Raw genomic sequence first — 144,179 nt, 5'->3', positions numbered from 1 at the left:
CCTGTTTGCTCATTAGCTTTATCCATAGTAAAAATAAGAAAATAGGTAGTTTTACCACTTGGGGCAAGCTAGTTTCCCATTGAAGTTAGGCTCCTACCTTCCTACAGAGACTGGGAAATAGAAATGTTTTCTTCCTTGATGACAGCATTTCAAAGAGATGGCGCCCACATCCATGAGAAAGATGACTGCAAATTGTAAAACGGGGCCTTCCAACATATTTATCTCTCAAAGGGCAGAGAAAGAATTTACAATGATAAGTTTTCTTTTTTTTATTATAAATTTATTTTTTTATTGGTGTTCAATTTGCCAACATATAGAATAACACCTAGTGCTCACCCCGTCAAGGTTTCTAAAGAAAATGCCCTAAGTAAAGGCAGATGGGGACCTACAGCCAAGAAGAAGCTTGTCTAAGTTTAGGTTCAGCTGAAGGGAATATTAAGACCCTCCCAGGCAGGGTCTCAGGTCTCAGATAACCTGTGGCTTAGCGGGACTCACCCTGTTTTGAGGGTCATCTGCTCGCTTTTAGACGAAGTTCCTTTTTGTGATCATTTGTGGGTCTGGCCGAGTGTGTACCGTGCCCAGGCCTCCGTCAGTGCAGGCGGCCTGACCTGCATGGTTCGGGCTCCTTCGCAGATCTAGTAGAGCATCGACTGGCACCAGATCAGCACCTGCTCTGTAAATTAAGGCGTGACCCTGTTACACCGGGAGACTTGCTCTATTTCCTTGAGCTTCGGGAACCCTGTGGCTCCATCTCAGCCCCGTGCAGTGCATCTTCTGCCTCCCGGTGGCATCTCCCTGCACCTTGGCCTGGGTCACTCATGAGTCAGGGAAGACACCTCGAAATCTCCTCGTCCGGCCTCATAAATTTATAGGAGGAGACCAAGTTCTTTAACAAGGAAGGAACTTGCCCTTGGCCGCGTCCACGTCAGGGGCAGAACCTGGGTGCCTGGCGCTATGCCCTCCGCAAGAATGCAGAACACGTTCACTGGGAAACCAAGTGCTTCCCCTCCGGAGCGCCTTCCCTCTGGGAGCTCTGTTCCTATTTCCCCCCTCTCTTCCCCGATTGCCACTGTGAGCCCGGTGTTGCTGTCGCCAGCTCTCCAAGGTTGCCTTTCCCGTGTCTCTGCGTCCTCCGGGGCCTTGGACACCCAGAGGCAGGGCGGACTGGCCACGCAGAAGTGGGATTGTGTTTCTGGGCTCTTCGTACACTGATCCCTGCTTACCTGCCTCGGTTTGTCCCTTCATGTCACAGATCAGAGTGAAGATTCGATGATTTGGAGGCCCTGATGGGAGGACTGCAGCAATCTGGGCAGGGTGACCCCGAACTCGATCACTATGGGCCCCTGCGGCTAATCCCCACCTTGTCCCTCCCAGGGGGCCCCCTCTCAGGAGGTCAGGCAGGGAGGTTGCTGACGTTGTTGTGGGGGCGGGAGCAGGATTTTGAGCTTCCCTCTCTGTCAGCTGGTGTCTGTTTTCACGACAGATGGTGGGTGGTGACGTGGCTCTATTGTCCTCCCTTGCCTGCCCTGGAGGGAGATTTCCTTTGCCAGCAAACGTGCTATACTTCCAGAGGAAATAGCATCTGCCTCTGAGCACAGGTCCAGAAGGCACCGCTAGTCTCCGCATTGCATCCTTTGGCCTGAAAGCAACTCTTGACTCCTTGAAGTCTCACAGGGTAACCTGTTGTTCTCAGGCAGTTCCTCGGGCAACAGCAAAGGGCAACATCTTAAACCTTCCAAGGCAGTCACTAAAGTTAGATGCGAGGATGAGCGTTCTTTATGCAAGGGTTTGTAGCTATGATTCGATGAACTCAAAAAACTTGAAATTTGTTGATGAATGAAACCATGCTCATCTTTTCTGAAATCCTCTCTTCCCTGTTCTAATACTGTGAGAATTTATCCTAAGATTGTTCAGTAACTTTTTTTAATTTTAGAAAGTAGAAAATGGGAAATGCCTATGGATGGCTTTTGGAGAGTTCGGTGGTGCTTCGAGTGTAGCAAGCACCAGAATTCTTTGATTTGTGCTTGTGTTGGGGGTAAGGGGAAGGATGGGAGAGCTTGCTAAGATGCAGATTTTTTTTTAAAGATTTGTTTATTTATTTATGAGAGAGAGACACAGAGAGAGAGAGAGAGGCAGAGACACAGGCAGAGGGAGAAGCAGGCTCCATGCCGGGAGCCCGACACGGGACTCGATCCTGGGACCCCAGGATCATGCCCTGGGCCAAAGGCAGGCGCCAAACTGCTGAGCCACTCAGGGATCCCCTATAATGCAGATTTTAGGGCTATATCAGCAGATTCATATTTAGTAGGCATGGCTACCCTGGAAAACGCATAAGAACTGCAGTGAGACTAAACTAAAATATATATATATATTTTTTTTTCCTAGGGCTTCAGACTGAAGCTATTCATTTAGCAGACTAAAAAACACATTTGAGGAGAATAAAATGGATAGAAGTTTGGAAGACTTGTGAATGGAGGGACCAAGGAGGAGGGAAGAGTCATATAGTGAAATGAGAGAAGAAAGGGCGGGATTTTTGTGAATTGCAGAGCTCAACTACTTGTGAAAGAAGAAGTCCTGGTGACCTCAGGGTGAAGGGTGAGGCAAAGGAAGGTGGCGGTCCCCGTCTGACGCAAGGCTACCGAGGATGCAGAGTCACTTCAAAATAATACTACTAATTTTTTTCCTTGGATTCAACTGGGAATAAAATGAATACATTCATCTGGTTTATGGAAGCAGTTGAATGTGGAAGCCTACTTGGGGACCGTGTAGGCCGAAGGGCCTTGGGATACCCCTGCCCATATGCAGCGGTGGAATAACGTTAGTAAGAGCAGTGATTCATATTTATAGAGTGGTCTAGTAGTTAGGATAACAGCTTAGTTGCTATAGCAAATGACTCCTAGATAGTTGTGGCTTAAGGAAGATAAAAGGTTATTTCTCACTTATAAAAAAAAGTCCAGAAAGGGTGACCAGGAGTAGTAGGGTAACTACACAGTTATCAGGGACTCAGGATCCTCCTCCTCCTCTTCCTCCTCCTCCTCTTCCTCCTCCCCTTCCTCCTCCTTCTTCTTCTTTCCTTCTTCTTCTTCTTCTTCTTCTTCTTCTTCTTCTTCTTCTTCTTCTTCTTCCTCTTCTCTTTCTTCTTCTCCTCCTTCTTCTCCTCCTTCTTCTTCTCCTTCTCTTCCTCCTCCTCCTCCTCCTCCTCCTCCTCCTCCTTCTCCTTCTCCTTCTCCTTCTCTTCCTCCTCTTCCTCCTCCTCATCCTCCTCCTCCTCCTCCTCCTCCTCCTCCTCCTCCTCCTCCTCCTCCTTCTTCTTCTTCTTCTTCTTCTTCTTCTTCTTCTTCTTCTTCTTCTTCTTCTTCTTCTTCTTCTTCTTCTTTCTTCTTCTTCTTCTTCTTCTTCTTTCCTAAACATGCAACTTTTATTCATCTCTAAGGTGGTTGCCCTTGCTGCCACCATCAGAGTCACATTCCAGCCGGAAGGAAGGATAGTGATGGGAGGGAGGCAGGTATGGGCAAAGAGACGAAAAGGTGGGCATAGGGTTTCTCTTAAAGAAAATGATCTGTAAATCACCCTGGAGCGATGACTGAGCTTGATCACGTAGCCGTTCCCAGCCGTGAAGGATGCTGAGAAGCCATGTGCTCAGTTTCACCTTATACTCCAGGTGAGAGCAGAAAAATGGGTACTGATGAGTCTCCATGGTCTTCTCTGCAAGCAGATTACAGTCTTTAAAGCCTGACACATGAATCATATTTTTTTTTATTTTATAAATTTATTTTTTATTGGTGTTCAATTTGCCAACATGTAGAATAACACCCAGTGCTCATCCCATCAAGTGTCCCCCTCAGTGCCCATCACCCAGTCCCCCCCACCCCCTGCCCACCTCCCCTTCCACCACCCCTAGTTCATTTCCCAGAGGTAGGAGTCTCTCATGTTCTGTCTCCCTTTCTGATATTTCCCACTCATTTTTTCTCCTTTCCCCTTTATTCCCTTTCACTACTTTTTATATTCCCCAAATGAATGAGACCATATAATGTTTGTCTTTCTCCGATTGACTTACTTCACTCAGCATCATACCCTCCAGTTCCATCCACGTCGAAACAAATGGTGGGTGTTTGTCGTTTCTAACAGCTGAGGAATATTCCATTGTACACAGAGACCACAGCTTCTTTAACGTGAATCATATCTTATTCTCAGTGTGAGGCGAGTAATATGGTCGTATGATTTCCCTTTACAGATGAGAAAACTAGGCACTACGAGGCACAAATGGCCAACCTTGACTTTGAACTCAGAATTTCTGATCACAACTTTTCAATTCTTTCTACTCTGTTGGGATGTTTTCCATTAAAACAATGTGAAGATGGAACTTTCCTGACCTTTCTGATTATATCCAGTAACTAAATATAAATCATATCCCTCCAGACACCTTCTAACTTAGGCGACTCCCTTTTACTCTCCTCCCATCGCACCCCATACCGATGGCTCCCTAGATATGCTTTGGAGAGAGATTTCTAGGTCCCTCACTTTGAGCTCAACAGCTGCCAGGAACCAGAGACTATATTTTGTGGTTATTTTAATATAGATTTTTGGGAGCAGCCTCTCCGTTTAATCCTTGGCAGATAAACTCACAGGAAAGAGATGGGGAGTTATTTACGAAGACTTGCTGGCTGTAGGAGATTGGGCAGTTGTTAATCTTTTCAGCTGAGGTTGAGGGAGCCCACTTTAATCAGAATTTGTACGGGAATAATCCTTTCTTTAAATTCTGTCACAATCCCTCCAATAATTGCAATCAAAGCAGTGTTCTTTGGAAGACAGTATGTGTTAACATGGAGTTCAAAGGGAGGGAATGGGCAGACTGAAACGGCCCCAGAAAAGGGCCAAAGAAGAGTTCTGAACAACACTCTTGCATAACCTAAGTCTTTCATAGCCGTCCTTCCACCTGTGTCTAGGGAGGACTTATTCGAGGTTACCCTGAGAAGTGAGAACAAGATAAAGACCATCACAAGTCTAGAAAATTTTACTCTAAGAAACAACATATAAAAGAAACAAAGATGGTCCGTGGTTTGGCGCCGCCTTCAGTCCAGGGCCTTATCCTGGAGACCGGGGATCGAGTCCCACGTCAGGCTTCCTGCATGGAGCCTGCTTCTCCCTCTGCTTGTGCCTGTCTCTCTCTCTCTCTCTCTCTCTCTCTCTGTGTCTATCATGAATAAATAAATAAAATCTTAAAAAAAGAGAGAAACAAAGATGATTTTCAAACAAGTATATAGAGGGGACTTCTTATGTCAACTGAGACAGAAGTACATATTTATGTACTGAGTAAATACATATTTATGTTTGTGTGGGGAAGAGGGTATCATCCAAGATGAGTAAGGCAAGAGGCCAAGTACGTTAGTTTGGGATCTTTGAGAAGAAGATGCCAAGATATGATTAAACAAGAAAAGGATTTTGAAGAAAGAAGTGGCTGTGAAGGATAAAGGAGAGGGGACGTGAACTGGAAGGGAAATTCCTCAGGCCGGGGAAGGAGACGGGAGGGAAGTAGGGTCCTGCAGGAAGAAATGCAGACTGAAGCACAGTCTAGGAAAGTTGCAGCCAGGTCGGTGGGGAGTCCCTAAGCCCAAATCATCTGTTGGGGGAGTCCTGCACGTTGAGGGACCTGTGCCGGGCTTCCTCACTAACTGGGAGTACTATGGCCATGTGGCTTGCATGACGATGGGGGACGCCGAGGGCTGGAAGCTGGGGCTGCTGGTCAGCTATGTTCCCTGCAGCAGGCTCTCCTCCAGAAGACCTCGGTAGTGCATTTCCATGACCATCCTACCTGGGTTCTCTGTTATTTGACTTCGGGGAGTTTTTTGTTTTTTGTTTTTTTTAAATCTGTGCTTCAATTTTCTCATTTATGAAACAAAATCGCTACGGCTAAATGATCTCTGGGTTCTGTGCATCTCTTTCAATCCCTGATTTTACAAAGAGTCTCAGCCTTTAATCCCTCCAGGGCCGATTTGTGTGTGTTGGGCAGGGGTGTGAGCGAGCCTGGGGGGGGATTGGACGGGAGAGAAAGGTGTCAGTGGCTGGGAGGCAAAGCAGGTCGTGCGTCAGGTGCCTGCTTCCTGCCTCAGCCCTCCGCCTTTTCTGTGCTCTGTGCTCCATCCGGGCCAAGGGCTGGGCTGGCCACAGCTTCAGCCTAATCTAATCTAATCTATCACAGAGGTAATGAACTATAAAAGTGTGGATTCAATTACAATCGGAGGGGAGTTTTTTGTTGGCTGGAGTCTGGTGCTAGCCGGAGAATAGAAACTCCCGCTAGGTTGAAAGGCCCCATCTGTGCTAGCAAGGTCGGCCGTGGGGCCCGGCAACAGCTTACCGAGCACAATGTGGAAAGAACGACGATTTTTCTTTTAAAGGAAAAAAATATTCACTTTTTAGATTTTGTCTTTTTTTTTTTTTCCCCAGGACTGGGCCATAGGGAAGAGATATTTTTCTTTGATTTTCTTACCCTCATTTCCTGGGCAGAGCCCAGGCGTCTGCAGTCTTTCTGACTTTTTTTCTCTGTCGGGGACTCCCTCATCCTCACCTCTCCCCGCCTTCCTTCTCTCCCCAAGGGAGTACTGGCCTCTGCATTCGGGGACAAACGTCCTGTCGGGGCCCCTGCATGGCTTCGGTCTTCCTTGTCCCCGTGGAGCCCAAAGTCGTCCGGGTCTGGAGCCCGGCTTCCGCCCTGGGGCTGTGGTCTGTCTGTCCGGAGCCACCTTTACACGTTGGATGCTCCCAAGGAAATCTGTCATGTTTGGCCTTGGGTTAGGGACGTTTGCACAGTTTCCCCTTATCTTCTCTATGCCATAAACTCTTGAACCTCCGGGTCTACTATTGTTATTTGTACTGACCTCTGCAGCCCTGCGCAGAGCCCATGTTCAGTAGCGAGTCCTAGGCCCTGACAGAGGCTTTCGAGGGGCACAGGCGTGCACGGGAGAAGGATGGCCCCCCCGGCCCCCCAACCGGACTCGCCTAACTCCCCTTTCCAAAGGGAACAACGAGCAAGCCAATCACAAAACTAAGTGAGATATAAAAGTGGAGTGTTTTTTTTTCTTTTCTTTTCTTTTTTTTTTTTTTAATGCCATTTGCTCTTTTCTTGCCCCTGACCCAATTATAATTGTTCTTACTTAAGACATTATAAAGTATAGGTCTGGGCAGTCCCACAGCGATATATGGCTTTCCTGAAATTCTGTATAAACTTAGTTAAAACTGTCTCAGCATTCATCCGTCTACAAGGCAACGTGGTAGCATTCTTTATATTTTTTTATTTTTAAGTTTTACTAAACAAATAATAAGAGCATCCTTTATCCCAGCTCCACCTCTCACCAGTAATATGATCTTGGGCATACAGGATTTCCTTGTGCCTCGGTTTCCTTATCTTTAAAACAGGGATAATAGGTGCACTTGGCTGGCTCAGTCTATAGAGCATGTGTCTCCTGTTCTGAGAGTTGTCAGTCTGAGCCCCACGTCGGGTATTTGGCTACTCGAAAATAAAAAAATAAATTTATTACAAACACATGCATAATAATTTTCTCTTCTTAAAAGATCTTTTGCAACATACTTTATATGGCATAAGAAAGTGCCATATAAATATTTGCTGTATGTACAGCTATTATTTTCAAAAATCATGAACAACAGAGATGCAAAATCAAACATATAAAAGTCACTTATAATTCATTCCCATGTATTCAGATTTCTTTGGAGAAACATTTTTTTGAGTGGCTATAACTTTTTTTTCTTCTTTCAGGGAATACATCTGTGTCAGGGACTAAACCAAGAATACCGTGAGGATTCATAAAATGTCAAAAAGGAGAGCTGGACCGGTATTCCTACACAGGTTCTCCCATTGGACTTATCTGACTGGAAATTAAAGGACACCTGGATGGTGTCGGGTGTAAGAATCCCTATTGGGAACTGGGAACCATAGACAGGAGGGCTTCTGCTTATGTTAAAATCAAGCAAATAACATGAAAATCAGATGCAAAATAAAACCCAGATTAGCATATAATCACATTAGCAGACTAATTGAGTCAGGGGCTCAGCACTTTGGGTAATAAGTTTGCACCCTTCAAAGGGAGAATAAGACAAAGTCCAAATTGTTTATCCATCCTTCTATTTCAATGTGGAGCAGAGGGTCCTGGGACCAGATGTGGCCAGGGTCCCTTGCAGGCCGCCGCGCAGCGTCCCTTACTCTAGGGGACCTATAAGAGGGGATTAGAGGTCATAGACGCGCGGCAACCCCCTAAGGCCTGAAGGATTAGCATCTAATGCAGCCAGCTTTGCAGAAAATCGGGCTCAGATGAGGATCTAACCTCTTTTATTTATCTTTGCTTTACAAAAACTCTAAGAGTGAGGGGATTTCTTTTTCTTTTCATACAGTGATGTTTTTCCCATCCTCAGAATTGGGGGGTGGGGACAGGGACGCTGGATCTATAGGTATTTGGCAGCTCTGAAATCTAACTGTGTTTTCCTTCTATCCACCTCTCCTCTGCCCCTTCTGGGCTTTTGTTCTTTCTGCCCAGTTTCCTTTTATCCATCCTCTCCTCCGGGATGCCGCACCCCAAATATCTGCATTGGAACCTCCTAAATTCTGAAAGGAAACTGCAAAATGTGCCCTACAGTGTGGGACCCTGCGCGGGTGCTGGTTTGGGGCCAAGGTCGGCGGGGCCTTGGGCGGCTGTGCGTCCCGCGCTCCCCGCACGGGCTCAGGCACTGGTGGCCCCGCCAGGTCGCTGCGTGTCCTGGGGAAGGGGGGCCCCCTGTGCCCTCCGCGACCCCCCTGCACCCCAGCGCTGCCAGGTCGGGGGAAGCCGCGCCTACAGGGCCGCGAGGGCCCTGCCATCCAGCTGCAGGTCACGAAGGTCACGAAGCCGGGCACCGGGTCATGCACCCCGACCCTGCTCTTTCCTTAGGCTCCCTACGCACAACTGGCGCCTTTTTCAGTTTCCTGCTACTATGTTTTTTGTAAACATCTTGTGGAGGCTGAGAAAATGAAGGTTGTTCCACCTTAAGTTCAGCGTTAGCACATGTCCAGCCATCCCAGGCCCCTGGGAATAAGAGCTGAGATTTACATTACTTCAGTTACAGGAAGAAAACAGCTTGCAGCTGACGTCCTAGAAAGCCCCATATTAGAATAAGAACTGAGCCCAAGCCAGTGGCCAGAAGCCCCTATTAGAATGAGAACAGAGCTCAATGCCCTTGAAGGCCCCATATCAAAACATAAACGAAACTTGAGGAATTGCTCCCCCCTCCTGGAGGTCCCCGAGACCAGCCCTTAAAACTAAGCTGAAACCCACTTGGGGGTCCAAGTCCCTGCTCCGCTGTGTCAGGTGCACTTGGACGCAAGCTCGAGCTGATAAATCAACCCTCGTGTGTTTGCATCAGTGTCGGCTCCTCGGTGGTTTCTCAGATTTGCAATCTTGGGCACAACAATCTCATAAAGTTGAGGCGTAAAATGCTTACATCTTATCTGCAGAAAACGAGTTTCATCTGAAAGCGGAACATTTTGTCCCCGTTTATGTCCTCCTCAAATTTACATCACACACTCCTCAAGCGGCCCGAAAATTCCGCAAAATGCTCTTATTTCTGACTCTGTGTCACAGGCGCCGGGAAACGCCGCAGCAGAAAGTAAGCCCCAGTGTCTGGGTTATGGGAGGCGGGGGGGCGGGGGGCAGTGCGCAGCCGGCCTCGGGGTGACCCGGCCACGGGGTGATGGGGCCTCTGGGTGACCCGGCCTCGGGGTGATGGCCTTGGGGGGCCTCTGGGTGACGCGGCCTTGGGGTGACCCGGCCTCAGGGTGACCCAGCCTCGGGGTGACCAGGCCTCGGGGTGACGGGCCTCGGGCTGACGGGTCTCGGGGTGACCGGCCTCCGGGGGGCCTGTGGGCGACCCGCCCCGCCCTGAGCCCACCAGCCCCCTGTGACCCGGGGCAGGCGGCCCCCAGAGGCGGCTCTGGGAGGAAAGGTGTGAGGCGGCGGCGGGGCAGGTGCGGTGGGGCAGGTGCGGCGGGGCAGGTGCTGCGGGGCAGGTGCTGCGGGGCAGGTGCGGCGGGGCTGCAGGCAGGTGTCCCCGAGGGCGGGCTCGCTGGGACCCAGTGCGGAGGAGCAGGGATCTCGGAGGGGGACGCAACGCACGTCATGCCCGGGGCCTCTGGACTCGGAGAAACCGTCAAAAATCCGAAAGTTTAAGTCCGCGGGTGGAAGTGCCGTTTCCCATCCTCGTGTAAGGAGCGTGGACGCGGCCTCCGCCTCCCGACGCGCGGGACGCGGAGCCGCAAGACAGGGCAGGCCCCAGGGAGGCGGGGACCTGGGGGCCGCGGGGTCAGGACCACAGCCGCCCTCGGGGCCAGTGCGGGGAGCCCGCTGTGCATAGTCCCCCCACCGGCCCCCCGGAGGGCTGCGGGTGCACAGGGGGTCTTCCTGCCAGCCCCTGGGGACCCCGAGGAGGGAGTAGCCCCTGAGGAGGAGCAGCCCCCGAGGAGGAAGCAGCCCCCGAGGAGGAAGCAGCCTCCAAGGAGGAAGCAGCCCCTGAGGAGGAGCAGCCCCCGAGAAGGAGCAGCCCCCAAGGGGAAGCAGCTCCTGAGGAGGAAGCAGCCTCCCAGGAGAAGCAGCCCCCAAGGAAGAGCAGCCTCTGAGGAGCACCAGCCCCTGAGGAGGAGCAGCCCCCAAGGAGGAGCAGCCCCCGAGGAGGAAGCAGCCTCTGAGGAGGAGCAGCACCCGAGGAGGAGCAGCTCCCAAGGAGGAGCAGCCCCCGAGGAAGAGCAGCCCCTGAGGAGGAAGCAGCCCCCCAAAGAATAGCAGCCCCTGAAGATGTTCTCACCAGGCCCCCCTCAAACTGGGACATGGAAGGCCCCAGGCCCCTGCCCAGCTGTGCACCAAGGGCTGCGGGAGGCCCCTTGCCCTTGTCTCCCCACCCCCCTGTCAGGCAGCCCCTCCCACCCCTCTTGCCCCCTCCAGCCCCCTCCTGCCCTTCACCCCTCCTGCCCCCTCCTGTCCCCATCCTGCCTGTCCACTGACCCACGGGAAAGTTCCTCCAGGTGCCCACCTGCCAGCGTCCGGGGACAGGCCTGCCCCCACGTCACCTCTCTCCCCCTCGGCCTCCACACAGTCCCCGAGGCCCTCAGTCCCGCAGAGCCGGGGACGCACCAGGTCCCCGTGGCTGACCCTCCAGGTCCCCAGGGCGCTGGGCTCCCCATGGCAGGGAGGGTGTGGGGAGGGCACGGAGGGCCTCAGGGCCAGGAGGCCGAGGGGCGGCCCCACCGCACAGGCCACCACCATTGGGTGTGCGGGCCCCTCGGGGTCCCAGACCCCGACCGCAGCAGAGCCCGGTAACCCCGGAGCCCCACCAGCAAAGCACAGGCCCCGCACTTGCAGGCCGTCCGTCTGTCCTTGTTCTCCTGGACGGAGCCGCATGAAATAGTCTTTTCCTTTAAGCTGGTCACACGGTGATATTCAAAGAGCCAGAATGTGTCGTGCAGGGAAAATCTGCAGGTTTGATCACTGTTTTCAGGCTGCATCGATTTGTTTCCAATGATCCCACGTTACTTTCAAACCAAACTGAAATGACTTGGTGATTATCCACGTGTATCTTTATCTGTATTTTCTGGACATCTTGTTATAGTCTCAAAATTTTTCTGGTTGTGCCCTGTCATTAGCCCTCACTTTTCACTTCCTCATCCCAGATTTTTGCAAAGAAAGCAAACATGAATTACTGTGTGACCGTTGTTTCCTTTAAAGCCAAAATTGACGTATTTATTAGGGGAAAAATTGATAATACAAAATCAGGGACACTCCTGCTAATCTGAGATACTTGTGTAAATTTGAGGGCGTGACAGGCCCAGGGCCCAGGTGTTCTCACCAAAGGGTGATATGGGCGATGAGGGGGGTTGGGAGTTGGTCAGGGGGTGAGGCATGGACAGACCCAGACGGCTGAGGTTCTTATTTGATTTGATGATTTGATTTGATTTGAGGAGCTCGACTCCTAGACAAAGAATAACCCTGTAGCTCCTCGAGTTTGCCTGGTGTTTATTTTTTGACATCTTTTTACAAATTATAAGGGGTGGTATGAACTTTGGTAGCGTTATGCCTCCCAACCTTAGATCCCTAGTCACATGCCACCTTAAAGGGGTCTGATTCAAGGATCAATAACATGGATTGGTTGATGGGCAGGGTTACAGCTCGACAGTCCCTCCTACCTCCTTCGTGAAGGGCCTCATCTCTTCTTGCTGGAGGATGGGAACTAGCCTTAAACTGAGCGCTTTGCCCACAGAACCTAACCCGTAAATACCTGAGTCATAAACAAGTATCTAGACTGTTCTTCGCTTTGTGAAGTTTGCTCTTCCCCGCCCTGGCCCCTCTCCGGCCCCTCTCCACAGCTCCTGCTGCGGGTGCAGTGTCCCGCCCTGGGCCCGGGCCCGGCTTTGGGAGAGGCTGGCACCCGTGGGTGCTGACAGGGGGCTCAGCAGCAGCAGCCGTAGGGGGAGGGAGGTCCCGAGGCAGGAGAACAGACCCACGGGATGCATGAATGCCGGGCGTTGGGCCATTTGCAGTGGGACTCGGAAGGGCGTGCGAGCGGGGATGCTTCTTCCTCGGGGGGAGGCTTGTCCTCTGCTCTGCTGCCTCCCTCCAGGTCTCTGCACAGGTCCCGCTGGGAAGGGGTCAGGACCCCCCACAGCCCCAGGGCTCGGCCCCACCTGCTGTGGGTCTGCTGTGCTCGCCCCACGCCGGCCTGTGGGCGAGCGATGAGGGCCCAGGCCCTGGTCTGTTGGCTCACGTGAGCCCTGGGGCTGGCCCTCCGTCTGCGGCCGCTGACTCTGGAAGGGCCACCTTCGAGGCCAGCTCGGCGGGGTGAGGCCACTCGGCCCAGTCGGGGAAAGAACAGGAAAGCGGGGTGCAGAGACCTGTGACCCCGGTCACCTGGCCCCCCGACCGCTGTCTCATGACCCGCTTCAGTCAGGCAACCTCTCGAAGGGCCAGTCATGTCACCCCCGTGGAAGGCCAACCCTTCTGTCTCACTCAACCTTGTGGGGATTGGCTTTAGCGTTTTTCTCTGAAAGGGTAGTCGAGTCAGTGAAGTGTGTGCTCAAGAACTTGGCCTTGAGTGTGACTTGGGCAAGTCGCTTAATGTTTCGAGCCTGTTTCCAGGTCAGGAAGACGAAGATATGTTCGGTTTTCCCTAATGACTGTAATTGCTGCTGAGTGCTTTTCAGTTCGTGACGGTGTGGCATGAACCACAGCTTACCCACGCGCGGTGCTGCGCCCGTGCTCAAGGGACAGCGCCAATATGAAAATGTAAGTCCCATCGATAGGAACATCCATATAATGAAGCGTGTTGATCCTCACGCGACTCTGAGGGAGACTTAAGGGGCTTCCACCCACTTCCCAGCGGAGAAACCCGAGGTTCAGGATGACAGATGACCGCAGGACGACTCCAGGTCTAAATGAAATCCGTCTCGGCGTAACTTACACCTCCAGGAAGTTTCCAGTGGGTCACACCATTTTTCCATCATTCAAACCGACCCTCACTTATCAAGTGAGAGTGTAACGCTTGTGTCTTGAACCTGAGCCCGAAGTGAGATTTCAGTTATCCTGGGACCTCAGAGAGGTAAACAGGTTATTCCTTCTGACCTTTCCCGTGCCCTCCACCAAGGGTGTTGTGTGGTTTTTAAAAGACCAGCTGTGCTAAGTCCTGAGGGAGATGACGGGGACAGAGACGTCACCGCACGTTACCTTGTGCCGGTCGCTGAGACAGCTGTGCGGTTCTTAACACCTGTCATCAAAGTTTTAAGCCCAATGACAATTCTACGAGAGAATGTAATGATAGAAACCCAATTCTATGATGATGGGAGGAGCTTTCTGATGTGAATCGTGCTAAGTGGAACTTACATGAATTTTCTTCCCAAACATTCTAGAACTTTTTTTTTTTAAAAATATTTTATTTATTTATTCATGACCGACACACAGAGAGAGAGGGAGAGACACAGGCAGAGGGAGAAGTAAGCTCCATGCAGACAGCTGGACTCGATCCTGGGACCCGGGGTCACACTTTGGGCCCAAGGCAGATGCTCAACCGCTGAGACCCCAGCTGCCCCCCAACCATTGTAGATCTTTAAGAGACAAACAAAACATATTTAGTGATAATTAGTGCCAAATATTTTGCAGATCCACTTAAAGCTCCCAGTGTGTGATGTAATAGTTGTGGTTGCGTCTTTTCCCAGGGGCCAACCTGCTGGGTCCTAGACAGAGAAGCAGGAGCGTATCTCTGTGGTCCCTGTGGCTGGTCCCCTGCACCAGGGCTCTGAGGGCCGGGAGCCCAGGCCTGGGACCCTCTCTGTCTTCAGGGCGCCGCGCCCCTCTGCCCACGCAGTGGCTGAGGCTGACCTGGATGCACCTGGATCAGAACGCAGGGAAGGTCGGATTCAGTTCCTCGGTCCCGGAGGCCACGTTGCGAGTGTGGACAGGCACACGAGGGCCCCTCTGCTGGAGCAGATGCAGAACCGCAGCGGGGGCACGAGGCCGGGGGTTCAGGCTGCAGACCGGCCTGTCCCGCAGTTAGGGGGCTCCGCAGGGTCCCCCCCAGGGCTCGGGCCACTGGCTGGGGCACAGGGCGATGAAGGGCCCCAATAACGGGATTGCACGGAGTCGGCATGCGCTTGACAAAAGCAGGCTGTTAGCACACGCAGTTTTAAGAAAACGACTAGGTTTTATTTGAAAAAAAGATAAAAATGGTGCATACAGTTTCGAGTTACCGGGGTTACAAGGTCCTCCAGCTTGGGTACCGACTGCCCTGGAGCAGAGGCGCTGAAGTGTTGTTGGGGATCTTGCTGGTGCATCGGGTGCACCCTGCACTCACCCCGGGATCCTGGCTGAGCTCCCGGAGTCTCCTACGGCCTCATGCACTGGGCTGCCTGAGGGAGAGACAGTGGGAGGGGGGACTGTGTGGGGCCCACTGTGTAGACGGCAGGAGAGAGGAGGGACCATGCAGACCCACTGTCTCTAGGCCATCGCACTGTCCCTCCTTCCACAAAGCTGAGTCCAGGTTGAGGAGCGAAGGATGGACTTTACTGGTTTTCCTGGCACAGGACTTGCCCCGTGTGGAAGTAAAGGCCCGAGTTCTGGGTCTTTCAGCCCCTCAGGAGGGCCGGTGGCCACTCTGTCTTTAGCTTGAAGGAGGGTCTGGCTGTAGGGCCAATGCCAGGGTCACCCAAGGTCCTGCTTCAACCCCATGAATAAGCCTTCCTCCTGTCGCGGATGGGAGCCAGGTTCCAGCCACCTGGGGAGGCCTCACTGATTCCAAACTCCCTGCTGGCAGCAAGGTGGGGAGGGGGGGACGGCAGTGGGTCAGGAACTGGGTCTGGGAGGGGATGGAGGTGGGTCAGGAACTGGGCCTAGGGGTGGGGACGGAGGTGGATCAGGAGCTGGGCCTGGGGGGAATGGAGATGGGTCAGGAACTGGGCCTGGGGGGGATGGAGGTTGGTCAGGAGCTGGGCCTTGGGGGGGATGGAGGTGGGTGAGGAACTGGTCCTGCGGGGGATGGAGGTGGGTCAGGAGAGGGGCCTGGGGGGGATGGAGGTGGGTCAGGAACTGGGCCTGGGGGGGATGGAGGTGGGTCAGGGAATGGGTTCCAGGGGGTACAGTGGGTCAGGGGCGGCCGCCCCGCAGTCTCTGCCCCTCCGTCCACGCAGCCTGGGCTGCACAGCATCTAGGGCTCTGTGGCAGGAGAAGAAGGAGGAGGCACCGAAGGCTGGATGTGGCGCCCTGAGGCCACAGGGCCCGGGTTCGGATCCCAGCGCTGGGTGGGCCTGGGCTCCTTCCCTTTATATTTTTTTTTAATTTTTTATAAATTTATATTTTATTGGAGTTCAATTTGCCAAATATAGAATAACACCCAGTGCTCATCCCATCAAGTGCCCCCTCAGTGCCCGTCACCCAGTCCCCCCTACACCCCGCCCAATTCCCCTTCCCCCACCCCTAGTTCGTTTCCCAGAGTTAGGAGTCTTCCATGTTCTATCTCCCTTTCTGGCTCTCCCTTTGGATGGACGCCGTCATGGTCCGGAAGGCGCTGTCCCCGTTGGAAGAGGACGGGGGAAGACGCGAGATGGACCGGCTGGCGCTGGGATCCGCGGCCTGGGGCTGGAGGCTCGGCGGCCCGGGGTTGGAGGCTCGGCGGCCTGGGGCTGGAGGCTCGGCGGCCCGGGGGGCTGGAGGCTGGGCGGCCCCGTGGGTTGGAGGCTCGGCGGCCGGGGGCTGGAGGCTCGGCGGCACGAGCATCGCCCGGCGGGCGGGGGGCGGGGGGCGGGGGGCGGGGGCGGGCCGCGCAGGCGGGTTGCTGCTGCCCCCTGCTGGTGCTCCGCGGCGTCGCAGGCTCGGTCGCGCGGTCGGGCTGCGTGTTTCCCTCCAGGAACCGTTCGCTGGACGTGCAGGAGCTTCAGGCCTCCGGGTACTATAGCTCCTTCTACTGGGTGGCCCCGTAAGCGAGCACACACCCCGTCTGCATACAAGTTTTTTTTTTTTTTTTTTTTAATTAACAAAGATGAATGTATTTCATGAACTTATAAGATTTAGAGCCTATTATTTCTTAAAAAAAACATTTTATTTATTCATGAGACACACAGAAAGGGAGAGAGAGAGGCAGAGACACAGGTAGAGGGAGAAACAGGCTCCACGCAGGGAGCCCGACGCGGGACTCGAACCCAGGACCCCGGGGTCACGCCCTGGGCCCAGGGCAGGTGCTCCACCGCTGAGCCCACAGGCGCCCCTGAAGCCTATTATTTCTTAAACAGTGACTGCAGAAGGTTTATGTCACATGCATAAACCATTGCCCCTGACTGGTTTTAGGAAATACATTGTTCAAAGCATGTAGACCCAGTCCGCTCCCCGTTTCTCCGCAGCCCGGCCTATATTGCTAGGAAGCAGTGGATCCGCACCCACTGCGGGAACAATAACGAACAGAACTCACCTGTGCTGAGCGCCTTTTACGTGATGGGCACTTATTTAGGTACAGAGCAAATATTACTGTAGAAATAGAGATAATGAAGTGTATGTCTAAGTCCTTTAGACGTGTATCTAGGGGTCTATTTGCTCATATCAGTTTTGTCCCATATCTCTCTTCTTCCCTTCTTCCAAGTCAAACAAAGCTGAAGTGGGGTCTGGAAAAGAAAGAACCGTGTAGCTGTCCCCCGCCCCCACCCCAGGCTTGGTCTTGGTCCTTGGAGCCCCAGTGACCTCGGTCAGAGGAAAAATATACTTGCCACTAGTTTGCTCTGTACGAAGCCACCGTGCCCTAAGAAGCCCTGCATCTCGGGCAAAACTGGCTGTTTTCCATCAGTAACAATCCAGTGATGTGTGTGGGGAGGTGTTTGGGTTTGCACGGCTGCTGCCCACCTGATGGCTCATCCGAGAATGTGGTCAATCACTCCAAACTGTGACACATAGGAGACGTAGATGGTGAGCTAGACTGTGGGATTAAGTCAGCGGGCAAAATTTGGGACGGGCTGGTGTGGCTTTATTGTGACTGGCAGGGCACACGAGACAGGTGGGTTTCTCGTGACATTCAAGGGCGGGGGAGTGAAGACAAAGACTAAGCCCATACCCATTAGTTTTTGCTAAGACAACTTCTTATCTTGCTTTTAATTCTTAAAATAAGAACACTTCAGCGCTATGGAAAGTACTGAAAGAGTGAAACATGTGGCATCTATGAACTACCTCAATTCAACAGGTTTAACTTTTTCCATATTTGCTCCAAGCTCTCTCTTTTTAAAATTAAACAAGAAATTGATACTTTCATCACTAAAATCTTATGTCTCTATCATTTTATCCTCTCTTCCATGCATAGATTTTTACTTCTACTTATATTTAGACACACAGATAATACATATATATTCAGTATATTAACAATTTATGAAAACTATGTCCTTCCATATATTTTATTTAATTTCTTTCCATCATTCATTATCATTGTTTGCAAGATGTACACATCCTAATATGCATAAATAGATGTATATGCACATGCATAAAAACTGTAACATTTAGATCAATACATTGCTTATTCAATATCACATTGGTTAGAATTTTGTTTTCATTTTTCTTGAAAAATACTTCCACATATATGTCTGTTGTGCACTTACCCGAGAGCTTGTTGGGGTATATGCCTGGAATTGGAATTGCTGGGTTATGCAATATACGTATTTTCTATTTTCTTAGGTATTCATCAGTGGCTTTCCAAGTGGGTTGTACCAATTTACAAATGAAATATAAGAACCTCCATTTTTCTTGATTCTCATGTGCCAGTTTGGCAGGTGTGAAAAAATAAGGATTCTAATGCCTACTTGATTGTTAGTGGTATTAAGTGCAATTTAAAATTCTTAAGTTTCCCCTTATATGAATTGCCTATTATCCTTAACCCACTGTCCATTAATTGTTTTTTTCTTAAAAATTTATTTGAAATAATTATGTATACTGGATATTAATCCTTTGATGTTGTGGTCACTGCATGCATTTTCTCTGAGCTTGTAGGTTATTTTAAAAATATTGTTTATGGTCTGTTTTGTCATACAGATGTTCAAAAAATTTAAAAGTAGTCAAATTTATTCACCTTTAAGTATGACCTTAAAGATAGAAACCTTATTCTGACTTTGAAAGCACATTTACTAGGTAAAGGAACTCATGGCTAGAGAGTTTCAAAGTAATAATCAAATTCTTCTTTGTGGCTGGGCTTTAAGAAGATCCTTTTAATGTGTAGATATCTCCAGGACTTTGTTTGATTTTGTTTTGTTTTTTAACTAAGAAGAATTTGGCTATGGCTCAGGCAGCAGAAAAGAGAAAGAAAACATCTGCAGGCTTTCTTTGATGAAGTTAGAAAACCTTGGGAGCAACTTCTTGCTAGACAAGTCTCCAAAGACAAGGGAAACAGAAGCTTCGATGACTTCTCAGCAGTCTCATTTTTTTTTGTTTTTAGATCACGTGTTCAAATCACTCTTTCCCATCTTTCTTTCCAGTCATATGTGCTGAATCAAATATGAGGCATTCGGCACCGAGTTAACTAAAGACTCACTGAAGGTAGCTGGAAGCTCATGGGGTCTATTAGTAGAACAAGGTTGCTGGAGATGCCTGGGTTCCAGGGTGGGTTCAGCCGCACAAGGACCACAACAGGGACACAGGTCTCTCCCTATCTTCGGTCCTGCCATCCTCCGCAGGTCAGCCACGACATTATTGGATGGCTGTGGTAGTACCAGGGATCAATGCATTATTTTATAATAAGTAAGAAGGAAGAAATTGATAATTATCTTGAAGGCCTTTAAAAAAACAGGTCCTTTTTAAAAAAGATTTTATTTATTTATTCATGAGAGACAGAGAGGCAGAGACACAGGCAGAGGGAGAAGCAGGCTCCATGCAGGGAGCACAATGCAAGACTCGATCCCGGGACCCCTGGATCACGCCCTGGGCCGAAGGAAGGTGCCAAACTGCTGACCCACCCAGGGATTCCTGTGTGTCAGTTTTCTTTTAGAATCAAGAACAGTTGAGCACTTTTTTCCCACGATACTGATTGGTTGTAGAGATCAGGCTTATTTTTGTGTAAAATGATCCGTGTGAATTTGTCTTATTGTTTCATTGGGGTGATACTTAACTTTTTTTCTGCTTTTTGTATTTTTTGCAAACTGGAAATTAGACCTAAAGTCTCAATTCAATTTAAACTTTTTTGGCAGGAATACCTCAGACACATATTCTTGTTATATCATATTACAGATACATCATGTTAAGTTGTACCCCACTAGTGATGAAGAATTTTACCCCTGGATTAAGGTGATTTCAGCTGATCTTGTTGATTTAAAATTATGTGGAGAATTTTTTTCCCATTTACAATAGCAAATAATTTATGTGTGATTCTTTAATGCCATGTGAATACCTAATTCTATTTCATTCTTTCGGCTAATGGCTTTAGCATGCACTGATGATTCTTGAGCAAGTTATTCCTTAATGGCCTCTACATTTATTGGCTGCCATTTTTTGATAGGACAGTTTTTTTTTTTCCCGAAATAGAATTCCTATTCTATTTCCAAAAAAAGGATAAATGTTTCAGAAAAGAGAGGATAAATGTTTAATGCTTTTTCCTTTAATTGTTAATTTTCAGCATAATAGTATGACATACACATATTTTTTGGGTGTAAGTGACAGATTCAGTGATAGTGTAATAAAATCCTCATGCATTTGTAATTTGCATAGAGGGATTATTTACCAAGGAATATTTTCTAGGGTTAATAGTTATGATCAAAGTAGGTAATTTTGACTTAGTAAATGCTAAATGACCATCTACTAGACATCCAATACTGAGTCCTATGAGATGGACTATTTAATAGCCCATTTTCGCTCACTATTCTTTATATAGATGAATTAATTTATTTTTCCTCCTCTTTCTTATCTTCACTCTAGCTGTTCTGGAGCTTGTTTCTATTCATCCCAAATTAGATGTTTAAAAATGCTGAAATGGTAAGGTGTTTGATCATGCTTTTTTTCTTGTTGTTGTTCAAAAATAATTTAATGCTAACGTATTAAAAGATTATTTCCAATGGCTTATGTGAACAATATATTGACAGAATAAAACGTCCTGTATATCTCATGGTTGGATAACTGGTTCTCTTTTTAAGTGACTGGTTTTATTCTGAAAGTTAATACAAAATAATAACATTGGTAGTGACAGAAAAAAATCACAAATCTGGATATGTTTACATGACAGTAAGACAAAAGGATTAAAAAAATTTACTTTAGAATTAATTAATTTAAATTTCATTAAAAAGTAATTACTAACCCCACATAACTTGGGTGTAATAAATCCCAATGGGAAGGCTCTTGGCTTGTTTGGTAGGGATGGTTTCATTGTGAATGCAGGGTGGATTACCTCTGTTCAACTTCTTAAACAGTGCTCTGATTTGTGGGCCATAATATTATATATATATTTTTTTCTTTAGTAATGAGTTTTCAGCTAAGATTTCTTTATGATCCATTCAACATATATAATAATCCCCAACTGAAAAAATGAAAAGAAGTTTTAGCTTTTGATATTTAAAAATCCATTAACTTCAGCTTCTAGTCAGGATAAGGTAACAAGAGCCTCTCACCTGAAACAGCCAAAGTACTCAGACAAAAGCTTTGAAACAATACTTTTTAATGTAAAAGGCAGGGAGCCCGACATGGCACTCCATCCCGGGTCCCCAGGATCATGCCCTGGGCCAAAGGCAGGTGCTAAACCACTGGGCCACCCAGGCTGCCCGTCTTTAAAGTTATTTATGAAAAACTCTTCTTCAATTATACGATGAAACATTATAGCTCAGAACTGGAACAGTACAAACAAAATACTCAATATCTTCATACCATGAATAACTGAAAAAGTGCTACCCATGAGTATGATACACAATTTTAGGTAGCATCTTGCCTACTTGTATTAAAAAAATTATGGGAGGAAAGAATAACATACTTATTAATTTATTGACTTGTAGGTCAGTGCAAAGAAGGACATTTTATTGAAAATGTAATGGTAGTCTTATCCATGCAGATTCCCCACTGTGCTGGAACTGTACAGACTCTAAAATCAAATACAATTCCAAGGTTGTGTAACAGAAGAAGAAAGACACAGAGGCAGAGAGACAGAAGGAAAGATAGATTTGCTAATTTGAAAGCAAATCAATGAGATATAACTGAGGGAAGAGTGCAGTCAATCTTTGGCTCCTTTAACACATTGGTTACCGATCAATAGTACAGATACATCACAGTTTTATGAGGGAAGCTTCAGTCTGTTAAGAAGGCTTCTTTTTTTTTTTTTTTTTTTTTTTTTTTTTACTAATACAAAGATTTTATTTAAATTGTACTGAGTTTTTACAGCATATTGCATGTTTGTAACAATGCAACTGCACAATTTGGATTTTTGGCCACATCATGTAACTGACACAAGAGTTCTGAAAGAAGTATTTGATGAATTTATCTGAGCTGACAGCTCTCTCCAAGGCCATGCAATATGTTCACTGAAGGAACAGTCCCTCACACCGCCACTCAGAGTAACAGGTATAGTCTCCTCAAATGTCCAATCTTACTCCCCTTGAAAATGGACAGAGTGAAATGCAATGCAAGTAAATCAGAAAGCCACTCCAACTGGCAGTACATTTTATTTTTATTTTTTTAAGCATTTTACTTGTTTATTCATGAGAGACACAGAGAGAGAGAGGCAGAGACATAGGCAGAGGGAGAAGCAGGCTCCATGCAGGGAGCCGGATGTGGAACTTGATCCCAGGTCTCCAGGATTGCGCCCTGGGCCAAAGGCAGACGCTCAATTGCTGAGCCAACCAGGCATCCCTAGCAGTACATTTTAATGGTGGAGAAAATGCTCAGAAGAATTTTACATATCACAGGCAAGGAATAGTTTGTTACTTTTTCAATGATTTCAGGAATTTCCCAGACACAAAAATCTCCATTATTCAACTTCACTTAAACAAACAAATAAAAAGTTGAGCGTTTCCTTCTTATTTCATTATGAATACATGCGTGTATATTAATGCAACATTAGATGTATTGACTTTCTACCAATACATATATATGTACTATATACATATAAATACTAGCTTTTATTATTATTTTCCAGTGTTGTTGAGATATGTCTGACATATAGCATTAAATACATTTAAGGTGTACAAAGTGATTGTTTAATATTTGTATAGACTATGTAAAGATTACCACAATAAAATTAAGTTAACACATCCATTACTCCACATAGATACTTAATTTTTGTGTGTGTGGTGAGGACATTTATGATCTATTCTATTAGCAATTTTCAGGTATATAGTACAATTAATTATAGGCAGCACACTGTACAGTAAGACCCTGGAACTTACTCGTAACTAGAAGTTTGTACCTTTGACTACCCTTGACCGTTTCCTTCACCTCTCAGCCCCTGGAAATCATCATTCTATTCTTTTTATAAGTTTGACTAAGTGAAATAAATGAGACAGAGAAAGACAAGTACTGTATGATCTCACTTACGTGTGGAATTTTAAAAAGTCAAACTCCTAGAAACAGAGTAGAATGATAGATAAATATCAAATCATTCTGAACACTCAGGAAATCGATCTGAGGAATGAGAGAACAAGTTGCACAATCTGAGGGAGGAAATAGGCCAGATTGGAATAGGTAGGAGATGAGGAGACAGTATTTGGGAGAGAAAAGAATCTCTGGTGCTCCTAAAGTGAAGGATCCCTGATCAGGGAGGGAGAAAAAAAAGAGAGTGGCAGGGAGAGAGAGAGAGAGAGAGAGAGAGAGAAGCACAGGGTATTGCATGAGGAAAACACTTCCTCAAAACCATTGATGAGGAAAATAAGAGGGCTTGATTATTGCAAGTTTTTACAAGTAGTAGAGCTCAAAGACTTAGGTTTTAGAAGTCTGTGCCATCATCAGGTGGATGCTGCAGTGCTCCTGTGGAGAAAGATGTCAGGGGCCTGGTAATGTGGGAAACAAAGGAAAAAGAGAAATTATTAAAATTCCTTACTACCTACAGCTCATTGACAAGTCCTTGACATTCCTCTAGGAACTCAGCTGCCTCGATGTTAATACTCTGCTAAGGGCAAAAGGCAATCCTAGCCTGACCTCCAGGATGCTCTAAGTCTACTTTAACATATATAAATTCCTCTAGAAATTTTCTTTATCTCTAAATCTCCCAAGATACATGTTGGCAGTCATCCCCCAAGCACATGCCCACCGATATACATCTGAAAGGTCTCATGACTCAAGTTTTATTAGATGGTAATAAATGAACTTTCCCAACAATAGCTAGCCTCTTCAAGGTCCTGGAAACTACTTCAAAATTCTTTAGAGACTCATGATATCCCTAGCCCCCTTCCTACCTGAAAATATGTAATGGGCCACTCGTCATGACCCCAGTGCAGCTCTTTCTGCCCCGAGATTCTGTTCTTGTGCTTTAATAAAATCATCTTTTTGCATCAAAGACATCTCAAGAATTCTCTCTTGGCCATTGGCTTTGAACCCTAATGTCTTTCTTATATCACTGGGAACAGACAGCAACATCTGAGGATCCCCCGGATCACAGTGGGAGATATAGCTTCCCTTCTTGGAGTGCATTTGGGAAAGGTGGCACTGCCTCTCTGGGGACAAACGAGCCTGCAGGTGCCAAAGAGCTTCCTTGTTCATTAGCATAGGAGCAGAGATGCTGAGAGCAGCTAACCTAGATGGACACTGGCTTTTTGCATGACACAATGGATCAGATGGACTTCACAGATATATTCAGAAGATTTCATCCTAAAGCAGAATATACATTCTTTCCAGTGTACATGGAACATTCTGCAGAAGAGATCACACAAATAAGGCTTCAACAAGCACAAAAAGACTGAGATCATACCATGCATGTTTTCAGGGCACATCACTATAAAACTTGAAGTCAAACACACACAAACATTTGGAAAGACCACAAAAAACATGGAGGTTAAAGAACATCCTACTAAAGAATGAAAAGGTTAACCAGGAAATCAAAGAAGAAATAGAAAAATGCATGGAAACAAATGAAAGCAGAAACACAACAGTTCAAAACCTTTGAGATGCATCTGGGTGGCTCCATTGGTTAAGGATATAACTGTTGATTTTGGCTCAGGTCTTGATCTCAAGAGTCGTGAGTTCAAGCCCTATACTGGGCTCCACACTGAGCATGGAGTCTATGTAAAAAACAAAAAAAAAGTAAAAAATAAACCCTACCCTAGGGTCCAGCGATTGCACTAATGGGTATTTACCAAAGGACACAAACACACTGATGTAAAGAGTTACATGCATGTTTATTAAAGCATGATCAACAGTCGCCAAAGTATGGAAGGAGCTAAAACGTCCATTGGCTTCTGAGTGGATAAAGAAGAGGTGGTGTATATACACAAAGGAATATTACTCAGCCATCAAAAAGAATGAAATCTTGCCAATTGCAATGTGACAGATAGAGGTAGAGTGTATTATGCTAAGCAAAACAAATCCATTAAAGAAAGACAAATACCATATAATTTCACTCATATGTGGAGTTTAAGAACAAAACAGATGAACGTAGGGAAACAGAAGAAAAAGAAAGAGAGGCAAATCATAACTCTGAGAACAAACTTGGGTTGATAGAAGGGAAGTGGGCAAGGGAATAGGCTAAATGGGTGATGGGTATGAAGGAGGGCACTTGTGATGTCACTGGGTGTTATATGTAGGAGAGGAATCACTAGATTCTATTCCTGAAACCCATATTACACTATATGTTAACTAACTAGACTTTAAATAAAACTTGAAAAAAAATAAAAGCATAAGGCAAAAATAAAGAATAGATTTGAATCTGATATAAACCTAGCTGGTTGGGCTAGTTAGATTTATAAGTCGTTTACAGCTCACATGTCCGTCAACTGATGAATGGATAAAGAGGATGTGGTGTATATATATTTATATACATATAGATGCATAAGTGTACATATATATAATGGAATATTAACTATAAAAATAATCAAATCTTGCCATTTGCAATGATGTGGATGGAGTCAGAGTATTATGCTAAGCAAAAATAAATCAGTCTGAGAAAGACAAATACTGTCTGGTTTCACTCGTATGTGGATTTAAGAAATAGAACAACTGAGCAAATTGGGAAAAAAACCCAGAGATATAGTGGCAAACCAAGAAAGAGTCTTTTAACTACAGAGAACAAATTGCTGGTTACTGCAGTGGAGGTGGGGGGATGCGTGAAATAAATGATGGGGATCCAGGGGGGGCGCTTGTGATGAGCAATGAGTGATGTATGGAAGTGTCGAATCACTGTAGTGCACACCTGACACTAGTATTACACTGTATGTTAACTAACCAATTTAAATAAAGGTTTAAAAATCCCAGAAAAGATTAAAAAAGAAGAAAGGAGTGACATGATTAAAATAATATTTATTTTTAAATTTTTTTAGATTTTATCTATTTGAGAGAGGGAGAGAGTGAATGAGAGAGCACAAGACACAAACAGCGGGGTGTGGGGGGGTGACGCCAGGGGAGAAGCCGACTCCCTGCTCAGAGGCTCCATCCCAGAACCCCAGGATCACGACCTGAGCCAAAGGCAGATGCCTGACTCAGACACCCAGGTGCTCTTAAAATAACATTTTAGGAAGATAAATCTGGAAAGTTAAATAAGGAGAAGATGGTAATTATGTGGGTTTGTTTTTTGTTTTTTTGGGCCATATTCAAGCTGAGGTGAGGTGTTCCAAATTTGGATAATCACCGTAGCACTGCAAATTTTTAATAGAATGAACTTGGTGATTATTTTAAGTACTGAATTAAAAATATTTTCTTATATAATAGAAAATATTGTGTTATTACTTACAGTAACTTAATAACTAGGATAGAACTCATTAAAAGTTTTCACCACTAGCTAACGCAAGTGTGTGTAGCTGTGCGGGGGTGAGGGAGGCAGAGAATGGGGGCACAGGCTGAGAGTGTGAGCACGAGAGTAACATATTTTTGTCTCTTGCACAGATTTACTACCTCATCTCTGATATTTCCATCAAGATCAGTTCTTAATTTTACTCTATACAACCTAAATTTTTTTCATGAGTTTCTCAATGGTCATCATGTCACTATGATGCCTTAAATGGATGAAAATCCATTAGTTGGGGGGAAGCAATTGTTCTTTTTCTTCCTCTCTTTCATATACATCTCAATGCCATGAAATCAAGATTAAAGGTGGGTTGTCACGATGTTGTTTGAAATGCTAATAGAACATCTAAATAGACCCCTGGGTTTGAAACTCTATGTAATGAAATTCACATTAAGGTGACTTTTGTTTTTTGCAACTAGAGTGTCCTTTTATTTTTTCAACTCTAATCTTTAAATCCAGATACAAAGCTTATTATCCTGTGTCAGTATTTTTAAAAATTTTAAAATATATTTTATTTCTTCTTGTATATTTTTTTATTGGAGTTCGATTTGCCAACATATAGAATAACACCCAGTGCTCATCCCGTCAAGTGCCCCCTCAGTGCCCGTCACCCAGTCACCCCAACCCCCCCACCTCCCCTTCTACTACCCCCTGTTCGTTTCCCAGAGTTAGGAGTCTCTCATGTGCTGTTACCCTCTCTGATTTTTCTCATTCGTTTTCTCTCCTTTCCCCTTTAATCCCTTTCACTATTTTTTATATTCTTAAGGTGACATTTTAAGATATAGTGGTAAGTAAATACACGATGGTAAGAGTTTAGGGTTATCGATGATGATATTATTAAGGAATTCCAATACAGAAGTGAAAATAAAAAGGTAAGAAAGATATTCAGGTCAATAAAATAGGTATGAATAACAGTAGGGAGTCATGAAACTCTAAAATTTATTCAGGCAGTGGGAATAGTATAAATTGGAGATAAATTGAAAGAGTTGAAGGAGTAGGACTTGAAGCTGGAAATATCTGTTATGGAGCCAGATTACAAGAAGCTTATATTGGCCTAGATTACAAAGCTCATTGGATCCTCTGGATTCTCTGCTCTGTGAATTAGGAACACAAAATTTAGCTCACACACATGAGCAGTTTCTGAGATGACAATTTGGTCTATCCGTAGACAAAATAACTAATACGCAGAAAGTTATTTTACATATTAATTTTGTAGTTATGTATACATATCATAAGGGTTGATATATATTGGTTGGGTATTTCCCCTGATATCTTCTTAGATATTTTTAAAATTTTTATTTATTTATTTATTTATTTATTTATTTATTTATTTATTTATTATTTATTTGAGAGAGAGAGAGAGAGAGAGAGAGAAAGTGAGCAGGAGGGGGAGCAGAGGGACAGGGACAAGCAGACTCTGTGACTCTGTGCTGGGCGTGACACCCTAAATGGGGCTCCATCCAGGACCCTGAGATCATGACCTGAGTCGAAATCAAGAGTCCAATGCTTAACCAACTGAGCCACCCAAGCACTGCTCTTCTTAGATTTTATAAAGTTGTTTGGTAAGTCCAGAATCAGGAAAAGTTGAACTGAAACCCTTTCCAGAATAAAGTAATTCCTGTAGTGGTATTCAGAAGACTGTCATATAATGTATCTTTATTTGAATGAGCTATTTTATTAGAGTCTTTGTGAAAAAGGCTGGGTTTATACTGATTTAGCAAGTATATATTTCTTTTTCTTTTCTTTCTTTTTTTTTTTTTTTTTTTTTTTTTGATTTTATGTATTTTTTTGAGAGGGAGCTACCAGAAGCTGGGGTGAGGGGCAGAGGGACAGGGAAAAGCAGACTCCCCACTGAGCAGGGAGCTGGTTCCAGGGCTTGACCCCAGGACTCTGGGATCATGACCTAAACTGAAGGCAGATGCTTAACAGACTGAGCCACCCAGGCTCCTGCAAGTGTACGTTTCTTATACTGAATAACAAATCTTCATAAACCTGTAGGGAGGCTTTCTCAAGCAATTTTGAATTATTTCTGTCCCAAAACTAAGCCCATGAAGATTTAGTTTTGCTTCAGAAAGCTCAACTTTGGGTAGACGCTCTGAAAAGTAGGTAGAAATTACAAAGAAGAGAACAATCAGGTGCGTTGATGTTACAGAGAAGCAAACTGTAGCTTAATATAAGAAAAAAACTTTCTAACAAGGAGCCTTGTCCAAAATAACTTTGTAATTGTCCCGAGAGTGTTCAACAAGTGCTCCTCACACAGTTCCCAGGGGATGGCCCTGGAGTTTGCCTTTGTTACAAAATTATAATTGACTTATTTCAGTCCTCTCTCAGAGGGACTTCTCCCTCCAAAAACTTTATTCTACAAACTTTATGCTGCAATTCTCTGAAATAGTTTCATGGGTTTGGAAAAAAAACCTTTAACTACCATGGTTTCTGGCTGCTGCTATTTTTGTAGGTCGTCAGAGAGTCGGGAGTCTGGTTATTGGTCTTAAATTTCCAGGTTGTGCCCATCTTCACTCTGAGGCTTGCAGAACATGTCAGCATGGAGGCAGAGATCTTCATGCCACTTAATTTCACAGCTTCATTGACTCTTATTTCAATTTTGGTAGAGAAATACCCATAATTCATTAAGAAAAAGATTCCTAGTCCATCCTCTTCATCTGGTGTTCAGGAAGACAGATACAGCAGGTTTTTGAACAAAATCATATTAAAGAAAGAGCAAACTTTAATAATAGGTAATGGCAAGTTATGGACCTGGAGGCAATGCCCCTAACCAAGAGCACGGTCATGCCAGGCTTAAGGAGGCTCTTACTTTATTGGGGATTAAGCATTATTTGAGATGTTTAATTTTGGCAACCTCATTGATAGTTTTGCTTTTAAAATACATCTTTCCTAGGCTGAAAAGAAAAAAGGATTTGAGTCTCTGCAGTTTCACATGAACAAGTTCCCAAGATAGGAAAGAAATATAAGTTCAGGTAAGAATAATTGCAAAGCAATTGTATCTACTTTAGTCACTTACTAAGATAGCCATGGACATTTTCTGTGTGCTTAAAAGATGGTTTTTGAGTATCAGAATGTAGTATGCCATAAATATAAGGTTCTCAAGGTAGAAATAAATCTCAGTGATTTATATTCTATGGCTTGAAGAAAGATCATAACTAAATCAGACTGGGAGTATGATAACTGGTGTCTAAAACACAGTCTTAGTGACATATATCCTATCTCTCTGGTCCGTTGCTTTGAAGACTTCACAACCATAAAAATCCTCTATCATTGCTGTTTTGATTATTTCATACCTAATATTGACTATTTATCATTCATTTATGAATGGAAGTGACTCATCATCCATATTCTATAATTTTGTTTAAAAGTGATAAACAATATTACTTTACTATATTTTATTGCTCGAGGTTAGATCCACCATCTTCTCCTTTCAGGTACACTGACATTCTCTGAACCAAAACTTGTGACATAAGATGGTCAGAACATAAGATGAGACATTTGACATCAGGATTGCTCTCAAAGCCTACCTATACTAAGGTTGCTGTGGTCATATAATTTCATGGCTAAAAGTTTTATTATCCACAGTTTAATATTTTAAAAGTATGTTCTTAAAAAACTAGTAGGGAATTTACTTGTTGATTACTAGACATATAGCGATGCCTTAAGTATATTTATAATTTTGTAATAAATATTTCATATCCAGGATCATATCAAGCCACAAGCTTTTATAGTTTTCAGTTCTTTTTTGTCTTCGTATTCAGTGCCAAGCACAATGCTTGACATAGACTAGATACTCAAAAATACTGAATAAACACATTAATGGGTAATCAGATAGACAAAAATGTGTATCCTTGGAATAATAATGTGTTACTTTCATTGATATAGTGTCAAAAAAATAACATTTGGTTCGGTATAAGAACTTAAGATTTTTTTTCCTCCTCCTCCTTCTTTTTAAAAAAGACCAAAGGACAAGACCTCCTAAGCTTGTGCTCTTTGCAGAAAGAAGAGTTTTGAGTGAAAAAAAAAAATGTCAGCATGTCTTAAAAGGGCATCCTGTTTCCTTTAGCCACCCTCTTTTTTCCATCTCAAACCAGTAAATGATGGCTTTGGAAATGCTCTGTTCAGCTTTATGCCTAAAAAAAAAAAAAAAAAAAAGCTTCATTTTATCAGTTCTAGAATAAAATACCATCATCCTCATATATGTTAACCTGTAAACCTAATGCACCCTCCCTGCTCCTAATAAAACCAAATTCCTAAGCAATTGCTCGAATGGATTCCAAATATGTTGTGGAGCAGCGGGTTGAGGACTGAGGATGGTGATATATTTCATTCCCCCACCCCCTGGTTTGGTTCTATATGAACCCATTTCATGTCCTTCTTTGACAGAGTTTTGGAAGATCCAAAAAATGGAAGAGGCAAAGAAACTCACAAAGGTTTTAGAATCTGGGGGATTTTTGTAGACAGTCAAAAAACAAAAACAAAAAAACAAAAAAAAAGGTAAACTTCTTACAGTTGAGGGAGGAGAGAGTCAAGGAGAAACTCTGAATACTCCCTAATTTTGTTTGCTGCTATGTCACTCATTTCAAGTTTTGTAAAGACTTTTCTTGGATCACTTGCTTGTTTTTATTATTCATACCTCTCCTGGAAATCATAAATGACACTTGGTTTAAATGCCACCAGTGATGAAAAAATGTGTGAGGTAAGCCTTAGCTGACAGTGAATGTGTTGTTTCATGGAAAAAATAACAAAAATATTTCACATTTACTAACGTTGCTTTGGTTGCTTAGAAGGTGACCCCAAACCAAATAGGTTCATTTAGGTGCTTCTAGAAAATCAAAATTTATTTTTTTTAAACTACTGAGCTTTAACCATTAGGTTACAAGCTTAGTAAAACTTGCTCTTTAATCTAATATATTCATTTACACGGTCAGCATTTTGATTTGTTCCTCACTTTGAAGTTTCTAATTTTTTCTCAAGCTCAGAAGTTGGAGATGGCCTAGATTTCCTGATTTATATAGACAAAAACAGTGTCAACAAACTTTACAGGGTAAAAATTATAAAGGCATCAGTCACATTTTAGTTTTGAACTTAAATAAAATTATGCTTTTTCCAGAAGTTTGTCTGATTTTATTTTTAAAGATGTCAAAGACAGCTCTTTTTTTTTTTTTTTTTTTACTTGCTGTTGTAAGAGCTCTTTTTGGCAGGAAGCTCATATTATCTTGAAATGAACTTTAATCTTCCTTTCCTAGATTATTTTTATTACTGTGTTGAAGGAAAGCATTAATAAAAAAAATGAATACAAAATGATAAATGAAACTTAAAGAAGTGTCTTTGGTAGTATGAAGAGTTAGACTTTTGTTCTTGGAAATCACAAATGATGTCTCACAAACCATCCGTGTGACAAGTTACATATAAGGAAGCATCAACTTTTGTTGTGTTGAAATTAGCAATAAACTTGAGTACAAAATATTTCACCTTGAGTTCAAATTCTAGAGGGAACCTTAACTACTTGTGTTACCTTAACCAGTGGTGTTACCTTAGGCACATCAAGTATCTCTCACTTTTAATTTGCTCATGTGTGTGAACATCATGGGACTCAACTTGAAAGCATTCCATCAACTACAAGGTCTTTTTAAATGTGAAAAGTGTTATATGTGATAGTAGAGAAATAGTGGCAACTTTGCTGACCTTCTGTTATGCTTTTAAGCAGAAATTTGCCATGGGTGACAAGGGAGGAGACAACCACTCAGAAGTGACTGACTTCATTCTTGTAGGCATCAGGGTCCGTCCAGAGCTCCACAGTCTCCTCTTCCTACTATTCCTGGTTGTTTATGGGATGGTCCTCCTGGGGAACCTTAGCATGATTGGCATCATTGTGACCGACCCCCGGCTGAACACACCAATGTATTTCTTCCTAGGCAATCTTTCCATCATTGACCTCTCCTACTCCACTGTTATTGTACCCAAAGCCATGGTCAACATCCTGTCTCAGAAAAAGACCATCTCCTTTGCAGGCTGTGTGGCTCAGCTATTTCTTTACGCGCTTTTCATGGTCACAGAGGCCTTTGTCCTGGCAGCCATGGCCTATGACCGCTTCATCGCCATCTGCAACCCGCTCCTCTACACTATCCGCATGTCAAGAAGCCTCTGTATCCAGTTGGTGGCTGGCTCCTATCTCTGCGGCTGGGTCAGCTCCATCCTTCAAATCAGTGTAACCTTCTCAATGTCTTTCTGTGCTTCCCGAGTCATTGATCACTTCTACTGTGATTCAAACCCAATTGAGAAGATCTCCTGTTCCAATATCTTTATGAATAAGATGGTGTCATTTAGTCTGGCTGTCCTCATTATTTTGCCCACGATAGTTGTTATTGTGGTATCGTATATGTATATTGTGTCTGCAGTTTTAAAAATCCGCTCTAGTGAAGGGAGGAAGAAAGCCTTCTCCACCTGCAGCTCCCACCTGGGGGTTGTAAGTTTGCTCTATGGGACAGTCTCCTTTGTCTATCTCACACCTCCAAGTAACCCTGAACTTCGTAAAGTGGCTTCAGTATGTTACATTTTGTTCACACCTATGCTGAACCCTTTAATCTACTCTCTAAGAAATAAGGATGTTAAAGATGCCATGAAAAAAGTCCTATGGAAGAAAAAAGTTTTACTTTAAATCTGTTTTTACTTGTTTTACTGTTTCTTGTACCAATTTGTTTACCTGATCTTCTAGATTCAGGCATTCTAAAGCACAGGTTTATTTAAAAAATAATTCTGTTCCATTGATCTATTTGTCTGTTTTTCTGCCAGGATCATACTGTCTTGATGATCACAGTTTTGTAGTACAGTTTGAAATCCGGCATTGTGATGCCCCCCGCTCTGGTTTTCTTTTTCAATATTCTCCCTGGCTATTTGGGGTGTTTTCTGATTCCGCACAAATCTTAAGATGATTTGTTCCAACTCTCTGAAGAAAGTCCATGGTATTTTGATAGGGATTGCATTAAATATGTAAATTGCCCTGGGTAGCATTGACATTTTCACAATATTAATTCTTCCAATCTATGAGCATGGAATATTTTTCCATCTCTTTGTGTCTTCCTCAATTTCTTTCAGAAGTGTTCTGTAGTGTTTAGGGTATAGATCCTTTACCTCTTGGTTAGATTTACTCCTAGGTATCTGATACTTTTGGATGCAATTGTAAATGGGATTGACCCCTTAATTTCTCTTTCTTCAGTTTCATTGTTAGGGTATAGAAATGCCACTGATTTCTGGGCATTGATTTTGTATCCTGCCACACTGCCGAATTGCTGTATGAGTTGTAGCAATCTTGGGGTGGAGTCTTTTGGGTTTTCTATGTACAGTATCATGTCATCTGCAAAGAGGGAGAGTTTGACTTCTTCTTTGCCAATTTGAATGCCTTTTATTTCTTTTTGTTGCCTGATTGCTGAGGCTAGGACTCCTAGGACTATGTTGAATAGCAGTGGTGAGAGTGGACATCCCTGTCTTGTTCCTGATCTTAGGGGAAAGGCTCCCAGTGTTTCCCCATTGAGAATTATATTTGCTGTGGGCTTTTCATAGATGGCTTTTGAGGTGCTGGGGAATGTTCCCTCTATCCCTACACTCTGGAGAGTTTTGATCAGGAATGGATGCTGTATTTTGTCAAATTCTTTCTCTGCATCTATTGAGAAGATCTTATGGTTCTTGTTTTTTCTCTTGTTGATATGATCTATCACGTTGATTGCTTTACAAGTGTTGAACCAGCCTTGCATCCCAGGGATAAATCCCACTTGGTCATGGTGAATAATCTTCTTAATGTACTGTTGAATCCTATTGGCTAGTATCTTGTTGAGAATTTTTGCATCTGTGTTCATCATGGATATTGATGTATAATTCTCCTTTTTGGTAGGTTTTGGAATTAAGGTGATGCTGGCTTCATAAAATGAAACTTCATAAAACTCATAAAATGAGTTTAGAAGTATCCTGTCCCTTTGTATCTTTCTGAACAGCTTTAGTAGAATAGGTATTGTTTCTTTAAAAGTTTGATAGAATTCCCCTGGGAAGTCATCTGGCCCTGGAATTTGGTGTCTTGGGAGGTTTTTGATGACTGTTTAATTTCCTCCCTGGTTATTGGCCTGTTCAGGTTAGAGAACCCAGAAATGGGCCCTCAACTCTATGGTCAACTAATATTCGACAAAGCAGGAAAGACTATCCACTGGAAAAAGGACAATAAATGGTGCTGGGAAAATTGGACATCCATATGCAGAAGAATGAAACTAGACCATTCTCTTATGCCAGACACCAAGACAAACTCAAAATGGATGAACGATCTAAATATGAGACAAGATTCCATCAAATTCCTAGAGGAGAACACAGGCAACACCCTTTCTGAACTTGGCCACTGTAACTTCTTGCAAGATACATCCATGAAGGCAAGAGAAACAAAAGCAAAAATAAACTATTGAGACTTCATCAAGATAAGAAGCTTCTGCACAGCAAAAGAAACAGTCAACAGAACTAGAAGACAACCTACAAAATGGGAAAAGATATTTGCAAATGAGCTATCAGAAAAAGGGCTAGTATCCAAGATCTATAAAGAACTTATTAAACTCAATAGCAAAGAAACAAACAATCCAATCATGAAATGGGCAGAAGACATGAACAGAAATCTCACAGAGGAAGACGCAGACATGGCCAACAAGCACATGAGAAAATGCTCCGCGTTACGGGCCATCAGGGAAATACAAATCAAAACCACCATGAGATCCCACCTCACACCAGTGAGAATGGGGAAAATTAACAAGGCAGGAAACAGCAAATGTTGGAGAGGATGTGGAGAAAGGGGAACCCTCTTACACTGTTGGTGGGAATGTGAACTGGTGCAGCCACTCTGGAAAACTGTGGAGGTTCCTCAAAGAGTTAAAGTAGATCTGTGCTACAACCCAGCAATTGCACTGCTGGGGATTTACCCCAAAGGTACAGATGCAGTGAAACGCCAGGACACCTGCACCCCGATGTTTCTAGCAGCAATGTCCACAATAGCTCAACTGTGGAAGGAGCCTCGGTGTCCATCGACAGATGATGGACAAAGAAGCTGTGGTCTATGTATTCAATGGAATATTCCTCAGCCATTAGAAACATTGAATACCCACCATTTGCTTTGAAGTGGACTGAACTGGAGGGTATTATGCTGAGTGAAGTGAGTAAATCAGAGAAGGACAAACATCATATGGTCTCATTCATTTGGAGAATATAAAAAATAGTGAAAGGGAATAAAGGGGAAAGGAGAGAAAATGAGTGGGAAATATCAGTGAGGGTGACAGCACATGAGAGACTCCTAACTCTGGGAAATGAACAAGGGATAGTGGAAGGGGAGGTGGGCGGGGGGTTGGGGTGACTGGGTGATGGGCACTGACAGGGGCACTTGATGGGATGAGTACTGGGTGTTATGCTATATGTTGGCAAATCGAACTCCAATAATAATATACAGAAAAATCCCGCCCCCTCCCAAAGAAAAACCCACCTTAACTGTTTTATTCCACAGCATTATGAACATCATATAATGAAAGCTCCAAATAACATATTCACTTTTTCTCAAGGCAATGTTAAATCTGAAAGTTCTGGACACCATGAAAATTTGCTGCAATTCTACAAAGAGTTATGTATTTCTCACTCTCCAGGTAATAATATGTTATGCAAATGGAGAAGTACAGAATTTTATAGTTTTTCTTCCCGGCATGCCTAAGTGAAATAGAGGTATAGACAATACCTAGTATGATGATTAACTTAGAAACTGTGTGACCCAATGGTCTACACACCAATGATACTCCATATAAATGCTAGTGTTGTGTGCTTTGCTTTTGATGTCATGCAAAGGATAAGACAGCGTGTGCTTATAATGAGGAGGAAATGGAAAGATAGAATAACCAGGGATCTTTGTTGAATTAAAGTGGCCAAAGAAGCAGAAACATGCGAAGATTGCATTAGTTTTGAGAGTGAAATAGGAATCCCAATCAGCTTGGGAAAGTGATCATTGGCACTGATTATCATTAGCCTGGAAAACACTCTTTTTAGGGTTAGGTTTTACATCTGGATGTCTACCAGCATTAGAATGTCCCTCTGTTGTAGATCTAACAGGTGCGGGTTCCTAAGGACTGCTGGGAGGAGGTAATGGAATGCTGAATACAGCCTAAATTCCTTTGCTTTAGTTTTTAGTCTGGTTGACTTGTATTTCCTGTTTTGTAGCCAGAACAGAAAACAGTATTCCAGGGCATAACCTTGTAAGTGGCATTGCTGGAACCACTTGAAGCGTTTGTGGGAATCTAGGGAAGTTGAAAACCAAGGCAGAACACTTTCAGAGGTGCTAAATCAGGTCTATAATTCTCTTTTAATTGCCATAAACACTTTCCTTGGTGGTCTTCTATGAAAAGTAGTGACTGATTTATATCTTTCTTGTTCCTTGTGCCATTAAGATGCCAGCAGAACACCCCAGTGTCTTACCAACCTTATGTTGGTTCTCATTGACAAAGTCGTTTTTGTCTAATGACGTATGGATTGTTTATGAAACACTGCTATATCCAAGAGATGTTGGAGACTACATTCTGCGACATAGATATAATAAGTTGTTATTTACAGCTGACTTTAAAATTGTACACAAAAGTCCACATGGAGAAATCTTTTCATAGTGGTATCATCTTGAGAGGCTGAAGAGTGAATTCAATATCTCATACGCTATTAACTTATGTGTACGACATGATTCGTCTTTCTGGATTACAAGTCTTTGAACGTGTACATATATTCATTGTCCTGTAACGTCATGTATTGCATTTTGTCTTTGAATTTTATATAATGTTGACATTTACCTACTATTTAGTGTAACGATGCAGAACTTTGGTGAGGGCGTTTATAATAATATTTTTCATTTTCAGGATGCTACCATTCTCTGACTTCGATAGTTGCAAATGGTAATCAAGCACTGATTCACTAACACAAGTTAAAATGACTGCATTAAGCATCTATGGACAAGCACCCAGAGCTTGCTTCATTGTCTTCCCTTAGGATAGTTTCGACTCCTTATTGTGTTATGTTCAGCCTGGAGAAGCTGAACCCATTAGATATTGTAAAATGTTGTAATGTTGAATTGATATTGGACTGTTATTCTTACTCTTGTATGTTGAATATGAGATGTCACTTTGCCCAATCCCTTGAAAGCAGCATAGGTCATAAATTTAATAAAATTTTGAATGTGGGTAAGCTATTATCTAGAGATCTTGGTGAGGACAAAGCTATTTACTTGTGAAGCCTGGTGAGGGAGGGGAAGAGGGAAGAGATAGGATAAGAAAAAACAAACAAACAAACAACTGTATCTTGGAGGTGAAAACATGAAAAAAGGAAGGAGTTTCAAAGTAATTTCTTAATTATTTCAATTTGGTATTTTTTGTATATTTTTATTGAAGTTCGATTTGCCAACATACAGCATAACACCCAGTGCTCATCCCATCAAGTGCCCCCCTCAGTGCCCGTCACCCAGTCCCCTACCCCCTGCCCTCCTCCCCTTCTACACCCCTTGTTCATTTCCCAGAGTTAGGAGTCTTCATGTTCTGTCTCCCTCTCTGACATTTCCCACTCATTTTCTCTCCTTTTCCCCTTTATTCCCTTTCACTGTTTTTTTTTTATATTCCCAAAATGAATGAGACGATATAATGTTTGTCCTTCTCTGATTGACTTACTTCACTCAGCATAATACCCTCCAGTTCCATCCATGTTGAAGAAAATGGTGGGTATTCATCGTTTCTAATGGCTGAGGAATATTCCATTGTATGTATAGACCACAGCTTCTTTGTCCATCATCTGTCGATGGACACTGAGGCTCCTTCCACAGTGTGGCTATTGTGGACATCGCTGCTATAAACACTGGGGGACATGGGTCCCAGCTTTTCACTGCATCTGTATCTTTGGGGTAAATTTTCTAAACAAAAACAAGAACTTTTAAAAATATTTTTTATTTATTTATTTGACAGAGGGAGAGCACTAGCAGGGCGAGTGGCAGGCAGATGGAGAAGGAGAAGTAGGCAGATCAGGGAGCCCGAAGGAAGTGAGACTCTATCCAAGGACACCGGGATCATGACCTGAGCTGAAGGCAGACACTTAACCGACAGCCACCCAGGCACCCCCCAAACAAGAATTTTAACCAAAGATGGATTTTCCTATTTGTTCCTTTTATGAAATATGGTTTCTAGACTTTAGAAATAGTCTTCTTCCCTTACTAATGTTTAATAATCATCCATTTATTCACATTGTTTGGCATTGTGCTGAGTGGCATCAGTTTCTTCAGTTGAATATCTTGTACTTAGGTTTCTTGTGTGGCAACTTACATAAATTAACTTTGGATGACTTAGGTAAAAACTAAATAATTAGGCAGATAAATTTTGTTTGTATCTGGCCAAACTGTGGAAAGAGCTGAGATGTCCATCGACAGATGATGGACAAAGAAGCTGTGGTCTATGTATACAATGGAATATTATTCAGCCATCAGAAAGGATGAATACCCACCATTTACACTGATGTGGGTGGAACTGGAGGGGATTATGTTGAGTGAAGTAGGTCAGTCAGAGAAAGACATATATAGTTTCACTCATATATGGAATATAAGAAACAATATAGAGGATCACAGGGTAAGGGAAGGAAAACTGAACGGAAAGTCATAAGAGAGGAAGAAAAACCATGAGAGACTCTTACCTACAGGAAACAAATAGAAGGTTCCTGGAAGGGATGGAGGTGGGGGGTGGGGGTGGGTTAAGTGTGTGACGGGCATTAAAAAGGGCCACGTGATGTGATGAGAACTGGGTGTTAAAGGCAACTGATAAATTGATAAACACTTAATCTGAAACTAATGATGTACTAAATGTTGGCTAATTGAATTTAAATTAAAAAAAAGAAAGTAGAAAAGAGACAAAAATTTTCTAAACAGGATCCACACTTGTCTCATGCCACACTATTGGAAATATTTACTTCACAAGAATTCAGCTCTTTGTCTCTCTGTTGATTAATTTTGACACAGGATCTAAATATTTTTTAAAGTCCAAAAAATGTTGAGTATATACTTTTCTTCAGTGTTTGATCACCCAAGAATTAGTTACTGAACTATTTTATAACAGCTGATTAGGAGGATTTCAGTTCACATCTTTAGAGAATATCAAGGCTTTTCCGTGTTCTGGTGGCTCTGTGTAAAGCAACTCAGGTCTAGGAATTGGAGAACTGATGTGATCTGAGTCATGGTGGCTCAAGTCAGGTCTCTCTCTGTCTCCGTCTCTCAGAAGGGGGCCCACTGATCTTATTCCTAGACATCTCATGATTAACTAATCTTAGGTGGAGATTGCTGGACCACATCCATCTACTTTGACTAATAAGCCAGAGCTACTACTATCATGTTATCCAAACCTTCCTTTGCTCCCTCAGTCAAATGTCACAGTTTGAGCTTGGTCACTGCACTATTCCCATTGATATTGGGGGGCCATCTAACTTTAATGTCTCCCACCAACATCCTAAGAGAGAAACATTGCAGATGCTTTGGAAGTTGCTGCTTGCTCCCTCTGTTACTGTGAAGGGAAGATTTTCTAACATCTCAGGGGCACCTAACCAGGGCATATGAGACCAGAACATCTATGGTTAACCCTCCTCAGCATGACTGTCTCCTCCAAAGATTGAATTTAAGATTTCTCAAAGTGTTTCTAGTGTCTCAACTTCTTTAGACCCATCCATTATTAATTCATAGTTTGCACTAATCAATCCAGCAAACTATTAGACTATTTGCATGAACCAGCACATTAATTTTCAAGTCTCTGGTTAGTACAAATTCTACCCACTTTCTCCCTCACCTCTGGTGAAAGAGCCCTCAAAATTCATTCATACCAACATACTTTGCATTTTGCCAGTACATATCCAAAAAAATACTCAAATTTTTAAGTCAGTCTTCCATAAATTCTGCATCCACTTTGGAGCAGTATTTCTCTCTCAGCATGCTGGGTTCTGATTCTAGTAACTGCACTCATGAAAATTAGAAGCAGTATATAAAGGGAATTTAGCTTCCTCCTTCATGAAATGTCCTTAGGAGTCATGGTATTTTAAAACAAGTAGGAAAGAATTCTATCAGGGAAATGAGTGGATTTGTTTCCAATGCAAAGGTGTTTGGGGGAAAAGTGTCGAAAATATCAGGATATTGACATTGTTGTAAGTAACTTAACATGCCCAGATGCCCAGAGTTTATTTGTGTAAAAGATGTCAGAGGTATGAATTGACCGGTTTTGTAGTCAATGAACCAAAAAAGAAAAAAAAATCATACTCTGAGGTTCAATTTTCTGCAGCTTCATCTCTGCAGCTATAAAATATATGGAGTTATCTTGTATGGTGGCAGAAATTTCCTATATAGAGGTGCAAATTAAAAAATATGAGCTGAATTTTTAAGTTATTAAAAACACTCATACGGTGTTGCAATGTTTTAACCAATCATGCCATAATTTTATCTCATGATGGTGCCTGTATAGTCTTATCACATTCTTGCTTTCACATGATTCCATTTAGCCATTTAATCAATGTCATAAGTTAACAGACAATTCACAAATGATACGGACATCTGGGTTCTATTTCTAATATAAAATGGAGTTTCTTTTTTTAAAAAAAAATATTTTGGGCTAATTTTACCTGATGTGGTTATATTTGTACTCTGAAACCAATTTTAATTTGATGTTCTTGCCTGGGATTTGAATTGGAGAGAATAATGGTAAGAAACCTTAGCAGTTTAAAATGAACACTGTTGGTGACAATGACGGGATCTAATAAATGAAGACCTTTTTGTATCACTGCTTGTGGTGACATTTCACTGTCCTGAAATATTGGTGATGGTGATAAAAGTGTGGTTCCCAATACTGAATAGCCTGGTGGTGGCATTTCTGGCTGTGAGTCTGGATGTCCAGAATTAGTTTCTACTCACTTTCTGAGTCACGTTTTCTACCTTTCTATAAATTTTGTGAATTTCCCCTTATGTATTTATTTTTTTAAACAGCTTTGTTGAGGTGTAGTTGACATAAACACTGGACATATTTAATATATGTAATTTAATGAATTTGGAAATATCCATACACCGGTGAAGCCATCACTATCATCAAAGTAGTAAACATACCCACCACCTCCAACAGTTTCCTCCTGCCCCATTGTTTTTCTGTTCGGTTTGGTTTTGCTTTGATTGCTTGGTTGTTGTTGCTTTTTAAGATTTTATTTATTTATTTGAGGCAGAGAACACAGAACCAGTAGGGAGAGGGGCAGAGGGAGTGGGAGAAGCAGACTCCCCACTGACCAGGAGCCTCCCTCTGTCCCAGGACTCTAAGATCATGACCTGAGACAAAGGTAGACACAACCAACTGAGCCACCCAGGCCCCTGTTGGTTGTCTTAATGGTACGAACAGTTAACATGGGATCTACCGTTTACAAATTTTAAGTGTACCCTAAGAGTCGTAAACTATGGGCACTTGCTCAGTGAAGTAAGCCAGCCACAGAACAAATAACGATTCCACTTGTCGAGGTATCTCAAGCAGTTAGGCTTGCAGAAATAGAGTCAACTGGTGGTTGTTAGAGGCTTGGAGAAAAGCAAATGGTGAGTTGTTCACCAGGTATCGAGCATCAGTTACCCCAGATGAGTCAGTTCTAGAGATCTATACAGCATAACGCCTATAGCCACCGATTCTGTACTGTACGCTTAAAAAATTTAGTACGTCTGATGTTATATGTTCTCCTTACTTCCTTAACCATTCTTTTATTGTTGAGTATTCACTTTATGTTTTTACTACTAATAAATGTCTTTTTGCACACATCCTTATGCACGACCAGATTATTTTTCTATATGAAATACACTCCCCAAAGCAAGATTTAGAACCAAAGTTTTCTGCATTTCGATTTTAGTAGATGTTTCTTAACTATTTTCCATAAATAAATATGTATCATATTGTCATTAGCAATGCACACATTTCTTTGTTTTACATCACCACCAGCACCGGGTGCCGGCAATCTTAATTTTGTCAATCAGATGGGTGAAGAATGCATCGCCCACTGTACTGTTGCACTAGGACACTTGTAATACTTTTGCTCTTATTGTTCTAATATTTGAATGTGTAAATGGGAATCAGAGCATAGATGTACTGTTTTGTTAATTCGGCCAGAAGATATTTGCCATTGCAACACTTGATGGCGAGTTAACCAAGTTAAATTTATTGTAACACTGATTTTTGGACTTCTTTCTTTGAGCAGATTTTATGATTTCTTTTTTTTTTAAGATTTTATTTATTTATTAATGAGAGACACAGAGAGAGAGAGGTAGAGACAGAGGCAGAGGGAGAAGCAGGCTCCTCATGGGGACCCCAGGATCACGCCCTGAGCCAAAGGCAGGTGCTCAATTGCTGAGCCACCCAGGCATCCCAATTTCATGATTTCTGTTTCTGTGTGTCTTCCTTTTTCTTTTCTTTTTTTTTTTGAATTGGTTATTTTTAACAGATTATTTTTAGTATTATTCCTAGAAATCTCCACAGGCTCTTTTAACCTACCAAGGGCCAATTACTGATGTTACATAATACTATTCATTCAAATTTATCAATCTATTTAATCCTTTCTTAACTCAGCATTCTTGAGCCATCATATATGCTTTTGGGGAGCATATTCCTGTTTCTGAAATATGCCTTTAATTTTTGTCATAAATATTTTTGAAATATTATACATATTCATTTAAATTTAAGCTTGAGTGAAAGGTAAACATATTCTAAAATTGTTATGCTATGTTAATTCGGGGAAGGAATGAGATGGTAGAGATAATTAATTGCTGTATTTTTTCAGCAAAAATAATACAAAATATAATATCATTTTATTATTTTAATAGAAAATGTGTTTGGCTTTAAACTATGGTTCTCTAAGTATAGTCTAGAAACTCCTGGGAGAACTGAAAAATCAAAACTATTTTATGTTAATAACAAGATATTATATCCCCTTTTACTTTCACTCTTGTACAATGTATAGTAGGTCTTCTTCAGGCAACATAGTGCTTGATATTGCAGCCAACCGAGCGAAGGAGCAGGTGAGAGAATCCAATCTATTATACAGCCCCCCCCCATCTCCTTTATCTATCCATCAGTCAATGGCCAGTTGGGCTGTTTCCATAGTTTGGCTATTGTATATAATGTTACATAATCATCAGGGTGCCTCTATCCCTTTTTATTAGTATTTTTGTATTCTTTGGGTAAATACTCAGTAGCGCAACTGCTGGATCCTAGGATAGTTCTATTTTTAACTTTTTGAGGGACCTCCATACTGTTTTCCAGAGTGGCTGCACCAGCTTACATTTCCACCAACAATGCAGGAAGTTTCCTCTTTCTTCACATTCTTGCCAACACGTATTGTTTCTTTTGTTGATTTTAGTTAATTTATTTGTTATGCTGGGCGCCATTTGACACTTTAAGATTAGAACCTTTGGCACTGAGCCTTGTATCATGCCTGGATACATGCAAAATTTTTTTTAATTAAAAACAATTCTGTGTGTGATTTTTTGACATCTTAAGTAACTCTGCTGGCTGGGGAGACATCGTTCCTCCTAGGGCTAGCCAATGTCAGAGACAACCAGCCAGGCACATGCCTTTGATAGGCAAACAACCGATCGAAGCCATATGTCCTCCATCAGGCCCTTATCTCCCAAAGAAAATATTCCTCTGCCTTAATCATTCCAGGGCCAGGTACTTGGCAAGTAGGGACCACCATTATAGTTTAGAGCCAGCAGAAATTATGCAAACTAGCCAATCCTAAACCATTTACCCTGCCCTATATGTCTTTCTTATGGAAATGCCAATAAAAACTATGGTCTAAGCTCTCCACTCCTAAACTGATTTGAGGAGAGAGGATCACTGAAGTGATCTAGCAATGAGCCATAGCTGATGGGGTTTCCTGAGTTCCATCTTGGTGTCTTTCCCTGTGACCTCCGAGGCATACGTTAATCCCTACCCCTAACCCCCTCTTCCTGGTATCTGTGAGCAAAATACATCTTCTTCTAAGCTTCTTTGTTTCCTTTTGTGGCTGCACCAACTTTACCATATCCTATCCAACAGGCACATTCTTAGAACAATGAATCTACACTGTCAGCAATCTACACAGTCAGCAAAATATTCCTGGAAATCATTCCACCTAGGATAGCTGGCATTACCACATACACATGTGGCTGAAACATAAAATACACATCACTAAGAATTTTTAAGTGTATCTCAACTGAAAGTCCTGTTACCTGGATCCAAAAATCAATCACCTCTTCATTATCACCTGACACAAAAGGAAATATCAGAGAATGGAGCCCAGCAGTTTCAATCAATTGCAGGTGATGTATTTTGCAAAATTTAAAACACATGACTAGATAAACACATTGGTAGGCCCTCCCACCCCTTAAGTGACTTCAAAGGGGATCATGCAAGTTGGAGGCATTGAATTTGAGCTTCTTCAGCTTCATGATGAATCTGCCTCTGATCATGATAGACCTTCCACCTCATTCATATCTTATTTTATATCTTCTAACAACTTTTTATAGTGTTCTTTAAAAAGTCTTGCACATATTTTTATATTTATTTCTATGTATAACACAATATTTATTATAAAAGGGATGTTTTCTCTATTACATTTTCTAATTGATTATTGGTATAAAGAAACATTATATTGATCATGTTGACCGAGCTCAGAGTCCTCACAACTTCATGCAAGTTTTAATTTTATTTTATAGAATGTGATTGTGGGCAATTATGCTGTGTTAATGCTTTTTTACCTCCCTCCAATCCTTATTTATTTTCCTTATTGCATTAGCTGTAACCTGCAGTGAAATGTTGAAAGGTAGTGTTGGTCAGACATCCTTAAGTTGTCATGACTAAGGGAAGTATTTATGAACTTTTACTATGATTTTAGTATAATATTTTTGGAGAAAACCAGAAATTAAAGAACATTCATTCTATTCCGGTGTAGTAATGAATCATATTTCTATATCATCGAGGATAACCATAAGTTCTTGTCCTTTATCAAGTGGATATATCTCATGCTGAATCATCATTACATCTTTACAAAAGGTATGTCTCTTTTGCATAATGTAAGTTTTATAATTAAATGTCTCATTTCTTTAGTACTTTTTCTTTCCAGGCTATTGGTATAATTGGGACTTATTTGTTTTGTCTTTTTTATTACTTAGGGGATATTTTATTTATGAAATGAGTTAAGTATCATTTACTTATTTTCTATTCTCTGCAACTGTTTCTGTGAGATAGGAATGCCTTTATGCTAGGCCGCCCTGCAAAACTTTCTGGATGTGAAGGTAAAGTGAGATCTTTTTAACATTTAAATTTCATCTTTACTAAATTTTGGTATTTTTTGTAGGAAGTTATTCCTTCTTTCCATGTAATATATTGTTCAACATTTTGTATAATAATTAAAATTATCTATTGATTTTGTATTGTTAACAATTTACTTCTTTTCTGAATTCATACTGTGAGAGAGTTGTAATAACTGTTTATGATTCAGATGATTATTTTATTATTTAGTTTCATTTTAGTATCATTAATTTTCATCAGGTTATTTTTTTCTTGTTATTTTCATTCCTAAACACTTCACAAGTTATATTTTTTTCCATTTTAATGTATAAACTATTTGGAGCTTTATTATTAGAAGAGCTCTCCTGCCTACATGAACAAAACTGCCTATTATATGCTTTTATGATATTAATTATATCAATACATTTGTTGTACTAAATATGAGGTTTTAGCATAGGTTTGTAGTCCCATGACTTTGGCTACACTAAAGTGATATATCTGGTATATTTGTCCCAACTATTTATTTTTAATTTTCTATAGTATTTTCTTCATAGAAAAATCTCCTGTCAGTAACATATAGTTGGATTTTGTTTTACATTTTTAGGTACTTTAAATCCAAATCAAAGTGTTTTAAAAATAATTCATATTTTATTTTACGGTGGTTGAAATTTAGCTTTTTATTTATTTACATTCTATTCTAAAATTTTTAATTATTAAATAGGTAATACGTTTTCTTATGTGACAGATATTTAAATATGGTATTGGATTTCATTTTTGTTTGTTACACTGCTCCAGTTTGCCTTTTTGTTGTCAACCAAAGAAAGGGCATCACAGACATTCTTCTTTAAAGAGCCCAACTTAATGAATTGTGTTAGTGAACATAGTTTTCAGAAAATAATACAAACGGACTTGGGGGTTAGCATTCTTTCCTTGATAAGCTCTGCTGCAACCAACCAATCCTAAATGGGTACAACAAGAACTGTTACATATCAATTGTTGGCTTTACTTGTGAGTCTGTTTTTGCTTTTGCCTTTTTAAGTCTTGTCTTTGTTTTCTGTGAGAGAAATTTTAAACTGTTCTCCCTCGTGTATTTACAAAAGTATGAGTAGATTCTCAGTGCATTAACTTGCCTTGACACATTCTTTGACAGTTAATATGATCATTCCCTGAAACATGCCTATATTCGCTTCTAAATTTTCATTTTGCCAGCCTCACAACACAACTTGGTTTAACATCATTTCTGGGTTCCTAGAATCTTGGCTCCATTTCCTTTGGCTAATCTGATGGTTGACTAGTCTCACTGGGCATCAGTGACCAGGAGCTTTCGCTTTCTCAGAGAATCTCATCCTTAGCCACGTCTAATTCCATTTCTTCCATTAGGGACAGAGACATTAGGAATCCCTTTCGTTAATCATTTGGCCATCTTGTCCTTACTGCAAACTTCAGGAAGCGTGGTTTTCTGTTTTATTTCTGTTTTCCTCCTGATCTGAATTAATATATATTTTAAAACTCTTTGTTACTTTTGTTTTTATAGATATCTGGACTTTTCTACTCTTTTGAAAATGCTGAAAGATTGAAATCTTCCCTTGTTCAGATGTCAGTCTGCAAGCTTCTGAGAATCCTTCAGGGACTGGAAGGCTCACCTTTTCACAACCTGGTCATGCAAACTATTTATGAAGATTGTAGCCTGGTTATAACCATATGGTTGAGAGACTCCCTTTGTCACATCCTACTCCTCTGCTACTATTTTAGTTTATTTGTAGACAAAGTTCTTGTAGTACCTTGTCTGGTCTGTCTTCCTTGACCTGTGCTTGAAGCTGTGAAACTCTTGCTAACAGTTATCTGAGTTAATCTAAGACCAGGTTCTTTCCTCTTTAGGGAGGAATTTAATTAGATTTTTATATAACAACAACAACAACAAAAAGATTTTTATACGACAGACTGTATGTAATTACAGCCCAGTATATACATATGATCACTTTTTGTGGGGATCACTCTTGGAAGTTAATTCCTTTTTTTTTTTTTTAAGATTTACTTATTTTTTCATGAAAGAAACACAGGGAGAGAGGCAGAAACACAGGTAGAGGGAGAAGCAGGCTCCCTCTGGGCAACCTGATGTGAGACTTGATCCCAGGACCTCGGGATCACGACCTGAGCTGAAGGCAGATGCTCAACCACTGAGCCACCTAGGCACCCCGGGAGTTACTTTCTTCTTTTTTAAAAAAGAGTTTATTTATTTATTCATGAGAGACTCACAGAGAGAGAGAGAGGGGCACAGACACAGGCAGAGGGAGAAGCAGGGTCCATGCAGGGATCCCGATGTGGGACTTGATCCTGGGACCCCAGGGTCACGCCCTGAGCCGAAGGCAGATGCTCAACCGCTGAGCCACCCAGGTGTCCCCAGAATTTAGTTTCTTATAGGAATCTGCCATATTTATCTAATGTAAGAACATCTAATTCAAATAGACTGACCTACATCAAAGAAAATAAGTATTTGTAAATATTTAATGAATTAAAGTTAATTCACTATGCTTGGGAGGACAACGAGATCTCCCTTTTATTCAAACCACTATAATTTATTTTCATTTAAGTTATAAAACTGAATTAATTCCTAGAGAGAGAGGGATAGAAATACTTGCAATGTTTGTGAGAATGGTCCTTCTCTCCTGGAAGCTGCTACAATAAAACCACAAAACAATGAATGAACCAAACAACAAAAGCAGCAACAACATGGACTATGGCAATTATCTACCCTCTGCTTCTGGTAACCACAAGTCTGATCTCTTTTTTCTACATGTTTCTTTTTCTTTTTTTTAATATTTCACAGAAAGTGACATTATATGGTATTTGTTTTCATTGATTTATATCACTTGGCATAATGTCTTCAAGGTCCATTTATGTTGTTGCAAATGGTAGGATTTCCTCATTATTTTAGATGAATAGTATTGTATATATTGCATGGCTTCTTTATCCACCCACTTATCAATAGACACTTAGGTCGTTTACAATCACTTTCATTGTTTGCAAACAACACTACTATGTGTATGGGGCTGTAGAAATCTTTTTGAGTTAATATTTTCATTTCCTTTGGTTGTACTCCCAATGGAATTTCTGGATAATATGATAGTTCTATTTTTAATTTTTTGAGGATTCTTTATACTATTTTCCATAGTGGTTGTGACAATTGACAATGTCACCAACAGTGCACAAGGGTTCCCTTTACTCCACATTCCACATCTACACTAGCATTTGTTATTTCTCTCTCTCTCCTTTTTTTTTTTTTTTTTTGGATAATGGGCATATAACAGGTGTGTGGTGATATCTCCTTGTGGTTTTAATTTGCATCATCCTAATGATCAATGATGTTGTGCATCTTTTCATGTACCTGTTTCCCTTTTGTATATCTTTTTTTTGGGGGGGAAATGTCTTTCATCTGTCATCTATTTTAAAATTGGGTTATTTATTTTTGCTAACAAGTTGTTTGATTTCTTGACACATTTTGGATATTAATCTCTTATCAGATATATGGTTTGCAAATAATTTTTTTCCACTCTATTGGTTATCACTTCACTTTTTTGATGTTTCCTTTCGCTATGTAAAAGCTCTTTAGGTTATGTAATCCCACTAGTTTATTTTTGATGTTGTTGCTTGTGCTTTAGAGGCCATATCCAAAAATTATTACAAAGACCCTCGTTTAGAAGTTTATTCCTATGTTCTTCTGTATGTTTCAAGTCTTAAATTTAAGTCTTTAACCCATTTCAAGTTAATTTTTATGAGTGGTGTAAGTTATGGGACCAATTTCGGGGATCCCTGGGTGGCTCAGTGGTTTGGCGCCTGCCTTTGGCCCAGGGCGTGATCCTGGAGTCCCGGGATCAAGTTTCATGTCGGGCTCCCTGCATGGAGCCTGCTTCTCCCTCTGCCTGTGTCTCTGCCTCTCTCTCTATGTCTATCATGAATAAATAAAAAATAAAATAAAATCTTTAAAGAAAAAAATGGATATGGGACCAATTTCATTCTTTTATGTGTAAATATCCAATTATCATTTCTTTCTTTCTTTCTTTCTTTCTTTCTTTCTTTCTTTCTTTCTTTCTTTCTTTCTTTCTTTCTTTCTTTCTTTCTCTCTTTCTTCTTTCTTTCTTTCTTTCTTTTTCTTTTCTTCTTTTTTCTTTCTTTCTTTCTTTCTTTCTTCCTCTTTCTTTCTTTCTTTCTTTCTTTCTTTCTTTCTTTCTTTCTTTCTTTCTTTCTTTCTTTCTTTCTTTCTTTCTTTCTTTCTTTCTTTCTTTCTTTCTTTCTTTCTTTCTTTCTTTCTTTCTTTCTTTTCTTTCTTCTTCTTTCTTCAACATAGCACAACTTATTAAACAAAGCGTCTTTCTCCATTGAGTATATCTGGCTCTTTGGTCAATTATTAGTTGATTTGGATTTAAATCTGGGTCTTCAATTCTCTTCCATTGTTTTTGTTGTTGGTGGTGGTTTTTACAACAGCACCATACTGTATTCATAACAATAGCTTCATAGTGTATCTTGAAATCAGGAACTGGATACCTCTTTCCCACCTCCTTCAGGATTTCTTTGTTTTTCATGGTTCCATGTAAATTTTAAGTGTTTTTTCTGTTTCTGTAAAGCATGTCACTGAATCTTGATAGGGATTGCATTGAATCTATATGGTTTTTGATAGTATCAGTACCTTAATAATATTAATTCTTCCAATCCCTGAACATGGGTTAGCTTTCCATTTATTTGTGTCTTCTTTAATTTTTGAAATATATATCTTGTGGTTTTCAGCAGAGATCTTTTACCTCCTTAAATTTATTTCTAAATATTTGATTGTTTTTGATGTGTCATAAATTATACCAATTCTTTATTTCTTTTTTAGAAAATTATTTGCTAACACATAGAAATGCTATTGATTTTTGCATGTTAATTTTGTATTCTGCAACTTTACTGAATTGTTTAGATATAACAGGCTTTTGGTTGAAGCTTTTGGATTTTCTAAATATAAAATCATGTTTCCTGCAAATAGAAAAAGTGTTATCTTTTCCTTTCCAATTCTGATACCTTTTATTTATTTTTCTTGCCTTATCACTCTAGTGAGTACCATATTGAATAAGAATAGTGAGAGAGGACACTCTTGTGTTGTTACCAATCTTAGAGGAAAAGTTTTCAACCTTTTATCATTGATGATGATGTGGGTTTGTCATATATGGACTTTATTTTGTTGACATATGTTCCTTTGTGACTAATAGGGCAACAGTTTGTATCATGAATAGATGTTGAGTTTTGTCAAATGATTTTTCTGTGTCTATTAATATGATTATAGGATTATTTCTTTTGGCTAATGTACTGTATCACTTTGGTTGATTTGCATATGTTGAACCACTCATGCATAAACAAAGATAAATCACTTGATCCTGATGAACAATCCTTTTAATGTGCTGATGAATTGTATTTGCTAGCATTTTATTGAGAAGTTTTGCATCTATATTTATCATGGATATTGACCTATAGTTTTCTACTAGTGTACTTCTGTGGTTTTGGCATCAGGATAATCTCATCATTGTAAATAAGTTTGAGAGTGTTATTCCTTTTTGATTTTAATATTATATTTTTATCATATGTATTATATATAGCATTATAGCCAATGAAATAAGAAAATAAATACATAAGGGGGAAGGATAATTATTATTTTAAGTTAAAACTATCTTCTCAATAAGAAATTTGTGTATGCATTAAGATGGCTGAATCTTAATTTGATATTAATATTTGAAATGAATACCAAATTGGGTTTAAACTTCTAGTTTTATGTGGTGTTGAGTTATCCCCTGCAACATGAAAATATTATTTTCCCATATATTTATTACTTGTCTTTTTACGTATGTAATAGTTTTATGAAAATTAATTAAAATCTTGCATCAATCTTTGTACATGACCATGTTTCTACTGATCATGAATGTTACACAATCAATGAAATATAATTACATTAAATATATTTACCTGTACATAATTTTAGGAAGATTGAGCTTTTCTTTTTGACTTGACAATTAACTATATTGTGGACTTACAAACGAGGGCACTGAAATAACTGTGGTAAACTAATTAAACAGAGGGAGCACGGCAATCATAAATAATTATTTGTAGCATAATTTCACACTCATTACTACCATGTTATCATGAATTACAAAGAAAGGAAGCAACCATATTAAAAACTCAAAAAAAATTTAGAGTACAAAATACCCTATTAAGGGTATGTTTTAAAAAATTTTTAAAAAGATTTTTATCTATTTATTTGAGATGGAGAGACAAAGATAGAGTATGAACAGGGAGGAGAAGGAGAAGCAGACTCCCAGCCAAGCAGGGAGCCTGATGCAGGGAGAAAAAATAAATTGAGCCAGATTTATAGGTTGTGCTTCATGTGACACAAGCACTGGCTGGAAATGGACTACTATGGCAGCATCCTAGTCCAACTCAAAGTTATTTCCTAATGACACTTGTAAGGAAGATATTATTAACAGACATACCATTTCCACCTGCATAGTTATTTTCTTGTCTGGAATATAGTGTGGGGCACATATTTACTCTGATTTAGGGCCAGTGGACTAGTGGTTTACGTCGATAACCAGGAACTTGAATGCAGCAAGAGTGAAGGATTACTGACCCCGTGGTCTGTTAGTAGATGAAAGGACTTCCCTGAATGGTAAAAGGAATTGAGAATATTAATTTCTCACAAGACTACTGAGTAATTCATATCAAATATGGATCAGGTTATCAGTAACCTGGTAAAGGCAATGACCCATTATCTTCCAGATTCTTTACCATCTACTTTATCACGGGTTCTCAGCAATAATATAGTCATGGTAGTAGAGCTAGGGTTCACAACATGGATTGCTTAATGTGGTTGCCCTGGTAATTACCTTCAGTAAGTGCACAATTTCCTGATGATGGTCATCAAAAATATACGGAGAAAAACAAAATGTTCATTGATGGATGGAAGGACCATGTGACATATACATCCAGTGGAACATTATTTGGCATAAAAAATGCAGGAAATTCTGCCACAGTGACAACGTGGATGAACCTGGAGACCATTACAGTAAGTGAAAAATGCCAATCACAGCAAATACTCTATAATTCCAATTCTAGAAGGTATCTCAAGAAACCAAGCTCAAAGAAAAGACAAGAGGCCAAGCTCATAGAAGCAGAGAGTAGAATGGTGATTGCTTGGGGCTGAGAAGAGAAGAAAATGAGGAATTGCTATTCAAAGGGCTTCAACCTATTTAAATTACTCAAGTTGAACATACTCTAGAGATGCTGTATAACACTGTGCAGAGCTACCATGCCCTATTGCACACAAAAATTCCTTGAAAGGGTAGGTCTCGTGGTAAGTATTCTTCCTACAACAAAAAATGTAAATATCATAACCTGGGGCTACCAGCCAGTCGTCATGCTTCAGTTTGAACACTGGTTTTTCCATCAAGGATGGGTAGTCATTTGCCCAGGCTCTGTTCTAGTTGTTATTTTGTACTTTTTGCCCAATTGCTTCTATTAATACCACTGTATCAGGACTCAACAAATGCCTTATTCACTATTATACCACATTGTAGGACAGCTTTAGGGCAATGCACTCACTTTACGAGAACAGAAGTTAGGCAGGGCATTCATTCTTATGGAATTCAGTGGAATCATCATGTGCCTCATCAAGCAGAATCAAGTGAACTTATGGAATGGTGGAATCACTTATAGGGGATTCAGTTGTTGGACCAACTGGCTCTTAGCACTTTATATAGTTGTGTTGTAGTCTCCAGGATATGATCTGTACTCTGTGTTAGCAAACAATATATGAGGCCATTTATGCCATAATCAGACTATTGGCCCAAGTACCTTGGGTCAAAAAAGCAGTATCAGCTACCACACTAAAACCTGCTTACTCACCCTTTTCCCCCCTTGCTGTTTCTTTGACATTATGCTTTTCTGAATTAGTATACTTACTGCTCAACAGAGAGAACATTTTACTGGGAGACATAGCAATTGCTCCTGTCCCCTGGGTATTCATTTCACTGAACCAACAGGTAAACAAAATGCTTTGTATTCTTTTGGGTAACTCTTAGTGATTTAGCAAAAGATATTAATGGAAAGGGGGGGGGGAGTGTGTAGCAGTAACCCAGGGAATTTTCCAGGATGCCTCCTAACACCATCGTGTTTGATGGTAAATATTAATGAACAAGTAGAGCGGTTCAACATGGCAAGACCACAACGGTCCCAAATCCTTCATCAGTGGACTTTGAAGGACCCCATCAGTAAGTAGCTTATGGATTCTGAGTTTATTGTTGAGAACAAGGGGAATATGGAAAGAAAATATCAACTATTGTCTTTGATAGGATGCATATGTGAGGATTTAGAAGCTACCATTATTTCCTTCGTCTTTACCATTACTATAGTACATAAAATGTATTTATGACAGTTACTCAATGATGTAATTTTTATCATACACAAATTAAGATTTTTTTGGACTGATATAGAACAATTTAAAAAATTATTTGAAATTTATACAGTGACTGTTGAGATATTACTTAGTACCTGACACCTCAACAAACAACTTTCAGGTAATTAAGATTACAAGGTGAAGCTAATGTAGATTAAGTTAATCATTATTTAACCTCTACTTTAAGTAATTAGAGGGCATTTGCAGGGTTAATTTATCCCATACGATCCCCATACTATTGTACTTAAAAAAATATATTTATTTATTTGACAGAATGAGAGAGAAAGAACACATGCAGGGAGAGGGGTAGAGGGAGAGGGAGAACGAGACTCCCTGTGAATCAGGAGGCAGACCTGGGGCTCCATTCCAGGAACCTGGGATCCTGAGCTGAGCCAAAGGCAGATGCTTGACTGACTGAGTCACCCTGGGGCCCCTTTTATTGTACTTCTAATTATCAATTATCATTGAAAAAATATAGCTAAAGGATAAATATGGAGAGTTTTAAGTGAAAATGAATGAATTTTATGACTAGGAATAAAAATTTCTCTAAAAATATGTCTCATAACATAGTATTTTCTTTCATATCTGTGTCAGTTAGCCTACCACATGGTTTGCTGTAATAATAAATGGAAATGTTTCTTTTTCAGTGGAGAAATTAAGACTAAAAGATCATTTTGGTCCCTCTCAAAGGACTCACACAACAAGAAAAGTAAAAAAATAAACTGTTGTATTTTGACTCCTAGTAAGTTTAAGCTCTTCATTTTCCTTTCTTTTTCTTTCTCTTTCCTTTTCCTTTTCCTTTTTCCTTCCTTCCTTCCTTCCTTCCTTCCTTCCTTCCTTCCTTCCTTCCTTCCTTCCTTCTTTCCTTCCTTCCTTCCCTCCTTCCTTCATTTCTTCCTTCCTATCCCCCCCCAATACTAGAGCCTCTGTGATCCTCAGGAGCTTGGCTTAGAGCCTGGGTACCTTAGTAACTTACTGATGCTTCCTTCTCTCCCAGAGGACTATGTCCCAGAAGGTAAGAGAAACCTCAATGCTGTAATTATTTCAAAAAGTTACACCATTATGGCAAAACCAAAGCCAGTATGGATGACTGCTGCTGATATTCTGGTGGATTCTCTGAGATTCCAGATGGCTCAGGACCTCTATCTCCATATCCAAGACAATCCACTTTACCTCTTTAAAAGCATTCAGCATCCAAGAATGCAGGACAAAGAATATCCTGCCGGTTGATTCCTCACGTTCCCTTTGTATACAATTCCTGGAACTGTTTCAGTATTAGCAAAGCACATTGGAAAAATTCACCTTGTGTCTCTTCCACAAAGGACTATATATCATTTTTCAAGAAATCAATTACCTAAGGAAAGTGTAGTTGTCTAAATAGAGCAACAGGGGAAATTAGTCCAGTTTCTCTATGGGAAGAACTAAAACTGGAATGATAAACATGGATTTGGAGGTTTTTTTGGGGGGAGGGATTCATTTTATCTTGACATAAAAGTTGTTTAGTACTTGTAGCATGGTCATTGATTGACTTTATGTTTGCCATCTCTAGAATTAAAACAATAAGAACAGGAAAACATTGGGATTCTGCTGCTTCATTTTCAGAATCTGACAAAATATCAATATAAGGTAAGAGTAAATCTTGAAACGTGAGTTTTACAAATAATTATTCATCAACTGACTATTTGTTTATTGGCTGCTTGCTCTAGGAGAGACTCTTTTCTAGGTATAAATGTCTTTGGGCATAAACTTTTTAACATTAGAACAAGTTTGATAAGAATAAATCTGGATAGTTAAAATGTTCTACAATCTTATCCCTGGAGGAGATTAGAAGAAGACAAATAGAATATACTTAAGAAACATTTCATGACTACCTCAGGGTGTCTTTTCACCTTCTGAGTAAGTATTTTATGCCTCTTCAGATGTCAAGTATTATCTATTTAAAATTTTGCTCTTTTATGTTACAATGATTTGTATATTTAAGTTTTTTTTTCTATATTTAAGTTTTGATGGAACAGTAAGACACCCTGCCACTTCTCTGTCAGCCATCTCTTTCTTGGGCAAGATATTACACTTCTCTCAGATTTCCTTATTCTTTTTAATCTTTTAACAATTTCTCTGATTTCTTCTCTCAACTTAGAATGGTTTATCCAAAAAATAATATCCCAATACTCATATTATTAATTTTCAACCAAATTGGTGCTTACTATTTTGGTGTGCATCATAGAGTGAGCACAGAAAGTTAAGATAAAAATAATAACAGTTAATATCTGCCAAGTACTTATCCTGTCATAAATGGTACTAAGTTATTTACATGCATTGTCTAAATATTTACCTCCAAGAAAACTTTGGGAGGTATATTGTTTTCGTGCCTGGTTTATGTGAGGATACAGTGGTATAGTACCTTGCCAGAAGTTCCATCGGTAACTTAAGTACTGTAAGTAGGTTATATAGAGGATATAGGCAAGTTACATAAGTCACTTAGTCCGAGATCCCAGTTAGTAAGTGTGAAAAGTAGCCCTGGATGTTCCTATACTTATACCTAAAGCTCTGCTAACCATCTGAGTGTTTCCAAGTCTTCAAGTTTTTCTGATTTTGGTTGTTCGATTACATTCACCATATATATCTGTGTAATAGATGTTGATTAATTGCCTTCTGCCAGACACAGAAGGTTGTTGTGCTGGCATATATGAAGACAAGTTGAAATTTTGATCTTAAGGAAGAACTCATTCATATTTATTAGGAATATGAAAATATGATGATAATAGCTACTATCATTGGGAACATGATTATGCAGAAGTGTTTTAATCTAGGTTGAGAGATTGGAGAATTTATTTTGGGGATAAGAAACTTTAATTGAACTCAAGTACAAAAAGAGGTAAATCAGGTAAAGGAATCAGAACAGATTATTATAAAAGGCGGTAATCTGCAGTGATTAAGAATGCATGGATACTGGAGCCAGGTTTTCTTTCTTTCTTTTTTTTTTTTTTTGTCTACAAAGGCCAATTCTGACCTTGTAGGTAGCTAATGAACAGACTTCATTTCTTTGTATCTTAGTTTCCCCACATGTAAACTAGGAAACTGAATAGTACACACCTCAGAGTATGGTTGTATGGATTAAAAGAGCTACTATAAATGCATTTAGAAAAGTGGCTGGCATATAAAAAGTGCTTTATTATTATTATTATTATTATTATTATTATTATTATTATTGCAGAACCATGCATATAGAGCCTGAGAGGACAGAGTGACCCTATTTTAACACAATCAGTTCAAATCCTTCCTTGAGCTGTCTAGAAAATGAGGTATGAATGTGTGAAAATCATATTCTGGACAAATAAGAATGTAATCAACAATCCTTCATGTATATTTTGTGTTAGTATCTCTTTCTTTCTTTCTTTCTTTCTTTCTTTCTTTCTTTCTTTCTTTCTTTCTTTCCTTTCTTTCCTTTCTTTCTTTCTTCTTTCTTGTTTCTTTTTTCTTTCTTTCTTTCTTTCTTCTTTCTTTCTTTCTTTCTTTCTTTCTTTCTTTCTTTCTTTCTTTCTTCTTTCTTTCTTTCTTTCTTTCTTTCTTTCTTTCTTTCTTTCTTCTTTCTTTCTCTCTTCTTTCTTTCTTTCTTTTTTCTCTTTCTTTCTCTTTCTTTCTTTTTTTTCTCTTTCTTTTTCTTTCTTTTTTTCTCTTTCTTTTTTCTTCTTTCTTCTTTTCTTTCTTTATCTTATTTTTTCTTTCTTCTTATTTTTTTCTTTCTTCTTTCTCTTTCTGCTTTTCTCAGTATCTTTTCTAAAGTAACTCCTCCATCCAGACTACTTATAGACCTTTTTAAAAAAAACTATAAGCTTCAGGCTGCGGAAATGCAGGGAAATGATCATTATAAAGGGGTTTTAGAGGCCTACCTAGGAGAGAAATCCCAGCATTTGAACTGTAATAATGTTTGTGTTTATTTGTGCACAACTTTGATCTTAGTGAGTAAATAAAGTTACATCAAAATTCAAAATTTCCATTACCTACAAAAAGTAAGTATGTTTCTCTTAGGTCATTTTAAAATTCAGTCACTTTCTTTATATATGTTGGTATGTAATGTAGCTTAAGGATTCAAAGTTAGGTTATCCTAAAACAGGCTACTGAATTCCCTATCTTCAGACACAGGTATTGTAATTCCTTCCCAAATGTCATCTGCTAAATTGTTTGTGCTCCCTTCTGATCACTTCTTCATGACAATGAATATATTGCAGAAATCATGAGTCAGAAACATACACAGAAGTAATACCTGCAGATATGAAAGGCATTTGGGTGGAAAGGAGTTGCATTAGATTCAGAGGACAAAATCTGATTCTCCTACTTATAGAGAGAGGGACATAAAGCTAACCTTTTGATTTATCATCAGTAGCAATGGCTTAAGTTTAAGTCACAGTAGTTTTATGAAGTTACAATGAGTGATGACTAGAATACATTCATAAGTCATAATTCTGTAATGAGTATTTGTAGCTGGCTCAAAGCCCAGGTTCATTTGTGTATTTCTCCCCGTGCATCTCGCAGGTTTTTGCCATGGGTGACAGGGGAACAAGCAATGGCTCAGAAGTGACTGACTTCATTCTTGTAGGCTTCAGGGTCCGCCCCGAGCTCTACATTCTCCTCTTCCTGCTCTTCCTGCTTGTGTATGCCATGATCCTGCTGGGGAATGTTGGAATGGTGGCCGTTATCCTGACTGATCCCAGGCTGAACACACCGATGTATTTCTTCCTGGGCAACCTCTCCTTCATTGACCTCTTCTACTCCTCTGTAATTGCCCCCAAGGCTATGATCAACTTCTGGTCTGAGAGCAAGTCCATCTCCTTTGCAGGCTGTGTGACCCAGCTCTTTCTCTTTGCCCTCTTCATTGTGGCTGAGGGGTTTCTCCTGGCTGCCATGGCTTATGACCGCTTCATTGCCATCTGCAACCCACTCCTCTACTCCGTCCAGATGTCAACACGCCTCTGCATCCAGTTGGTGGCTGGTTCCTATTTTTGTGGCTGCATCAGCTCGGTTCTTCAGACAAGCTTGACATTTACTTTGTCTTTTTGTGCTTCCCGGGCCATTGACCACTTTTACTGTGACACTCGTCCACTTCAGAGGATATCTTGTTCTGATCTGTTCATCAACAGGATAATTTCTTTCTCCTTATCTGCCATCATTATTTTGCCTACTATCATAGTTATTCTTATTTCTTACTTGTATATTGTGTCCACAGTTCTAAAGATAAGATCCACTGAGGGACGTAAGAAAGCCTTCTCCACTTGCAGCTCTCACCTAGGAGTCGTGAGTGTCCTGTATGGTGCTGTCTTTTTTATGTATCTCACTCCTGACAGATTTCCTGAGCTGAGTAAAGTGGCTTCTTTATGTTATACGTTAGTCACTCCCATGTTGAATCCTTTGATTTACTCCCTGAGAAACAAAGATGTTAAAGAAGCTCTAAAAAAACTTCTTGAGAAGAAAAATACAATTGTTTGATTTTTCTTTCCCACTGTTGATTTTATGTCTATTTACTGTCATACTTCTTGTGGCTGTTTTTGAAAGTTATTCTCCTGAATATCATAGCAATGTTATCAGAACTTTTTCCAGGTGAGGTACCTAGAATATTGTTTATTCTAGTCATCCTGGATATTGGAGATGTCCAGGATATTAGAGAATCATTTTTCAATATGAACTTACACTGTATCAAATATGATTTTGTTTCACCATTGTTAATTCTGAATGTCCTGGATATTGGAGATATCCTGGATATTTGGGAAACATTTTTGAAGTTGAATCTTCACACTATCTCACATATAATTTTGTTTCACAGAATTGATTTCTATTTATTTTCATGGCTTACTGCTGAACCTGACTTTTATATGTTATTATGCTGCATAAACAATATTTTGTGTTGTATTTGTCTTAGAATCACTCTTGGCACTATACACAATCACTAATAATTGAAAATCATGCCCCATTTCTTTTTTTTTTTCTTCTTTTTATTTGAGGGGGAGAGAAAGAGAAAAAGTGAGAGTATGTTGGGTGGGAGGAGGGAGAAAATTTCGATCAGACTCCTCGCTGAGCACAGTGTGACATGTGGTCGGTCACATGATGCATAATTCATGAGATCATGACCTGATCCAAATCCAAGCATGATATGTTTAACTGACTGAGCCACTCAGAGGACCCAATGCCCAACTTATTTTTTTTAAACAGTGTTTTCCAATTTGCTAAGTTTTCAGCATGTTGAATTGAATTTTCATTTTGTTTTTTTTAATAATAAATTTATTTTTTTTGGTGTTCAATTTGCCAACATACAGATTAACACCCAGTGCTCATCCCGTCAAGTGCCCCCCTCAGTGCCCATCACCCATTCACCCCCACCCCCCACCATCCTCCCCTTCTACCACCCCTAGTTCGTTTCCCAGGAGTCTTCATGTTCTGTCTCCCTTTCTGATATTTCCTACCTATTTCTTCTCCCTTCCCTTCTATTCCTTTTCACTATTATTTATATTCCCTACAAGTAGGATTTATTCCCAGGACACAAGGCTGGTTCAACACTCGTAAAACAATCAATGTGATTCATCATATCAGCAAGAGAAAAACCAGGAACCATATGATCCTCTCATTAGATGCAGAGAAAGCATTTGACATAATACAGCATCCATTCCTGATCAAAACGCTCCAGAGTGTAGGGATAGAGGGAACATTCCTCAGCATCTTCAAAGCCATCTACAAAAAGCCCACAGCAAATATAATTCTCAATGGGGAAGCACTGGGAGCCTTTCCCCTAAGACCAGGAACAAGACAGGGATGTCCACTCTCACCACTGCTATTCAACATAGTACTAGAAGTCCTAACCTCAGCAATCAGACATCAAAAAGACATTAAAGGCATTCAAATTGGCAAAGAAGAAGTCAAACTCTCCCTCTTCGCCGATGACATGATACTGTACATAGAAAACCCAAAAGCCTCCACCCCAAGAGTGCTAGAACTCATACAGCAATTTGGTAGCATTGCAGGATACAAAATCAATGCCCAGAAGTCAGGGGCATTTCTACACACTGACAATGAGACTGAAGAAAGAGAAATTAAGGAGTCAATCCCATTGACAATTGCACCCAAAAGCATAAGATACCTAGGAATAAACCTAACCAAAGAGGTAAAGGATCTATACCCTAAAAACTATAGAACACTTCTGAAAGAAATTGAGGAAGACACAAAGAGATGGAAAAATATTCCATGCTCATGGATTGGCAGAATTAATATTGTGAAAATGTCAACGTTACCCAGGGCAATTTACATGTTTAATGTAATCCTTATCAAAACACCATGGACTTTCTTCAGAGAGTTAGAACAAATTATTTTAAGGTTTGTGTGGAATCAGAAAAGACCCTGAATAGCCAGGGGAATTTTAAAAAAGAAAACGATAGCTGGGGGGCATCACAATGCCAGATTTCAGGTTGTACTACAAAGCTGTGGTCATCAAGACAATGTGGTACTGGCACAAAAACAGATACATAGGTCAATGGAACAGAATAGAGAATCCAGAAGTGGACCCTCAACTTTATGGCCAACTAATATTCGATAGAGGAGGAAAGACTATCCACTGGAAGAAAGACAGTCTCTTCAATCAATGGTGCTGGGAAAATTGGACATCCACCTGCAAAAGAATGAAACTAGACCACTCTCTTACACCATACACAAAGATAAACTCAAAATGGATGAAAGATCTAAATGTGAGACAAGATTCCATCAAAATCCTAGAGCAGAACACAGGCAACACCCTTTTTGAACTCGGCCACAGTAACTTCTTGAATTTTCGTTTTGAATCAAAAATGTTATGTGTGTTTTATTGAGAGGAAGTAATAATAAAAAGAAACAAACAATTTTATAGCAAATATATAAGGCGTTGTAGATTGCTTTGAGACATTGCTAGTTGCTAAATCCTAATATAAAAAACCAAAGTGGTGTATAGAGACCTGAAAACATTTTTGGGCAATCATTCCCTCAACTGGATTTTCATGCACTTTTTTCCTGTGCTAATTACTGTGAAAAACATTGAATAAAGTATAGAAGAAGTTAATCTTTAAAATAATGTGAGGTCCAAAATTTTCTCATCTATGCTTCTGAATATTCATTTTTTGATAAATTTTATTGACTGTGTAGTATGTTTTGTGGTAGGTTCAGGTATAAATAAACTTATTCCTTTGGGAACTTCCATTAAGTGTGAGAATTAAATCCTTACACAGATAACTCAAATCCACAGATATTTATACCGAAGAGAAACACACAGATTTCAATGTGTGGTGCTTGAAAGCAGGTACTGGTGATCAGGGAAAGTCTTTAGGCTAAATGGAAGATGTATTGGGCACTGAGGGGGACACTTGGCGGGATGAGCACTGGGTGTTATTCTGTATGTTGGTAAATTGAACACCAATAAAAAATTAATTTATTAAAAAAAAAGACTGGAGTCAGTATACTGCTCCATCAGTTCAAGTTATTGATATAACTTGAAGCATACCAATGTAACTGAACAAAAAAGGTTGATTTGTAGGTTAGATACACAGAACTGATTAGCTGATTTGTTTGAGGGGAGTACACCAAGTCTCACCATTTTTGAGCCTGTATCACATTTCTGTGATGGTACCCACACATTAAAAGGAAAGGAACTCTTAGCAAAGCAGGAATAGAGGGGAATTTCCTCAACTTGAAAAAGAATATCATTAAAACCCTACAGCTAAGATTATGTTTAACGGTGATGAAATAGAAGTTTTCTTGCTAAGATAAGAATCAGGCAGTGGGTGTGCCCCCTCTCCACAGCTCTTCAGCATTTGTTTGGAAGTCCTAGATGATGCAATAGGCAAAAAAGGAAAGAAAGGTATTATGAGCTGAATTTTATCTCCTTAAACTCATATGTTGAGGCCCTAACCCCCAGTATCTCAATGTGTGACTATATGTGGAGATAGAGCCTTCAAAATAAGGCAGATACAGTGGGTTTTTAAACAGTCTGGGTGGTACCTTTATAAGAAGAGATTAGGGCACACAGAGAGACATTGGATGTGCATGTGCACTGTGGGATGACCAAGTGAAGAGGAAAGAAGAAGGCAGACATCTGCAAGCCAGAGAGAAAATCCTCAGAATATTTATTTATGGCACATTGATTATGGTTTTCAAGTCTCCAGAACTGGAGGGAAAAAAAGGTGGTTAAGGCACCAGTCTGTGGTATTTTGTTGTGTCAGCTGTAGCCAATTACTATAAAAAATGTGCAGAATGAAAGGAAGAATAACTCTATCTTTGTTCACAGGTGACATGGTTGTCTATGTAGAAAATCTGGAAGAATTGACAAAAACACCTTCCTGGAACTAATAGGAGATATAGGGGTGTTGCAGGATACATGGTTAATATGCAAAAGTTAGTTGGTTTCCATATACCAGCAATGAGCAAGTAGAATTTAAATTAAAAAACACAATATGTGATGTGATGAGCTCTGGATGTTATATGCAACTGATGAATTATTGAACACTGCATCTGAAACTAATGATATACTATTTTTTTGACTAATTGAACTTAAATAAAAAACAAAAACAAAAAACACCATACAATTTATATTATCACTTCTCCCAATAAAACACTTAGAAATGAATTTCACAAATGAAATCTCTGTATGTATGAGATCTCTGGGAGGAAAGGTATAATATTCTAATGGAAGAAGTCAAAGAATACCTAAATAAATCAGGAACTATTGAATGCTCATAGAGAGGAAGACTAATACTGTCAAGATGTGATTTCTTCCCAACTTGAGATATTCGTTCAATGAAATCTCAATGAAAACTCCAGCAAGTTATTATTTTTTTTGACAAACTTCAGACATGAAAGTGAAGTTTTTATGAAAAGGCAAAAGACTGGAAAAGCCAGCAGTATATTGAAGGAGAAGAACAAAATCAGAGGATAGACGCTACACAATTTCAACTTTCCACAACTATACAGCTAAGATAATCAATATGATTGGTGAAAGAATAAATTAATAGAATAATGGGACAGAATTTAGAAGGTGAAAATAGAGCCACATGAATAGAGTCAACTGATCTTTGACAAAGAAGCAAAGATAATACAATGGAGAAAAGGTAGGCTGTTCAATAAAGAGTACTGGGATAACTGGACATCCACATGCAAAAATGAGAATATAGACAAAAACTCTACAGCATTTACAAAAATTAACTCAAGTGGTAAAGCACAAAATTGTAAAATTTCTAGGAGATTATATAGGAGCAATCCAGATGCCTTTGGGTTTGCTGATGTAACACCAGGACATGATCCCTGAAAACTACAATTGATAAGTTGAACTTCACTAAAATTAAGAATTTCTGCTCTGTGAAAGATATTGTCAGTGATTGAGAAGGAAAGACATAGGCTAGAGGGAAATATTTAGAAAATATATGTGATAAAGGATATCCAAAGTGTGCAAAGAATACTTAATACTCAACAATAAGAAAAACAACCCTATTAAAAAATGGACCAAAGAGTCTAATAGATACCTCACTAAAGTTGAGGGATCCCTGGGTGGTTTGGCGCCTGCCTTGGGCCCAGGGCGCGATCCTGGAGACCCGGGATCAAATCCCACGTCGGGCTCCCGGTGCATGGAGCCTGCTTCTCTCTCTGCCTCTCTCTCTCTCTCTCTCTCTCTCTCTCTGTGACTATCATAAATAAATAAAAATTTATTTAAAAAAAAGTTGATATACAGATGGCAAATAAACACATGAATAGGTGTTCCACATCATACATAATCAGGGAATATAATACAAAACAATGATGGGGTACCACTATGCACCTGTCAGAATCACCTAAATGCAGAGTACTGACAACATCGAATAATTACATGTGGAGCAACAGGAGCTCTTACACATTCCTAGTGGGTTTCACAAAATCGTACAGCTACCTGGGAAGGCAATTGGGCAGCTTCTTAGAAAACTAAACACACTCTTACTGATCTATGATCTAGGAATTATGCTGCTTGGTATTTACCCAAAAAAGCTAAAACTGATGTTCACACTAAAACTGGCACATGAATATTTATGGAAGGTTTATTTATAATTGCCCAAATTTGGAAGTAACCAAGATTTCCTTCAGTAAGTGAGTGGATAAATAAAACCATGGTATATGCAGGGAATAAAATGCTATTTAGTGCTAAAAATGAAGCATCTAGCTGTGAAAAGACAAGGATGGATCTTAATTACATACTGCAGAGTCAAAGAAGCCCATCTGAACAGAGTACCTATTATGTGATTACCAGCATATGACATTCTGTAAAAGGCAAAAGTATAGAGGAAAAAGATGGGTGGTTGATAGGGGTTGTGGATAGGAAGAGATGAGCAGGAAAAAGGAAAAGGTTTTTAGGATGGTGAGGACACTTTTTTATGATGCCATCATTATGGATACCTGTATTTGTCCAAATCATATAATACACAATAGCGAGGGTGAGCTCTTAAGTGACCTGTGGATCTTGGATGATGATAGATATAACTGTAGGCTCATTAATTGTGATAGACATACCAATCTGGTGGAGGATGTTGGCAATGGACAAAGATATGTGTGTAGGCGGAGGGGGAAAAAGCATATGATAAATCTCTGTACCTTAAACTCTTCTAAAAATTAACGTCTTAATTTAAAAAGAATAAAAAAAATGTTATACTACTACACTCTTATTGGGATAGCCAAAATCCAGATCACTGACTGTACTAAGTGTTGTCAAGGATGTGGAGGGACAGCAATCCTCACTCATTGCTATTGTGAATGCAAAGTGGCACAGCCATTTGGGAAGATAGCTTGTTGGTTTCATACAAATCTACACATACTCTTACTGTGTAATCCACCAATTGTGCTCCTTGATATTTATCCAAACAAGTTGAAAACTCACGTCCACACAAGAACCTGCACGTAAACGGTGAATGAATAATGAACTGTTGTATATCCAGACAATGGAATAAGATTCAGCACTAAAAAGAAATGAGCTGAATCTTTCAAACAGTGAAAGGATATTAGGGGATTGTAAATGCACATTATTGAGTGAAAGAAGCTAATCTGAAAAGAGTATGTACTGTATGATTCGTATTATATAATATTTTTCAAGTTATTATATCTTCAGAATGTTTTTTAAATAATTTCTATATTTGTTTTTTTCCTTGTTTTTTTTTTTTTTTGACTATATTATTGAAAGTTTGTTCTGAGAAGCACTTTATGTTACCTCAGAGGCACAGCTTTAGGCTTCTGCATACTCTTGAATGTCACTGGTTTTATTGGGCTGGCTTTGGCTGTGTCCTCCCCTGATCGTTCTGTTGAGTGATTGCATCTATAGGTTTTCCACTCAGCAAAGAGACTCCACTGATTCTTCTTGTTCCATTGTTTTGAAACACTGTGGGACGTGTGTTTCTCACTGTCAGATCCAATTGTTTTGTTTCTGTCTGCAAGGAGAGTCCTTAAGTCTGGTCTTTGAGATTTGCTCCAACACTCAGAGGGCCTTCTTCACTGTCTCCTTCCCTGGTTCTCTCTGGCAAACTTCTAGTTGGTCTACAGTCAGCTTTTTGCTCTCATTGAGCTTCCAAATTCTCTTAACTGCTTATCACCAAATGTGTTATGTTTGAGAGTCCCTTATACTTATACTTGAACTTCCCACACTTCATTCCAAATGAAGTCAGTTCACTCGAGGAGAGCTTTGGAGCCCTCTATTATTATGGCCTGCCTTTCACTCTATGTAAAACCTGTGTTCAACTGTTCTGGAACTGGAATAGGAGCAGTGGCCCAGTTCTCTCAGAGTGACACCCTGGCTTTATGATATGGTTTCTGGGTGAGGTCAGTAGCTTATGGTCTTCTAAGCTTACCTCTCTTGGCAAAAAAAACTTTATCCTTTGAACGGCAGCAACAGCAAGGGAATTAGAGCCCTATAGTTCTTCACCTATCATGCCTGGGGTAGAGCTTCTACTCTATGCATGGGCCCTAAGTAGAGGAAGAGATTTCTAGATATTTTAGCCACTCTTTTTTTTATTTTTTTATTTATTTTTATTTACTTATGATAGGCACACAGTGAGAGAGAGAGGCAGAGACACAGGCAGAGGGAGAAGCAGGCTCCATGCACCGGGAGCCCGACGTGGGACTCGATCCCGGGTCTCCAGGATCGTGCCCTGGGCCAAAGGCAGGCGCCAAACCGCTGCGCCACCCAGGGATCCCTATTTTAGCCACTCTTGACTTAAATGGAGTTTCTGCAACATGGAGCTGGAAGAAATAAATGTTTTTAGCCTGTGACTCTCCAGGTGATATGGTAGCCATGACCGAGACCTAGGGTAAGAGGAGACTCTATGTTCTTATGTACACTTGCCTGTGTACTTTCTATCACACTAGGTTGAAAGGGGGAGGGAGGCAGCGGTAGATGTCTACAATGGGAAATGAAATGCTACTGAGTAATAAAAAGAATGAATTACTTACACACAGGACAAATTTGTGAACAAATTACAAATTCATTTTATTCAGTTAAAGAAGCCTGCCAGAAAAGACTGCATATCATATGCAGATTTAATAGATAGGTAGATAGATGATAGATGATAGACAGAATATGCAAAAAAAAAAAAAAGATCACTGATTATCTGGGAATGGGGTTGGAAGGAGGCATAATCTAAATAAGGGCATGATAAGTCTTTTGGAGGTGATGGAAAAGTACTTTATCTTGGGGTGCCTGGATGCCTCAGTCAGAAGAGTGGGTGACCCTTGATTTTGAGATTGTGAATTCAAGCACCATGTTGGGTGTAGGGATTACTTAAATGAATATATATATATATATATATATATATATATATATATATATATAAATCTTAACAAAAAAAGTTCTGTATCTAATTGTGGTGAGAGTTTCATTGATGTACAAAACTGCCAAAACTCAGAATTGTATCCCCTGAATGAATATAGTTTATTTTTTCATCAATTATTTCTCGATACACTGGTTGAAAAAAGAATTGGATAGATCTTCTTTTTTAGATTAATTTAAAAGCAATGATTCAGAAATGTCTTTTTTTTATTCAAGATTTAATTTTGGCCTAAAAACAGGAAACTATTGAAGACATAGAAGATATTTATCATATAAAAAAGCTCAATCATAAAAGTAGGCTATAGCTTTTAATATAGTTATTAGTGTAGCAGTAGTTGAGTGAGGATTCACCACCACTATCATTTATTTTTTGTTTTTAAAATACTTTCATTTAAGTTAAGAAAACTTTACTAGTTGTTGACACAAAAATTGGCGATAATTATAAAGTCAATGGAAAGTCATTAGATGAGTTTGAAGAAGTTCCTGATGGGCAAGGGTAGTATTAAAATCATGTAATTGCAAAATCAAAATGCTATCTATATATTATTAAAATAACTTTGTACATGACCTTACTACAACTTTGATTCACTTATAAGCAGTCCTATAATGCATTTATATAAATTCAGAGAATTATATGTACATGTGTATGTATTTATGCATTTCTGTATTGATTAATTTATATTAACATTTTTATTTATTTTATTTTTATATATTAACATTTTTATATGTTATTACTCCTCTTCAATATATCCCTGTTTCCAGAACTTACACTGTAAAGGTCATGCATCCACCTTGAATCAAAGGAAAATGAGAGAAGTGATTTCCAAACAGGAGTGAGAACAGAGTATACCTGAATGCAATTCCTGTAATAATATAGAAATTTCTTGATGCTGCGGAAAAAAAGAAAAAAACTCAGCATTGAGAAATTACGGTACACATCTTCTAATGGTGAGGTCTATATATGAGGCCTGTTAGCTTCTACTTCAGCCTGAGGATTCTCTTCTGTGTTAACTGGATGACACTGGACATATATTGTTCTAGGGAACGAGATATCCAGTGATGTTTCTTGGTGTTCCTCTCAAAGATATCCTGGTGTGTGTGTGTCTGTGTGCACACGCGTGTCGGGAGTGAAAGCAAGAAAGAGAACATGCTAATGTTTGCTTTTATGCGTGTGTGTATGTCTGGTGATGGTTGTGGGGGATGCAGCACACGGTGCATGTAGAAGAGCACTGTTCTCCCTTGCAGTCAACAGTATTGTTACAGTCGTTTTTCTCAGTTTGATGAAGAATTACTCATATCCAATAGACAAAATTTAAAGTTAGGAACCATTTCGTACTTATTCCATTATAAGCCTCAGGGTGTTGCCTGAGGGTATCTGCATTTTATTTCCAAGGGAGGATTAGTAAACTATGCCCCTTTCAACCTGACAGGTTTCTGCTTCATCTCAGGAGACAGACAGGCACAACCTTAGCACAGTGAGCAGGTATTTGAAAATCTTCAGGAAGTTTTTCCATTTAGTGAGTCCCCTATTTCTCCCAGAAATCTGTATTTATAAAAGGTTAATTAAAGAGATGGCATTTGTTAAAGTATAAGAGAGGGTTCTTAAGAGAAAGACATAAGTAGAGAGATGAATAAGTATCACATTTGATGATAAGATACTATTTTGCATTTAATTGGAGGTTCTGTTGCCTTTTTTGGTCATTTTACAATCTTTTCCATTAGTTCTCAGCAGAGAGAAAGGTAAAATTGAAATGACAGCGTAGTAGGCAGTTTCTCAAACTCTGCCTATGGAAATGAAAACGGATATGCTAGGAGACTTTGGGGATACTTCATGGCAGATAGTGAAGGGAAAAGGGCAGAGAAAGTTATAGTTTTCCTCTCTCAGACTTAACATCAATAGTGTTGAAAGCAGGAGGAAAGGGCAAATCTGGCAATTGTTAAATGTGGATTTAACAAATTTATAAGAAATTTATGTAATTTAATCATTCCAGTAACTCTGAGATGTAGATACCCTATTTTACATGAGGAAATAACAATGTGGAGATAGTATGTAACTTGCCTAAATTTACATTGGCAAAAACAGAATTTGAATGCTCAGTCTGACACCTGAGCTTATTTTCTTAACTCTTAAGTTAACCATAAACTGTTATTACCCTTATACTTTCTTCGTCATTTATGAGGAAGCATTGAGTCAGAGATGCTCAGAGAGGTCATTATTTTTCTACCTCATTCTCATTTTATCAACCATTGGTCAATATTCAGCAGACTTTAGCTACCGTTCTAAAGATAGTCTCTTCTTGACTAATAAGACTGCCTTTGGTAAAGCCATCATAACCTATTACTTGGACGACCAAACATTTCCTGGGATTACAATCTTCTCCTTGTGAACATTTATCTTCCACAAAGCTACCAGTATGATTTTTGTAAAATGCCAATTTGAACACAGTACTATCTTCCTTAAAATCTCCAATGCCTATAGCCTGTCTACAGAATAAAAGTCAGCTTTCTTGGCTTGACTTACAGGTCTCCATGATTTTCATAAGTTTCCTTTTAAGGCTCATTCCTCACCCTTTGTCTCGTGCATTACAAATCACTTATAAACTTCATGAAGTTCACCATATGGTTTTCTCCCTTTGCTCAAAAACCTAACTATTTCATGTTGCTTAAAGCTATTTATTTTTAAAATGTGCTTACGAAGTGTTCCTTGACCATTAGGGCCACTTAAGAGGTTGCACTTTTTTGTGCTTTTATAAATGTCTTTTTCACTGGGTTTCCATATAGCATTTTAGTTCTCTAGTACCTGATTTCATGGTGAGCTAAGTACTGAAATTATTTATATGTAGGGAAAGTCATAGGGCAAAGGGTGCATCAAAATTCAATAATTATCAGTATGATGAATTAATTATCACTAAGTCATACATAATAAAAGAAAGAATTATCATTATTTTTGGTTCATTTTCATTACAATTTTCTTATGAAAAGGGAGGATTTACAAGAATAATTGATCTAAGTCAGAGAAACCATTAAATAAGTTTGTCAATCATTCAACTTCTGGATCATTGAGTGGCTCACATGTCACCTTTAGGACTCTGTAAGCTCTAGAGTATCCATTTCTCTCATCCAGTACTCAAAAAGATTTCTTCAGTAAATCTGATATTTGTTCTGTCTTATTATATCAGATTTTGTTACAGCTACCAGATATAGACACTATATAATATTTGTTACTGACTCAAAATAAACACTACATCCCAACATCACCCTTAGATTGCCAGCAAAACTTGGAATATATTTTCCCTGAAATCAAATTACATGGCAATCATAATCCTTACCCAAATGACGATGAAGTATGGAGAAAGCCGTTCCACTACAAAATCTATAGGCAGGCAAAATATAGACCAAATGTATTCTTCAGATGTAAGGCTATGGGATTCAATAAATAAACTTTTTGAGATTAAATATTTCAAAATCATCGAGTACATTCTTTGCATTGTCATAATATAAATTTTGCAAATTGTCATAATATCCAGATCTTTCAGTTATATCACTGTTAAGATGGAATTAAATAAAAATATCTTTTTCCCCAGGATCTTTCTCAGAGCCTCTTTGACATCTTTGTTTCTCAGGGAGTAAATCAAAGGATTCAACATGGGAGTGACTAACGTATAACATAAAGAAGCCACTTTACTCAGCTCAGGGAATCTGTCAGGGATGAAATACATAAAAATGATGGCACCGTACAGGACGCTCACGACTCCTAGGTGAGAGCTGCAAGTGGAGAAGGCTTTCTTACGTCCCTCAGTGGATCTTATCTTTAGAACTGTGGACACAATATACATATAGGACACGAGAATGACAATGATGGTGGGCAAAATAATAATGCTGCATAAGAAAAAAGAAACTATCTTATGAAAGTAGAGATCAGAGCAAGAAATCCTTTGAAGTGGACGGTAATCACAGTAAAAGTGGTCGATGGCTCGGGAAGCACAAAAGGACAAAGTAAATGTCACACTGGTCAAAAGAATAGAACTGAAGCAGCCACAAAAATAGGAACCAGCCACCAACTGGATGCAGAGGCGTGTTGACATCTGGACGGAGTAGAGGAGTGGGTTGCAGATGGCAATGAAGCGGTCATAAGCCATGGCAGCCAGGAGAAACCCCTCAGCCACAATGAAGAGGGCAAAGAGAAAGAGCTGGGTCACACAGCCTGCAAAGGAGATGGACTTGCTCTCAGACCAGAAGTTGATCATAGCCTTGGGGGCAATTACGGAGGAGTAGAAGAGGTCAATGAAGGAGAGGTTGCCCAGGAAGAAATACATCGGTGTGTTCAGCCTGGGATCAGTCAGGATAACGGCCACCATCCCAACATTCCCCAGCAGGATCATGGCATACACAAGGAGGAAGAGCAGGAAGAGGAGAATGTAGAGCTCGGGGCGGACCCTGAAACCTACAAGAATGAAGTCAGTCACTTCTGAGCGATTGCTGGTTCCCCTGTCACCCATGGCAGAAACCTGCGAGAGGCACAGGGATCAATAAACCAATGACCTCTAGACTTTGTTTCCAGTGACTTAAATACTCTCTTAAATGTAGAATAAATAATTTACATGTTAATTAAATATTGCTTATAAAACTATGTCAATGTCAGGAATAATCAGGAACTTAGATTAGATAATACTAGATCCATGAGACTGTTACTCAATGAAGTGATGAAGGAAACTAATGCGTTATTGTATTTAAATAATTTTACTGAGTATTTACCAAGAAAGTAATTAATATATTGTCTAATTTTAGTCACATTTTGAATTTCTATTCCGAATACATTTATAGTTAAATAATCATCTTTATCCAAAATAAGAGTGTTACATATAACCTAAAATATGAGGAGTACATATAATCTATATGATAATAATAATAATGCTATAGCCATTATGATTGTCTTCAGTATTTGAATCATTAAATGACAGTTAGAAATATATTTAGAAATACTTTTACCTTTTACCTCCATCTATTTGCTTTCCATTATTACAACGCCATCTTTGAAAATAGAATAAAAAATGAGGTTATTATTATATTAAAATGAATAACATCCAAACAGTCACTAAGCCTAGATAATATTTTCTAAAGCTCTTTCCTCATTTCCTAATTTTCTAAAGCTCATTTCGTAAATGCTCATTATCTCAGGTCAAGGCTATTCCCCCCAAATAAATGCATTTTTATCTTCTCATTATCATTATATATATATATATATATATATATATATATATATATATATTCCTTAAGTGTACTTCCCTTCTAAAAAATGCAAGCTCTCAAACTGATGCAGTATTGATAAAAAGTCATTCATTGTCATGTAAGGATTGAAATGTTCATCAGCTTCTTTCTCTGTTTCAAAGAAAAGGTTTAACCAAATATGGAATATATTAAGGAATATATTAATATAATATATTATGGAATATATAAAGAAATATATTCCTTTCATGTATTCTATTATGCCTTATACATCTTAAATTAACGATAATGGAATAACCATGGATATTTAAGAACCGTAACAATCTTGGGTCTCCAGGTCGTTATCAGCAATAATTGTGATGGTCTTACTCATTTTACTTCTGAGAACTTTCTTCAGGATTTTTCAACATTGAGGTTTTGCTCACCATCTGTTATGAATTCCTCTGGGAGAGGAGTAATGATAAAGTCAATTATGGAGATAGAAGTGCAGGCTCAAGGGCGGTTGTCCATGAAGACCGCAGAAACCTCAGAAATAAGCAAATAATCTAGTAGTCCCAATACAAGGAACTTTCCTTCTCTGGTTGTGTGTATCCTTTGGGAAATTTCTCTGGACTTTATTTTCTTCACCGATAAAGAAAAACTTTCTGGTAATTATCATAGCACACATATTGGTGGGCATAAGGAAACAGCTTTAAACATTTGTGCTATGTGAGATAAGCTTTAGATGAATAAATATATTAGATCATGTAATAAATTACATTTGCTATGCTTTAAGAAAAAGGATAGAAATTAACTCCAAGTTATGAGTTACTTGTATTTCCTGATGTAGATGTATTTCATGATAGGACAAATGCCCTCTAAATCACAAAGTCAGATAAAGTTTTGCTACTTCTATGATTTCTTATGTTTAAATACTAAATAGAAAATATAATGGAAGAAATGGTAATATTCAAAAAATCATTTTAAAAATTTTTAGTAAGTATATAAAAGATAATGATTTGTATTTAAAAATCCTCAATAGCTATGTGTGCCTAAAAGTCTAGAGTAAAACCAGAGACATATTACTCTATTTAATGAAAATAATATTATAAGGATACCATTTTCCCCTAAATATTTCCATAATTTAACTGTAATTATATTTCTAAAAAATCTCCTTTTTAACTAAAAATTATTTCTAGAATATATCTGGATTCTTTTTTTTAGTGAGTAAATGGCAAAATATATGGAGTCAGAGCTTTTCCTTATTATAATGCAATATTAGTAAAAGTTTGGTAGGTGTAGGAAGAGTAAACAGGCCTGTCAAATTTAGAAAAGCTGAAGGAAGTTCTGGGTGATACTCATAATGACCCTTCGAGCAATATAGTAAATTCACAAAGAGGCTACTATACTTTTAAAAATACTGCACCTTAACTGTGGTCCAGGGGTCAGATACATGGAAGCAAAAAGATGTCACTCCTTCCTCATCCATCAAAATAGTTTCTCTAGGAGGTTGGGAAATCAATGATGCTGCAGAAAATAACACACACACAAACTTTTTGGTTTTTTTTTTTTTTTAAGATTTTATTTACTTATTCATGAGAGACACACACAGAGAGAGGCAGAGACAGAGGCAGAGGGAGAAGCAGGCTCCATGCAGGGAGCCCGACGTGGGACTCGATCCCAGGACCCCAGGGTCATGCCCTGAGCTGAAGGCAGACACTCAACCACTGAGCCACCCAGGCTTCCCTACACAACCTTCTTAAGATGACATTTCCTTGGTAGAAAATGTTGAAAGGAACAGGAAAATGATCCCCAACTCACTGTAGCCTTTCAAATTCTGAATTTGTGTGGATCTCATTGATAGAGCAAAATCTGTGCCAAGAACCCTAGTAGCAGGAGACGTTTGAACTTTCCAACAACTCCAATTAGAAAGCACATGGGGAGAAAAGGAGTGGGAAAAATCAGAGAGAGAGACAGAACATGAGAGACTCCTAACTTGGGAAATGAACAAAGGGTAGTGGAAGAGGAGGTGAGCGGGGTGATGGGGTGACTGGGTGTCGGGCAGGGCACTGAGGGGGGCACTTGATGGGATGAGCACTTGATGGGGCTGTTATACTATATATTGGCAAATCGAACTCCAATAAAAAAAAGTACAAAAAAAAAAGTACATGGAGTAAAGCTTGGCTATCCAATCTGTAATTGGCTATCCAACATGTAAAAATACATGTACTAGAATCCAATGTATTTTTTCTTATAATTACACTTTCCAGAATGGTGTTAGCAATAAAAATATACTAGTGCTTAAAATACAGAAGAACACTTACTCCTACTCAAAATAGATGGGACATAAAGAAATCTTCAACAGAATCAGTGATTGAAATTATTCAGCACATGTTCTTTGATAATGGTCAGCTTAATATAGAAAATCAATAACAACTAGTTAATTAATTGAGAAGACTCTATGGTGTGGACATTAAAAATACTTCCTAAAACTCAAAGGATCAGAAATAAATCAAATTAAATTTTGACTTAGCTTGAACTAAATAATAAATTATATCTGAACCTCTGCAATACAGAAAAATAAGTACTAAAAGGGATATATATATATACAAAGCATTGTAGATAAATATTATAAACAAGTAAAACAGGGACATCTACACTATTCTTCTATTTTAATATAGTGACAGAGAAAACAGCAAGTTAAAACAAAAAATAAAAGACAGTAATTAATATATATAAAAATTCATGAAATAGAAAAATATGGACTGCATAGGATATTTAAATGGCTTAACATTTTTTTCTAGTAGGCTTTCTAGTATTTTTATGAAGTCTTAAATTTTAATTCCAGTATAGTTCACTTACAGGGTTATATTCGTTTCAGATTAGTACCTATTTTAGTACAATATAGTGATTCCTCAATTGTATACCTTACTCAAAGCTTATCATGGATAACTGCATTCTTTAATCCCTATCCTTTATCTCTCCCATCCCCCCAGCCACCTCCCCTCAGTAAACATCAGTTTGTTCTCCATAGTAAGAGACAGTTTCTTAGTTTCTCTCTTCTCTCTCTCTTTTCCTTTGCCCCTTAGTTTTGTTTCTTAAATTTTATATATGAGTGAAATCATAGGGTATTTGTCTTTCTCTGACTGACTTGCTTCACTTAGCATTATACTCTAGCTTTATCCACATCATTGCAAATGACAAGTTTTCATTCTTTTTAAAATGACTGAGTAATATCCCATTGTATATATAGACCGTATCTTCTTTATCCATTCATCTATGATGGACACGCGGGCTGCTTCCATAATTTGGCTATTATAAATAATGCTGCAATAAACATAGGGGTGAGTGTATCCCTTTGAATTAGTGTTTTTGTATTTTTGGGGTAAATACCCAGTACTGCAATTACTGGATCATAAGGTAGTTCTATTTTTGACTTTTTGAGGAACCTCCATACCATTTTCCACAGTGGTCGCACCAGTTTGCATTCCCCCAACAGTGCAAGGGCATTCCTTTTTCCCCACATTCTCATCAATACTTGTTGTTACTAACTTTTTATTTCATTCATTCTGACAGGTGTGAGGTGATCACATAGCTTAACATTGATTCTTGGAAAGACTAGTAAGATGTATAAAACCCTAGCCGATAATGACAGTGGAAGAACAGCAAAATTAAATAACAAGTATCAGGAATGTAAAGGGGATAGATACTCCTGATATTTAAAGATATATATGCAGTTGACCCTTGAACAACACAGTTTTGACCTGCATGAGTCCACTTCAATGCAGATCCTTTTCAATAAATGTGGTATAGTGCTATAACTGTACTTCCTTCTCCGTATGATTTTCTTAATAATGTTTTCTTTTCTCTAGCTAATTTTAGTAAGATAACAGTATATAACACAAAAATATATGTTAATAAAATGTTTGTATTATCAGTAAGGCTTATAGTCGACAGGAAGCTATTAGTAGTTACATTTTAGGGGAATCGAGAGTTATATACAGATTTTCGACTAAATGTGATTTCTATGCTCCTAACCCCTGCTCAGGGGTTCAATTTTTATAATAAACAATATTCTTACCAAAAAATTGATGATTTTTTAAAATAAAAATATTTTAAATATATCAAGATGATGTATAAAGGAGAAATATAAATTTTAAAATGTCTACTATAAAAATTAAATTCTAATAATAATCTTTTAATGAAGAAAGATTCTTTTCCAATTGGCTTTAGTAGTGTTTACTGCCAAAGAAAGAAGCAAGACTGGATAATCTGGATGGCTCAGTTGGTTAAGAGTCTCTTAATGTCACCTCAGGTCATGATCTCAGGGTCATGAGATTGAGCCCTATGTTGGGCTCTGTGCTAAATGGGGAGTCTGCTTGAGATTCTCTCTCACCTGCTCCCTCTGCCCCTCCCCCTACTTACATGCTCTCACTCTGTAAAATAAATAAATCTTAAAAAAGGAAAGAAGCAAGATCATTCTTACATAAACAAGAATCATCACAAAGGCAGTATTTCCTAGCTATATTTAAGAGTCTGTCACAAGTCTCATATACAAATTAAAATAAAAATTATAGCTAAATCTGTTTCATAAATTTAACTCCCAAAGCATTAAACAGGATATTAACAAAATATGTTAATATATAAAGAATAATAAAATCTCTGAAACATATGTTTACCTTAAAAATGTAAATGTCATTTAATATTTCAAAAATAATGAATTTAAGATGTGCCGATATCTACTTATGAAAGAACAATTCCTAGAAGGTTTGCCTTCTGTGACCAAAAAACTAAACTCTGGAGAAACGAACCAACTATTTTCAGAGATTGTACAATACACAGGGAATGACTGTAATTGCTGAGGAAGGGAAACACATGAGGAGGAAAATATTTTCAACTTGAATACATAGCAAGAGAAACAAACCAAACCTAAGACTGAGTTCACGAGGAAAAATAATGGACAGGCATTCAGTGACAACTGAGAAGATAGAACTCATGTAACTGGAAGAAGAGGGGCCAGAAAAGTAGTGTAAGTATAATGGGCAAAAAATGGTTCATATCTGATGACAAATCTAATCACACAGATGCAAGGACAGGGGCAAAATCCCAAGCAGGATAAACAGAAAGAAAACCAAGTAAAGCACTTCAGAATAAACTCTGAAGAGCAGTAGAAAAAGGGACATTGTCAAAGTAGTTGGAGGGGAGAAGAGCCATTACATAGAAGCAAATAAAAGTTAAACGAACAAGGGGTGGTGGAAAGGGAGGTGGGCGGGGGGTTGGGGTGACTGGGTGATGGGCACTGAGGGGGGCACTTGATGGGATGAGCACTGGGTGTTATGCTATATGTTGGCAAATTGAACTCCAATAAAAAAAAATAAAAATAAAATAAAAAAAGTTAAACATACACTTGACAGAAACAATTTATAGACAATGGAACAACGTCTTTAAAGCCCTTAGAGAGAGAGGAGGGGAGATGGAGCCAAGGTGCAGGTGCAGGATAAACAGGCTTCAGAATTGAAGGGAAAATAAGGAACTTTGAGATGAAGGAAAGCTAAAGGGATGTGTTCACGCCAAAGTTGTGCCATAGGAAATACCCGAAAAAGTTGTCCTAGCTCAAGGGCAACATCACCAGGAGTCAGTAGGAGGATCCCTAGGATCCTGGAGGTACTGCTTTCCCACAAGGGAAGGACTGAGGGTGTGAGGACAGGGAATTCCTTTCTCTTCCAGTGTGCCCTTGGGGCTCCTCTCCCTGGGTCTAGCCCAGGTGCCTAACCCCACCGTGGGCTCACTCTTGAAGCAATCCCCACACTTCTGGGACCCTTGGTGCCACTTCTTCTGGGCCTTGATTCATAGACGGAGGTACAATCGCCTGCTCTGCCAAGCTCTGTGTGACTTCAAGTCCCCCTGTTCCCCCAAGTCTTCAACAGACTGTTTAGATTATCCTCTGGGTCACGTTTCATTTGACTACAGCAGGATGCATTAACTGTAGAGATAAGGAACGAGTTGCTCAGAGTGGGGGGTTGTTATCTGCCCAGATGAAAAATAGTGAATTTCCCTCTGTGTAGGTCATCAAGTTGAACAAGGAGTCAAGAACTTCTCATCCAGATGTGCTTAATTATCATTATTATTTTGTTCACTAATGGAAGAATAGTTCTCGTATCCCCCAGAGAGCCCTTCTACCCAAGGCCTGGTGAGTCTCCTAGAGCATCACCCCTTCTCTCATTTTGCTTCTGCATTCGGATACAAAGGACGTTACTGGCGAGAGAGACCTTCGTGCCTGGGGGACACCTTGCAGAGGGAATGGCCACCACTCGGCTTCCCTCCTCAGGAGAGAATTTCTCTTAGGACCTATCCCAGGTCTGTTGGTGGTTTTAATCAGTGAGAAAGCTTAATAAACTAGAGAGAGAGAGAGACAGAGGGAGAGAGGGAGAGACAGAGAGAGACAGAGAGAGAGAAAGACAGAGAGACAGAGACAGAGAGACAGAGACAGAGAGAGACAAAGACAGAGAGACAGAGAGACAGAGAAAGAGAGAGACAGAGACAGAGAGAGACAGAGAGACAGAGAGAGACAAAGACAGAGAGACAGAGAGACAGAGACAGAGAGACAGAGAGACAAAGACAGAGAGATACAGAGACAGACAGAGAGAGACAGAGAAAGAGAGACAGAGAGAGAGACAGAGAGAGGAAGAGAAACTACAACTGTTGCTGGGACTTGCTCATCTTAGCAGCTGGAGTCTGATCTGAACAGGGAGACAATGTGATCCACGTGGCGGGAAGACTTTCTGTGAAACCAGGAGCGCTTTTCATACTCTTGTTTCTTCACGACTTCACATGTAGTAGAGGGCATACAAGGTAAGAAATGGGTTCCTTCTTACAGTATCTTTTGTATTTAATTTGTTTATTCTCAGCACATTCCTTTTGAGATTGCTTTAATTACATCTTTCCTTTTTTTTCCTCAGATTTTCTGTTGAAACCAGAAACATTTTTATATAAAATTTAAGGTTTCCTTAAATTCAGTTTTTTAGGTGATAGGCCCTACCAGGGGTTACTTTGATGATTCCTTTGCCTTCTAAAATGAATCAGCCCATATTTCTGTTAACTTTTAATTTTTTAAAGAAACTACGTATCATAGATACTGGGCCAAACTGACTCTGATGTCCTTGCATAGACCCAGTCTGTCTTCAAAAAATGTCACAATTAGTGAAACCATAGCAACAACAACAATAAAGGTGATTTTCATTTATTATAATTTAAAAGACATTTCCATAGGATGTGAATCTTTGTTTTTTTTGGGGGGGGATTGCTAAATTTTTATTTATTTATTTTTTGGAGAATTTTGGAGTCTTACTTTTGAATTTTGGGAGTTCTTTTTATTTATTTATTTTTTATTTTTTATAAATTTATTTTTATTGGTGTTCAATTTGCCAACATATAGAATAACATCCAGTGCTCATCCCATCAAATGCCCCCCTCAGTGTCCATCACCCAGGGATGTGAATTTTTGAATTGTTTGCCAATTTTCTTTTATAGTTTATGATTATTGAATAGTAAACCACTCTGCTGCTCAATCTCATGACTCTAAAGGAGCTTTTTTCTTCTGTTTTTGTCTGAATTTCTCCATACCCAAACTAAAATAAAAATTACTTCCTTTCTGTACCACCATGTTTTAAAGACACTTTATTACTGTAATAGTAGATGCCTAAACACATACAACACAAGCTTTTTAAATACGTATTTCTTCTTTTTTCCATTCATAGCTATCTTTAAATTGTCCTGTGTGCCTTCTATCCTCCGTATGCACAGATCTTTGTATTCTTTATCAGATTTGTCAGTTTCTGAAAGGACAGAAAAATCTCTATCCAAGATGCTGGAATTCCTCATCTGCTTTCAAACTGCAAATTCTAAAGGTTGAGAGAGGGAAAGAAGGAAAGGAAAAAGAAAGAGAAAAAATAACTTTGAGGAAAACATGTTTAGAAAATATATAAAAGAGGGGGTGTCTGGGTGTCTCAGTTGGTTAGTGGCTGCTTTTGGCTCAGGTCATGATCTCAGGGTCCAGGGCTCCCTGCTCAGTGGGGAGCCTGCTTCTTCCTCTCTCTCCTCTACCCACATCCCCCCAAATCTCATGCTTTCACTCTCCCAAATAAATAAATAAAATCTTAAAAAAAAGAAAATATACACAAGAATCACTTTTGTATTTTACAGATGAATAGTGCCACTAAGAGTGTATGTCACTTTAGGGACAAAAATAATGGAATAAATAAGAATATGTGGTTAACGTATATAAAGGATCATGCCTTTGTCAGAATTTGAATTTCTTCTCTTAATATAAGCAAGATGGATATAATGTTTGTATGTTACTTTTCTATCATAGAAGGGAAAATAAATGATTATTTAAAAAATTAAATGAGGCCATCAATATAGTGGATTTTCACTCCAAATGAAATTTTAGGTGGATTATAATGCCTGTGAGAAATATCTTCCACTAGAGGAGGCAACTGTCAATGGCAGTAACTGATAGTAAGTCAAGAAGGGAAAAACAAGCAACAAACTCTTGTTTCTGGACACTCAGTCCCCTAGAATCTCCAATTCTCCAAAGCATGCTTAGAGGGCAAATCTGCATTATTTACAAAAGAAGTGTATCTCAACCTGAAATCTGGCATTGTGATGTCCCTAGTTATGGTTTTCTTTTTTAAAATTCCCTTGGCTATTCGGGGTCTTTTCTGATTCCACACAAACCTTAAAATAATTTGTTCTAACTCTCTGAAGAAAGTCCATGGTATTTTGATGGCGATTGCATTAAACGTGTACATTGCCCTGGGTAACGTTGACATTTTCACAATATTAATTCTGCCAATCCATGAGCATGGAATGTTTTTTCCATCTCTTTGTGTCTTTCTCAATTTCTTTCAGAAGTGTTCTGTAGTTTTTAGGGTATAGATCCTTTACCTCTTTGGTTAGGTTTATTCCTAGGTATCTTATGCTTTTGGGTGCAATTGTCAATGGGATTGACTCCTTAATTTCTCTTTCTTCAGTCTCATTGTTAGTGTATAGAAATGCCCCTGACTTCTGGGCATGGATTTTGTATCCTGCCACACTGCCAAATTGCTGTGTGAGTTCTAGCAATCTTGGGGTGGAGTCTTTTGGGTTTTCTATGTAGAGTATCATGTCATCGGCAGGAGGGAGAGTTTGACTTCTTCTTTGCCAATTCAAATGCCTTTAATGTCTTTTTGTTGTCTGATTGCTGAGGCTAGGACTTCCAGTACTATGTTGAATAGCAGTGAGAGTGGACATCCCTGTCTTGTTCCTGATCTTAGGGGAAAGGCTCCCAGTGCTTCCCCATTGAGAATTATATTTGCTGTGGGCTTTTTGTAGATGGCTTTTAAGATGTTGAGAAATGTTCCCTCTATCCCTACACTCTGAAGAGTTTTGATCAGGAATGGATGCTGTATTTTGTCAAAACAATGCCAGATTTCAGGTTGTACTACAAAGCTGTGGTCATCAAGACAGTGTGATACTGGCACAAAAACAGACACATAGATCAATGGAACAGAATAGAGAATCCAGAAGTGGACCCTGAACTTTATGGTCAACTAATATTCGACAAAGGAGGAAAGACTATCCATTGGAAGAAAGACAGTCTCTTCAATAAATGGTGTTGGGGAAATTGGACATCCACATGCAGAAGAATGAAACTAGACCACTCTCTTTCACCAGACACAAAGATAAACTCAAAATGGATGAAAGATCTAAATGTGAGACAAGATTCCATCAAAATCCTAGAGAAGAACACAGGCAACACCCTTTTTGAACTCGGCCACAGTAACTTCTTGCAAGATTCATCCACGAAGGCAAAAGAAACAAAAGCAAGAATGAACTATTGGGACTTCATCAAGATAAGAAGCTTTTGCACAGCAAAGGATACAGTCAACAAAACTCAAAGACAACCTACAGAATGGGAGAAGATATTTGCAAATGACGTATCAGATCAAGGGCTAGTTTCCAAGATCTATAAAGAACTTAATAAACTCAACACCCAGGAAACAAACAATCCAATCATGAAATGGGCAAAAGACATGAAGAGAAATCTCACAGACGAAGACATAGACATGGCCAACATGAACATGAGAAAATGCTCTGCATCACTTGCCATCAGGGAAATACAAATCAAAACCACAATGGGATCCCACCTCACACCAGTGAGAATGGTGAAAATGAACAAGGCAGGAAACCACAAATGTTGGAGAGGATGTGGAGAAAGGGGAAGCCTCCTGCACTGTTGGTGGGAATGTGAACTGGTGCAGCCACTGTGGAAAACTGTGTGGAGGTTCCTCAAAGACTTAAAAATAGACCTGCCCTATGACCCAGCAATTGCACTGCTGGGGATTTACCCCAAAGATCCAGATGCAATGAAACGCCGGGACACCTGCACCCCGATGTTTCTAGCAGCAATGTCCACAATAGCCAAACTGTGGAAGGAGCCTCGGTGTCCATCGAAAGATGATGGATAAAGAAGATGTGGTCTATGTATACAATGGAATATTCCTCAGCCATTAGAAACGACAAATACCCACCATTTGCTTCAACGTGAATGGAACTGGAGGATATTATGCTGAGTGAAGTAAGTCAATCGGAGAAGGACAAACATTGTATGTTCTCATTCATTTGGGGAATATAAATAATAGTGAAAGGGAATAGAAGGGAAGGGAGAAGAAATGGATAGGAAATATCAGAAAGGCAGACAGAACATAAAGACTCCTAACTCTGGGAAACGAACTAGGGGTGGTGGAAGGGGAGGTGGGCGGGGGGTGGGGGTGAATGGGTGACGGGCACTGAGGGGGGCATTTGATGGGTTGAGCACTGGGTGTTATTCTATATGTTGGCAAATTGAACACCAATAAAAAATAAATTTATTATTTAAAAAAAGAAGTGTATCTCAAAAGGGTGAACAATCAGATTAAATTCTTTACTAGAAGCCTTTTTTTTTAATAAATTTGTTTTTTATTGGTGTTCAATTTGCCAACATATAGAATAACACCCAGTGCTCATCCCATCAAATGCCCCCCTCAGTGCCCGTCACCCATTCACCCCCACCCCCCGCCCACCTCCCCTTCCACCACCCCTAGTTCGTTTAGAAAAACTTCTTAAAAAACACCAGTCTGTTTTTAAAAAACAGATATCGCTTTTTGTCATTTATTGGGGACAACATGATGAAATTTTTCACGCTGGTTTTAGTTAACTTTTTTACTAAAACAAGTATTCTGATCACTCATTTCTTTCATGTTTACCACCTCTCCAGTTCCCCCTGCATCTCAGCCATGAAGAGCGAGCTGAGCAGGAATTCCTCAGGAGTGACTGAGTTCATTCTGCTGGGCTTCAGAACAGCTCCAGACATACAGATCCTCTTATTCCTATTCTTCATGCTGGTCTACGTGGTCACTGTGGTGGGAAATGTCAGCATGATAATTGTCATCAGGATGGACTCGAGGCTTCACACGCCTATGTATTTCTTCCTTAGACACTTGTCCTATGTAGATCTCTGCTACTCCACAGTCATTGCTCCCAAAACTTTAGCCAACTTCCTGTCTCATGAAAAGAAGATTTCCTACAATGGCTGTGCAGCCCAATTTTTCTTCTTTGCTCTGTTTGTCACAACTGAAAGCATTCTTTTGGCCGTCATGGCCTTCGATCGATTCTCAGCCATTTGCTCCCCTCTCCTTTACCCTGTGCACATGTCCCAGAAAGTGTGCGCTCAGCTGGTGACTGGCTCCTACATCTGTGGAGGCCTTAACTCCATGGTCCACACAGGATTCACCTTCAGCTTGCGTTTCTGTGGAGAAAACCACCTGGATCACTTCTTCTGTGACGTCTCAGCCCTGATCAAGATCTCATGTGTAGACACGTCTGTGAACGAGATGGTGCTGTTCATCCTCTCCGCCCTCATCATTGTCACCACCACGACTGTCATCCTGGTTTCCTATGCTTACATACTCTCCACTGTCCTGAAGATCCCCTCCACCCACGGCAGGGGTAAGACCTTCTCCACCTGTGGCTCCCACATGGCCACGGTGACTTTGTTCTATGGGACCGTGTTCTTCATGTACGCCCAGCCCGGGGCCATCTCCTCCCCAGGGCAAAACAAGGTCGTGGCTGTGCTCTACACACTCATCATCCCAATGCTAAACCCTCTGATATATAGTCTGAGAAACAGAGACGTGAAAGATGCTGTGAGAAGAGTGCTGCACAGGAAGTGATCCCTTCCTGCCCTGGGTCAGACCGTGATGCAGTGGCACAGTCACTTCCCAAGCGTCCCAGTTATCCTTGTACTTGGAGAATTAGCTTATCAAGGATATTTTTATATATGGCAACAGATGTTTTTCTAAGTGTTAAAAAATGGTGTTTCTGTGCTTAGAATATATAAAAGCATTATCTGTTTTTAATTTCTGATGTGATGATATCTTCATTTCAATCTTTAAGAAGTAAATAGTAAAAAAAAGTAAACATTAAGAGTTGCTATTTAACATTATTATTTAATAATAATAATTTCTGTTGGTTTATGAAGTTTAGTATTGTGCTCATATAGTCCATTTGAGGCAATCTAGATCATAATTCAAGGTATTTTTGTTCCACGGATTTGCTTGTTGATTTTATGCTGTTACCACATGCTTGTTGCCCAATAAGCTTTAATGCCTTGTAGGGTGACATAGTTTTAAAAAATATCTCAGCTAGTAATACTTTATATCAGTGAATTTCAGAAATATTTTGCATTTGAAAAATATTTCCTATTTTAGCAGGATTGCATTTAGTAAATAATTGATCTATTTACGATATTCATTTGTAAGAACAAGTTTATTATTATTGCTGATGATATCAGACAGCACAGGCTAAGTCCATGTCCTGTGACTGAACACAGGTGTTTGAAGGCCTTGGGTGGTTTAAAGACTGAATGGGAGCCATCAATTTATCTCCACTCCACAGATGTAAGATCACATAAAATACTATGACTCAAGCTTTTAGCACAAGAAAGTATAAATTAGTGGTATTGTGCAGTAGTATTTTTATTACCATCATCATTATCATCTTTTTTTATATGTTTTAGCAATGTAATGGAATTTATATATTTGAGATCCACACATTTCTTAGTAAACATATTTTATGTATTAGTTGCTGTTGTGACAAAAGTCTTTATTAGCTTGTATTTTCTAACATAATTCTAGGACTTGGAGAACTTTTAAAATTACTATGTTTTTATTTTATATGAGTTCAAATTACTAAAATTTTTCTCAATGCTTAGAGTTTTTCCAATTAAATATTAGATTTAAAGTCTTACTTAGCAGTCAATTTTTGAAGACTTTTAATTAGTACTTTCTTTAAGAGTTGGTATTAAGGAAAAATACTAATTATGTCAGATGCTGTATAAAATATACATATGTTTTCTTACTCCTCACATCAGACTTATGGTGAAGGTGACATTATATGTATCAACTGTATAATCTGTAGTAATTATTCTCCAAGAATAGGAATTGTATCTCAGAAGAATTAAGTACTGTGTTCAAGTTCACATTGTCAGTAGCTAGCAATCAAGGCCAGGGCTGAAACAGAACTTTTTTTTTTTTTGAAACAGAACTTTCTGATTCTGAAGCTCTTAGAGGTAAAACTTATGTGACATTGGTTCAGTGAAAGTTTTATCCTACATGTTTTTTTAATATCATAAAGGTATTTGTTAACTCAAATGTATTAATAATGATGTTCAGCTCTCTCTATTTTCATTGATTTTTGTTTATATATTACAAACTGAATGTATTTAAGTATCATTTGTGGTTTTGGTCATTTTCTCCATTACAATACTTTTTGCTTTATTGTGTTATATAAAACATGACAATTAATTACATATTGCATTAATATAGATTCATTTCTTATTATATATACAAGTGCTTTATGCAGAATTTTACCTTATTTAATATCAAGATCACATATGACTTTTTAAAAAAATTTTATCTAGTGTATCTTAACTTTGATTTTTCTCTTTTTTATATGGCATTTTATATAAATGTGACATTTTATAAGTCAAGTTTCTCCTACCCCCCAATAGAAATGCAATTTTCTTAAGTTGTGGGTAGTATATCTCATTTACATTCATTATTATAGTCTATCATTTTTCTTCCTTTTTTATTGTAATATTTTCTTGTTTTATGTATATTTCTCTTTTTTATGTCCTTTTGAGAAAATAATATTTCAGCTATTTTTGTCTTTAAGCCTATATCACATCATTTTTGTCTATGTTTAGCAAATAAGTGTCACATTTTTATCTTTCAACTCTTAAGATACAACTAATTATTATAACTCATTTTTTGTGAATAGGTTTGCAGGCTTGTGAAATTATAATTGTCTTGTAGTTGTTCTTATATTAGAAATGAATGATCTGAAATACAATAATGTTTTTCCAGAAAACATTATTTTATCATTTAACGTATAAGAAATATGAGATCACTGTAATTTTACAGATATTTAAAATTCTGTGTCCTATATACTCATATGTGGAAAATAGTTTATTATTTTAATTCTTAAAACTCAACTCACATTTATGAGAATCATATATTCCTCTATGCTTTCTAATCTTTTCTATTGCCCTTTGAAATGTATCAAAAAAAATAAAATGTATCAATTTTATTTTTGTTTCTGGGAATAGCTAGTGAACATCTCCATACGTAGCAAAGACCATATTTTCTCCAGTGAGTCTTTCTAAAGCTTTCTTAGCGTCTCTTTGACTTATTAAATTTCCTTTCCTGTAAACACATTACAATTACTAAGAAAAACAGTTCTAGAGGCTCTTGGGTTTCTCAGTCAGTTGAGTGTCTGACTCCTGGTTTCAGCTCAGGTCATGGTCTCCTGGGTCATGGGCTCTGTGCTCAGTGGGGAGCCTGCTTGGGGATTTGCTCCCTCTGCCACAACCCCACTCGCTCTTGCTCTCTCTCTGAAATAAATAAATCTTTAAAAGCAAAGAAAAAGAGTTTATAAAACATGAGCAAACAGATTGCAAAATAAAAAGAATGTTATGATCCAGGCAAAGATGTACAGAACTGCTCAGGATTTCTGGAGAGTTCTGGCTCCAGAAGCAAACCCTGGCTACAACCGCAGTTTGCTGCCATCTCGTGGGCACTTCAGTTAAATCTAAAGAATGTGGGTCCTGTGATAGCATGAAACTTCTAGAACAATGGGTAATTGAGCAAAGTATTTTTCAGTTGCAGATTTAACCTCCTATCCAAAAGCAGAGCATTCTTATAAAACCTCTCCTAAGCCCAAATGGCATAAATCAAAGAAGCAATTAACATCAATTGATATGTAACATATATATATAATTTTTTTACCATTCTCAGACCCAAAAAATAACCTCTCAGATTTTTCTAATACCTTATGATACTTTATTTTGTGCATCTTGCTAACAGATGCACAAAATAAACTCAGATGAAGCACAGATGCTCACAGACAAGTTAAAGTTATGGTGGCTTGATGCTGAGATGCCGAGTGTAGTTCCCCGGGAAGGAGCTTGGCTGTGCCTCTAGAATGGTTTGCTGCAAAAGAAACACTGAATGCTATTTTCAGTTTTCACCTTTTTTTCATTAAAGGAAAATTCTTTTTGGATATATTTTGTTTAGTGTAGTGAAAACATTTGCTAATTCAGTTCCTTCATAAAAGCAAATTGGCTTAACAAAAACTTTCAAAAAGCACCAAATATCTGTATTGATTGTTCTGAGTAAGGGAGATTGGTTGGAAATAACTGGAAATGGGCAAGGTCACCCTATACCTTGGTCAGAGTAAGTCCAGTTCTATCTGTTTTATCTTCCTAGTCAAATTAAATTTCTTTTCAAATCTGCTTAAAAAGCAGGAAAGCAGTTATTTTAGGGCAGGTTTTTTGTTTTTGTTTGTTTGTTTGTTTTGTTTTGTTTTTTAATTATCACTTTACCTAAGGGTCTCCCTAGGTATGGTCAATTTTGCATATGCATTGCTTTTTATCAAACATTGAAGAGTCACTAATGGCAACGAAACCTAAATTTCCTACAGATAAAAATGATGAAGTGCCTGCACCAGCTGTATGATGTTTAGGGAAGAAAGTTATCATTTTCATTCTTTTTTCTTTCTTTTTTCTTTTTTTTTTTTTTTAGAATAGCTTCATTCTCTGAAGGCCATATTCTGTTAGCAGTTGCTTCTCTTGGTTCTCAGCATTTTCTATTTCATCCATGAGAAAAAAACTTGACATATATATGACCAGTTAAATTGTGGCAACAGAACCAAGGTAATACAATGGGGAAAGGGCAGTCCTTTCAATAAATGGTGTTCGGGAAACTGGACTTCCACATGCAGAAGATTGAAATTGTGCCATTATTTTACACAATACAGAAAAACTAACTTGAACATAAGACCAGAAATTCTAAAGCTCCGAGAAGAAAACACATGCAGTAAGTTCCTTCGCATTGATCTCAGTGTTGATTTTCTGCATTTGAAAGCAAAGACGTGAAAAGCAAAAATAAACAAGTGGAACTGCAACAATCTAAAAAGCTTCCGCACAGCAAAAGAAGTCATTAACAAAATGAAAAGGCAACTTACTGATTGGAACAAAATATTTGCAGATCATCTATAAGATGCTCATATCCAAAATATGTAAAAGTAAAAGAACATACAGTTCAATAGTAAAAGAATAATTCAATTTAAAAAAATAGGAAGAGGATCTGAATACATAATTTCCAAAGATGGAAATACAGATGACCTACAGGTGCATGAAAAGTTGCACAATATTGCTAATCATCAGGGAGATGTAAATCAAAACCACAACGAGGGCACCTAGGTGGCTCAGTCTATTAAGCATCTGTCTTTGACTCAGGTTGTGATCCGGGTCTTGGGATTGAGCCCTGTGTCAGGCTCCCTGCTTGATGGAGAGTCTGCTTCTCCATCTCCCTCCACCTGCCACTCCCCTTGCTTGTGTTCTCTCTCTCTCTCTCTCCCTCTGTCAAATAAATAAATTAAATCTTAAAAAAAAAAGCCAACACAACAAGATATTACCTCATACCTGTTAGAATGTTAAAGTGTCTATTACCAAACAGACAATAAATAATGTGTTGGCAGGCATGTGGAGCAAGGGAACTCTTGAGCATTGATGGTGAGAATGTAAATTGGTGCAGCCAGTATGAAAAACAGTATGGAGGTTCTTCAAAAAATCAAAAGTAGATTTTTCATATGATCTAGTAATTCCACTTCTGAATATTTATTTGAAGAATACAAAAACACTAACTTGAAAAAATATATACATCATCACGTACATTGTAGCATTATTTCCTATAGCCAAGATGTGGAAACAACCTAAGTGTCTTTCAATGGATGAATGGATAAGGAAAATTTGTATAAACATATGAAAATTTTACCTATGTATAAATATATAAAAATATGTAAATATATTATATATATAATGGAATATTACTCAGTCATTAAAAAAAATGGAATTTTGCCATTTGCAGCAACATGGTTGGATCTTGAGGGTATTACGCTAAGTGAAATAAGTCAGACAGAGAAAGATAAATACCATATAATATCAATTACATGTGAAATCTTTAAAAAACAACTCAAAAATACACAGAAAAGATTGATGGTTGATAGAGGTGGGGTACAAGTAGTTGGCAAGATGGATGAAAATGGCTTAAACCTACAGAATTCCAGTTATATAATAAATAATTCCTGGGGATATAAGGCACAGCATATTGACTATAGTTAATAATATCGTATATTTGAAAGTTACCAAGAGAATGATCTTAAAATTTCTCATCGCAAAAGAAAAAAATTTGTAATCCTCTATGTTGATGGAATTGAACTAGAGTTACTGTGGTGATCACTTTCTAATACATACACATTAAATTATTACATTGTGCACCTACAACTAATATAATGTACATAAATTATATTATAGTTAAAAATGTGATTACAAGAAATTTAAAAAAATCTGCAGTGATCAAAATCGCTATAATAATTCTGTGATTGAACTAAATACGATTTGCTCTGGAAGTCTTCAAGGTGGGAAAGTCTCTTGCAATGTAAGTAAAATAAGATCCCCCGTGTTAGATGTTGAATTAATTGATAAAATTATAGACAACCTAATGTCATGTTTTGTTTTGTCATACATTGGCATCCACAGAGTCCTCATGCTTTTTGGAAGAAATTTGAAAAAGTCCAAGTCAAATTAATTCATATTTTCAGTTAAAAGAAAATATTCACTCAATTCTTAATTTCCTTTTAACAAAATTATAAATATATGCATCTCTGTCGTTCCTTGGAGCAGTCTGAATGAACAGCCCCTCTCCCAGGTTCTGGGATCAACTGTGCAACTCTTTTGAACAATAAGATGTTCTCCACAGAGAGAACCAGCAGAGAATTCTGGGTCAAATGATTATCTCCCCAGAGACAAAGAGGTCTTCAATGACCGTGGATGATTTGACTGGATCAAGATTATAAGACTCTCCAAGACAGTGTTTGACTTTATTCATTATCTTTTGTTTCTGACAATTAAACATCACAGAGTATTTGTAAATAGGTGACAGTAGGGTTCCTAATGGGTGTAGCCTTCCTGGGCATATGGAGGAGAGGTTCTTCAAAAAAAGGTATTTCAACACTCCCTAAAGAAAACACGCCTCCTTTTTTTTTTTTTTTTTTGGTGAGCCATCTCTTTCATCTAATGCATCTCAGCAGAAAAGTTTACTTCAATACAATTGTACCATGTAGATAATGTACATAATGCAGTGCTGACTTTTTAGAGAGGGAAGACCTTTATTTTTATTTTTATTTTTATTTTTTTTTGAGGGAAGACCTTTAAATCTTGGCAAGTAAAAATGGGACATATTTACTTATTTTTATTTTTTTTAAATTTTAATTCCAGTGTAGTTAACATACAGTATATATTAGTTTCCGATGTCCCATACAGTTATTCAACAGTTCCATATACTACTTAGTGCTTGTCAAGAAGAATGTACTATTAGTTCCTTTCACCTATTTCACCCATCCCTCTACCCACCACCCCTCTGGTAACCACCTATTTGTTCTCTCTAGTTAACTGTGCTTTTTGGTTTGTCTTTTTCCTCCTCTTTGGTTTGTTTGTTTTGTTTCTTAAATTCCATGTGTAAGTTAAATCATATGTTATTTGTCTTTCTCTGACTGGCTCATTTCACTTAGCATAATACTCCCTACATCTGTCCATGTTGTTGCAAGTGGCAAGACTTCATTCTTTTTTATGGCTGAATAATATTCCATGGTATATAAATACCACATCTTCTTTATCCATTCATCTGTTCATAGACACTTGGGCTACTACCGTAATTTGGCCATTATAAATAATGCTGCAATAAACTTGGGGTGCATGTATCCCTTTGAATTAGTGTTTTTGTATTTTTTTTGGTAAATACCCACTAGTGCAATTATTGGATCATAGAGTAGTTATATTTTTTGAGGAAGCTCCATACTATCTTCTACAGTGACTGTACCATTTTGCATTCCTGCAACAGTACACAAGGATTTCTTTTTCTCCACATCCTTGCCAACACTTGCTATTTTTTGCGTTTTTTTATTTTAGCCATTCTGTCAAGAGTGAGGTGATTTCTCATTGTGGTTTTGATTTGCATTGCCCTGATGATGAGTGGTGTTGAGCATCTTTTTATGTGTCTGTTGGCCATTTGTATGTTCTATTTGGAGAAATGTCTGTCCACATCTTCTGCCCATTTTTAAATTGAATTATTTGGGGTTAATTTTGTTTGTGTGTGTTGAGTTTCATAAGTTCTTTATACTTTGAATATAATCCTTGATTGAATACATCATTTGCAAATATTTTCTCCCATGCAATACCCACTTTTAGTTTTGGTGGTTGTTTCCTTCACTGTGCAGAAGGTTTTTATTTTGATGTATATGAATAGTTTTTTGTTTGTTTGTTTGTTTTTGTTTGCCTTGCCTCAGGAGACATGACTAGAAGGATTTTGCTGTGACCAATATCAGAGAAATAAATACCTGTGTTCTCTTCTAGATTTTATTGGTTTCAAGTCTCACACTTTGGTTCTTAGTCTAGAAAGTGGGAAATACTTAAAAAGTAAAGATTTAAGAAAGTCTTAAAAATCAGCTAATTAATAATCTTAATTTCCTATACAAACCTCTTTTGCTATGTAATATAACATAACCATGGATGTGGCACTAGAGAGCAAAGTTTTGGGGGCCAAAATGCTTACTACAGTTCAGTTCTTGTACCAGAGAAGACATCATGTTTGACAGGTTTCCACACAAGCTTCTAGGAAGAGCGGGTAGCAGTGGCAGCGTAGTTATTGGATCTCTCTAAATATCCACACGAAAACAGAGAGATATCTAGAGAGAAAAACCAAATCTCATGGACAGTTTTACCACAAATTTAGATGAAAATGCACTACTACAAATCTCCAAGTACAAGAAAGTGAGAACAAACCACCAACAGTCTCAAGACCTGGATGTTATTAGCCACTGTGGAGGACAAAGCAAATCAACAATGGGGTTTCTAAATATACAACAGCAGAGAAAAAAATAAAAATATCCAGCAGATATCCATTAGAAAGTGTGGCAGACCAGTTTGAGAACAGGAGCTGAAACAGGGCGAAGTTCTCCCCATTAGAATGGGTAGTGTATACCAGGGACCTAGACCTACTTATTAGTACTCTTGATTATTGATATTAATTATGAATACACTGGTAACATCATCTGTAATGTATTTTATTCAGTTGGGAGTCATTTAGCAGAGAGTAAGATCTGATGAGAAAATAGGGACAATGAACCCAGACAATACAATACTATGAGCTGTCACGTAAAAGCATCAGTGGATAAATTCTGTGTGACTGAAAAAGGCAAAAATTAAACTGAGGAACGGAAATTATGTAAAATATATTATCTTAATTTTAAAACAAGTTTTTTTTCTAATAAGAGTATATGAAAAGAGATCTAGAGTTAAGTCAAGGTGAGTAATAAGAGTAAATATAATCTATTCTTTTTGTCTCTTCTATGTGGGCCTCATGGGATGGACGTGCAGCCTGCCATTGTTATCATCCCATAATTGACTTATTCTTACTTCTTTCTGAGGGACTCCTTTCTACCCAATCCATGCTGTAATTACCTGAAATGCTTGCAGTAGAGCTAACTAAGGGCACCAGGACTCCTCTGCCACGTTCCCCAGGCCATCAGGGACTCCTTTATTCACTGGTGATTTTGTCTTTGCCTTGCTTAAATTCCCATTCGCTGTCATCTGCCTCAGTCCAAGGACTGTGAGAAACCCTAGTGCAGGAGAGGCATGCTCATGCGGGGTGGCTCTACAGCTTCAGGGGCATTTTCTCTTCAGTTTCTACAGAGAAACATTCACTGGGCTGGAGGAGACCTCATTAGATCCCTCTTCCATCCTCTTGTCTCTCCAAAGGTACAAAATTACAGGGGATATTCAGGCAGAAACACTACTAAGGAGACAAAAAGATACCCTGAAGTGAAGAAAAGGGTATTATTAATCCACAAGCAGAACCTAAAACAGATTAAAATTGTGTATTTCAAAGCAAGATTTTATGTCTTGTGTGAAATATCAATTTTAAAAAATGTTAAATTTTGGTGTCGTCTTTAATTTTCTTTGTATGATTTTATGAATTTTTTTGCATTTCTAGAATTAAGCACAATAACTTTGGTATCCTTGCATCTACCATTAGAGAATTATCCAAGAAAAGTAAAGAAAGGCATATTCAGGTAAGAGATAAGATAAATTAATGTTTATTTTAGTCAAATAATTAGCCATTCATGAGTATGTCTGTGTGCCTTCATGCATAAAAATTATTTTCTGATTGGTGAAATTTATTTGTTACAAATTATAACAAGAAGTGAGTATGCACCTCAAAAAAAATCATATCCTTTTTCCTGAAGGGCAAATCATGACACACTGGTTATTTCACAATAAAAAGGTAAGCAAAGAAGAAAATGCAATGCACTCATACTCTGGGAAGAAAGTCCTTTCTGACAGTTGCGTATTCCCATATATTGGCTGGCGTACCGTAGGTGATCCGTAGTGTTCAGTGGCTTAATGAATGATTGAATGAATACACATTATTCTCAAAAATGATAATGATCTGGGGTATCCCTGGGTGGTTCAGCGGCTTAGCGCCTGCCTTCAGCCCAGGGCGTGATCCTGGGGACCTGAGATCAAGTCCCACGTCCAGCTCCCTGCATGGAGCCTGCTTCTCCCTTTGCCTTTGTCTCTGCCTCTCTGTCTCTGTGTGTCTTTCATGAATAAATAAATAAAATCTTTAAAAAATTGATAATGATCTCAAAACAATAATTTCCTGTCATGCCAACCGGCTGATATAGTTTCAGACAATATAATTGGTTAATAGCAATGGGAACTGTAAATAAAGCAGAGGAGATTTTCTGCTAAAATACTGCCAGATATCCAGTTGTATGATGTGAATGTGGTAGCTTTGACAAGGCTTCTTACTTTCTCTAAAATCTCTTTTTGTCTCTTCCATTACTTACCTAATATCTGATGTCTGATGCCTGAAACCCTCCCCCCCCGTTAAATCTTTATTCCTTTAAACCTAGTTTTACAACAATACTTATAACAATATCCTTACACAAGTTAACATGGACACTTAGTGCTCATCTCAAAAATAGATTTAATTAAGATTATATCAGCGGATTGCGGTTTGTCACGGGAGCAGTGGCGTGAAAAAGAGGTCTAAGGATCCTTTTACTGCACCGTTGCCAGTTTTTTCTTCTTGTGCACTAAAGTGCTAACATTTTTAGGAAAGTTAATATGTGGTGAGGAGGAGGAAGATGGGCTGAGAGCAGTAGGAGCTGAGGGACTAGGGCAGGGGATGAGGAAGAGAGACACATGCCTGAGGGACAATGAGAGCAGAATATGGTGACTCTGTCATACGTGCCAAACCCAAAAGGAGTACTTTTTAGGTCCTTTGGTGCTTTGAGAAGCCACACTAGCTGTCCCCTCTGTTGGATGATTTAAATCACAAATGATTTTAAAATCTGAAACACAGAAATAGCTGTCACTGCATTGAAGAAAACAGTTTTGAAAGTTATAGAAAAAATCAGACTATAAAACTCTGTGACAGATTCAAAATAATTGTTTTGAAAATTTTAATGTTTATGGATATCTCTCAAAATAGAGACATTATAAAATAACTTTTCCACATCTATGTCAATACATTGCTTTGAACTTTCTTTTTCCATTTGCACAGACGTTTAAAATCAAATTGTCCCTTTGACAGATTTGTACAGAGACATGTAGAATTCATGGTAGCCTGTCGGAACTTTCTTTGTTGGACAAGGTGATGATGCGTTCTGTTTTTCAAGGTTTTTACTTTGGATACCAAACCAAATCTCTAGGTAACCTAAACTCTGACAGACTATTTAAATATTACCGTCTTTTGGGGTCTAATGCCTATTCATGGCATTTTAAATCAGTCTTTAATTAGAATTGGAAGCATTATCAAGAATAAAATGAATTTGAAATTATAAATTGAAGATGAGATTGAGTACTATTCACCTCTAAAACCTTCAGACATATTAAACTTACCCTGAAAATTGAGTGAAGAGCTAAACAGGTATAAGGGAATGATGCTTTATGCGAAGCTGTCACATGTGCTATAATGGGAAGGGCACTGGATTTGGGGAGTCACATTAGAAAACTATGGGTTAGGTAACTTACAGGTTATGTGCTGATGGGCAATCACAACATGCCCTAGATTTAGCTTCTATAAAGGGTATTGCAAGTCATACCCAACACAGTTGGACAGCAAGGTGCCAATAACAAATTCCAACTTCCAAATTCCAAGAGAAAAAGGATATTTTATGACACCAGGAAGTAGGTGAAAAGTTCAAATTTTAACCTTGTCTTGTACCTCTTAGCAGGTTCTTGTCATGAGCGACAAGGGAGCGGGCAACTACTCAGATGTAACTGACTTCACTCTTGTAGGCTTCAGGGTCCGTCCAGAGCTCCACATTCTCCTCTTCCTCCTATTCCTGCTGGTCTATAGCATGGTCCTTTTGGGGAACTTTAGTATGATTGGCATCATTGTGACTGACTCCCAGCTGAACACACCAATGTATTTCTTTCTAGGCAATCTCTCCTTCATTGACCTCTCCTACTCCACTATTATTGCCCCGAAAGCCATGGTCAACTTCCTGTCTGAGAAAAATACTGTCTCCTTTTTGGGGTGTGCTACCCAGCTATTCTTTTTTACCTTCTTTATTGTAACAGAAGGTTTCATCCTGGCAGTCATGGCCTATGACCGCTTCATCGCCATCTGCAATCCTCTTCTTTATAGTATCCACATGTCAAGACACCTTTGCGCTCAGCTGGTGACTGGCTCCTATCTCTGTGGCTGGGTCAGTTCCATCATCCAAGTCAGCACAACATTCTCAGTGTCTTTCTGTGCTTCCCGAGTCATTGATCACTTCTACTGTGATTCTTACCAAATTGAGAAGATCTCCTGTTCCAATCTCTCTGTAAACAAGATGATATCTCTTTGTTTGGCTGCCTTCATCATTTTGCCTACGATAGTTGTTATTGTCGTGTCTTACATGTACATTGTGACCACAGTCCTGAGGATTCCCTCCAGTGAAGGGAGAAAGAAAGCCTTCTCCACCTGCAGCTCCCATTTGGGAGTGGTAAGTTTGCTGTACGGGACAGTCTCCTTTGTGTATCTCACACCTCCAAGCAATCCTGAACTTCGTAAAGTGGCTTCGGTGTTTTACATATTGGTCACGCCCATGTTAAACCCTCTGATCTACTCTCTAAGAAACAAAGATGTCAAACAAGCATTGGGGAAAATCCTGTGGAAGAAAACCACTTTATATTAATTCCATTTTCTTATGACTTTCCCATTAATGGGCTCATTGATAATTTCATCCTGATTTGCTTTTACCATGGTGTCAAGTTTGAGTCAGTGAAGGATCCTTTAAGTTGCCCATCCCACAGATGACTGAATGGTTTTCATGGAAGGAGTAGTAGCAATCCTTCACTCTTTCCTAAGAGCAGTGTTAGATCTTCAGCATCAATGAAATTTGAAGCCTTTCTATTAACACATTATACTCTCCACTCGTTGTAGGTAAACTTTTTGATAGTGAGGGTAGTAGGGAAAGGAGGATTAAATTTTATTATTATTTTCCTTTGGACCTACTTAAATGTTGGGCAGAAAAATTGCTTTGGTAGGATGTTAATCTTAGAATATATAATTTCTTATGATTACAGGAAGTGTCACCCCAAAGCAGGATGATTTCTGAGTTGTAATAAATTATTTCTTTTTATATATCTGTTCACAGGGACCTAATTTGGGGCCCATAATTCTTGATTAGAAATGATGGTGGAAGAGGTTGTTTGTTTTTTATGCTGTCATGAATTTAGCTGAACAAATCATTGTTGTTTATATCCGATTGTATTTATTTTTAATATTGTTCTTTATGATCATATCAAAAAGTTGGAGAAAGACATTTCATATCCAATGTTCTAAAAACTGGGCACCCTAATCTAAAAAGAGAACATCTTTAGTACTGATATTCTATCTTGAGGAGACAAATATTGCATTGAATGCTTCAAATCACATTTGCCAGTTTGTACTGGATAATTTTCTTCTTTGTTAATTGCTGTTCACATGTACAAAGGTTTTATTTAGTTTGTATTTGATATATAATTATATGTGATCATTTTGTTTTCATAATATTTGTTGAATTGGTGTTGTAATTATAATGAAGTTATTTACATTTGGAGAGTAATATCTTTGTTGTCATGTAGCTATCTATAATTTTTAAATTTAGGTTGTGCTTTCAAATGTAAATTGTAGGTAATTCTAATCTCCAAATATGAAAAATCAACAGAAAAGTTTTCTGAAAACAAATAAGGGTTCACTCCTATGGTGTACCTTTCGTTTGTGTATTATGAGGTAAAAGTGTAATGTTGATGGGAAGATGCAGAAGGCGGAAGTGAAGGTTCTTGTAAAAGATGTGCTGTTTAACGTGTGTTGCCTACTTCTACAATCTCAAAATATATCAATATAGCAATCAATTCTGAAAAATCCCAATGATCTAATAGAGCACACAATTTGTGAGGTTGGAAAAGGAGGGGAGCAAAATATGCAGCAGGATGGGGAATGGTAGTCAAGTACTCTGGTATATAACCTACTATTAATCAAAATAAGTTTCTCTTTTAACTTCTTACAGAATCAACTTAGAAAAACTCCTTTAGCAAAGACTATTTTGATATTTTTCTTACAGGACAAAGTGTTTTTTGTACCATTCCAAATGTGGTCTAGAATTAAAAAAAATAGATTTTCTTTCCTCAATACCGATGTCTCAAATAAATTATTTCCTATATTTCACCATTTTCTGCACTCCAGCTCCAATCATTCCTCTTAATTTGTTTGAGTGTATAGTAGTCCCCTCCTTATTCATGGTTTCACTTTCCATGGTTTTGGATACCTGTGGTCGATTGTGGTCCAGAAGCAGATGATCCTCCTCCTAACACAGCACCAGAAGATGAGTAATAGCCTAGCATTATATCCCAATGCCTATGTCATTCACCTCACTTCCTTTCATCCCATGGGCATTTTATCACCTCACATCATTGCAAGAAGAAGGGTGAGTACAGGATAATAAATGGTTAGAGAGAGAGAGAGCACATTCATAAAACTTTTATTACACTATAACCTTTTTTAACTACAAAAAATAACTCTGAGGAGGGGATTTGATAGGATGAGCACTGGGTGTTAATTTATATGTGGGCAAATAGTATTTAAATGTATATATTATATATATACATATATATATTACAAAAAATGGAATGTTCAAAATGGATTGGTACACCTATAAAATACCTTAAATCCAAAAACTTGATAATACTAAATATTGGTGAGATTGTAGAGCAATAGGAACTCTCATTTATCACTCATGAGGATGGAAAAGAGTATAGCAGACACCCTGGCAGCACCTTATTAATTAAAGTAGACAAATTGTATAAATCAGCATTTGTGCTCCTTGGTATCTACCCAGCTGATTTGAAAACTTGTGTTCACATGAAATTCAAGGGATATTTGGTGGTGGAACTAATCTTAATAGTATTACTGTGGTGGATCCTTGGCACTATGCATCTGTCAGAGGCCGTAGACCTTCAAGACACAAATAATGAATACTCACATATTCACATTTTTAAAACTTAGGAAGTCAGGGGATACATGGAAGAAATGGAGGCTGTGGTCACAGAATCACACTGCATTACAAATATACGACATAATTTTAATGAAGAGAATGAAGAGAAAGCTGCTGGCCTAAGTAACTTTAAAAAACAGCTTTCTGGCTGGAAAATAGAAAAATAAATATACAAGGAACAGCGCATAGACACTGCACTCTGGTTGGTAATGTTTCTCAGCGAGAGATAGGGTTACAGTCATGAAGCTTGAGTGGGTACATCCTGGAAGGAACAAGAAAATGCATGGCCAGTGGTGGCCACCGTCACATTTCTCACTGTTGAAATAGGAGGTTACAAACCAGCAAAGGAGACCGCGAGGATGAATCATGTGATACAGGATTAGAGTTGGGGACATTGGTATGAACTCATCTTTAGCATTGATGCAGAGGAGCAGATGCAGAGATAATGACAGATTTTATGTAAACACACGTGTGTGGGGGTCGTTTGTTGAGAGTCTAGAGGCAATGACACCTCAGTAGCAACCAATACACCTAGCAACGTGATTCTGGTTTCTGATCACATTCTCCAGCCAAAGGAAGCAGGTTGATTGCACAAATGGCTGATGCTAGGGTTGCGCAGGGGACATTCAAGATGATCCTGAAGAATCTTCCAGTGTCAGACAGTAGGGGAGTCCTTAAAACATAAAGAAAAACATTGAGCATTTTGAAAGGACACAGGCATCAAATTGAAAGAGGTCCAATAACCCAAGGTGGAAGCATTTGAGCATAAAATAAAGAACATGGTATTCTATGATAACTCAAAATGTAAGATACATATCAAGTCCACCATACATAATAATTTGAGAAATAAAGAAATCAGAGGAGACAAATTTTCTGTACAGAATAATTCCCAATAATCTATGTAGATACCTTCCAACCTCAAGAGAGTGGGCTTAGCCGCCCGAGTCTGAGATGCCCTAGGTGAAGTGCTGGCAGAGGGTTACGGAAGCTGTGAAGATACTTTGATAATGAAGGAACCTGGAAAACACTACCTTGGCCCGATGACCACAGTTTATGTCATCCTGTTGCATCCTGTTGATAGTATGAATTTGCTGGTATGGGGTGACAAAAAGGCCCCTTTTTCTCTGTGATTTTTCTTCTCAGAACCCACACTCCATTTAAGGACTTTATCCCTTGAGTTTCTTTGGTTTCTACCCAATTATACAGCTGCTTCTCTAGTCTTTTGATCCACTCAGTTTAGGGGGATAAAAGCATCAAAGGAAGCCAAATGGAAGGACATTCTGTCAAATATTTGATCAGGGTTCCTCAAAACATAAGGTCATCCAAACAAGACCATTGTGAGGAAATTGTCTGAGTCAAGAGATGCCTGGGAGAGATGAGAATTAATGCTGTATCCTGGATAGAATCCTGGAAAAGCAGAAGGACATGTAGAGGAAAAAATGTCTGTGAAATCTGAATTAAGTGTGGAGTTTAGTTAGTGGTAATATCCCATCCTCGCTTCCTTGGTTGTGGCAAATATACCGTAGGGATGCAGGGTGCTAACAATGTAGGAAGCTTGACAACGGATATGTAGTAGTGCTCTGTACTCTCTTTGTTGTTTTTTTCTGTAAATATAGAACTACCATAAAAGAAAAAGTTTATTTCAATAATGAGGGGCTCCTGTCTGGCTAAGTCAGTAGGCATGCAACTTGTGATTTGGGGGTTGTGAGTTCAAGCCCCAAATTCAGAATAGAGCTTATGGATTAGATAGAGAGATGATAGATAGATAAATGTAATAAACATATCCTTAGGAAGGGGAAATTAACACCAGGCATATTAGATTAAAAAAATATCAGTACAGCCCTCTACTTTGAGAGCCAACCCCAACATACCTCTTCTGAAGCATGTATTTCTGCTTCTGACACCTAGCAATCAATCTCGGGACTGTCAAAATCAAAAACAAAATAAAAACCCTCCAACTCTATCTTAAAAAGAGAAAAATATCATGCACTTCCTGCATTCAGAACGAAGTCAGAATTTTTGGATGATATCTACATGTTTCTGTAATTGCATTAGGCTCCTACCTTGACATATTAGCGTCTGTGGAATAGATGGTAAATTTAACTGCCATTTACAGATACGGTGAATAGAAGGAAAAATGAAGAGGAAAGAAGATATATGGCACAACAAATAATGAAAATTAGTAATTTAAAAAAAGATTTTATGTAGCTGAGAGAGAGAGAGAGAGAGAGAGAGAGCGCATGAATGGGGGGAAGGGCAGAGGGAGAGGGAGAAGCAGACTCCCCGCTGAGCAGGAAGCCTGACCTGGAGCTGGATCCCAGGACCCTGGGTCATGACCTGAGCCTAAGGCAGATGCTTATAGTTTTCCAGAGTTGGAACGATAGATTCAGTTTTCTAAGGAAGACCTGAAATGGTGATATTTAAACTTTCTCCATTCCTCATTTTAATTTTCATAATTAAAATTTTTTATTGGGATCCCTGGGTGACTCAGCGGATTAGCACCTGCCTTCGGCCCAAGGCCTGATCCTGGAGACCCGGAACTGAGTCCCAGGTCGGGCTTCCTGCATGGAGCCTACTTCTCCCTCTGCCTACGTCTGTGCCCCTCTCTGTCTCTCTGTCTCTCATGAATAAATAAATAAAATCTTTAAAAAACTTTTTTATTACTTGAAAATTACTACAAGATTCATCCTTTTTCCCTATTTTTTTTTTTTTACTACTACATACACTAGCTATGCAAGTTTGAAGGCTCTCTCCCCCAAGTTAAATCCCATACGAGGTGGAAGCTTCATATCTATGATTCTGAACCAAATGAGCAGATGAGGTCGTATCCTACTATAAAGCTGAAGAACTTAATCAATATTTGTGCTTTGGGAAAAGCTTATTATATGTCTTCATGGGAGTCTGACTTCAGATATTTTCAGGAAAAACAGGTAGAATTTTTTTATTACTTTTGAATCCGTTACAGTCGTGTCATAGAAAATGAATGATAAAAAATAGTGTAACTAAAAGATAAAATTAATAAATAGTTAATAATTAAATTTGAAACCTGTCTCTGGGGGCATATGGATGGCTCCATCAGTCAAGCAGCCGACTTTTGTTTTCTGCTCAGGTCACGGCCTTGGGGTCATAATATTGAGCCCCACATTGGGCTCTGCACTTGGCATGGGGTCTGCTTAGGGTCTTTCCCTCTTCCTCTCCTTCCCCCTCTGCTCCTCACTCCACTCATGTGTGCCGTCTCTATTAAATAATTAAATAAATAATCTTTAAAAACCTGTCTCTGATTATGTTACATCACTTCAAAGAAAAAATATTTATACAGATATTCGGAAACATTGTTTTAATGCAGACTCAATCTATAGTAGACATCAAGCAATCCAAGTTTTTCTTATAATGTCGTGACTTCTCTCAGCTTCTTAGGAGCATTCCCAGCATCACCAGCAGCACTTAATGTGCATTCCATGCACATATTTATTCGGGGTTTATGGTACTGCACCAAAAACCTTGAGAACTACTCAAGAACTGCAAGATTTCACTTTTTTGGGTGATAAGCAATTTCCAGGATAGACGAACAACTCCCACTGAGATATTAGGGTCCCATGGCCTTTTAAGCAGTTACAACTGGAGCTCAACACAATAGCAACAGGAGGTGGCAAGGAACGTTATCAGAGCCCAGTATGACGTACAGTGATATAGAGTATGATCCACAGTTCATCTTACACAATTGGGATTTAATACTACATCATTACATCTGCTTACATTCCCCTCCATTTTAAGTGGTGCCACTATAGTCTGCAAGTGTTTGTGTAAGTTTTGGTAAATTTTAACATTTTTAAAATGTTCTTATATAAATTCCAAGTTAATATGTAGTGTAATATTAGTTCCAGGTGTACAGTATAGTGTTTCAACACTTCCATACCTCACCCGGTGCTCATCACAACAAATACACTCCTTCATCTCCTATTTAATCACTTATTTAATCCATTCTCTACCCATCTCCATTCTAACTCAGTCAGAGAAAGACAAATACCAAATGATTTCACTCCTGTGGACAAAACAAATGAGCAAAGGGAAAAATTTTAACTTTTTACAGTATATCTGTGTATCTTTAACAATAGTAAATGATAGAATAGTGTCTACATATATTATATGCATTCATGACGTACCTAATGTTTTCTTTTTTTATATATTTATAAGCTACAGTATTTCTACATTATTGCAAATTATTGCAATTCTCCAAAATAATTTTCAATGTGTTTTTTTAAAAAAATCTGCATGTAAATGGAATTGTTCAGTTGAAACCCATGCTATCAAGGGTCAGCTGTATTCGTTTGGGGTACTTTACTGGTTTGCATAGTGCCCATCAAAAATTCATGTCCATTGGAAACCGATAGATAAACCTCATGTAGAAATGGGATATTTGCAGGTGTTATTAAAGAGCAGAGTGCACTACCAATAAGCATCTTTGGCATAAGGATTATTTTGAGCTGGATACTTTAGAAATGGCAGAAAACTCAGTAGAGTTCATCTTTCGTAAGACATTGACATTTATAAGGAAAATCTAGATTAGCGATGGTGTCTCTGTACCTCTCTGTACCAGGAAGTGGAGGATGACCAGAGCTCTACAAAAATTTTATCAAAGGAGAAGGTAGCAACTTCAGTCTGCATCACAACCATACCCTCTGCACTGTGCTTCTCCTTATAACTTCCTATAACTGGGTCCTCCCCATCCCACATCTTCCTATGACAGTAGCTGAAGAAGTTTTCTAAGATAGTGAGGTAGTGGCCTTGGGCCATTTTGGGGAGTTCCTCAGACTTCCTGGATCTCTTCCATGTACACAGGAGGTATACATGTTATTAAACTTATTTTTCTTTTGAGGGCGCCTCTTGTGGCTCAGGAGGTTAAACATCCCACCCTTGATTTCACCTCAGGTCATGATCTCAGGGTCTTGAGATCCAGCCGCATGTGGGGCTATAGCTGCATGCTGGGCATGGAGCCAGCTTGAGGTTCTCTCTCTCTCCCTGTCTCTGTGACCCTCCCTTCTGATCCCCGCATGCGTGCACACGAGCTTTTTAAAAAGCAACAACAACATAAACCCAAAAAACTTGTTTGTTTTTCTCTTGTTAATCTGTCTTTTATTATAGAAGATGGTCTCACTCAAAAAACCCAGAAAAGTAGAGGGAAAATTTTCTTTCCTTCTCTACATAATCAAATTAGGATGATGTCGGATACATTAAACCAATTTTTCCTGCATCTATGTTAAATAACAGGTTCACTGTAATGTATTATTTTAACTAATATTTTGGCCTACACACAAACATCAGATAAATAGAATTGCAAAAATGTTTGTAATGAAACATGAATATGTTTATGGCACCTTATTCAAATTATAGAGTTTTATCAGGAATAGATTAATACACTGTTAATTTAAAATAGCTGCTCTGTTTTAACAGTCTCCCTCTGCGACTCTGCATTAGGTTGTCATGTACCTTGAGAAACTTCATGACTCCCCCCAAAAAAACAGTAAAAATATCTCAAAATCTTTGTTCAGATAGTATCTATCATTTTCAGGTCATTAAATAATCCTAAATTTCATTTAATCTAATGTATTTATATGTCTTATGTAATTCCCTGATTAAGTAGCAACTAAATATAAGTCTCAAATAATGAATGTAAAAGGGTATAATACGTGTCATTTCAGATCAATGCAGTGAGAAATAAGATGATACAGATGGGAAGGGTGGGATATTGCTTCAGTTGGACATGAAATAAAGAATCTGCAATTTCAAAAATAAATCTCACATTTTTCTGCAAGTGAAAATCATGCAAAAAAATTGTCTTTATCATCTCTGTATTCTCAGAACCTGAGTTTGAACCCAACACATAACACGCACCTAAAAAGTAGTTAATATGGGACACGTGGGTGGCTTAGTGATTGAGCATCTGCCCTCAACTCAGGTCATAATCCCAGGATCCTTGGGGACCTTGGGAGAACCTCCACACAGGAAGCCTGCTTCTCCCTCTGCCTCTGTCTCTGCCTCTCTTTGTGTCTCTCATGAATAAAAAATAAAATCTTTTTTTAAGAAATATAAAAAATAAAGTGTACTTATTGAAGAAAATAAAATTTTTAAAAAATAAAGTAATTATTTTATGAATAATGGTAATAATTCTAATCATGATCAAGATTACTATATCATCATTCAGTAGAAAAATGTGAAACCATAAAGACAAGCCTCACATCTCTTATGGTGTAGAATGATGGAGACCTCAGCCTCAGTCTATATCAACACGGTGAATTCTTAATATTTTCCCTAAGATTGGAGAAACACCCACTGATCACAACTTGGTCTGTTGCCCTCAGAAATTGCTAACCCCTATTACCCCGTTACTAAGTTTCTTCTTGTGAATTTACAAAATATTAGAAAAGTGTAAATGCTTCTAGGAGAACTTGGGTGGCCAGTAGTTGAGCGTCTGCCTTCAGCCCAGGTCATGACCCCGGGTCCTGGATCGAGTCCCACTGGGTCCCCACAGGGAGCCTGCTTCTCCCTCTGCCTGTATCTCTGCCTCTCTCTGTGTCTCCCATGAATGAATAAGTAAAATCCCAAAAGAAAAAGTTTAAATGATTCTATATATTTTTCTGTTCTAATTTCAGGCCAATCTCACCTAAGTATTCTATTCTAAACTGTGTACTACTTTGGGCCGTAGTTTAGTGCCCGTGTCCTGAGAACACCAGTCACCATAGTACCTTCTGTTTATTCATTCATCTAATCCCCCTGAGTCCATTGTGAATGGAGCAGATAAAATTAGGCCTAGCCTGAATAACAGCACTAAGATCACATCATTCTGTCCACTAAACTTGGAAAGACAATATGTTAGCCTTGTTTCAACTATAGCTTATTTCATTTTAAGTATCAATATAATACTTTTTATAAATGACGGCAGCTAGGTTATGCTAGACCTCAGATCCTTAGAGAAATTTGGGCTGATGGACAGTAATGGGCTAATACCCCTTTTATAAGCACAATAGAGGAGCTCTTGGAATTATTTTTTATGATCAATATTTTGGGTATTTGGTTAGAAACATAAAATGACAGAAGAGAAACAGATTGCAAAGGCTTTTGAAATATCCCAAGTGATAATGTTTAAATAAATCAAGGAAACAACATTGACTAAACCAGGCATATTTACCATAAAAGTAAGTATGTCCTTAACAGTATCTTAGAGCAATATATTTTTTTGCTTTTATACTATATGTTTATGCTTTATATAAATATACACAATTGTGCACAATGCTAAATATGAATAAAATTGAACCACACAATTTATATGGAATATACAAATGAAGAAAAGATTTAAACTACTTCAATCTTTTTGACATTTCTGTTTTTAGACACAGATATTTTGTGATTGATAGAACCACATATTCATGATGTTTTGTTTTCATCTAGATATGCTTAGATACCTTTTAATAGTCATGTAAATATCAATTTCAGGACACAAACTGTATTATTTTTGTGCAAGATTCCAAACAATTTAATTCATATATCTTAACACTGAATAGATATTCTTTATACTTTCGTTTGACATGGTGTGACTTTATACTTAGTAAAGGTTAGCTTCCATCATGTAAAGGCAGAAGCCAAAAAGATCCTTATCTGATAGCCACAAAGAGGTAGACACAGATGATGGAAAGTAAGAATCATTCCTGTGGCACTGAGGCAGGTGAAAGATTTTAGTAAGTTCATTAACATCTTAAATTAATTGGCTAATCCTCAGAAAATATTATTCCTTATGAAAGCTGTGAAACTGCTGAAGGATAGAGAAAACAACGGAGACATTTCAGCCTGTCCAGGCTTTCTGGATAAAGTATGTTTAAAATGAGTGAAATGAGTCAATGGGAGAAGGACAAACATTATATGTTCTCATTCATTTGGGGAATATAAATAATAGTGAAAGGGAATAGAAGGGAAGGGAGAAGAAATGGGTAGGAAATATCAGAAAGGGAGACAGAACATAAAGACTCCTAATGAACTAGGGGTGGTGGAAGGGGAGGAAGGCAGGGGGTGGGGGTGAATGGGTGACCGGCACTGAGGGGGGCACTGGACGGGATGAGCACTGGGTGTTATTCTGTATGTTGGCAAATTGAACACCAATAAAAAATAAATTTATTATTTAAAAAAAAGGGAAAAATGGTCTTAGATGAGAGCACATCTAAAGCTTTTATGGAAAGTAATAACATTGAACAGGAAAAACAAACAAATCCTGAACAACACCCAGGGTTTTGTTAAAGCCAAACAGAAAATAAAAAATAATAGTACCTTTGGCCTCCCAAAACGTAGCCTGAATGTTGAACTATTCCCTTTTATCATCCCTCAAGAAAGAAAGGACAATGTGCGAAGAAGTACCTGAGTTATTTGAGAAATAAGGAAGAACATTAAGAGTTTACAAAAACAAAATTAGGACTTCAAATAAAAATACTGCTTTATATAGGAGAATGTCATGATAGGTAAAGAGATAAGTAAAAAAATACATAAGAAAAACATATTAACATCTTAGAAGAGACTATTAGAACAGCTTAGTCATGAACACTAGAACGTCTTAGGGCAGAGCCATGGAATTAGATTAACTGTGTCCGTATACTGTTATCAGGGACACTTTACCGGGTGCGCAAGTGAGTGGTCTCTGTAGATTGCAGAAGTTTGAATAGGGAAATAGAAAGAAATTTTTAGCCAAAGGAGAAAAAAAAATAAAAATCTGAAGAGGAAAGCAACAACAAAAAGTACCTTCAAAGAGTATGATGGGATGCTGGGAGCAAGCTCATGGTTTTATTAAAGGAGGTTTGGGTCTCAGAGGTTTTAATCTCCTTTTTCATGCTTTCAGGAATATCCTGAAATATTCAGAAGATAGATTTATAAAGAGATATGTGAAAATAAAACTAAAGAAATATAGAAACAATGAACCAACATATGATACCATAAATAAATTTAGAAGTATTTTGTCTCTTTTTAGTACAAAACCATTTTCCCTTAATGCAAAAGACAGCAATGGTTTTTGAAATGTGTGTGTGCACGCTTGTGTGTGTGCCAGTTTCTTTTCTGTCTCATTTTTTTGCATCTATTTTCAGCTAAAACAGAGAATAGCATCAGAAAGAAGGAAAATCATGAGAAATCACACAAAGGTAACAGAGTTTATTCTTCTCGGGTTGACCGATGACCCAAAGTGGCAGGTTGTACTTTTCATATTTCTCCTGGTCACCTACATGTGCAGTGTGACTGGGAACCTGGTCATTATCTTCCTCACCCTTACGGATCCCCACCTGAAGACTCCAATGTATTTCTTCCTTCGAAACTTCTCATTCCTAGAAATGTCATTCACATCTGCCACAATTCCCAGATTCCTTGTCACTGTTGTGACGGGAGACAGAACCATTTCCTACAATGACTGTCTGGCTCAGGTATTTTTCGTCATCTTATTGGGGGTGACAGAGTTTTACCTCCTGACCGCCATGTCCTATGACCGCTACGTGGCCATCTGCAAACCTCTGCATTACATGACCATCATGAGCACCAGAGTCTGCATCCTCCTTGTCTTTAGCTCATGGCTTGCAGGATTCCTGGTCATCTTTCCACCTGTAATTCTGATGCTGAAGTTGGATTTCTGTGCCTCCAATATAATCGATCATTTTGTCTGTGACTCTTCACCAATTATACAGCTTTCTTGCACAAACACTCACTTTCTAGAACTCATGGCATTTGTTTTAGCGGTGGTAACGCTTATGGTCACCTTAACCCTAGTTATGCTCTCCTACACACACATCATCCGCACAATTCTGAGAATTCCTTCCACGAGTCAAAGGAAAAAAGCCTTTTCCACGTGTTCCTCCCACATGATAGTAGTCTCCCTCTCTTATGGCAGCTGCATCTTCATGTACATCAAGCCTTCTGCAAAGGAAAGGGTGAGTTTAAACAAAGGCGTAGCTGTGATCATTACCTCAGTGACTCCCCTCCTCAATCCTTTCATATATACCTTAAGAAACCAGCAGGTGAAGCAAGCCTTCAAGAACATGGTCCACAGAATAGTCTTTTCTTCATATAAATGAATGTCATTATGCAAAAATGTATAGATACCCCTGAAACCAGAGCGGAATGGAAATCCTTGGATTTTACTACGTAAATTCTTGAAACCCTTCATTTCGTTCTTTCACTTAAACATTCTTCTATATCATTAATGTCTCTTTTTCTTATTAGCTGAAAGTCAGGTCTTATCTATTTTAACTTATATAGAAAATGGCCAGTCTTCACCTGTGTCACTGAAATTTAGATGTCAATAACCTTTATTGTTTCTCATATCAAAGCAAGGTAGCTTATATATTCATACAAATAATCCATATTGCTGTACTATAAGAAGCTTACTTGAAGCCACAGACAAATATAAATTTTATTTTATATGCACTAAGTAAAAATGTGTATTTTAACTAATATCTCTAAAATTTCTCCTTATCACTAAGAAAAGAAAGTCTTTTGCTGAAGATTTCCCTATTTTGCCAATCATGTTAAAAGGGAAACTGTAGACTATAAAGGAAAAATAAGCTATCCTGATAAAATTCATTTTTATAGTCAGATAATTTCCATTGTTAAAAACCGGTCTTTTCCACTGACATGAAGAAAAATGACAAACTTAGACTCCGGGATGCAATGAGATGTAGCCTTCAGAGAGTATCTTGGAAATGATGACATATGACTTATTAGCTTTCCTCATCAGAAAATATCCATACTGTCTTTATCCTTCCATTGCCCCTTTCACAGCAGGTCGTACCTCCCTCACTCTTACTCAGGAGAATGACTCTTGCAGGTAACGGTTAAAATGCGTCCAAGTCTGGTTCCTGTAGTCAGTGAGCCCCTCAGCAGCAATGAATCACTAAACCAAATTGTTTGTCTTGGGACAATAGTTAGGAGTCTTACTACACAGTAAGTGGACTTGGTTTTTCATCTTAATTTCCTACATGGTCTGATATAGATGTTAAAGTGAAGAGCTCACCATCCATAGTCTTTTCTGGTTGCTCATAGACAAGACTGTCTGAGCACTCACCTGTTTCTTATCATTTTACGTTAATGGAATAAGTTACATTTTTTCCAAAGAGATATAACACAATAAAACCAGAAAGTGAAAGTTAAATAATTTATTGGATTATAAATTCTTTAATGGAGCAATTTGTAAAGAAACAAAATAATACAAGCTTGATTTTCCAGGGCTATACCAAGGAAGCAGAAGTGCAAAATAAAAAATCAGGAATGTGGAAAAGAATATGCAAATGTCAACTAAATGAATATATACTATATGTGTGGTATATATGATAGCGATACAGGAAGACAGGATAGAGAAGGGGGAAAATAAGAAGGTAAAGGAAAGTTGATCTTCTTGATTGACAAAAACTTCCCTGAGGAAATTGATTCTAACATTCACATTGTCAGAAAAATCCCTATAAATCTTTCCAAAACAAATATTAAATGTTTAAATTGAAATATTATTTTACAGTGTTATGAAATCATGAATTTTTACTGCAAATGTAATTTTGGTGAGAAAAGTATCATATATGTTGGAGCTCATGGTATTAGAGGCTTTCAAAAAGTATTTCTGCTCATATTTCACACTCACACTAATATTTCAAAAATACATTTCCTTGTTTTAAAGTACTAAGCAGTTTATAAATAAGCATTAATAATATTTTCTTAAGGAATCCACTGATTACATAGCTATTGATTTGTAGCATTTTTTTAATTTATTTTTTATTGGTGTTCAATCTACCAACATACAGAATAACATGCAGTGCCCGTCACCCATTCACTCCCACCCCCCGCCCTCCTCCCCTTCCACCACCCCTAGTTCGTTTCCCAGAGTTAGCAGTCTTTACGTTCTGTCTCCCTTTCTGATATTTCCCACACATTTCTTCTCCCTTCCCTTATATTCCCTTTCACTATTATTTATATTCCCCAAATGAATGAGAACATATAATGTTTGTCCTTCTCCGACTGACTAGCATTTTTAATGAGGGGCGAGTATTCCGAGTTGAGAGGAATATACAATATGAATGAGGCACAAGGTTATATCATTAACCATGTTACCAGAGTTCACAATCTAATGGGCTATGGCTTTAGCAAACAAATAAATGACTGAATGGATGAATAAGCAGTTGGCTCTGGCAATAATAAAAATATACCATTTTTAGTACCATCTCTTTCTCTCCAGATTCCTAAGGTGTCAATCTCACTGCTATGTGCCTTGTTAGGTTCCGTTTTCCAGAAGATATGGATCCACAAAGTATTTATGTCTCCTGTGGTTTCACTGGCATTCCACGTCTACAGTCTTTAATATTGAAAAATAGGATGAAACCAACAGCAATTTACTTGGACAAATTTCAAAAAAGGACCAACGTTCTTATAACTCTATTATTTAAAAAAGGAAGAGAAAAAGGAAAAATCATTAAAACATCAGAACAATTCTCCAAAGGATCTTAGATATAGGCATAGCTAGCTATACACACACATATGTATATGCATCTTCTATGTATAGAAATATTATAAGTATCTATTTATTTAGGATTTCATTTATTTACTTGAGACTGGGGAGATGGGCAGAGAGAGAGAGGGAGAAGCAGACTCCCCACTCACCAAGGAGCCCAATGCAGGGCTTGATCCCAGGACCCCAGGACTATGACCTGAACCAAAGGCAGACGCTTAACCAACCGAGTCACACAGGCACCCTATACCTATTTGTAGTTAAGTGTATGCATATAACATATATGAATCCATAGACACACATATTTGTGTTTGTGTGTATAGAATCCCAAACATTTTAGAACTTGAATTAAATCTTTATATAATATTTGAGACAGTATGTGTACTTGCACACATGTGTTTCTGTCAGAGTACAGCATACTTTATTGATGGTACAAGTCACAATAGGGCTCCCTGAGCTCCACTCTGTCTTCAAGGGGTCTGGATAGAAACTGTTTAGAGATCAGGAGATTCTCAGTGTGTTAGGGGATGAGTTGGGGCAAGGACTCTCCAGCAGCTGAGGGCCTCTCACTTATTCTTATGCTGTCAGTGGGGCTGGTGGTCCAGGGGGTTCTTACTCTTTGCAGGCCACGTGGGCCATAATGTCCAATATCCTGTTGCTGTAGCCAATTCATTATGGCACCAGGAAATGAGCTTGGTAAAGTCACCATTGAGGGCAGTGCCAGTCCCAGCATCAGAAGTAGAAGAGTGGGTGTCACTGTTAAAGTCACAGGAGATAACCTGGTTCTCAGTGCAGCCTAGGATGTCCTTGAGGGTGCTCTATGTTGCCTACTTCACCACTTTCTTGATGTCATAATTTTTAGCAGCTTTCTCCAGGCAGCAAGATAGATGCATCACTGACCCGTTGAGCGTGGGGACATGAAAGACCATGCCAGCGAACTTCCCATTTGGCTAGGGATGACCCTGCCCACAGCTTTGACAGTGCCAGTAGAAGCAGGGATGATGTTTTGGGCAGCTCCTCAGCTACCACACCATGTCCTCCCAGGAGGGCCAGTTATGGTTTCTGGGTAACAATGATGACATGGACTGTGGTCATGAGTCCCTTCATGCTGCCAAAGTGGTCATAAATGACCTTACTCAGAGGAGACAAAAATTGGAGGTATTTCTGACAACCTGGAGGGAATTGTCATACTTCTCATGGTTCACACTCCTCACAAACATGGAGGCATCAGAAGAATGATGGGTATAGATGATGACTCTCTTGGTGCCATGCTTCACACGAGCCCCAGCCTTCTCCATGGTCATGAAATGAATTCAGCAGCAGTACCACCCCATTTGATGTTGGCGGGTTAGCTGGAGACAGGCTTTCCATTGATAACAATTTTCTTATTCCCAGTATTGACTGTGGCATTGCTATTGCTATGGGTGGACTCATACTGGGACATGTAGATCATGTGGTTGAGGTCAATGAAGGTGTCATTGATGGCAACAATATCCACTTGGCCATAGTTCAATTAGCCCTGGTGACCAGGTGCCCAATATGTCTTAGTCGGGTTACTCCAACCTTCACCATGTCTCTGAGACCTGGCACCACACGAGAAGATGTGGCTTTCTGCCAGATGTGAAGGAACAGACACACAGTGCATGCACGTACTTTTGAGATGAATTAGAGATTTTAGTACAAGGGATGTTTCACTTCCAAATAAGGAGAGGAACTACTCATCTGCATATTCAATAAGTCAGACATTGGCATGACCATAGTAACCACATAAATACCCCCCTTTTCACCCCCTTGCTGAAGTCTAATATTAAAAATTACCATTCCCAATTTCAGAAATAACTCCTAAAAGTGTTTCCAAGCATCAGCCTGCATTGTCATCCAGTAACAAGTAGGCATAGAAGGCTTTTAGCATAGAGAAAAATAACTGTGAGTAAAACCATATGAAAATTATCTTTCTCTGATTGACTTATTTCACTCCTCATAATACCCTCCAGTTCCATCCATGTTGAAGTAAATATAGGTATTCATCCTTTCTGATGGCTGAGGATTATTCCATTGTATGTATATATACATATATATACATATATATTATGTTATTATATATAACACCAAATATTCCTTATCTTTTCCTCTGTCGAAGGACACCATAGCTCCTTCCACTGTTGGGCTAGTAATGAGTGCATATGATGAGATGAACACTGGGAGTTATACTACATGTTGGCAAATTGAATTTAATAAAAAAAAATAAAATAAAAAAAGAAAAATTCCTCTAGTTGCAATGCATACAATAGGTTGAAGGCAAATCAGGGTTTGCAAGGTTAAATCAAACAAACAAAAAATAACAAGATCCCTTTAGTAGATGTATGGATAAATAAACTTTGGTTTATTTGGTACATCTAGACAAGAAATAATTAGGAATATTAGAGCAAAGAAGAAATCATTTAAGGGGAAAATATAAAAACACTGGAAGTAAAAAAAGAAAATATCTGAAAAAACACTATCATCCAGCACATGTAAAAGTAAAAAAGAAAGGTCAAAGGAAAGAAGGAGAGAAAAGAAAGGAGAAAAAGGGAAAAGAAAATTTAAAAAGAAAGAAACAAGTAAAAGAGAATAAAAGGAAAACCAACTTCTGAAAAATCATGAATCTGGAACAAAGTATGAAAGACCACTTGGCAATTTCAGTTCTTAACGCACACACACACACACACACACACACACGGTGTTTACTTAAATAATAAATATTAAGCCATGACACAAAGAATAATGTAATCATGAAAACAATACTAAAAAGTAAAAGGAAACAAGAATATAAGAAAAAATTGTAAAGACTAATAATACAAGAAAGTTGCACAAAGATATAAACTAAGATAGAAGAACAAGTCAAATGAATAAAAACTCCCAACATTCTGATGTTATGTCATTTCAAAGCTGTAATTAATGGAGCACACATAAAGGAGCTTCTTCAACATTCAGAATGATTTTAAATGTCAGGGAATGATTTAATAGATGTGGAAAACAAATAATAGAGAGTTTACAATGTTGGAGTACAGTGTGCGGCAGTAGAGAAAGTAAGCAATGGAAAGGAGGAGAAGACACAGATACCTCCCAGGAGTAGGGGGAACAAGCACACTATAATTACAAAATAGATAGATCACAGATGATAGGCAGATGCTAGATAAATGATGGATGATAGAAAGGCAAAGAGATACACAGAAAAATCATATGTTAAACTATGATGAACAATGTGTAACAGTTATGGAAAAACAAAAACTAGAGATAAAAGTGATCAGATTGAATTGAGAAAAGCAATTAAAATGAATGATTGGTAACCTCAGTTTAATTTAAAAAAAACATTGGGGGCCCCTGGGTGGCTCAGTCGGTTAAGCATCGGCCTTAGGCTCAGGTCATGACCCAGGGTCCTGGGATCCAGCCCCAGGTAGGCTTCCTGCTCAGTGGAGAGTCTGCTTCTCCCTCTCTCTCTGCCCTTCCCCCCATCATGCTCGCTCTCTCTCTCTCAGCTATATAAGATCTTTTTTAAAATTACTAATTTTCATTATTTGTTGTGCCATATATCTTCTTTCCTCTTCATTTTTCCTTCTAATCACGGTATGTGTAAGTGGCAGTTAAATTTACCATCTATTCCACAGACGCTAATATGTCAAGGTAGGAGTCTAATGCAATTAGAGAAATATGTAGATATCACCCAAAAATTCTGACTTCGTTCTGAATGCAGGAAGTGCATAATATTTTTCTCTTTTTAAGAAAGAGTTGGAGGGTTTTTATTTTGTTTTTGATTTTGACAGTCCCGAGATTGATTGCTGGGTGTCAGAAGCAGAAATACATGTTTCAGAAGAGGCATGTTGCGGTTGGCTCTCAAAGTAGTAGGCTGTATTGATTTTTTTTTAAATCTAATATGCCTGGTGTTAAATTCCCCTTCCTAACGAAATGTTTATTACATTTATCTATCTATCATCTATCTATCTATCTATCTATCTATCTATCTATCTATCTATCATCTATCTATCTATCTATCATCTATCATCTATCTATCTATCATCTATCCATCATCTATCTAATGCATAAGCTCTATTCTGAATTTGGGGCTTGAACTCACAACCCCCAAATCACAAGTTGCATGCCTACTGACTTAGCCAGACAGGAGCCCCTCATTATTGAAATAAAGTTTTTCTTTTATGGTAGTTCTATATTTACAGAAAAAAACAACAAAGAGAGTACAGAGCACTACTACATATCCGTTGTCAAGCTTCCTACATTGTTAGCACCCTGCATCCCTATGGAATATTTGCCACAACCAAGGAAGCGAGGATGGGATATTACCACTAACTAAACTCCACACTTAATTCAGATTTCACAGACATTTTTTCCTCTACATGTCCTTCTGCTCTTCCAGGATTCTATCCAGGATACAGCATTAATTCTCATCTCTCCCAGGCATCTCTTGACTCAGACAATTTCCTCACAATGGTCTTGTTTGGATGACCTTATGTTTTGAGGAGCCCTGATCAAGTATTTGACAGAATGTCCTTCCATTTGGCTTCCTTTGATGCTTTTATCCCCCTAAACTGAGTGGATTGAAAGACTAGAGAAGTAGCTGTATAATTGGGTAGAAACCAAGGAAACGCGAGGGATGAAGTCCTTAAATGGAGTGTGGGTTCTGAGAAGAAAAACCACAGAGAAAAAGGGGCCTTTTTGTCACCTCATACCGGCAAATTCATACTATCAACAGGATGCAACAGGATGACATAAACTGTGGTCATCAGGCCAAGGTAGTGTTTTCCAGGTTCCTTCATTATCAAAGTATCTTCACAGCTTCCGTAACCCTCTGCCAGCACTTCACCTAGGGCATCTCAGACTCGGGCGGCTAAGCCCACTCTCTTGAGGTTGGAAGGTATCTACATAGGTTATTGGGAATTCTTCTGTACAAAAAATTTTTCTCCTCTGATTTCTTTTCAAATTATGATGTATCGTGGACTTGATATGTATGTTACACTTTGAGTTATCATACAATACCAGGTTCTTTATTTTATGTTCAAGTGTTTCCACCTTGGGTCATTGGACCTCTTTCAATTTGATGCCTGTGTCCTTTCAAAATGCCTCATGATTTTCTTTATGTTTTAAGGACTCTCCTACTGTCTGGCACTGGAAGATTCTTCAGGATCATCTTGAATGTCCCCTGTCCAACCCTAGCATCAGCCATTTGTGCAATCAATCTGCTTCCTTTGGCTGGAGAATGTGATCAGAAACCAGAATCACGTTGCTAGGTGTACTGGTTGCTACTGAGGTGTCATTGCCTCTAGACTCTCAACAAACACCCCCACACATGTATGTTTACATAAAATCTGTCATTATCTCTGCATCTGCTCCTCTGCATCAATGCTAAAGATGAGTTCATACCAATGTCCCCAACTCTAATCCTGTATCACACGATTCATCCTCGCCGTCTCCTTTGCTGATCTGTAACCTCCTATTTCAACAGTGAGAAATGTGATGGTGGCCATCACTGGCCATGCATTTTCTTGTTCCTCCTGGGACGTACCCACTCAAGCTTCATGACTGTAAACCTATCTCGCTGAGAAACAACATTACCAACCAGAATGCAGTGTCAATGCGCTGTTCCTTGTGTATTTATTTTTCTATTTTCCAGCCAGAAAGCTGTTTTTTAAAGTTACTTAGGCCAGCAGCTTTCTCTTCATTATCTTCCTTAAAATTATGTCGTATATTTGTAATGCAGTGTGATTCTGTGACCACAGCCTCCATTTCTTCCACGGATCCCCTGACTTCTTAAGTTTTAAAAATTTCTGTATGCAAGTATTCATTATTTGTGTCTTGAAGGTCTACGGGCTCTGACAGATGCATAGTGCCAAGGATCCACCACAGTAATACTGTTAAGATTAGTTCCACCACCAAATATCCCTTGGATTTCACGTGAACACAGGTTTTCAAATCAGCTAGGTAGATACCAAGGAGCACAAATTCTGGTTTACCAAAAATGTCTATTTTTAAGTAATAAGGAGCTGCCGCACTGTCTGCTCTATTCTTTTCCACCCTCATGAGTGATAAATGAGATTTCCTATTTCTCTACACCTCACCAATACTGAGTATTATCAAGTTTTGGATTGAAGCTATCTTATAGGTGTACCGTCCATTTTGAACATTCCATTTTTTTGTGGTATATTATATATAAATAATCTCTCCTCTCTCCTTCACTTGTCTCCATGTCCAGGGCTCCCCACCTCCACACGATTGTGATCCACTTCTCTCCAAAATCATATCTCTGCACCTCCTACCTTACACAATGTGGCCTCTTCTCTCCCTCGAGTCGTGCAACTTTTCCGCGAGCTTTCAGATCGAGTGCTAGGGTATTCAGAATGACCTGATTTTACCTAGCTGTGCAGGGGGTGAGGCAAGCCTAGGCTCCTCCTCCTCCTCCTCCATGTTAGCTCATTCCTTCCTATCACTAATGGTGACAACTTTTAATCAGCTCCATTTCTAGTTATCAAATCTCTGTAATAACTTTGTTTTCCTTTATAAAAAATAATACTTCTAATCTAATACTTGAGATAATCCTCACATTCATCCTGTTTTTCTTTCTTTTCATGGCTACAGTGATCATTCGAATTTAGAGCCTATCATCTCAATGAATATAAATTTTTAAATCCTGTATGATTATCTTCTCAGCATTCATATTTTCAAGTTTCCAGATATCTGTTTTCTAAAACACTATTTTAATTGTGTCATTCTTTTCTTAAGAGAAAAGATTGTACTTATTTATTGTGAGACTCTGAGGCTCCTTCCACAGTTTGGCTATTGTGGACATTGCTGCTATAAACATCGGGGTGCAGGGACCCCGGCGTTTCACTGCATCTGTATCTTTGGGGTAAATCCCCAGCAGTGCAATTGCTGGGTCAGAGGTCAGTTCTATTTTTATCTCTTTGAGGAACCTCCACACAGCTTTCCAGAGTGGCTGCACCAGTTCACATTCCCATCAACAGTGCAGAGGGTTCCACTTTCTCCACATCCTCTCCAGCATTTGTTGTCTCCAGTCTTGTTAATTATCCCCATTCTCACTGGTGGGATCTCATTGTGGTTTTGATTTGTATTTCCCTGATGGCAAGTGATGCAGAGCATTTTCTCATGTGCGTGTTGGCCATGTCTATGTCTTCCTCTGTGAGATTTCTGTTCATGTCTTTTGCCCATTTCATGATTGAATTGCTTGTTTCTTTGCTGTTGAGTTTAATAAGTTCTTTATAGATCCTGGATACCAGCCCTTTATCTGATACGTCATTTGCAAATATCTTCTCCCATCCTGTAGGTTGTCTTTGAGTTTTGTTGACTGTTTCTTTTGCTGTGCAGAAGCTTCTTATCTTGATGAAGTCCCAATAGTTCATTTTTGCTTTTGTTTTCTTGCCTTCATGGATGTATCTTGCAAGAAATTGCTGTGCCAAGTTCAAAAAGGGTGTTGCCTGTGTTCTCCTCCAGGATTTTGATGGAATCTTGTCTCACATTTAGATCTTTAATCCATTTTGAGTTTATCTTATCTTATCTGTATGGTGTAAGAGAATGGTCCAGTTTGATTCTTCTGCATGTGGATGTCCAATTTTCCCAGCACCATTGATTGAAGAGATTGTCTTTTCTCCAGGGGATAGTCTTTCCTGCTCTGTCAAACATTAGTTGACCATAGAGTTGAAGGTGCGTTTCTGGATTCTCTCTTCTCTTCCATTGATTTCTGTGTCTGTTTTTGTGCCAGGACCACACTGTCTTGATGACCATAGCTTTGCAGTACAACCTGAAATCTGGCATTGTGATGCCCCCCAGCTATGATTTTCTTTTTCAATATTCCCCTGGCTATTTGGGGTCTTTTCTGATTCCACCCAAATCTTAAGATGATTTGTTCCAACTCTCTGAAGAATGTCCATGGTCTTTTGATAGGGATTGCATTAAATGTGTAAATTGCCCTGGCTCACATTGACATTTTCCCCAATATTAATTCTTCCAATCCAGGAGCATGGACTGTTTTTCCATCTCTTTGTGTCTTCCTCAATTGCTTTCAGAAGTGTTCTGTAGTTTTTACTGTATAGATCCTTTACCTCTTTCGTTAGGTTTATTCCTAGGTGTCTTATGCTTTTGGGTGCAATTGTCAATGGGATTGACTCCTTAATTTCTCTTTCTTCAGTCTTTTGTTAGTGTATAGAAATGCCATTGATTTCTGGGCATTGATTTTGTATCCTGCCACGCTACCAAATTGCTGTATGAGTTCTAGCAATCTTGGGGTGGAGGCTTTTGGGTTTTCTATGTAGAGTATCATGTCATCTGCGAAGAGGGAGAGTTTGACTTCCTCTTTGCCAATTTGAATGTCTTTTATTTATTTTGTTGCCTGTTTGCTTAGGCTATGACTTCCAGTACTATGTTGAATAGCAGTGGTGAGAGTGGACATCCCTGTCTTGTTCCTGATCTTAGGGGAAAGGCTCCCAGTGCTTCCCCATTGAGAATGATATTTGCTGTGGGCTTTTCGTAGATGGCTTTTAAGATGTTGAGCAATGTTCCCTCTATTCCTACACTCTGAAGAGTTTTGATCTGGAATGGAGGCTGTATTTGTCAAATGCTTTCTCTGCATCTCTTGAGAGGATCCTATGGTTCTTGTTTTTTCTCTTGCTGATATGATGAATCCCATGGATTGCTTTACGAGTGTTGAACCAGCCTTGTGTCCCGGGGATAAATCCCCCTTGGTCATTGTGAATAATCTTGTTAATGTATTGTTGGATCCTTTTGGCTAGTATCTTGTTGAGAATTTTTGCATCCATGTTCATCACGGATATTGGTCCATAATTCTCCTTTTTTGTGGGGTCTTTGGTTTTAGAATAAAGGTGATGTTGGCCTCATAGAATGAATTTGGAAGTACTCCATCTCTTTCTATCTTTCTGAACAGTTTGAGTAGTATAGGTATGTTTCTTCTTTAAACGTTTGATAGAATTTCCCTGGGAAACCATCTGGCCCTGGACTTTTGTGTCTTGGGAGTTTTTTGATGACTGCTTCAATTTCCTCCCTGGTTATTGGCCTGTGCGAGTCGGGGTATAAGCTGAGGAAGAGAGAACCTCAAGCCGACTCCATGGAGAGCTGAGCATGGAGCCTGACATGGGGCCTTATCCCATAATACTGAGATCATGACCCTAGCCAAATCAATGCCCAACCTGCAGAGCCACCCAGGCATTGCCATGTCATTCTTTTCTAAGAGATTTTGTAAGTTCTCAATTTATATTTAGCAAATTAGGCTTTCTACTACTCTCCAAACTATAACCTCATGAAATTGATGGGCTGCCTCACTCTGCATCCATTCACCTTGCTCTGTCTAGGGTTAGCACACTGATGTGAATTATCCTCAATTTTCTCTCCTTGAGTCTAGTTCTAAATCCTACCAACATCTAAGATTCAGTTCATATCTCTCCAAGTTATACCATTGTTTGCTATAGTAGCCAATTTTGGCACCATTTCTTCACGTGCTTTTTCAATACAATTATAGTTATCCTCATATATTGTAGTATCTAAGCATATTTTCATTATCTCATGCATATCATTTGACATTCCCAGCTGGATTTTCTGCTGTCTTAAGATGGAATGAATATCTCTGTAAGGCCCTATAGCATTTATTCCAATTAGGGTGCATTATGGATGCTCATTCATTTATTGATTGAATAAATTTGTATCTCCTTATTCTAAAATAATATCAGTAACTTGCAACAAAAGTAGTGAAAGACATTTTGACAAAAGTAGTATCAAACATTTTTCTAAATATTTTTACACAGACTGCATTATTTGTTTTTCAAATCAATTTTACCAACTGAATATTTGTTTTCCACATCTATTAAATCATTCCCTGACATTTAAAATCATCCTGAATGTTGAAGAAGCTCCTTTATGTGTGACCCATTAATTACAGCTTAGAAATGACATAACATCAGAATGTTGGGAGTTTTTATTCATTTGACTTGTTCTTCCATCTTAGTTTATATCTTTGTGTAACTTTCTTGTATTATTAGTCTTTACAATTTTTTCTTATATTCTTATTTCTTTTAACTTTTTAGTATTGTTTTCATGATTACATTGTTCTTTGTGTCATGGCTTAATATTTATTATTTAAGTAAACACCGTGTGTGTGTGTGTATATGTGTGTGTGTGTGTGTGTGTGTGTGTGTTAAGAACTGAAATTGCCAAGTGGTCTTTCATACTTTGATCCAGATTCATGATTTTTCAGAAGTTGGTTTTCCTTTTATTCTCTTTTACTGGTTTCTTTCTTTTTAAATTTTCTTTTCCCTTTTTCTCCTTTCTTTTCTCTCCTTTCCTTTGACCTTTCTTTTTTGCTTTTGCGTGTCATGGATGATAGTTATTCTTCGGATATTTTCTTTTTTTCTTCCAGTGTTTTTATATTTTCCCTTAAATTATTTCTTCTTCACTCTAATATTCCTAATTATTTCTTGTCTAGATGTACCAAATAAACCAAAGTTTATTTATCCATACATCTACTGAAGGGATCTTGTTATTTTTTGTTTGTTTGATTCAACCTTGCAAACCGTGATTTGCCTTCAACCTATTGTATGCATTGCAACTAGAGGAATTTTTCTTTTTTTAATTTTATTTTTTTTATTAAATTCAATTTGCCAACATGTAGTATAACTCCCAATGCTCATCTCATCATATGCCCTCATTACTAGCCCAACAGTGGAAGGAGCTATGGTGTCCTTCGACAGAGGAAAAGATAAGGAATATTTGGTGTTATATATAATAACATAATATATATGTATATATATGTATAAATACATGCAATGGAAAATTACTCAGCCATCGGATGGGATGAATACCTACTATTTACTTCAACATGGATGGAACTGGAGGGTATTATGAGGAGTGAAATAAGTCAATCAGAGAAAGATAATTTTCATATGGTTTTACTCACATGCAGTTTTTTTTCTCTATGCTAAAAGCCTTCTATGACTACTTGTTACTGGATGACAATGGAGGCTGATGCTTGGAAACACTTTTAGGAGTTGTTTCTGAAATTGGGAATGGTAATTTTTAATATTAGACTTCAGCAAGGGGGTGAGGAATGTGGTTACTATGATCATGCCAATGTCTGACTTATTGAATATGCAGATGAGTAGTTCCTCTCCTTATTCGGAAGTGAAACATCCCTTGTACTAAAATCTCTAATTCATTTCAAAAGTACGTGCATGCACTGTGTGTCTGTTCCTTTACATCTGACAGAAAGCCACATCTTCTCGTGTGGTGCCAGGTCTCAGAGACATGGTGAAAGTTGGAGTAACCCGACTAAGACATATTGGGCACCTGGTCACCGGGCTACTTTGATCTACGGCCAAGTGGATATTGTTGCCATCAATGACACCTTCATTGACCTCAACCACATGATCTACATGTCCCAGTATGATTCCACCCATAGCAATAGCAATGCCACAGTCAGTCCTGGGAATAAGAAAATTGTTATCAATGGAAAGCCCATCTCCATCTAGGCCGCCAACATCAAATGGGGTGGTACTGCTGCTGAATTCACTTCATGACTGTGGAGAAGGCTGGGGCTAGTGTGAAGCATGGCACCAAGAGAGTCATCATCTCTACCCATCATTCTTCTGATGCCTCCATGTTTGTGAGGAGTGTGAACCATGAGAAGTATGACAATTCCCTCCAGGTTGTCAGAAATACCTCCAATTACTTGGCTCCTCTGGGTAAGGTCTTTCATGACCACTTTAGCAACATGAAGGGACTAATGATGACAGTCCATGTCATCATTGCCACCCAGAAACCATAACTGGCCTTCCTGGGAGGACATGGTGTGGTAGCTGAGGAGCTGCCCAAAACATCATCCCTGCTTCTACTGGCACTGTCAAAGCTGTGGGCAGGGTCATCCCTAGCCAAATGGGAAGTTCGCTGGCATGGTCTTTCATGTCCCCACACTCAATGGGTCAGTGATGCATCTATCTTGCTGCCTGGAGAAAACTGCCAAAAATTATGACATCAAGAAAGTGGTGAAGTAGGCAACACAGAGCACCCTCAAGGACATCCTAGGCCACACTGAGAACCAGGTTGTCTCCTGTGACTTTAACAGTGACACCCACTCTTCTATTTCTGATGCTGGGGCTGGCACTGCCCTCAATGGTGACTTTACCAAGCTCATTTCCTGGTGCCATAATGAATTGGTTACAGGAATAGGATATTGGACATTATGGCCCACGTGGCCTCCAAAGAGTAAGAACCCCCTGGACCACCAGCCCCACTGACAGCATAAGAATAAGTGAGAGGCCCTCAGCTGCTGGAGAGTCCTTGCTCCAACTCATCCCCCAACACACTGAGAATCTACTGACCTCTACATGGTTTCTATCCAGACCCTTTGAAGACAGAGTGGGGATCAGGGAGCCCTATCTTGTCTTGTACCATCAATAAAGTATGCTGTACTCTGACAGAAACACATGTGTGCAAGTACAGATACTGCTCTCAAATATTATATAAAGATTTAATTCAAGTTCTAAAATGTTTGGGATTCTATACACACAAACACAAATACGTGTGTCTATGGATTCATATATGTCATATGCATATACTTAACTACAAATATGTATAGAGTGCCTGTGTGGCTCAGGGGGATAAGTGTCTGCCTTTGGTTCAGCTTATTGTCCTGGGGTTCTGGGATCAAGCCCTGCATTGGGCTCCTTGGTGAGTGGGGAGTCTGCTTCTCCCTCTCTCTCTCTGCCCATCTCCCCAGTCTCAAGTAAATAAATGAAATCCTAAATAAATAGATACTTATAATATTTCTATACATAGAAGATGCATATACGTATGTGTGTGTATAGCTAGCTATGCCTATATCTAAGATCCTTTGGAGAATTGTTATGATGTTTTAGTGATTTTTCTTTTTTCTCTTCCTTTATTAAATAATAGAGTTATAAAACATTGGTCCTTTTTAGAAATTTGTCCAAGTAAATTGTTGTTGGTTTCATCCTATTTTTCAATATTAAAGACTGTAGATGTGGAATGCCAGTGAAACCACAGGAGACATAAATACTTTGTGGATCCATATCTTCTGGAAAACGGAACCTAACAAGGCACATAGCAGTGAGAATGATACCTTAGGAATCTGGAGAGAAAGAGATGGTACTAAAAATGGTTTATTTTTATTATTGCCAGAGCCAACTGCTTATTCATCCATTCAGTCATTTATTTGTTTGCTAAAGCCATAGCCCATTAGATTGTGGACTCTGGTAACATGGTTAATGATATAACCTTGTGCCTCATTCATATTGTATATTCCTCTCAACTCGGAATACTCGCCCCTCATTAAAAATGCTACAAATCAATAGCTATGTAATCAGTGGATTCCTTAAGAAAATATTATTAATGCTTATTTATAAACTGCTTAGTACTTTAAAACAAGGAAATGTATTTTTGAAATATTAGTGTGAGTGTGAAATATGAGCAGAAATAGTTTTTGAAAGCCTCTAATACCATGAGCTCCAACATATATACTTTTCTCACTAAAATTACATTTGCAGTAAAAATTCATGATTTCATAACACTGTAAAATAATATTTCAATTTAAACATTTAATATTTGTTTTGGAAAGATTTATAGGGATTTTCACATCTTACTGACAATGTGAATGTTAGAATCAATTTCCTCAGGGAAGTTTTTGTCAATCAAGAAGATCAACTTTCCTTTACCTTCTTATTTTCCCCCTTCTCTATCCTGTCTTCCTGTATCGCTATCATATATACCACACATATAGTATATATTCATTTAGTTGACACTTGCATATTCTTTTCCACATTCCTGATTTTTTCTTTTGCACTTCTGCTTCCTTGGTATAGCCCTGGAAAATCAAGCTTGTATTATTTTGTTTCTTTACAAATTGCTCCATTAAAGAATTTATAATCCAATAAATTATTTAACTTTCACTTTCTGGTTTTATTGTGTTATATCTCTTTGGAAAAAATGTAACTTATTCCATTAACGTAAAATGATAAGAAACAGGTGAGTGCTCAGACAGTCTTGTCTATGAGCAACCAGAAAAGTCTCCACTTAGAGACTATGGATGGTGAGCTCTTCACTTTAACATCTATATCAGCCATGCAGGAAATTAAGATGAAAAACCAAGTCCACTTACTGTGTAGTAAGACTCCTAACTATTGTCCCAAGACAAACAATTTGGTTTAGTGATTCATTGCTGCTGAGGGGCTCACTGACTACAGGAACCAGACTTGGATGTGTTTTAACCATTACCTGCAAGAGTCATTCTCCTGAGTAAGAGTGAGGGAGGTACGACCTGCTGTGAAAGGGGCAATGGAAGGATAAAGACAGTATGGAGATTTTCTGATGAGGAAATCTAATAAGTCATATGTCACCATTTCCAAGATACTCTCTGAAGGCTACATCTCATTGCATCCCAGAGTCTAAGTGTGTCATTTTTCTTCATGTCAGTAGAAAAGACTGTTTTTTTAACAATGGAAATTATCCAATTATAAAAATGAATTTTATCAGGATAGCTTATTTTTCCTTTATAGTCTACAGTTTCCCTTTTAACATGATTGGTAAAATAGGGAAATCTTGAGCAAAAGACTTTCTTTCCTTAGTATTAAGGAGAAATTTTAGAGATATTAGTTAAAATACACATTTTTACTTAGTGCATATAAAATAAAATTTATATTTGTCTGTGGCTTCAAGTAAGCTTCTTATAGTACAGCAATATGGATTTTTTGTATGAATATATAAGCTTCCTTGCTTTGATATGAGAAACAATAAAGGTTATTGACATCTAAAATTTAGTTACCAACAATGTAAGAGGGTTCCCTTTTCTCCACATCCTCTCCAAAATTTGTGGTTTCCTGTCTTGTTAATTTTCCCCATTCTCACTGGTGTGAGGTGGTATCTCATTGTAGTTTTGATTTGTATTTCCCTGATGGCCAGTGATGTGGAGCATTTTCACATGTGCGTGTTGGCCATGTCTATGTCTTCCTCTGTGAGATTTCTTTTCATGTCTTTGCCCATTTCATGATTGGATTGTTTGTTTCTTTGCTGTTGAGTTGAATAGGTTCTTTATAGAACTTGGATACTAGCCCTTTATCTGATACGTCATTTGCAAATATCTTCTCCCATTCTGTAGGTTGTCTTTGAGTTTTGTTGACTGTAACCTTTGCTGTGCAAAAGCTTCTTATCTTTATGAGGTCCCAATAGTTCATTCTTGCTTTTGTTTCTTTTGCCCTCATGAATATATCTTGCAAGAAGTTACTGTGGCCGAGTTCAAAAAGGGTGTTGCCTGTGTTCTCCTCTAGGATTTTGATGGAATCTTATCTCACACTTAGATCTTTCATCCATTTTGAGTTTATCTTTGTGTATGGTGCAAGAGAGTGGTCTAGTTTCATTCTTCTGCATGTGGATGTCCAATTTTCCCAGCACCATTTATTGAAGAGACTGTCTTTTTTCCAGTGGATAGTCTTTCCTCCTTTATTGAATATTTGTTGGCCATAAAGTTCAGGGTCCACTTCTGGATTCTCTATTCTGTTCCATTGATCTATGTGTCTGTTTTTGTGCCAGGACCACACTGTCTTGATGACCACAGCTTTGTAGTACAACCTGAAATCTGACATTGTGATGCCCCCAGATATAGTTTTCTTTTTTAAAATTCCCCTGGCTTTTCGGGGTCTTTTCTGATTCCACACGAATCTTAAAATAATTTGTTCTAACTCTCTGAAGAAAGTCCATGGCATTTTGATAGGGATTGCATTAAACGTGTAAATTCATTCATTTGGGGAACATAAATAATAGTGAAAGGGAATAGAAGGGAAGGGAGAATAAATGGGTAAGAAATATCGGAAAGGGAGACAGAACATGAAGACTACTAACTCTGGGAAACGAACTAGGGGTGGCGGAAAGGGAGGAGGGTGGGGGTGACTGGGTGACGGGCACTGAGGGGGGCACTTGATGGGATGAGCACTGAGTGTTATTCTGTATGTTGGCAAATTGAACACCAATAAAAAATAAATTTATTATAAAAAAAGTAAAGTTTAGTTACACAGGTGAAGACTGGTCATTTTATATATAAGTGTAAATAGATAAGACCTGACTTTCAGCTAATAAGAAAAAGAGACATTAATGATATAGAAGAATGTTTAAGTGAAAGAACGAAATGAAGGGTTTCAAGAATTTATGTAGTAAAATCCAAGGATTTCCATTCTGCTCTGTTTCAGGGGTATGTATACATTTTTGCATAATGACATTCATTTATATGAAGAAAAGACCATTCTGTGGACCATGTTTTTGAAGGCTTGTTTCACCTGCTGGTTTCTTAAGGTATATATGAAAGGATTGAGAAGAGGAGTCACTGAGGTAATGATCACAGCTACGCCTTTGTTTAAACTCACCCTTTCCTTTGCAGAAGGCTTGATGTACATGAAGATGCAGCTGCCATAAGAGAGGGAGACTACTATCATGTGGGAGGAACACGTGGAAAAGGCTTTTTTCCTTTGACTCGTGGAAGGAATTCTCAGAATTGTGCGGATGATGTGTGTGTAGGAGAGCATAACTAGGGTTAAGGTGACCATAAGCGTTACCACCGCTAAAACAAATGCCATGAGTTCTAGAAAGTGAGTGTTTGTGCAAGAAAGCTGTAGAATTGGTGAAGAGTCACAGACAAAATGATCGATTATATTGGAGGCACAGAAATCCAACTTCAGCACCAGAATTACAGGTGAAAAGATGACCAGGAATCCTGCAAGCCATGAGCTAAAGACAAGGAGGATGCAGACTCTGCTGCTCATGATGGTCATGTAATGCAGAGGTTTGCAGATGGCCACGTAGCGGTCATAGGACATGGCGGTCAGGAGGTAAAACTCTGTCACCCCCAATAAGATGACGAAAAATACCTGAGCCAGACAGTCATTGTAGGAAATGGTTCTGTCTCCCGTCACAACAGTGACAAGGAATCTGGGAATTGCGGCAGATGTGAATGACATTTCTAGGAATGAGAAGTTTCGAAGGAAGAAATACATTGGAGTCTTCAGGTGGGGATCCGTAAGGGTGAGGAAGATAATGACCAGGTTCCCAGTCACACTGCACATGTAGGTGACCAGGAGAAATATGAAAAGTACAACCTGCCACTTTGGGTCATCGGTCAACCCGAGAAGAATAAACTCTGTTACCTTTGTGTGATTTCTCATGATTTTCCTTCTCTCTGCTGCTATTCTCTGTTTTAGCTGAAAATAGATGCAAAAAATGAGACAGAAAAGAAACTGGCACACTCACAAGCGTGCACACACACATTTCAAAAACCATTGCTGTCTTTTGCATTAAGGGAAAATGGTTTTGTACTAAAAAGAGACAAAATACTTCTAAATTTATTTATGGTATCATATGTTGGTTCATTGTTTCTATATTTCTTTAGTTTTATTTTCACATATCTCTTTATAAATCTATCTTCTGAATATTTCAGGATATTCCTGAAAGCATGAAAAAGGAGATTAAAACCTCTGAGACCCAAACCTCCTTTAATAAAACCATGAGCTTGCTCCCAGCATCCCATCATACTCTTTGAAGGTACTTTTTGTTGTTGCTTTCCTCTTCAGATTTTTATTTATTTTTCTCCTTTGGCTAAAAATTTCTTTCTATTTCCCTATTCAAACTTCTGCAATCTACAGAGACCACTCACTTGCGCACCCGGTAAAGTGTCCCTGATAACAGTATACGGACACAGTTAATCTAATTCCATGGCTCTGCCCTAAGACGTTCTAGTGTTCATGACTAAGCTGTTCTAATAGTCTCTTCTAAGATTGTTAATGTGTTTTTCTTATGTATTTTTTTACTTCTCTCTTTACCTCTCATGACATTCTCCTATATAAAGCAGTATTTTTATTTGAAGTCCTAATTTTGTTTTTGTAAACTCTTAATGTTCTCAAATAACTCAGGTACTTCTTTGCACATTGTCCTTTCTTTCTTGAGGGATGATAAAAGGGAATAGTTCAACATTCAGGCTACGTTTTGGGAGGCCAAAGGTACTATTATTTTTTATTTTCTGTTTGGCTCTAACAAAACCCTGGGTGTTGTTCCGGATTTGTTTGTTTTCCCTGTTCAATGTTATTACTTTCCATAAAAGCTTTAGATGTGCTCTCATCTAAGACCATTTTTCCCTTTTTTTTAAATAATAAATTTATTTTTTATTGGTGTTCAATTTACCAACATACAGAATAACACCCAGTGCTCATCCCGTCAAGTGCCCCCCTCAGTGCCCGTCACCCAGTCACCCCCATCCCCCACCCTCCTCCCCTTCCACCACCCCTAGTTCGTTTCCCAGAGTCAGGAGTCTTTATGTTCTGTCTCCCTTTCTGATATTTCCTACCCATTTCTTCTCCCTTCCCTTCTATTCCCTTTCACTATTATTTATATTCCCCAAATGAATGAGAACATATAATGTTTGTCCTTCTCCCATTGACTCATTTCACTCATTTTAAACATACTTTATCCAGAAAGCCTGGACAGGCTGAAATGTCTCCGTTGTTTTCTCTATCCTTCAGCAGTTTCACAGCTTTCATAAGGAATGATATTTTCTGAGGATTAGCCAATTAATTTAAGATGTTAATGAACTTACTAAAATATTTTACCTGCCTCAGTGCCGCATAGAATGATTCTTACTTTCCATCATCTGTGTCTACCTGTTTGTGGTTATCAGATAAGGATCTTTTTGGCTTCTGCCTTTACATGTTGGAAGCTAACCTTTACTAAGTATAAAGTCACACCGTGTCAAACGAAAGCATAAAGAATATCTGTTCAGTGTTAAGATATATGAATTAAATTGTTAGGAATCTTGCACAAAAATAATACAGTTTGTGTCCTGAAATTGATATTTACATGATTATTAAAAGGTATCTAAGCATATCTAGATGAACACAAAACATCATGAATATGTGGTTCTATCAATCACAAAATATCTGTGTTCTACAAAACAAAGATGTCAAAAATATTGAAGTAGTTTAATTTTTTTCATTTATATATTCCATATAAATTGTGTGGTTCAATTTTATTCATATATAGCATTGTGCATAATTGAGAATATTTATATAAAGCATAAACATATAGTATAAAAGCAAAAATATATTGCTCTAAGAAACTGTTAAGGACATACTTACTTTTATGTTAAATATGCCTGGTTTTGTCAATGCTGTTTCCTTGATTTATTTAAACATAAATGCTTGGGATTTTTCAAAAGCCTTTGTAATCTGTTTCTCCTCTGTCATTTTATGTTTCTAACCAAATACCCAAAATATTGGTCATAAAAAATAATTCCAAGAGCTCCTCTATTGTGCTTATAAAAGGGGTATTAGCCCATTACTGTCCATCAGCCCAAATTTCTCTAAGGATCTGAGGTCTAGCAGGCCCTAACTATTGTCATTTTAAAAAGTATTATATTGATACTTTAAATGAAATAAGCTATAGTTGAAACAAGGCTAACATATTGTCTTTCCAAGCTTAGTGGACAGAATGATGTGATCTTAGTGATGTTATTCAGGCTAGGCCTAATTTTATCTGCTCCATTCACAATGGACTCAGGGGGATTAGATGAATGAATAAACAGTAGGTACTATGGTGACTGGCGTTCTCAGGACACGGGCATTAAACTACAGCCCAAAGTAGTACACAATTTAGAATAGAATACTTAGGTGAGATTGGCCTGAAATTAGAACAGAAAAATATATAGAATCAGTTAAACTTTTTCCTTTGGGATTTTACTTATTCATTCATGAGAGACACTGAGCGAGGCAGAGACACAGGCAGAGGGAGAAGCAGGCTCCCTGCGGGGACCCGATGTGGGACTCGATCCAGGACCCAGGGTCATGACCTGGGCTGAAGGCAGATGCTCAACTACTGGCCACCCAAGTGCTCCTAGAATCATTTACACTTTTCTAATATTTTGTAAATTCACAAGAAGAAACTTAGTAATGGGGTAATAGAGGTTAGCAATTTCTGAAGGGCAACAGACCAAGTTGTGATCAGTGGGTGTTTCTCCAATCTTAGGGAAAATATTAAGAATTGACCGTGATGATATAGACTGAGGCTGAGGTCTCCATCATTCTACACCATAAGAGATGTGAGGCTTGTCTTTATGGTTTCACATTTTTCTACTGAATGATGATATAGTAATCTTGATCATGATTAGAATTATTACCATTTCTCATAAAATAATTACTTTAATTTTAAATTATATTTTTCAATAAGTACACTTTTTTATATTTTTAAAAAAGATTTTATTTATTTATTCATGAGAGACACAAAGAGAGGCAGAGACACTTGCAGAGGGAGAAGCAGGCTCCCTATGGGTGGCTCCCCCAGGTCCCCAAGTACCTTGCGATTATGACCTGAGCTGAAAGCAGATGCTCAAACACCCAGGTGCCCCACAATAACTACTTTTTAGGTGCTTATTATGTGTTGGGCTCAAACTTAGGTTCTGAGAAAACAGAGATGATAAATCAACTTTTTGCATGATTTTCACTTGCAGAAAAATGTGAGATTTATTTTTGAAATTGCAGATTCTGTATTTCATGTCCTACTGAAGCAATATCCCACTCTCCCACCTGTATCATCTTATTTCTCATTGCATTGATCTGAAATCATGTGCACAATATCTGTTTCATATAATTATTTGAGACTTATATTTAGTTGCTATTTAATCAAGGAATTACATAAGATATATAAATAGATTAAGTTAAATGAAATTTGGGATTATTTAATGACCTTAAAATGATAGATCCTATCTGAACAAAGATTTTAAGATATTTTTACTGTTTCTTTGGGTGACATGAAGTTACTCAAGGTACATGACTACATAATGCAGAGTGCACTGAGGGATATTTTTAAGGCAGAGCAGCTATTTTGAACTAACAGTGTATTAGTCTATTAATGATAAAAGTCAATAATTTGAATAATGTGCCATAAACATACTCATATTTCATTACAAACATAGTTGCAATTCTATTTTAATGATGTTTGGATGTAGGCCAAAATAACATATTATTATATGTTAAACTAATACATTATGTGAACCTGTTATTTAACAAATATGCATGAAAAATTGTTTTAATGTATACGACATCATTCTAACTTGATTATGTAGGAGAGGAAAGAAAATTTCCTCTCTATTCTTCAAGGTTCTTTTTTTTTTTTTTTAATGATAGGCACGCAGTGAGAGAGAGAGAGAGAGAGGCAGAGACAAAGGCAGAGGGAGAAGCAGGCTCCATGCACCGGGACCCCGATGTGGGATTCGATCCTGGGTCTCCAGGATCGCGCCCTGGGCCAGAGGCAGGCGCCAAACCGCTGTGCCACCCAGGGATCCCTATTTTTCAGGGTTCTTGACTGAAATCATCGTCTATAATAAAAGATAGATTAACAAGAGAAAAAGAAAACAAGTTTTTTGGGATTTTGTTGTTGGTTTTTAGAAAGTGCATGTGCATGTATGCGGGGATCAGAAGGGAGGGTCAGAGAGACAGGGAGAGAGAGAGAGCCAACAAGCAGGCTCCATGCCCAACATGCAGTTACAGCCCCACATATAACTGGATCTTGAGACCCTGAGATCATGACTTGAGGTGAAATCAAGGGTGGGATGCTTAACAAATTGAACCACAGTAGGCTTCCCAAACTCTGTAGCATAGAAATATCAGAAAGAAGAAAACATTAGGTACGTCATGAACGCATAAAATATATGTAGACACCTCTATTCTATCATTTGCTATTGTTAAAGATACACAAATATACTGTAAAAAGTTAAATTTTTTTCTTTGCTCATTTGTTTTGTCCACAGGAGTGAAATCATTTGGTATTTGTCTTTCTCTGACTGAGTTAGAATGGAGATGGGTAGAGAATGGATTAAATAAGTGATTAAATAGGAGATTAAGGAGTGTATTTGTTGTGATGAGCACTGGGTGAGGTATGGAAGTGTTGAACACTATATTGTACACCTGGAACTAATATTACACTGCATATTAACCCAGAATTTATATGATAACATTTTTAAAATGTTAAAATTTATCAAAACTTACACAAACACTTGCAGACTATAGTGGCACCACTTAAAATGGAGGGGAATGTAAGCAGATGCAATGATTCAGTATTAAATCCCAACTGTGTAACATTAACTGTGGATCATACTCTATATCACTGTATGTCATACTGTGCACTGATAACGTTTCTTGCCACCTCTTGTTGCTATTGTGTTGAGCTCGAGTTTTATCAGCTTAAAAGGCCATGTGACCCTATTATCTCAGTGGGAGCCATTCAACTATCCTGGAAATTGCTTATCACCCAAAAAAGTGAAATCTCGCAGTTCTTGAGTAGTTCTCATCGTTTTTGGTGCAGTACCATAAACCCCGAATAAATATGTGCATGGAATGCACATTAAGCGCTGCTGGTGATGTTGGGAATGCTCCTAAGAAGCTGAGAGAAGTCACGACATTATAAGAAAAACTTGGATTGTTTGATGTCTACTATAGATTGAGTCTGCATTAAAAGAATGTTTCCGAATATCTGTATAAATATTTTTTCTTTGAAGTGAAGTTATGTAACATAATCAGAGACAGGTTTTTAAAGATTATTTATTTAATTATTTATTTAATAGAGACGGCACACATGAGTGGAGTGAGGAGCAGAGGGGGAAGGAGAGGAAGAGGGAAAGACCCTAAGCAGACCCCATGCCAAGTGCAGAGCCCAATGCGGGGCTCAATATTATGACCCCAAGGCCGTGACCTGAGCAGAAAACAAAAGTCGGCTGCTTGACTGATGGAGCCATCCATGTGCCCCCAGAGACAGGTTTCAAATTTAATTATTAACTATTTATTAATTTTATCTTTTAGTTACACTATTTTTTATCTTTCATTTTCTATGACACGACTATAACGGATTCAAAAGTAATAAAAAAATTCTACCTGTTTTTCCTGAAAATATCTGAAGTCAGACTCCCATGAAGACATATAATAAGCTTTTCCCAAAGCACAAATTTTGATTAAGTTCTTCAGCTATATAGTAGGACACGACCTCATCTGCTCATTTGGTTTCAGAAACATCGATACGATGCTTTCACCTCTGTATGGGATTTAGTTTGGGGAAGAAAGCCTTCAAACTTGCATAGCTAGTGTAGTAGTAAAAAAATGGGAAAAAGGATGAATGTTTGAGTGATTTTAAGTAATAAAAAATTTTTAATTGATGAAATTTAAAATAAGTAAGGGAGAAAGTTTAAATATCACCAATTCAGGTCTTCTTTAGAAAACAGAATCTAGGGATGCCTGGGTGGCTCAGTGGTTTGGAGTCTGCCTTCTGCCCAGGACATGATCCTGGAGACGTGGGATCGAGTCCGACGATGGGTTCCCTGCATGGAACCTGCTTCTGCCTCTGCCTGTGTCTCTGCCTCTCTCTGTGTGTCTCTCATGAATAAATAAATAAAATCTTAAAAAAAGAAAACAGAATCTATCTTTCCAGCTCTGAAAAACTTAACTCTTAGAAATAAATAGTGTGTAAACTATTAACACCACTGTAGTTAATACAAATTGTATATACAGATCAAGTTAAACCCTAGGAGTATACTAAATGACCAAATTGACTTAATCTTCTGCAAATCTCTTAGTGCAAGATCCTTAGCTTTTATGGAAAGTTACTACCACATGTCAGTATATTAAATCTTCCCTTGCACATAGCATAAACATATTATTCTGCCCATGATAATAAGCCCTACACATGAAGTTATCTTTAGAATTTAATGCTAAGAAAACTTTGCTTTTCTTGATGTGTTGGTATAACATTTTTTCTCCAAGAATACAAAAAAAAAATAAAATAATGCAAAGACTACTTTCCTGTTCAACCTTGATTGTCATACCTTCAAGGAGCGTATTTGAAACTAAACCATAGAAAAGATTCTAAGTACCTATATAAAGTTTATACTTTCATTAGTTTTGTAAAATATTGTCATTTTTATTTTGCTGATTATAAACATGAATAGTTGTTTATTGGTTAAAACGGTTCTTTGAAGCCACAATTCCTGGATTAGAATTTTGGCTCCTCTGCTTTATATTAAATTGCTCCATTTTATCAACTCTACAATGATACAAATGGTACATAAGTGGTAGAGGTCAGTTGGTAAAATTGATTTGAGAAACAAATAATGCAGTCTGTGTAAAAATATTTAGAGAAATGTTTGACACAAATTGAGTTTTCAATACTTTTGATAAATTATTTTTCACTACTTTTGTTGCAAGTTACTCCATATTATTTTAGAATAAGGAGATACAAATTCATTCAATCAATAAACAATGAATGAGCATCCATAATGTACATTAATTGCAGAAAATGCTAGAGGGCCTTATAGAGAAATTCATTCCATCTTAAAACAACAGAAAATCCAGCTGGGAATGTCAAATGATATGCATGAGATAATCAAATTATAATTAGATACTACAGTATATGGGGATAACCATAATTATATTGAAAAAGCATGTGAAGAAATAGTGCCAAAATTGGCTACTATAGCAAACAATTGTATAACTTGGAGAGATATGAACTAAATCTTAGATGTTGGTAGGATTTAGAACTAGACTCAAGGAGAGAAAATTGAGGATAATTCACATCAGTGTGCTAACCCTAGACAGAGCAAGATGAATGCATGCAAAGTGAGGCAGCCCATAAATTTCATGAGGTTATAGTTTGGAGAGTAGTAGAAAACCTAATTTGCTAAGTATAAATTGAGAACTTACAAAATCTCTTAGAAAAGAATGACATGGCAATGCCTGTGTGGCTCAGCAGGTTGGGCATTCAACTCTTGATTTTGGCTAAGGTCATGATCTCAGTATTATGGGATAAGGCCCCATGTCAGGCTCCATGCTCAGCTCTCTATGGAGTCTGCTTGAGGTTCTCTCTTCCTCACCCTGTACCCCCACTCACACTGTCTCTCAAAATATATATGTACAATCGTTTTTCTTAAGAAAAGAATGACACGATTAAAATAGTGTTTTAGAAAACAGAAATCTGGAAACTTGAAAATATGAACGCTGAGAAGATAATCATATAGGATTTAAAAATTGATACTCATTGAGATGAGAGGCTCTAAATTTGATCACTGTAGCCATGAAAAGAAAGAAAAACAGGATGAATGTGAGGATTATTTCAAGTACTAGATTAAAAATATTATCTTATATAAAGGAAAACAAGGTTATTAGAGAAATTTGATAACTAGAAATGGCGCTCATTAAAAGTTGTCACCATTAGTGATAGGAGGGAATGAGCTATGATGAAGGAGTAGGAGGAGGAGTCTAGGCTTGCCTTATCCCCTGCACAGCTATGAAAATATCAGGTCATTCTGAATACCCTAGCACTCGATCTAATAGCTCGTTGAACAAGTTGCACAACTCAAGGAAGAGAAGAGGCCACATTGTGTAAGGTAGGAGGTGCAGAGATATGATTTTGGGGAGAAGTGGATCACAATCGTATGGAGGTAGAGAGCCCTGGTCATGGAGATAAGTGAAGAAGAGAGAGAGAGAGAGAGAGAGAGAGAGATTGGGAGACAGAGATGGAGAGGGAGATTGGTTGAGATTATGAGATTGCATAAGCATAAACAGAACACTTCCCCAAAGCCTTTGACTGGGAAAACAGGAGGAGCTGACTTTTGTGAGTTTTGTTACCAGTAGAGCTCAAAGACTGGAGTTTAGAGTTCCATAGTGTGTATAGTATAGAGCCCTGAGGGCACTGCAGTGCTCCTGTAGAGAAGGTGGACAGATAGCAGGGAGGCAAAGTCATGATCTGAGGATCATCTGGGACATACCAGGAACAACCTTTCCCCCTTTTGGAGTGCACTGAGGGGAGGTGGCATTGCCTACCTGGGGGGACAAAGGAGCTGGCAAGCTCCACTGCCCCTCAGCATAAACTTCAGTAAGCAGGACAACATCAATAATGGCAGCCTAAACTGCTCACACCAAACCCCCTTCCTGGTGCTTTGCAGGTGTTGCTTTTCTCACACAAGTCTGCCTGAGAACCAGTTCAGTGGCCCCCTCACCCAGAAGACCGGCACAAACTCCCATATACACCATGTCTACTGACCATCGAGTACTATAAAGCTTCAGTTCTAGTGGAAATAGCATGAGGTCTTTCTTAACAAGCAGGCTAGAGCATATCTAGTTAAAATTCACCGCACTCTTGCCAAGGTCCAAACACTCCTCATTGCGGGCAAGGACACACTCTGCATAAGACTGATCTGAGGGAGAGAGCAGCCAAAACACAGTAGCAATGTGCATGTAGCATACACCAGAAACATTTCCGAAAGCACCAGGTCCCAGACATCATATGATGACCTCATCTTCAGAAAGCCATTGCTCTCAGGAGTAGGAAACATAGCAGGTTTTCCTAACACAGAAAAGAATACAGAGACCTAGACAAAATGCCAATATGGAGGAATTCATCCCAGAAGAAAGAACAAGAAAAGGTCACAGAGTTTAAAACAGATACAAGAATAGGCCTCATCCAGAATTTAAAGCTACAATCATAAGGATACTACCTGGGCACAAGAAAAGCTTAGAAGATACCTGGGAATCCCTTACCATAGAGTTAAAACCAAATTAGACTGAAATGAAAAATGCAATAACTGACATTCAACACCAACTGGATGTAATGATAACAAGTATGGAGAATCAGAAGAATGAATAAGTGAAATAGAAGATTAAATTATGGAAAATAATGAAGCTGCATGAAAGGGGAAAAGAAAAATCTAGGATCACAAAAGTAGACTTAGGGAAGTCAGTGACTCCATAAAACATAACTTTGGTATCATAGACTGTAAGAGAAGAGAGGTAAAAGGGGGCAGAAGGCTTACTGGAGAAAATTATAGCTAGAAAATTCCCTAATCTGTGGAAAGAACTACATCCAAGTCCAACAAAAGCAGGCCAACACCAAGAATTATCATAGTAAAATTTGCAAAATACAGAGATAAGGAAAGAATCTTGAAAGAACAAGGGAAAAGGAGTCCCTAACAGACAAGGGAAGACAAAGAAGGTTAGCAGCAGATCTTTCCACAGAAACTTGGCAGGCCAGAAGAAGGTAGCATGAAATATTCCATGTGCTGCATGGGGAAAATATGCAGCCAAGAGTACTCTACCCAGTAAGACTGTCATTCAGAATAGAGGGAGACATAAAGATTTCCCCAGACAGACAAAGACTAAAGGAGTTCATGACCACTAAACCAGACCTGAAATATATAAAAAGGAATTCTTTGAGAGATGGCTCAATTAAGTGTCTGCTTTTGGCTCTGATCCTGGTCTCAGGATCCTGGGATCAAGCCTTCCATTGGCTCCCTACTTAGCAGGAAGCCTGCTTCTCCAGCTCCCTCTGCCCTTCCCTCCCTGCTCATGCTCTCTTTCTCACAAATAAATATATAAAATCTTTTTTTAAAAAGAAAGAAGCAAATGATATAGAAACAAAAAGAATCCCTAGTACAACAGATCAATGAAAACAGGAGCTGGTTCTTTGAAACAATAAATAAAATTGATAAACCCCTAGCCAGAGTTATCAAGAATAAAAAGACTCAAATAAATAAAATCACAACAAACAGCTCAGACATGCAAATAATTATAAGAGAATATTATGAAAAATTATATGCAAACAAGTTGGATAATCTGGAAGCAATGGATAAATTCCTAGAAACATAAAACTACCAAAACTGAAAGAGAAAGAAATATGAAACTTGAACAGACCCATAACCAGCAAAGAAATTGAATCAGTGATCAAAACTCTGACAACAAAAAAAAGTCCAAGGACAGATGGCTTCAAAGGGAAATTCTCCCAAACATCTAAAGAAGTCCTCATACCTATTCTTCTTAAACTGTTCCATAAAATAGAAATGGAAGGAAAATGTCCAAACTCATTCTAGGAGGCAAGCATTACTGTGATTCCAAAATAAGACAAAGACTTCACTAAAAAGGAGAATTACTGGCCAATTTCCCTGATGAACATGAATGCAAAAATTCTCGACAAAATACTAGCAAATCAAATCCAATAGTACATTGAAAGAATTATACACCACAATCAAGTGCAATGGGTTGCAATAGTGTTTCAATATTTGCAAATTAATCAGTGTACTACATCATATTAATAAAAGAAAGGATAAAAACCATATGATCCTCTCAATAGATGCAGAAAAACATTTGACAAATACAGCATGATATTGATAAAAACTCTCAACCAAGTAGGGATAGAGGGACATCCTCTATCAACATCCTAAAGGCCATATGTGAAAGGCCCACAGCTAATATCATTTTCAATGGAGAAAAACTGAGAGCTTTGCTTCTACAGTTAGGAACAAGACAGGGATACCCACTCTCATCATTGTTATTTAACATAGCACAGAAAGTGCAACCTCAGCAATCAGACAACAATGCTAGAACTGATACATGAACTCAGCAAAGTCACAGGATACAAATCAATGTACAGAAATCTGTTGAATCTCTATATACCAGTAACAAGCAGTGGAAACAGAAATCTGGGAATTGATCACATTTACAATTGCACCAAAAACCAAGAGACACCTAGGAATAAACTTAACCAAAGAAGTAAAGGATCTATAATATGAAAACTATAAAACTCTTATGAAAGAAACAAAAGATGACACAAAGAAATGGAAATGCATTCCATCCTCGTGGATTGGAAGAACAAATACTGTTAAAATGTCCATATTACCAGAGCAATCTACACATTTAATGCAATCCCTGTCAAAATACCACCAGTATTTTTCACAGAGCTAGAAAAACAATCCTAAATTTTGTATGGAACAAGAAAAGACCTCGAAAAGCCAAAGTAATGTTGAAGAAAATAAAAGTTGAAGACATCACAATTCCAGATTTCAAGTTTTATTACAAAGCTGTAGTGATGAATATAGCATTTGGTACTGGAACAGCAACAAATACATCAATGGAGCAGAATAGAAAATCCAGACATAGACCCACAACTATGTGGTCAACTAATCTTAGACAAAGTAGGAAAGAATATCTAATGGAAAAAAGACAGTTCTTCAACAAACGGTATTTGGAAAACCAGAAAGCGACATGCAGACATATGAAATCACTTTCTTACATCATACACAAAAATAAATCCAAAATAGATGAAAGACCTAAATGTAAGGCAGGAATCCACCAAAATCCTAGAGGAAAATGCAGGCAGCCATCTCTGACTTCAGTTGCAGCAACTTCTTACTAGTCATGTTTCCAGAGGGAAGGGGAACAAAAGCAAAAATGAACCATTGGGACTTCATCAAAATAAACAATCAATGAAACTAAAAGGCAACCTAGGGAATGAGAAAATATATTTGCAAACGACATCTCTGATAAAGGGTTAGTATCCAAAGTCTGTAGAATTCATCAAACTGAAGACCCAGAAAATAAATATTCCAGTTTAAAATGGGCAGAAGATATGAATAGACATTTTTCCAAAGAAGACATATGATTTCGCTCATGTGGAATTTAAGAAACAAAACAAATGAACATGAGGGACAGAAAAGAGAAAGGCAAATCATAAAACAGACTTAACTATAGAGCACAAACTGAGGATTGCTGTAGGGGAGGTTGGTGGGATGATGGGCTAATGGGTGATGAGCATTAAATTAAGCAGGGCACTTGTGATGAGCACTGGGTGTTGAATGTAACAGAAATCACTAAACTCTACAACTGAAACTAATATTACCCTCTGTGTTAACTAATTAGAATTTAAATAAAAGGTTGAATATATAAAAAATTAAAAATAGAACACAGGCAAAAGAGAACCAATATCTGAATCTCTGCAAAAGCAAAGCAAAATAAGTGAACACAAAAAAATAAACACTGGGAAAAAAAGGAAATGCAGATAGCAGATGTGTGTGCATGCGCACAGGAGCCTGCACATAAGTTTTTGTTGGATAAGAAGCAGGCAGCTAGACCTCTGTGTTTAATAATTGGGATAGTAAGCATCTAAGAGTCACATATTTTCATCTTTTGTACAAGTAGGTGTTTGACTCATCACTAATGTTTCCGTCAATATGATTTGTTGATTTTACTCTGCAATCGAAATTGTTTTCATGATTTTTCTCATCCATCATGCCATCATGTCAATGCTATGGCTTACATTGATAAAAAAAAAAACTCATTACTTTGGGGGTTAGTAATTAATCTTGTGTTTCCTTTTGACTTTAATAACCATTTGTATGCCATTAAGTTAGGGTTGAAGGAGGAGTTGGCATGAATTTGTTTGACATCCTTTGGATGTGCAAATAGTCAATTATATATACAATGTTCATATTAAAGATGACATTTTTCCATAATGGTGGTAAATGAACACATGACGGGAAGAGCTATAAGGTATTCAGGATGAAGTTAACAAATAATTTCAGAAATTAAAATAAAGAGATAAAACAGATATCCAGGTAAAAGAATAAAAAAAATGATGAGTGACAGTAAGGAGTCCTGAAACTCCAAGGTCTATTCAATCATATTGAAGGTGAGTATAAGTTGAAGGAGATGAGGGGGTAGGATCTGAGGCTGGAAATACACATTAGGAAGCCAGATTATAAAAAGCTTATCAGTGAAGCTAGATTGTGAAAAATTTTAGTTTTCTGGGTTCTCTGCTTTTAAGTAGAATTATAATATTCAACTTACACATATGAACAGTTGTTGAGATGACAATTGAGCCGATCCACAGATATACTGACTGTAACAGACAGGGCTATTTTATCATCAGCTTTGTAGTTACGTATCCGTATGACAAGGTTTGGAATATATCTGATCATCTGTCCTGATATCTTCTTAGATTTCACAAAGTAATATGGTGATTCCAGAATCAGGAAAAGTCAAGTGAAACTCTTTTCTGATTAAGGTAATATTAATTCAGAAGATTATTATATACTGTGTTTTTATTTTAGTGAGATTTAAAAAAAGGTTTTATTTACTTATTTATGAAGGACAGAGAGAGAGAGAGAGAGGCAGAGACCCAGGCAGAGGGAGAAGCAGGCTCCCTGTAGGGATCCCGACGTGGGACTCAATCCTGGACCCCGGG

The 144,179-nt window shown here is 38.6% G+C and overlaps 7 protein-coding genes, 1 long non-coding RNA gene and 2 pseudogenes across 8 annotated transcripts; 7 read left to right on the top strand and 3 right to left on the bottom strand.

The window, feature by feature from the left end:
• Positions 1 to 32,167: 32,167 nt before the first annotated feature.
• LOC140616764 (olfactory receptor 9K2-like) lies at positions 32,168 to 33,109 on the top strand. Its single transcript, XM_072797524.1, has one exon. The coding sequence runs from the start codon at positions 32,168 to 32,170 to the stop codon at positions 33,107 to 33,109; it is 942 nt and encodes a 313-aa protein (XP_072653625.1).
• Positions 33,110 to 53,693: 20,584 nt separating this feature from the next.
• Positions 53,694 to 57,579, top strand: LOC140616950 (uncharacterized). Its single transcript, XR_012017239.1, has 5 exons — positions 53,694 to 53,863; positions 53,972 to 54,091; positions 55,198 to 55,291; positions 55,826 to 55,902; positions 57,491 to 57,579. It is a non-coding gene; the product is annotated as an uncharacterized lncRNA (long non-coding RNA).
• Positions 57,580 to 58,800: 1,221 nt separating this feature from the next.
• LOC140616763 (olfactory receptor 9K2) lies at positions 58,801 to 60,131 on the top strand. The gene has a single exon (XM_072797523.1). The coding sequence runs from the start codon at positions 58,819 to 58,821 to the stop codon at positions 59,758 to 59,760; it is 942 nt and encodes a 313-aa protein (XP_072653624.1). The 5' UTR covers positions 58,801 to 58,818; the 3' UTR covers positions 59,761 to 60,131.
• Positions 60,132 to 71,655: 11,524 nt separating this feature from the next.
• On the bottom strand, positions 71,656 to 72,633 carry LOC140616926 (olfactory receptor 9K2-like). The gene has a single exon (XM_072797583.1). It carries the CDS (start codon positions 72,616 to 72,618, stop codon positions 71,656 to 71,658), a length of 963 nt encoding a protein of 320 aa, XP_072653684.1. The 5' UTR covers positions 72,619 to 72,633.
• A 7,414-nt stretch (positions 72,634 to 80,047) lies between these two features.
• Positions 80,048 to 85,737, top strand: LOC140616762 (olfactory receptor 9S13-like). Its single transcript, XM_072797522.1, has 2 exons — positions 80,048 to 80,176; positions 84,621 to 85,737. Exon 2 carries the CDS (start codon positions 84,640 to 84,642, stop codon positions 85,573 to 85,575), a length of 936 nt encoding a protein of 311 aa, XP_072653623.1. The 5' UTR covers positions 80,048 to 80,176; positions 84,621 to 84,639; the 3' UTR covers positions 85,576 to 85,737.
• An 11,536-nt stretch (positions 85,738 to 97,273) lies between these two features.
• On the top strand, positions 97,274 to 98,918 carry LOC140616761 (olfactory receptor 9K2-like). The gene has a single exon (XM_072797521.1). The coding sequence runs from the start codon at positions 97,274 to 97,276 to the stop codon at positions 98,213 to 98,215; it is 942 nt and encodes a 313-aa protein (XP_072653622.1). The 3' UTR covers positions 98,216 to 98,918.
• Positions 98,919 to 109,713: 10,795 nt separating this feature from the next.
• LOC140616760 (olfactory receptor 6C75-like) lies at positions 109,714 to 110,652 on the top strand. The gene has a single exon (XM_072797520.1). The coding sequence runs from the start codon at positions 109,714 to 109,716 to the stop codon at positions 110,650 to 110,652; it is 939 nt and encodes a 312-aa protein (XP_072653621.1).
• Positions 110,653 to 113,681: 3,029 nt separating this feature from the next.
• Positions 113,682 to 114,641, bottom strand: LOC140616758 (glyceraldehyde-3-phosphate dehydrogenase pseudogene; annotated as a pseudogene).
• Positions 114,642 to 124,385: 9,744 nt separating this feature from the next.
• On the top strand, positions 124,386 to 125,346 carry LOC140616757 (glyceraldehyde-3-phosphate dehydrogenase pseudogene; annotated as a pseudogene).
• A 4,018-nt stretch (positions 125,347 to 129,364) lies between these two features.
• On the bottom strand, positions 129,365 to 130,303 carry LOC140616949 (olfactory receptor 6C75-like). Its single transcript, XM_072797603.1, has one exon. The coding sequence runs from the start codon at positions 130,301 to 130,303 to the stop codon at positions 129,365 to 129,367; it is 939 nt and encodes a 312-aa protein (XP_072653704.1).
• Positions 130,304 to 144,179: the final 13,876 nt, after the last annotated feature.

Source organism: Canis lupus, chromosome 25 (genome assembly GCF_048164855.1).
Source record: "Canis lupus baileyi chromosome 25, mCanLup2.hap1, whole genome shotgun sequence".
NCBI lineage: Eukaryota > Metazoa > Chordata > Mammalia > Carnivora > Canidae > Canis > Canis lupus.
Note: the sequence above shows the minus strand (reverse complement) of the source record. Positions and strands in the feature narration are given on the sequence as shown.

What these genes read in the sequence shown, in the direction of transcription:
- LOC140616764 (XM_072797524.1), top strand. Translation starts at nt 32,168, where the DNA reads ATGGGTGACAAGGGAGGAGACAACCACTCAGAAGTGACTGACTTCATT.
- LOC140616763 (XM_072797523.1), top strand. Translation starts at nt 58,819, where the DNA reads ATGGGTGACAGGGGAACAAGCAATGGCTCAGAAGTGACTGACTTCATT.
- LOC140616926 (XM_072797583.1), bottom strand. Translation starts at nt 72,618, where the DNA reads ATGGGTGACAGGGGAACCAGCAATCGCTCAGAAGTGACTGACTTCATT.
- LOC140616762 (XM_072797522.1), top strand. Translation starts at nt 84,640, where the DNA reads ATGAAGAGCGAGCTGAGCAGGAATTCCTCAGGAGTGACTGAGTTCATT.
- LOC140616761 (XM_072797521.1), top strand. Translation starts at nt 97,274, where the DNA reads ATGAGCGACAAGGGAGCGGGCAACTACTCAGATGTAACTGACTTCACT.
- LOC140616760 (XM_072797520.1), top strand. Translation starts at nt 109,714, where the DNA reads ATGAGAAATCACACAAAGGTAACAGAGTTTATTCTTCTCGGGTTGACC.
- LOC140616949 (XM_072797603.1), bottom strand. Translation starts at nt 130,303, where the DNA reads ATGAGAAATCACACAAAGGTAACAGAGTTTATTCTTCTCGGGTTGACC.